General features: G+C 41.5%; 6 protein-coding genes across 11 annotated transcripts in view; 4 read left to right on the top strand and 2 right to left on the bottom strand.

The window, feature by feature from the left end:
* Positions 1–177, top strand: part of LOC118395306 (microsomal triglyceride transfer protein-like) — a 38,955-nt gene extending 38,778 nt beyond the window's left edge. For both annotated transcript variants that reach the window (XM_052464370.1, XM_035789016.2), the window contains exon 17: positions 1–177. This exon is cut by the window's left edge and continues 1,043 nt beyond it. The gene's annotated coding sequence lies outside the window, so the exon portion shown is untranslated.
* Positions 178–2,569: 2,392 nt separating this feature from the next.
* LOC118395307 (uncharacterized protein C4orf54-like) lies at positions 2,570–27,019 on the bottom strand. Its single transcript, XM_035789017.2, has 2 exons — positions 22,081–27,019; positions 2,570–7,109 (listed from the first exon to the last, which is right to left on the bottom strand). The coding sequence occupies exon 1, from the start codon at positions 26,688–26,690 to the stop codon at positions 22,101–22,103; it is 4,590 nt and encodes a 1,529-aa protein (XP_035644910.1). The 5' UTR covers positions 26,691–27,019; the 3' UTR covers positions 2,570–7,109; positions 22,081–22,100.
* A 24,583-nt stretch (positions 27,020–51,602) lies between these two features.
* On the top strand, positions 51,603–61,381 carry LOC118395308 (leucine-rich repeat LGI family member 2-like). Its single transcript, XM_035789018.2, has 8 exons — positions 51,603–52,426; positions 52,689–52,760; positions 53,451–53,522; positions 53,802–53,873; positions 56,087–56,158; positions 57,097–57,266; positions 57,869–58,033; positions 59,599–61,381. Exons 1-8 carry the CDS (start codon positions 52,245–52,247, stop codon positions 60,432–60,434), a joined length of 1,641 nt encoding a protein of 546 aa, XP_035644911.1. The 5' UTR covers positions 51,603–52,244; the 3' UTR covers positions 60,435–61,381.
* A 681-nt stretch (positions 61,382–62,062) lies between these two features.
* Positions 62,063–100,515, top strand: LOC118395309 (coiled-coil domain-containing protein 149-like). 3 transcript variants are annotated; one of them, XM_052464371.1, is made up of 13 exons: positions 62,063–62,247; positions 74,240–74,401; positions 76,715–76,753; positions 79,996–80,103; positions 80,314–80,430; positions 81,113–81,285; positions 81,435–81,507; positions 81,909–81,993; positions 85,377–85,524; positions 85,755–85,831; positions 86,351–86,386; positions 87,666–87,893; positions 99,169–100,515. In XM_052464371.1, the coding sequence occupies exons 1-13, from the start codon at positions 62,197–62,199 to the stop codon at positions 99,174–99,176; spliced, it is 1,305 nt and encodes a 434-aa protein (XP_052320331.1). In that variant the 5' UTR covers positions 62,063–62,196; the 3' UTR covers positions 99,177–100,515. The 3 variants fall into 3 exon arrangements, with proteins under 3 accessions (XP_052320331.1, XP_035644913.1, XP_035644914.1); XM_035789020.2 differs by lacking the exon at positions 99,169–100,515 and adding an exon at positions 88,142–91,348; XM_035789021.2 differs by lacking the exons at positions 86,351–86,386; positions 99,169–100,515 and adding an exon at positions 88,142–91,348.
* Positions 91,470–94,941, bottom strand: LOC118395311 (extracellular superoxide dismutase [Cu-Zn]-like). 2 transcript variants are annotated; one of them, XM_052464372.1, is made up of 2 exons: positions 94,645–94,941; positions 91,470–92,350 (listed from the first exon to the last, which is right to left on the bottom strand). In XM_052464372.1, exons 1-2 carry the CDS (start codon positions 94,656–94,658, stop codon positions 91,681–91,683), a joined length of 684 nt encoding a protein of 227 aa, XP_052320332.1. In that variant the 5' UTR covers positions 94,659–94,941; the 3' UTR covers positions 91,470–91,680. The 2 variants fall into 2 exon arrangements, with proteins under 2 accessions (XP_052320332.1, XP_035644916.1); XM_035789023.2 differs by having other exon boundaries at positions 94,764–94,926.
* Positions 100,516–107,981: 7,466 nt separating the features above from the next.
* On the top strand, positions 107,982–121,364 carry LOC118395312 (ATP-dependent RNA helicase DHX15). Of its 2 annotated transcripts, none has more exons than XM_035789025.2 (14): positions 107,982–108,096; positions 110,181–110,529; positions 110,904–111,097; positions 111,691–111,850; positions 112,862–113,080; positions 113,260–113,427; positions 113,709–113,795; positions 116,566–116,715; positions 117,014–117,122; positions 117,371–117,562; positions 119,253–119,375; positions 120,165–120,355; positions 120,482–120,651; positions 120,861–121,364. In XM_035789025.2, the coding sequence occupies exons 2-14, from the start codon at positions 110,311–110,313 to the stop codon at positions 120,976–120,978; spliced, it is 2,100 nt and encodes a 699-aa protein (XP_035644918.1). In that variant the 5' UTR covers positions 107,982–108,096; positions 110,181–110,310; the 3' UTR covers positions 120,979–121,364. The 2 variants fall into 2 exon arrangements, with proteins under 2 accessions (XP_035644918.1, XP_035644917.1); XM_035789024.2 differs by lacking the exon at positions 107,982–108,096 and adding an exon at positions 108,836–109,035.
* The last annotated feature ends 532 nt before the right edge of the window (positions 121,365–121,896 follow it).

Raw genomic sequence — 121,896 nt, forward strand, 5'->3', positions numbered from 1 at the left:
TTTATTTCATTAACTGCTATCATTTTGAATTTATGGATGTTAAACATGTATATCAATAGGAAAATGTATGAATAATTTATTTACATTTGTAATTGGGCCTATTTACATAATTTGGTCCTGTATCCCTAAGAAATGTGACTTAATATTATAATTATTACATTAAACCTTTGATATATATTTTGTTGTTTGAGATCAGTTTGTTAGGTTTGTACTTGACCAACAACAAAGAGTGCACTGGAACCACTGCCCCATTGGCTTGTAAGTGTATAAGAAATTGTACATACAGTATGCAGTGCTTTTCTGGCATTACACTAGTGTGTATGTGTAAGATTATTTTCTAAAAAGATATGAAAAACAATTTCCATTCTGGTTGTCTTTTGACCTTTCCCACTAACATTACTGACCTGCACTTGGCCGTTGTGCCTACTTGGTTAAGCTAAGAACACTGGCTTACCTGACATGTCTTTTAGTTAATAATAGATTTTCTGTGTGGCTTGTTCAGGTTGACAATTGTAACGCATGACAATCATAGTAGAAAGTTATGGGAATAAGTACAGTACATAAGGGATATTTACAGATAGTGCCTTCAGAAAGTATTCATGCCCCTTGATTTATTCCACATTTTGTTGTTACAGACAGAATTAAGGATGGATTAAATATTTTTCTCTCACCCATCTACACACAATACCCCATAATGACAAAGTGAAACTCTGTTTTAAAACATTTTTGCAAATGTATTAAAAATGAAATATAAATGATAAAATTTACATAAGTATTCATGCCCCTTTGCTCTGACACTTCAAATTGAGCTCCAATGCATCCAATTTCCTTTGATCATACTTGAGATGTCACTACAACTTGATTGGAGCCCACCAGAAACTATACCATGAACTCCAAGGAACTGTCTGTAGATCTGCAAGATGATAGAATTGTGATGAGGCATATATCTGGGGTAGAAAACCATGTATATAGTTTCCAAAAGCACAGTGGTCTCCATCATTGGGAAATTGAAAAAATATGGAACTACCCAGACTTTACCTAGAGCTGGCCATCCGACCAAACTGAGCAACTGGAAGCGGACAAGAAGGACCTTGGTCAGGGAGGTGACCAAGAACCAAATGACAACTCTGACAGAACTAGAGAGTGCTTTGGCAGAGAAGGGAGAACCTGCCAGAAAACATGACCGTCTCTGCAGCACTTCACCAATCTGGACATTATGGGGGAGTGGCCAGACGGAAGCCACTCCTGTGAAGCATGGGGATGCTTTTCAGGGGCAGAGACTGGCAAGGCTAGAGGGAACAAATAACGGAGCCAAGTACAGGCAAATCCTTAATGAGAACCGGCTTCAGAGTGCAAAGGAAGATTACAGCCAAAGCAATGCTGGAATGGCTTCAGAACAAGAACATGAAAGTCCTTGAGTGGCCCAGCCAAAGCTCCCCTGTTATAACAGAGCTTGAAAATCTGCAAGGAAGAATGGGACAAATTCAGGCTTTAACACAACAAAATGTGGAATAAGTCAATAGGTAGGAATACTTTCTGAAGGCAATGTATGTTTACAGGATATGGTTAAAAATAATTTCACAAGCCTATTAACGTTGCGCTTTAGTAATGATTTATAGTATAAAAAAACATCAAATGTGGGAAACCAAGTCCTGTTATGTTTTTGACACTTTGTGTTGATGGCATATAGCATAAGCAAAGTATGTCATCCAGGGGAGAGATTTGATTCTGGATGCCAAATTGACCCCTAACCCCTACAGTAGGCGGTCTTGTCAATCTGAGATATAAGCATCATGGAAATCGCTTCATCTTGTCTTATGATTGGCTGGGTGGAAATGTCGCCATATCACCTCCACCTATCCAATCCTGTCAGATCTACCGAGTGGCTAGGGATTAAGGGCCAGGGGTTGATTTGGAAATCAGCATGATATGAGAGTGAGTGAGTGTGTGAAGGAGCACTGAATGAGTAGTGCACCCATTTGCTGACCGGGGTGAGGCAATAAATCGTGTCTGGCCTTGTGTCGCAGTTGTGACATCAGAGCCCCCGGTTGGCATCCAAGCACAACAACAGGGCCTTATAGGAGATTCTTTAGGAAGTACAGAGAGCAGCTGGGAGCGAGGGGTTGTCTGCCAGTCTCACTGCCTCCATGGCAACGATGTAAACACACCAGCAAACTGTCAGGTTGAACTTAAGCCCAGGCTGGGTGAGGTTTCAGGGCCATCAAGAAAGCTAACCTTGCACCCTTCGACAGACTCCAACACTTTTATGTGTCTCTCCAAGTAAATCAATTTGCTCCTCTTGTTTTTCTCGGGATACATTTTTTCAGGAGCAGATTCAGTAGAGCAGAAAGTTGCTGGAAAGGGTTGGGGGGACATCATATTACCAGCAACAGAAATTATACAAATTGACCAGAAAAACACTGGTTGGGACACCACTTAGTGTGTTTAAAGATAGCTGTGATTCCAAACGCTTTGATCACTGTCAGTATGTTATGGAAGTACCTTAGCAAAGAAAATGGACACAAGCAAGACAACCATGATCTGCAACATACGCAACAGACAATGTTAATTAGCTTGCAATTTGATTTATTCCAAACACTTATAGGCTTTGGGGCCTACAGCGTGTTCTTTTCACCTCAGTCTACTTGTCATATTTCATCACCATCACCTTGCAAGTGCAAACATGGCACTGCTTCATCTAACAAACTCTGCATTGACCTCCCGGTCTCGTGCTCTTTCTTAGGCCACCATCTTAAGTACGTAAAGCATAATACTTTCACAATACATACATAATGTATTGTGTATGTATGTAAATGTATAATGTCCCTTTTGTATGACTGTCTTGCAGACACCAAGGCTAATGTAGCCAGTCAATCATAATAGCGCCATTCTTTCTCATGCATTCATTCACGTACATTTCTCCCATCGCAAAATGACTTCCCCATCAGTCTTTCATTCTTTTCAACATCTTTCAAAAAGCAAGCATTTACACAGAATGTTTCTTTCATTGGGCATCAGGGAACATGAAAGCAAGTAGATCTGTTGACTGTTCATGTTAGTGACAAATTATAACTCAGTAAGTTATGAAATGCTAACATCAGCTAAGTTGAGCTAAAATGTAATGTAACTTTTCAGAAATGGACATACAATGAAGAGACAAAGGTAATGACAGTGTAATGACATATTTCTGTTGTAGTCAGCTAGACTAGAACATCTAACATTACCAAATTAAATACACATATTTACACAGTGCCTTCATACAGTATTTATAACCCTTGACTTATTCCACCCTTTCTTCTGTTACAGACAGAATTCAAAATTGATTAAATATGTCTTTTCTCATCCATCTACACACGGTACCACTTAATGACAAAGTGAAAACATGGTTTATGAAATGTTTGCTAATTTATTGAAAATGAAATAAAGAAATATCTCATTTACATAAGTATTCCCACCCCTGAGTCAATACTTTGTAGAAGCACTTTTGGCAGCAATTACAGCTGTGAGTCTTTCTATGTGAGTTTCCACACCTGGATTGTGCAACATGTTCCCATTATTCTTTTAAAAAGTATTCAAGCTCTGTCAAATTGGTTGTTAATCATTGCTAGACAACCATTTTAAGGTCTTGCCAAAGATTTTGATGTAGATTTAAGTCAAAACTGTAACTCGGCCAGTCTGGAACATTCACTGTCTTCTTGGTAAGCAACTCCAGTGTAGATTTGGCTTTATGTTTTAGGTTATTGTCATCTGCCAGTGTCTGGTGGGAAGCAGACTGAACCTTTGCTTAGTTCAGTTACGTTTCTTTTTTATCCTGAAAAACTCCCCAGTCCTTAAAGCAAGCATGCCCATACCACGATGCAGCCACCACTATGCTTGAAAAGATGGAAAGGGGTACTTAGTAATGTGTTGTATTGGATTTGCCCCAAACATAACACTTTGTATTCAGGACCTAAAGTGAACTGTTTTGCCACATTTTTTAAAGTATTACTTTAAGTGCTTTGTTGGAATATTTTTATTTTGCACAGGCTTCCTTCTTTTCACTCTGTCAATTAGGTTAGTATTGTGGAGTAACTACAATGTTGTTTATCCATGTTATCCTATCACAACCATTCAACCTTGTAACTGTTTTAAAGTCACCATTGGCATCATGGTAAAAATCCCTGACCGGTTTCCTTCCTCTCCGGCAACAGAGTTAGGAAAGAAGCCTGTATCTTTGTAGTGACTGAGTGTATTGATACACCATCCAAAGTGTAATTAATAACTTCACCATGCTCAAAGGGATATTGAATGTCAGATTTTTTTTTACCCATCTACCAATAGGTGCCCTTCTTTGCGAGGTATTGGGAAAACTCCATGGTCTGTGTTTCCAATTCACTGCTCGACTGAGGGACCTTACAGAAAATTGTATGTGTGGTGTACAGAGAGGATGTAGTCATTAAAAAAGTCATTTTAAACACTGTTATTGCACACAGAGTGAGCCCATGCAATTGGAAAAAAAGAGATAGTAAACATTTCTAAAAACATTATTCCACTTTGACATTATTGGGAATTGTGTGTGACACAACCTCAATTTAACCCATTTCAAATGCAGGCTGTAACACAACAAAAATGTTGGAAAAGTCAATAGTTTCTGAAGGCACTGTAAGTAGTGTGAATGTACTGTTCAGAAAAATGTGCTACTTTGTGTCAGAATTAAATTAGACTACATTCTAGTATTCAACAATTCATCAGGATAATGTGTAACGAATTTCCTTTTGAAGGACAAGAAACATCATCAACCAATTTTCAACTGTTATAGTATGCGCTGCTATTGGTTGGTGAATAAAATCATTTAGCTGGCCTGCCAAGTGCACAAATGTGCCCAACAGCAATGACAAACCCTTAAGAAGGAAATTCAGTTTACATACCACAGTATATGAACCATTTCATAAAAACCAATAACACAAGAAATGATATGTAAAAAATAAAAAATAAATACATTGTCTTCTCTGGTTTGACATTTTGAAAGGTATCATGTTTGACGTTTGAATCCAAATGTTTGCATGATGAAGGTGAAATACTATAAGTCAATTTAATACACTCTTTTGTAACAGGTGAACATTTTTTAAATGTTATAGATCCATGGCCCAGTGGGTTGTACTGTGACTATACTTTCTTCTACAGTGGAATCAACTCACAGGGTACTTTTTTTATACAGTATGTTGTCACGGATGGAAAACTCAAATATATTTTTTTACACAATTCAGGTTCATAGACTGACCAGCAGCTCCACATACCTTGTATGTATGTTCAAATTTGTAAAACAAGAAAAACAGCAACCTACAGTATGCATATTCAAATATGAAGAAAGCACCATTGCACTAAGCATGAGCGTCTATTGTTGCACTGTATAATTGTTCATAAGGAAAGAACAAGATTAGTGTTTTTAATTTGATTTCAAATCATAACCTGAAATGACTGAATTGAAATTTGAATTCAACCCAACCCTGGTCCTGATTGAATATGAATATAAGCATTATTTACAATTGGCATTCAGAATTATTCTAAAAGTATTCAGAATGGGCATGAATTGGCAGTATCCATTATTTTTTAAATAATTGCCATTTAAGAAAAGGATCAAAGGGAAAGACAATTCCTTTCCTGTTTCTGTTTACAAGTAGGCAACCACCCAAAACATTGTGAAAACTGAAATAAAAAAATACTCATGTATGAATGAATGATTGACTGATGCATTTCTAATTTATCTGAGTTCTCTGTATTCTACTTCTATGCCCTCTTTCTATCGCTGAAGTAGCACGCCAGCCTGTTGTCTGTTCACATAATGCATAATACCTCACAATTACTAAACACCTACAGTGCACACAGGCACCATATCATTGTCCTCTTACACATGAGTGTAAAAGTTAGCCAAAACCTATAGAGGAAGTTATCCCCTAAAATGTCTGAACTATAGCTGGCTCCCTAAGCCTAAAGCTACTTGGGAAATGTTTGCCCCAAATACACTATATAGCCAACCTCCGACCCTGAACAACCACTAAATATGTGGCAGGTCCCAGGGCTCCAGCTTTTCTCGGCAACACAGTGTGTTTCTCTTAAGTCTATCCTCATATTATTTGCATACAAAGAGAGTGCCATACGAATGTCAAATAAAAGCACGTCAAATCACACAATGCAATAACTGTGTGGCCATTACCTGCAAAATTAGGAAACAATGGGTGCAGCTAGTTCAGAGAGAGAGAGAAAAAATCATTCTACTTCTACAGGTCACCTAACAGCCAAGAGAAAAAGGAAACGTGTCAGTTCAGAGAATTAAAAAAATCCCTTGTTAAAAATCCTTCGTGGGTTGGATTTTGAATTTATATGATGCATTAAATTGGAATTGACCCACGTGCAAATGCAAATGTTTTCCAATGTATGGTGTAATAGGGTCTACTGATGTCTATTGTCTACTGATTATGTCTACTGATTAAATATTTTTGTTGGGGCAATCACACCCGCGCACGCACGCACACACACACACGCGCGTGTGTGACTTTTATGGGCCTTCCATTTAAATCGAAATCTTTACTTATTCTCCCATTAATTATAGCAGCTTGTATGCTACTGTATGATGAATGATACTGTTTGCTGCGATATATTTTTTCAACAATGACTGCGAGAAACAAAACACATCTTGTTCTGAATTCCTGCTTCACAGGAAGGGAAACATGCTGAATTCAATGTTTGTGGACCCAATAAAGTGTCTAAAATGTTGAATCTTAATAGGAAAACAGTCATTATTTCCTTTTGAATCACAATATTGCAGTGCCTGAATCCAAATGCTTTTGAACACAAGGGATGGTCTGTAATCCAAATACAGATCTGAAAGCAGTCTTACAAAGCAATTAGCTACCTTACAAACAAGTAGTAGGCATAGCTTTACAGATACAGACATGCTGCAACGACCACCGGCAGGATAGAGTTGGATGGGGCGGTGATGGTGGCAGGTGGTTGGGCTTGGAAACATGGTGGGTTCAGGTGGAATTTGGCGGACTGGGTGCGAAGAAGGGTGTGAGAAGATTACCATGAAATATCTACTTATCACTGGACAGGCTCCCCAAGAAGCACTCCTGTGTAGAAAAACAACAAAGGATTGTGGTCAGGACACATGTTATAAAACGTAATCAGGGTAAGGGTCAATTTGAAAAGGCTTGAATTTGTTTTTGTTTTCTTGGCAAACCTCACACACACCTCACACACAATATTTTGACCACATCCACTTTTGCAACAACGGTTCAGTGAATTTAACACTCACATGAACTATTATACCTGTGTGATACTAATTAGTCAGGAAATTGTATTCAGAGGCTAATTCAGTGGCCTTGTGATAAGAGTGTCCTCCCTGACATTGGTTTGGGGTTCAATCCCCAGTGAGTCATAGCAAAGAAAAGAAAATGGGACCCCATGCTTGGCACTTGACATTAAGGAGATGAATTTGGAGTAAGGCCCGGTGATATACTGGCATTCTGTCCAGATGTACTTACATCAAGCTACCTCACACTACAGAAACGGGAGATGGACTGTTCTGGCTGGGACAAGGTTTTTTAAGGTTATTTAATTGTATTGACTCAAGTATTGACAAAGTGACTGGACACCATTATTTTAGCGTTAGTGACATCTTTATGAAGATAAACCCAGATATTTTACACAGAGCATTGTGCGTGCTGTAGTACAGTGGTTCCCAACCAGGGGTACTAGGACCCCTGGGGGTACTTGGCCTATCTACAAGGGGTACTTGAGAAGACTCATGAGACCATAGGCCTACAGGTAAAATGCACATGAGGGGGTACTTCTAGGGTACTCCAGGCAGAGCAACCGAAAAAGTACTCCAGGTACAGTAACCAAAAAAGGTTGGATCCACTGCTGTAGTGGATTATGCCACAACAATAACATTGTACTAGCATGCTGTTATTTAAGTGATAAAGCCCTCGAAGCCGGTGTTTGGAGGACATATTGGCATGGGTGTTGTCAGGCCTGAGACAAAGTATTATAATTTTTATACAACGGGTTACCAACATGTTCAAATAATGATTTACATATTTTCATTTAAAAGTGATTTTGGTTCATTTATTCATGCTAAACTCAGCAAAAAAAAGAAACATCCTCTCACTGTCAACTACGTTTATTTTCCCTTGTGCAAACTTTTAACATGTAAATATTCGTATGAACATAACAAGATTCAACATTTAAGACATAAACTGAACAATTTCCACAGACATGTGACCAACAGAAATTGAATGTTGTGTCTCTGAACAAAGGGGGCTGAGATCTGGGCTCTTCACTGGCCATGGCAGAACACTGACATTCCTGTCTTGCTGGAAATCACGCACAGAAAGAGAAGTATGGCTGGTGGCATTGTCATGTTGGAGGGTCATGTCAAGATGAGCCTGCAGGAAGGGTACCACATGAGGGAGGAGGATGTCTTCCCTGTAACGCAGTGTTGAGATTGCCTGCAATGACAACAAGCTCAGTCCGATGATGCTGTGACACCGCCCCAGACCATGACGGACCCTCCACCTCCAAATTGATCCCGCTCCAGAGTACAGGCCTCGGTGTAACGCTCATTCCTTCGATGATAAACGCGAATCCGACCATCACCCCTGGTGAGACAAAACCGCGACCCGTCAGTGAAAAGCACTTTTTGCTGTCTGGTCCAACGACGGTGGGTTTGTGCCCATAGGCGACATTGTTGCCGGTGATTTCTGATGTGAACCTGCCTATACAACAGGCTTACAAGCCCTCAGTCCAGGTTCTAATAGCTTATTGCTGACGGTCTGAGCACTGATGGAGGGATTGTGCGTTCCTGGTGCAACTATGGTAGTTGTTATTGCCATCCTGTACCTGTCCCACAGGTGTGATGTTCAGATGTAACGCTAATTTTTATGATGCAATTACAAAGCAACTACTAATTTAACTTATAATATAAAACAACATTATTGCTTGAGTAATTACAGCGTTATTACATAGGTCTAACATTTCATATAAAGTGTTACCCTTTTGACATGGTCAAAATATTTGGTGTGAGGTTTTGTATGGTGTTATTATACAGGAATAAGAGCAACTTAATGTAAAGTGTGACCATTAAAAGATACAGTAAAACGTAGTAAAAGTATATTATCCCTTTATGTAAGAGCTGGAGGTCAGCACCACTCCACCTCCCCTTTTTGGAGAGAGGGGCGACCTATAAAAAGTTTAACCTGCTGCAGCCTCGCTCACCCACCTATTCCCCCCCTCCCCCCAGCATTTGATCTCTCCCAGCAGCTGCCCTCCTCCTGCCTCAGCACAACAAATACTTTACATTGCCTGACCTTTTCTCTCCCGTCGCTATCCCAGCCGTGCCCAATGCTACAACTCAACCCCATTTGACTCCCCTGCCACTGACCCAGCTGACATGTATCCCTCACGCAATTGTCTCAATACACCGACGTGTGTGTGTGTGTATGTGTGTGTGTGTGTGTGTGTGTGTGTGTGTGTGTGTGTGTGTGTGTGTGTGTGTGTGTGTGTGTGTGTGTGTGTGTGTGTGTGTGTGTGTGTGTGTGTGTGTGTGTGTGTGTGTGAAAGAGAAGATGAGGACAGAAGGGGTAGGAGAGGGTGCATAGAGGTGAAGAATTATGAATTGATTTTGAGTTTCAATATATCCACAAATGTCAATACACAAAGGACAGTGCCAATGGAAATCTCCATTCACATATATGATCAATTTAATATTGAGGAACCCAAATTACATAAATGTAATTAAGTTAAATGTAGACGTAATTCATAAAATTGTGTGAAATAAATATTCAACATTTAAACTGTATTTTGTCACAATAACCAGGTTTCCATCCAACGTTTTTATGCCCGTAAAGTACATGCCGGACAAAAAATGTCATGACAGGCCTGATGGAAACAGCAAATTTGTCATAAACTTTCCAAATGTCGACAAAACAAAATACGATAGACAAGGTGGGATTTTTTTGTGTCTGTAAAATTAATAATGCAATAAATGACAGTGGAAACGCTCTTATATGCAAATATTTATATAATAACCATCATATCGAAGTAAACTTGGAGTTACGCGATGACTTGTTGTGTGGTCCTCCCACTACGACTCCGGAAAACATTCAGTTTATTAGGCCACAGATTAAATCAATTATGATGAACTTCACAGGGTGGTGAAAGTGCAAGGTGGTGAGCTTTATGCTCCTTTCCAATAAATATCGAGGGTCTTATTCTGGTAACATGATGATCGATGCTTGGCTGCCATTTGACAAATTAAAATAATCTTGCTCTTTTGACCATAATAATCTCATCATATACCCACACTGTATCTGCAAGCTGTTGGCTAGAGTGCACATGCCAAACCAGAGTGGGCACATTCCCTTGAATGTGAAAATTCGATGGAAACCCTATTTAACTTGTATTTTTTATTTGGTACATGAGGATGTAAGTGCTAAAGTCATTTTTATGTGCACTACGTCATCATGCACATACTTTTATCTGCAACAAGTCAATTTGATGTAAACACATCTCTGGTGGGAAAATGGGCATATTTTATTTATGCAGATTTTAGAATATTCGCATGAAAATCTGTCAGCCAATTGGATGGAAACCTAGCTAGTGTGGCATTGTATAGCCTATATTGTAGATTACATGTCACTAAACATTTCTACACCTGTTAGATTCGGCGCGTGTGACATATACAATTTGATTTGATTTGATTACTGGCCTACTATTAACATTATTCCAACGTACTGTACTTAAGGATAACACTTTTTTGTGAGTCCCTATAAAATGATTGGGATAGATAATAGCAGTAAGTGATGAGTGTAAAAGTGGGTGAGTGTGCGCGTCTGTGTGTAATGTGTATGTATGTGTGTGTGTGTGTTATGTATGTGTGCATAGTGTATGTGAATGTGTGTGGGCTTTGTGTGGGAGTGTCAAAGTAGTGAGTGTGTGTAGGGTCAGTGCAAGATACAGTCAGTGGAAATAGTTTTGGTACCATTCATTGACTATTTAGCAATCTGGCTATTCAAATTGCCAGATTTAAGATTATATTGTCCCACCAGTCAATATAATCTTAAACATTACGATTTCTAAAATAGAAAACTGATTCCACATCACCACTCCTACTCTAAGACGCTTTGTGAATACTTTACTTCGAAAGTATAGGGTAAATTGAAAACACAGAAATACATTTTTCTTTCTTTAGAATTCACTAAAACAAGCACCATCAAGTAGGCCTACCAATTGTGTATAATTATTTAAAGTACCAGAAAGTATTGTTACTGTCACGCCTTGGTCTTAGTATTTTGTGTTTTCTTTATTTATTTGGTCAGGCCAGGGTGTGACATGGGTTATTGTGGTGTGTTTTTTGTCTTGGGGTTTTGTGGGGTGACTAATTAGTCTATGGCTGCCTGAGGCGGTTCTCAATCAGAGTCAGGTGATTTATCGTTGTCTCTGATTGGGAACCATATTTAGGCAGCCATATTCTGTGAGTGTTTTCGTGGGTGATTGTTCCTATCTCTGTGTAGTTGTTCACCAGACAGGCTGTATAGGTTTTCTCGTTCCGTTTGTTGTTTTGTAATATTATAAGTTATTTAATGTATCGTTCAGTTTCATTAAAGAACATGAGTAACCACCACGCTGCATTTTGGTCCGCTTCTCCTTCAACAGAGGAACGCCGTTACAGTTACCAGATCATTTTCTAGCAAACACCAGGTAACTAGTGGAAATACTGGCGTAAAGTGTAACTCAAAGCAAGTGATTGATTCCTTAGAAACACTGATAAACTATAATACCACAACTCATTTGGGGCCGGATTCAAATTTAGGAAATGTACGCCTTCCCTACGCACTTCTCAGTAGTTGATATTCAGACTTACTTTATGTAAGTGTGTAATGGGCTTTGCAGGTGTGGTTCCCCTGCTGAATAAATGTAATTCAACCACTGAAAACTCTCCCACTTGCTGGCCAACTGTAAGGGCCAGCAAGTGGTCGTTGGTGGAAGAACTGAACACTTCAAAAATACAAAACAACAAAGTGACAACAGTTCTATCTGGTGCAGACACACAAAGACTGAAAATAACCACCCACAAAACACAAAGGAAAACAGACTACCTAAATATGGTTCTCAATCAGGGACAACGATAGACAGCTGCCTCTGATTGAGAACCAAATCAGGCCAAACACAGAAATAGAAAATATAGAAAAACTAACATAGACTGCCCACCCCAACTCACGCTCTGACCATACTAAATAAAGACAAAACAAAGGAATAAAGGTCAGAACGTGACACCAACAGATTTTCTCCTGGAGTTTTCATTCAATAGGGTTTTCAGTACATTTATCTAAAGCCATCCCTTTAAGTTTGGTGTACGTTTAATCAGAATTTTCTCCACAGACAATAAATGTAGTAAACGCTTTCAGAATATTAGGGATCAATGAAAGAAAGTCACGTAGCCCTAAATACACGCATATTTGTCTACTTTTCAGCACCAATTGGTAGATTTAAAAATACTTTGGTCTTGTATGTTATCTATTTATTGTCAGGAAAGTATTCATGAATAAAAAAAAATAAAACAGGTTTGGAGAGACTTTACGCACTAAATATATTGGTGAGTCAAAATTACAGTGGTTTGATTCAAAGTATACAATGTGGGTTGAACAGTAGTGCTATAAATCTACCCTAATAATACCCACTAATCATGGAACTGTGGTGACAACATTCTAGTTGTCATGAACTCAGCGCCAGGCAAACAAGTTTAAACTGCTACATATGTAGGCTACATGTCCCAAATTACTGCAGAACTTGTAATACATTAGCCTAATATGAGCAACTATTGCTAGCGATCCTCAGGAACAACCACACAAATGTGACAGAGGAAAGAAAGGTCATCTAAGTATGTAATGGAATGATGCTAAATTTAAGGAAATGAACACTAAACTGACAGTTATAAATGTACAGTATGTGGGTATAACTGATGGTGGCTACCGAAAATGGCTAATTGTTTAACATGATACCAATTTTTGTTATTCATTGAAAAGTCGAGGCATATAATTAAAACATACTAGAAATCACAAATCAACTCCGTAGGTTTTCCCCTTTAATGTTATTTGCGCATGGCTACAGAAGCCTATAACTTAGGGCTCCAATTTTCATCCTTGCGATTAATAAGGCCAGCATTTCATCAACTTCATTGTGGAAAAGTTGATAAGTGACCCGATTCAGGAAACTAAGCGTATGTTACGACTTCACAGAAAGAGCTGTTTGAATTTAAAATATATATTTTTTAATTGAAATGCACTTTTGGCAGAAATGCCTTCTTGAACATGTGAACATTAATGTGCCTTAATAACAAACTTGTATGCCATCTGTAAATATGAAAACAATTGCTAAATTACGAGCCTTGTTGGTTAAGCCACGGAAAAAGGTAGCAACCTTCCCACTAGCCATTATTGGCTGAGATAATGAGTGGGCTGGACATGCCGAGAGAGGAGTTCGGATTGGTCTGCCATATTGAAGGGCGTCTGTCTATTTGAGCTCGTCAGTCTGCGTTGGTAATCCTGTCGAACACTGCTTTTTAAAAAATGTATTGTGTAGTGGAGCTGCATAAGTGTTGCTCTCCATTTTCTGGAGGATCAAGTTTTGAAATCAGTGGAATTAGAGTATGATAGCTAAAGAGATGGAGAAAACACCTGACTCTGGATTACATCTTTAAAACTAAGGGAAACCGTGGTATGACATTCCTAACAGGGAGACGCGTCCATGATGTATGTTGATGTATACAGGTAAGATAGTCTAGCGTTAGCTAGCTACATTTTCAGATATTACACGTTTCTAATTTTGACAGAAAGTGGTTTCATTTCAAGCTAGGCTTGCTCCCTAGCTGACGTTATTATTTGCTTCACAGAGCCATTTTCTTTTCTAGTTGGAGCCTAATGTTAGCTAGCTAACACTGGACCTGGTTGGTTAGCTCCCAGCACTGTGGCATTATTGCCACTTTGTTCATTGTTGCTAACGCTATCTGGCTAGCACGTTAGCTAACGTTACGTGATGTGGGTGATCTTAAACTTTGTTTACCTAGCTAGGTTAATTATTTACCGAGCTAGATAGTTATATGTCTTAAGATAAAATGTACTGTTAGCTAGCTAACGTTAGCTGACTGGCTCCCTAGCCAACATTATTATTTGTTTCCTAGAGATGTTTGCTTTTCTAGTTAGAGCCTAATGATAGGCATTGTTGGCACTTTGTTCATTGTTGTTTAACTAGCTAACATTAGCTGGCTGGCTCATTAGCTAACGTTATGTGACTTGTGTGGTCTTAAACGTTGTTTACCTAGCTAGGTTCATTGTTTACCTAGCTAGCTAACTATATGTCTTTAGCTAAAGTGTACTCTTAGCTAGCTAGTTAACGTTAGCTGGCTGGCTCCCTAGCAGACATTATTATTCGTTTCCCAGAGCTGTTTGCTTTTCTAGTTAGAGTCTAATGTTAGGCAGTGTTGGCACTTCTTTGATTGTTGTTTAACTAGCTAACATTAGTTGGCTGGCTCGTTAGCTCACGTTATGTGATGTGTGTACAACACCCGTTGAATACGGCCGGTGTCGGTAAACGTCTGCAAAAAAGGGTAATGGAATTGTTGCCAGTAGAGCTGATTAGGCTGTTTTCATGTTATCAAGAGGTAAACAAATCATCGGCCAGAGCATCAAGTGTGCGATCCGAGATCGAAACAAGATGGGTGGGGCAAAATCTTAAGAGGGTGTGAACGATACTGAATGGATGTAGACAAAAAAGAGCTCTTCGCTAAACATTCAAAGGCCATTTTCTCAAAAAGTGAGTTTACAAGTTGATCAACTTTCAAAGCAGAATTACTTTCCCATTGTTATTCAAATGCAGTATATGATATAGCATTTTGTAGCTCTGAATCTCTACTTTTATCCAATGTAAAAACCACCATTTCACATTTTACTACATAAGACCATATCCAGGTGGTGAGTCACATATGTTGATATTCTTCAGTTAGCTGCCATATGACTGTAATTACAGTGCATGGAGAATGGTGCTATTTCTATCGGGAAAAAATTATTTTTTAATTATAAAAAAAATATATATTTTATTCCACTTGGAACCAACAGGTTGCTCAACCTTATTCATTGTTTAAATCAGCCAGTGGTCCATGGAATAACGATCAGCTTAGACAGCATGAGGGCTCTGTTAAAGCACAATTGTTCAGGTCACCTTTATGTGACAAGTGTCAAACCCTGAGAATAAACTTGTAACACTGTGCTTCTACACCTGCATTGCTTGCTGTTTTGGGGTTTTAGGCTGGGTTTCTGTACAGCACTTTGAGATATCAGCTGATGTACGAAGGGCTATATAAATTGATTTGATTTGATTTAAACACACACTCGTCTCGTACTATGGAAATAGCCCGCCAGTGTGTAATGCAGAGGAAGGGAACTGTCTATCCCGGACCACAAGTCCAACCAGAGCCCACCCAGAGTCGAATTACCCCCGGGGTGTGTCGTAAAATTAGCAGTGTCTACTAGCGCCATTTGTTACGGGCACAACTCAAACATGCTGGCCGACATGATGTAGTACATCAAATCGTCTGCACAAAACCACATGCCTCTAAACGCTGGGCTGGCCCACATCCAGGGACTCAAACATTGACGACCTCGTACCCGCTATTAGATGTCATGCTGTAAAGGAATTACGGGGCCTATTTCAACTGTACATTTGCTAAGGCTTTAAGGAATGACTCATTACACATTAGAAAGAATGGAACCCTCCATTCCTACAACTACATCAAAACGTTTTTATTTTCAGTCTCTTACTAGAAATGCATTCATTTGAGAGTTCTGAACATGGCATGTGTGTAAATGTAATATTAATCAAAAAGCCCTTTTAATTGAGCTTTCTATAATTGCACACAGATTACCATATATTTACTACAAAATGTAATTGTTAGATGGTACTTATACTTACTTATAGCAATAACCTATGAAGCACACATATGTTACTTAGCCTGTTAAACTCTGAGCAGTTATTTTGGGCTCTGTACATTTATTTTGTTGAAAATAGAAAGTGACATATCATTTGAAAGCTACAGCCCTTTTCCCTTTTTGGGAATTGAACTCAAATCTTACTGCTGGCAATTTCATAAGAAACCCTCCACTTGTAACAGTTTTCGTCGTCTGAAGAAGATGAATTGGAACAAAGCGCAGCGTGGTGAGTGTTCATGCTTTTTATTGAAACTGAACACTAACAAAAATAACAAAGGGAATAACCGAAACCGAAACCAAAACAGTCCTGTAAGGTGCAAAACACTAAACAGAAAACAACTACCCACAAAAACCATGTGGGAAAAAGCTACCGAAGTATGGTTCCCAATCAGAGACAACGATAGACAGCTGTCCCTGATTGAGAACCATACCTGGCCAAAACAAAGAAATACAAAAACATAGAAAAAAGAACGTAGAATGCCCACCCAAATCACACTCTGACCAAACCAAAATAGAGACATAAAAAGCTCTCTATGGTCAGGGTGTGACATGCGCGACACCACCACCTCTACCTCTCCCCATAAAGGCCATAAATCATGACCTATATTCGTAGTATGCAATGTCGTTCAAGTCACCAAAACTGCAAAAATTTAGTATGCATGGAAAGGGTATACCTTGATGTTAATTGTAAAAGCAATGCATTTCCTTCTCCACCCACATTACCTTGTATGCATTTGTAACAGTATAACTTTCGTCCGTCCCCTCGCCCCTGCCTGGGCTTGAACCCAGCACACATCTGCACACATCAACAACAATCACCCACGAAGCATCGTTACCCATCGCTCCACAAAAGCCACGGCCGGAACCACTACTTCAAGGTCTCAGAGCGAGTGACGTCACCGATTGAAACGCTATTAGCGTGCACCACCGCTAACGAGCTAGCCATTTCGGTTACACATTCTCCACATGTGCCGTTGATCTATCTCAATTGTTTTACAATAGGGAAATTGAATTGGAAAATAAGTTAGACATTTCTTCACCTGTCTGTATCTTATTTCAATAAACAATCTCGATACCTTGAAATGCCTCATTGCTAGGTTAAATTTAAGATGTCAGGCTTGAAAATCCATTCAGCCATTTTGGCACAGTGACTCACTAACCAAACCAGACACAACCAGTTTAAAGTGGCCAAGAGACATCATGTGATCACATACAGCTATCTAGTGCAGGGGCTGCCAAATGTTTTCACTCAGGCCCCCCTTCCAGCACAGGGGAACATCCCGCTCCCCCCATGCACATGCCACATCTATTTCTATGGGTACAAGCACTGTTCATGACATATTGTAAACTGTTCACACCGATCTGGTTGGCGGAGAGAACATTTTGCAGTTTAAAAATCTAATTTTATGCAATTCTACACATTTTGTCAAGAGGTGTAGAGAAAATGTTGCAGTTTTAAAGCAAATTATAATGTGTATTCATGTGAAATTTGAGTGACTCGAACATTCCAACAAAATCTATGGGCTAAAAAACCTAGCTAAAAAACTTTAGTTGACATGGGCTATTTTGATCTGGACATTTCTGGAAAGTTATAAATAACTATCTAAGGTATGCAATGACTGACACGACAAGAGGATTCCACTAGTGCATTCTATTGTTACAACATTCAAGAGTAAGTTCCTAAAAAATAAGTTGCTAAAAAATAAAACATCATGGAACCACTGGTCTAGTAGGTAAACTGGGAATCAGACATTCCTATGGGAATTTGTGCATGTTTAGAGAGCCACCATTAGGTTAAAGATCGTACATTTTTTTTATAAATAATATTTTTTTTAACAGTAATTGGTTAACATATTTCATTTAAAACCCAGACTTTTAAATGTCTTATTGCCCAACATGGGGACAATTGGAGGGGGGGTAAATTTCAGGATTTTTGGCCTGCTGTATCTAGTAGTCACATTGACACTTTTATCAGAATTCCTCAGTTCTTAGCTTTCCAGCAATACTAAGCATGTGGTTGTAGGACATAGTTTAGGAACCAAAATGTACTTTGTGAGGATAGTATACAATATTATGCATTGTTTAGAAAATGCCACCAGAGGGCATCAGAGTTTAAGACACCTGGTACCACGTAGACACCTGCTACCAGATAATTAGTTAACAATTTTGTTTACTTATTTGAAGTGATTACCATAACGTACCTATTGTTACCATATCATTTCTTAGTAAATACCAACTAAATACCAATGGAGACAGCAATGTAAAATAAAATACAATTCAGGGGGCTTATAAGAAAAGTGAAAAAAAGTGCCAATTCAATCTGGTCTCATCATTCATTATACTAATTCATAATATCTAAAATTCCTCATTCATCTTAAAGTGTATGGGAGGGCAGGGGAGGCATGTCACTTTTAATACTAATGCAATAATGGTGCATTAATTAAAGGCTTTATGAAAACTGTCGCAAAACCACTTACCATTTTATTTTTTATTACAATTGAAATTTTTTTTTAAAATACCCCCTGCAATTCGTATATGTTACGAATTCCAATTCGTACAATATGTTATGAATTTGGTGCTTAAGATTTCATTCAATATCTTTAACCAACTTGGTGAGAATTGTACATTTCTTAATTTCTTCACACTAATCTCAAACCAAATCTGAACTATTATTTCTCATAAAGGCTCATAAGGCCAGATTCCAACCCAAGTTAAGTACACATAAATGCACCATAATTCCATTTGTATGCCCTTTTCTCTCTATTCTGACCTTGAACTTAAGCATGCCATTCACCTGCTATTCGTTCGGGGTGGAGATCTAAGAAATGAAGGTGTGGCGGAGGTGTGTTTACAGATACATCGTATTTTGACCTTGACTTAATTCTCTCATAATTCCTCCACCTTTACGGGCACGGAAACCATGAATAAGGTCGAGTGATCGTGATGGTTCCAAGTGGAAAAAACATCTACTTTATATTTTCTAATAGAAATAACAGCATTCTCCATGCACTGTAATTTACAACTTGATATAGCTAGGTAAATTAGTAACCCATTTGAATAAGGGAATTGTAAATATAAATTACACTTGTTTTAGATCTATTTTACTTTATAATCGCTGGAGACAAATGTGACACCTGTCATATCAAATCAAATCTTATTTGTCACATACACACATGGTTAGCAGATGTTAATGCGAGTGTAGCGAAATGCTTGTGCTTCTAGTTCCGACAATGCAGTAATAACCAACAAGTAATCTAACCTGTGGAATTGTTATTCCACAACTACTACCTTATACACACAAGTGTAAAGGGATAAAGAATATGTACATAAAGATATATGAAGGAGTGATGGTACAGAACGGCATAGGCAAGATGCAGTAGTAAGTAACGAGTACAGTATATACATATGAGATGAGTAATGTAGGGTATGTAAACATAAAAGTGGCATAGTTTGAAGTTGCTAGTGATACATGTATTACATAAAGATGGCAAGATGCAGTAGATGATATAGAGTACAGTATATACATATACATATGAGATGAGTGATGTAGGGTATGTAAACATTATATTAAGTGGCATTGTTTAAAGTGGCTAGTGATATTTTTTTTTACATCAATTTCCATTATTAAAGTGGTTGGAGTTGAGTCAGTATGTTGGCAGCAGCCACTCAATGTTAGTTGTGGCTGTTTAACAGTCTGATGGCCTTGAGATAGACGCTGTTTTTCAGTCTCTCGGTCCCTGCTTTGATGCACCTGTATATGACAGCAAACTGAAGCATTTCAACATATCAACTTTCTCACAGTAAAGTTTATGAAATGCTGTGCCATTATGCAGAATTGAAATTTTACAGCCTTCTAACCTGCAGGGACGGGCACTCTTGAATGTCTGAATTATAGGCTACCCTGGCTTTCTCTGTTTCCTATTTCTATCACGTTAAATATTTAGCCACTGTCAGTATCGACCGTCAGTAACAGCACATATTCAACTGTCAATTTACTGTTAGTTCCCTTCAGTTGGGAAAGCCTACATTATCATTACATTTACAGTTGTTTCATTTAACATAATTTTCTTCCTCTGTAAACGCCGTCACGGCAGGGTGGTTGTTGCTGAGGATCAGTTGATAATGTAAAAAAAGACATGTAGGCTAATTAAAATATTATGGAGCAGAGCACAGACCAAGCCATAACAGTTTGAACCCAACGCCTGGCACAGTACTTGGTCGTGTCATTACACAGTTCCATGGTTAGTGCAGGCAATAGACGAGGGTATAGCCTACTATTGTACACTATTCTCCCTATTATAATTATATGTACACTAATATTCCAACATTATCATGGGTCGAAGAACTGAATTTGGCCATTTTCAGAATTAAAGCTGCAATATGTAACTTTTTGGTTGATCTGACCAAATTCACATAACTATGTGTGTAATATATCTGTAATTCTCATTGAAAGCAAGTCTAAGAAACATTATATATGTTATATGTGTTATATGTGTTTACACCAGTTTCAAACAGCTGAAAATACTTTTGGTAATGGAAAAAATATTTCACAGCTGTACAATGATTCTCTACACTATACTTGCTTGTTTTGTCACAAACTCAAATTAGGCAAACTCTTAGAATTTTGCAATCAGAAATGCAACCTGGTCTCAGAGAATTTCATATTATTCTGTATGTAAATCTGAGACACTCCACTTAGTATGATATGTTACGTTTCGTATGGTCTGTATTAATTTTTGGATGTCCATCACCCATCACCAATTTGTGGATGTCCATCACCCATTATGATATGTTACAAATTACAATTCGTATTATATGTTATGAATTGCAAAACGTACAATATGTTACGAATTTGCAAAATAATGATAGGGTTAAGGTTGGGGTTAGGGGAAGAGTTAGCTAAAAGAGTTAAGGTTAGGGTTAGGGGAAGGGCTAGCTAACATGTTAAGGTGCGGCAGCTTATCCTAGTGGTTAGAGCGTTAGACTAGTAACCGGTAGGTTGCAAGTTCAAACCCCCGAGCTGACAAGGTACAAATCTGTTGTTCTGCCCCTGAACAGGCAGTTAAACCCACTGTTCCTAGGCTGTCATTGAAAATTGAAAATAAGAATTTGTTCTCAACTGACTTGCCTAGTTAAATAAAGGTAAAATTGAAGTAGTTGAAAAGTAGATACAAATTACTAAGTAGTTGAAAATATGCTAAAATTCTAAAGTTGTCCTTTGGGTTGCTAAACATTCGCTTTATATGCCCACCCATCCACCCTGACCAACAACACTACTTTAGTTTTTGCCTAAACTAACCAACTATCTTATGTAACCATACCAAACGTTACATATCATACAAAATGGAGTAACCCTGATTTACATACAGAATCATACGAAATGCTTTGAGACCAGTTTGGGAAATGGCAGAGCATCTTTAATCAAACCATAGTTTTCTTTATTTTGTGAGTAAAGAATCTCCATACCTGCTTTTTATGATTCATAATTATTTTCCTAAAACTAAATAATATAAAGATCTGAGTATTTTTTATCTACCAATTGGTGCTGAAATGTCGCTAAAATTATAACTAAAAAGAACACCGTATTTAAAGGTATGGCTTAAGATAAATGACCTGAAAACCCTATTGAATGAAAACTCCACGAGAAAATCTGTTGGCGAGCAAGTCGGAGAGTTTTCAGCGGTTGAATTACATTTATTCAGCGCACGCAAGGGAACCACCCCTGTAAAGCCCTTCCAATAAGGCAAGTCTGAATACCAACTACTGAGAAGTGCGTAGGAAAGGCTTCATTTCCAAAGTTGGAATCGGGGCCATACAGAGAGAATACTCAACTGCTCTTTATGCGGTCAAAAAGTGGAGTTTAAACACTATGACACTAAGACACTATGTAAACATTTTAATGCCATGTTTGGTGGTATTCCAATACAGAGTGGGCTCTTTGCATGTTGTCAATATAATATATCTATACGAGTTATTTAAGGTTTTATTCCAGCCACAGACTGTACAGCTTTGAAGTGGTACAAGCATGAGTGAGAAGGAAACACCCAATGTGACTCACTGTGTATATTCCCTTAGTGGTTACCGGTGCTCCACCACGAAGCTCATGGTCGTCCCATCAAAGGAGGGCGGTGCGATGATTCTTGGGCGTTGCTGCGACGTGATGCTGATGACCGCTGGTTTCCCTTCTGACGTCACCGCACTCCCCTGGGTGACAGGCACTGATGCCGGCACTGACTCTCCCGTAGCACTGTAGTAGGGGCTCTCTGCCCCCATCATGTTACCCTCCTGCACCAGGGTGTATTTCCCTTGAGCCGTCTCCCCACTCTCTTCCTCTAATCGGGACACCATGTGGGTTGCAACCTGTGGTGCCATCACCGTCTGGGCAGCAAGTGTGGGTGAGAGGAACCCCGGGTAGATCATGTAGGTGGGTGCGTACATCCCTCCCGGGTTCAGTGCCAGGGGGGATATGGACATGGGCGTCACTGGCTGTGGTGGAGGCATAGGCATGGGCATGTCCACATACTGGCCCATCTCAGGGTGGAAGAGACACTGGGTGACTGGCTCAATCGGCATGTCTACCAGGTAGTATTGTCCGGTGGTGGGATCAAAGAGCATCTTCCTCTGTCTATTCTGGAAGGGGTCTCCCCCCAAAGGGGTGGTGGGCAAGGGGGCAATAGAGGGGGAGAAGCAGAACACCTGCGGCTGGGGCGTTCCTTGCTTGACCACTGGTCGAGAGTGGTGGTAGATGGTGGCGGTAGTGGCGGTGTCCGGGGCCCGCGTCTCTATGACAACAGGGGACCGTTTGAGGGACTGGATAGAATTATGCTTGTGTCTCTTGGTGTCGGTGATGCCAGGTTGACTGGCGGCAGGGCTGCTTGGGAATACCTGCTCTTGAATGGACAGTTTCATTTGACCGACACTCCTGCCTTCTACAGGTATTGTTAAGTAGTTTTCAGAGTCTGGGTTGCCAGATTTGATGGGCTGTGGTGGAGTCTCTGTGGTGGGGCTGCTTTTGAACCTTCCCCTGTCTACAGGGGCTCGTTTTGGGGAGGATATTTTCAATGACAGTGGAGCTTTCGGGGTCTTAGAGCTAATGCTTTTCACCATAGAGGTTGCATGTGATGGAGAACAGGTTTGTGGCCCATTCCAACTATTAGAGCTGCTGCTACTGACAGCTGTCTTAATGCTGTTCGCCAAATGAAACACGCTTTTGTTACTAAACGTCTTACTTTGTTGTGACTGGGTTTTAAAGGTGTCCTCCGTTAATGGGACATGGATTATTCTTAGACAACCTTTCTCTTCTTGAATGTTGCATGTTTCTGGCAACCTGTTTGTGTTTATCGCTGTACTAAGCCTCTCCCTGCCACCTGCTGCACCAAGCTCCTCGGGGCCACCATGCTCCTCTCTAGCAATAAGTGACAGAACATGACTGTCTGTAATAGGCCAGGGAGCCTGGCTCTTGCGCTTCCATTCATTTCTGTCAAAAACATAAAGCTGTTCCATTGTTTTAACGGCAGCCTTTAGTTTCTCTAATGCCACCTGTTTTGGTATTTTCAACTCCGGTTTGCGTTCACCTGCCTCTACCATTTTTTCCTGCTTTTGTTTAGCCTCGGACTGATCTGTGTTTGGCTGTTTTGCGAAGCCAATTGGAGGTCTGCCCGTCGCCCTGTGCAGCGACATGGGTTCATTTTTGGCACATTCTGGAGATGGTTTGGGGGATGACCTATCGTTCTCAACTTGTCTCCGCTTTGGAGCCTCGGTTACAAGCACACGCTGTTTAGTACTGCTATTTGTATTTACAGACTGACATTTTATTACAATTGAAGAGGGAGGCGATTTCTTATCGGGTTCTTTCTTAGAACCTTTATTATCTTCGCGTAATGAGGCAGCAGCAGAGGCGACTGCGCCTTTACTCTCGCTGTTATCCACTGAGACTAAACGATATGAACTCTTGACCAATTTACGCACGTCTCTAACCTGATGAATTGGCGTCTGAAACTTGCACTTATTGTCCCTTATATCCCTAACCGTAAAGTGTGGCACTCTGTCTGACGCTGGTAGCACCTGACATTTGGAGTCAGCTGCTGACTTTATTGGATAACTTATATTAGGGGTTAACAATTTGTCAATATTTAGCGGATTGCATTTGTTTTCTTTTACGCTCCTCAGACGTATTTTTATCTCGGGTGCCTTTGACCCTTTCACGATTCCTGCATTGTTGTCAGGTCTAAACTTTCTCTCCCCGTACCCCCGTTGCTCTTTTTGCGCACCGAGTAAAGTACTGTCTGACACCTTTTCTTTCAATTTATTTTCTTTGGGGAGAAGCTGGGAACTTGGAACAAACAAGTGTGACAATTTAGTTAGCTTGCTACTTACAACTCTGGAGTCTAACGCCCTTTCCCCCGTATAATCTGTTGTAGAGGGTGTCCCATCTAAAATGGTACGAATTTCATGTTTCTCTTGGGGCTCTGGCTCACCATCCCTCCATGATTTGAATGCGCTGTTTTGGCTATGGCTCAGGGATCCTCTTGTGGGCTCGCATGCATCCTTTTGAAAATCTAATCGTGCCTCATGTATAGTCTGAAAGCTTTCTAATGCCTCAGTGAGCTCTTCTTTGGGGTCACAAGAATTAGGTCTAAGGTCCACAGCCCCTTGTTCATCAGAATAATTGCTTGTGTATCCCGAACCCGATTCTGAGGTTTGACTATGCACGCCTTTCTCTGTATCCCTCTCTCTTACCCCATCTTGATCCTTGCATTGGAAGCATGGGGAGTGCGTGGGATGCGTGTCCCGTATCTCCCCCCTCTCCATCTTGCGCTCCTGTTCAAATTGCATTTTTTTGGATATTACATTTTTTAAGAGACTTGATGCGAAACTTGCCTTCTTATGTGTGCCTTCCATGCTATCACCAGCGTCACTGTGTTGGTAGCTCACTTCATATTCTGGCTCTGCTGGCAAGGTGCCGGGAACTTCATCCATGGAACGTACTCCTGAGGCATTTTCTGAATATTTGGGAGGTTTCCCGCGTTCAGGTGACCCCGCTTCAACATTACAGCGAAAATCCAATGTCTTTGTCAAAGTGATAACCTCACTGCCTGGTTCAAATGGGCCTGTAAACTCTACGTTTTGGGTAGAGGAAGATGCATGTTGTGGACTACATATTTTTGTATTCAAAGAAATCATATTGGTTTGGGGACCTTTCTTACTGCTTATGGCAATACCATTTATACTCTTATACTCTGCGTTCTTGCTCATTTCAAAAGTTGCAGTTGCACTCTTTTGGGCGATTAGATTTTGCTCTCTGCCCTGTGACATGTTACCATATTTAAGGTCAACGAAAGCTGACCACTTGTTTAAACCAAGCCCATATTCTGACATTGAAGACTCACTTGAAGTGCTCAAATGTATAGCATCGAAATAGGGACATGCTAAACTCCTAAATGATTTTGCGGTTAAATTACGCACTTCTTTATCAGCGTCGTCCAGTTCACTTATTGAACTGGACGCACCGCTGGAATATTCGTTAACATCTTTCCCTCTTAATTTAGTTGCAAAGTGTTGGCGTCCCGGGGCTGGGATAAAATATTGTGATCTATCGCACAAGGCTTCCGCTCTGGCGTCAGTGCTTGTGAAAAAGAAGTGACTCCTGTCTCCCACATGCTTGGTATGATAACAAATGTTTTCATTTTCAATTGTATTGTTATAGTCGTTTATCGCTGTGGATGAGGTCTTGATTGACAGGTGAATTTGCCCCGCCGAATTCCCACTACCATTTTGGTTTTTACAAATGCTTTCATCTGAGCTGGGGCATTTGTCAGAGTCACAAAACTCACTCTCAGTGCTGACAACTGCACAACCAGCAACACTTTGGTGCACATTATTATATTGCGCCTTACTGCTTTTCACTTTCGCCAGGCTCCTACCATCCACGAGGCCTATCAAAGTCCCCTCTGTTGTTTCATCGCTTTCAAAAGAGGCATAATCCACAAATGAATAAACCAGATTATCGTCCTCAATATCCCAACAGCTTCCACGTCCAAAATCATAATCGACATCATGGTCAAGCTCTGTCAGTTGGATTTCGTGCGTTGTGATGTAGTGTGATTCGTCTATCACGGTATCAGGCGCACAATGGTCCGACAATACTACGCTCTCACAGTCGTCCGATTCGGATTTACTGTTCAAATACATGTCCGTGTATTGTAACTCCTCACATTCGCTGGGGACATTATTATCACGAGGCACAATCTCGCTCTGGAGTTCTGTCATATTGTCATTCTCCAAGTCCACATTGCTGTTCAATTCTGTCAAAGACGTGTCCATGGGGGGATCTTCCGATACAGGCCTATCTGCTGACTTGTCCTTGGATTTTACCTCATAGATTTTATCCACATTGTCATCAATCTCCCGAATCCTGGGGCTCCTCTCTCCGGACGTATCACTGTTGCATTTGAATACCGCCAGTTGGTTTCCGTCACCGGTAAAAGCCACTTTAACCGTTTTTGTGACCTCTGATTTCATATCAATTAAGTCATTCAAATCAACATAATTGTATTCGTCACTTTTTGTTTTAGGGTTGCACTTGTCCTTGTCTTTATTTCCAGGGAGCAGCTTTCTATAAGGTCCGGTGTTGTCTCGGTAAGTGAGAGTTTTCTCAACTGCTTCCATTTGTGCCGTTTCTTACCGCCAGAAAAGCTCTTGTTAGGATGTTATCCTGACACAGGACGGAAAACTCTGCATGAGAGAGAGACTGGAGTGAAGGAGGGAGGGAGAGTGAGAGGGGGGTCAGTCTAGTTGCCCTCTGAATTCCAAGTGCACTCTGTTGAATATTCCGCTGTCCGTTCTCAGCGAATGGAGCTGTTGCTCTTCACTGCTTCTCTCGATGACTGTTGTCTGTATAACTCTCGAGTAACATTTCGGATGACGTATCAGCTACATTAGCAGAGGCTGGGGTGAAACCTTCGCCACAGCGTGCGAATTTAGGACTACATGCTAATCTCCTTGATGCTACTCTCTTTGATAACGTAGTGGTGCACAATCGGTTGAGAGAGAGAGAGAGAGAGAGAGAGAGAGAGAGAGAGAGAGAGAGAGAGAGAGAGAGAGAGAGAGAGAGAGAGAGAGAGAGAGAGAGAGAGAGAGAGAGAGAGAGACGAATGACCATGTGGACCCTTATGGAATGCGCGTGAACATGATCTCCCCTGTACCAAATTACAATGAATTATGCACAGCCACAGAATACCCAAAGTGTTACTGTATTTTCTAATAAATATTTGGTGCGCCCATGCAGTGTAATTAGATACTAGAACATAAACATCAAAGCTCTATAGTGTTGCCTTAAACACTTGCATATGTGACAAATAGGCTATAAAAGATGACGGAATGGAAGACGCGCTATTTTTATCAGCCGTGCATGGAGCTAAATCTCAGTGCGGCACAGCACAGGTACTTGCTGACTGCATAGTAGGCCTACTCGTTATGAAAAATATTAGGTCCTAATGAACTCATAATTAAAAAGTAAAAAATATATATATATATTCGAAATATGTTAAAGTGGTTTAATAACGCTACTGTAGCTTCCTCCTATTTCCAAGAGAATTGTCGCGTCAGCTTCTGTATGCCCAAAGCGCAGTTAAGGACACGGAATGTGCGTCACCTTTCCTAGAAGAACAGCTAATTTTCCTAGAAAACTTTCTTTCTTTCGTTCTATACTTTCGAAATAAATACCTTCTATGTAAACAAATACATTTCGGAAGGAAAGATTTTCTAAAGAAATGGGAGATCAGAAATGCAGAGCATCAATGTCTCTAACAAATTAACAAAATAGACTACTTTGATATTAGAAACCAAAACAGTTTTCAGCTCTTATTCGCTGTATTTATGTGATAGCTGCAATACATTGGACTACAACTATTTTTTGACAGCTGAACGCTATCAATGCTCCACCCACGATTTTCAACAGCTGCAAATAAAGAGAACCGGGGAGGTTGTCCAATAAGTTCCATCGTGGAACTCACAGCAAGGACTGCGATCCAATGCGTCAACAATAGTATATGTTTTTCTCATCTTATACACTATGTTTGGACTTTGCGATCGACCTGACTGTATATTGGTTACAAACTTGATGGAAAAATGTCCAAATTTGTACAGCAGTGGTATTCAAACGTTTTCATCCGAAATGCCAAAAACATTATCGGGGGACAGTGGACATCAAACACACATTTCTGCAGAATAACGATTATTCAAATATAAAACATTGATGTTCCCTGGCACATTTTCTGAATAGATGCTATATTGTTTGAGCTCCTTTGTTGGTCTGTCTTCTTCTAACTTTTCAGTCATTGACTGGTGGCCAGAGCTCAGTAATGAATCAGTAGGCCAAATGGAGAAATTAGACATTGATGATATTTTAAATTAACATTAAGTAGCCATTGATTCTTGAAGAATATAGCTTATAAATGTATCATGACCTTAGTTTAACTGTCTTACCCCATTATATAAACTTGTTTTATACTATTGTTTGTAAACAATTTAGGCCTAATTGTAATCAAGCACTGTATAGATAAAAAAAAAAAAAAATGAAACTATAATTTGGATCTCAGGATGGTCGATCCTTGCATCCATAGTTCTGTCTATGAATTTGAGAGTTACATTTCTACAGCCCCATCCCTCAGCTGTTTTCCAAAACAAGATTTCTGAGGCATTTATGTAGTGCTTATGAAGATGCTATGAATGCTTATGAAGATGCTATGAATGAATGAAGTCTTTTCCCTTGTGGGGACCGGTGAAATGTCCCCACTTGTCTGGATTCTTCTTGTTTCACTATCTTTTTAAGGACTATTGGTCCCTACAATGATAGTAAAACAAAAACACACACACGCACACACCCACCCACCCACACACACCCACACACCCACCCACCCACCCACCCACACACACACACACACACACACACACACACACACACACACACACACACACACACACACACACACACACACACACACACACACACACACACACACACACACACACACACACACACACACACACACAGTTGTATACCTCTTATTTTTCCGAAACCACAATAAATGAAAGTAAGCAGGAAATGCAGATGAGGCACAGGCACAGCCTCGTGACAAGGAATGACTGTCCCTCTGGGCTTCTAACTTGACATCAAACTGAGGGGTGTGGGGGTAGAACCAGGCCTCATTCCATTCCAAAATTCTGCCCCCTCCCTTCTGCTCTCGTTCACTTGTCATCACAGCCTTGAGGCGACTGGGTGGGTGTTATGCAATACCTTCACCTAGTTTCAGCCATATTGCTTTTGTTTCACCTATACTGTCTGGTCAGTTCTGTGAAGGGGTGCAGGAAACTGCCGAACTACAAATCACATTGCATCATAAATAACAACTCATTATTATTTGTAGATCAGTCAGTCACAACTTACCCATGATACATTACAGTTTTGATGCTCTGGAACATGGCCACATTCTGCATGTGAGAGGAGCTCCAGCTAACAGCTCCTGTCACTCATAGGGAATATTTAAACTCTTGACACCCACCACCTTTCTCTCTAGCTTTGATAACACGAGGGAGAGGTGTGGGGGTTTGACTGCATTTGTCTCTATGGTGTCTTGGTGTCAGTTATGAGTGGGTTCTTTAACTCTTTGACACACCCACATGTTTAAATGACCTCCACAAAGCTGATAAATTTAGGCAGCTATTTAAAATGGGGACGCCCCTCATGCAAGCATGTTGGGATCAGTTACTTACAGTGGGCACATTAAAACAGCAGGTGTTAAATCATGACCAACATTAATCAAAGCCCTGAACAGTCCATGTGGAGATCTTTTAAACCCTCACACATAAACACACACAGACAAATACACCAACACATGGGCAAATGTTCCACGGGAAGTATATCATATTTTTTTGAATAACCTAAATAATGTTATAATGTAGGTAATGTTCATAATGATATGTAGTCACATTCAAAAGATCAATGGATTTCTGAATGAATTTACTCAAACTCATCTGATGAGATTTGTATCAATGCAAGGGAAGGAACCATTATGTCAGAGGTCACAAAATATGTAATCAGATTTGATTCTCTCACACCAAAAACAACTTAAAATGGCTCCATTTACTATACTAAAATGTCACAAATTTAGATTATATTTCAAATACTTGAAATGGAAAGACGTGTGTATAAGGGCACAAGTCGAGACCCAAATGCAGACACAGGAGGCAGATGGTTGAGCTCTTTATTATACCAAAAGGGGTAGGCAAAAGGCAGGTCAGGGACAGGCGAAAGTTCATAAACCAGGTCAGAGTACAAACAGTACCAGGGGATAGACAGGCTCAAGGTCAGGACAAGCAGGGGTTCAGTGAACAGGTCCGAATCCAATAGATAGAGCGTGCATGACAGTGTGTGTGTTAACCAGCTACGCAAGTCTGTCATCGGAGACTATATATTTACAAAATCAAAATAGCTCATAACATAGTTGATCAGTTTCTGTCATACAGTGTTGGAACATACAACAACTATTTTCTCCAGAAAACCAAAATGTTTGGCCTTATCATTGTGTATTCATTAAATATTTTTTAAATTAAGCTTTATTTTAGCAGGAATTCAAATTGAGACCAATGCCTCTTTTCCAGGGGAGCCCTGCATGAACACAATGTATAACATTTACAACATTCAAACATACAACGTAATAAAAACACAACACTAAAAGCAATTTAAAAAGCAATCACATTCCTCAACAATGAGGTCTTCCATTAACAACTTGAACTGCACTAGCGGTAACAGCATCAAGGTGCAGAAAGATCTGCAAATCGTTACATACATGGGAGCAAAAAAACTGAATGCAGATTTGCCTAATTTATTTATCTGTTATTTTACCAGGTCAGTTGACTGAGAACACATTCTTATTTGCTGCAACGACCTGGGGAATAGTTACAGGGAGAGGAGGGGGATGAATGAGCCAATTGTAAACTGGGGATTATTAGGTGACTGTGATGATTTGAGGGCCAGATTGGGAATTTAGCCAGGACACCAGGGTTAACAGCCCTAGTCTTACGATTAGTGCCACGGGATCTTTAATGACCTCAGAGAGTCAGGACACCCATTTAACGTCCCATCCGAAAGACGGCACCCTACACAGCGCAGTGTCCCCAATCACTGCCCTGGGGCATTGAGATATTTTTTTAGACCAGAGGGAAGAGTGCCTCCTACTGGCCCTCCAACACCACTTCCAGCAGCATCTGGTCTCCCATCCAGGAACTGACCAGGACCAACGCTGCTTAGCTTCAGAAGCAAGCCAGCAGTGGTATGCAGGGTGGTATGCTGCTGGCAGCATAATTCCGTAGTGATCAATGGGACCTCTAGAGTTAGCCATCGCTGTAATCGGGTCTGGTAACTCGTATCTCTGTAATTTAACAATGACGTAAGTAAGGTATAACGGAAGTTTGCATAAGATTGCTTAATAAACAAAAAGACAGCAGTGCATTGATCTACAAGACTTCAGAGAGGGCCAGCCTACAGAATTTAGTCATGTATACTGAACCTATCTCCCGTAATACAACAACGTGCGCCATGATAAACTGCATCCAATGGCTTAGACACAGTGGCATCTCCATTTAAATAGACAATAGATATCGCCATAGTCTAAAGCTGGAAGGAATATCGACTGAAATATGTGTTTTCTGCTATTTAACGAATGGCATGCCCTATTCCTATAAAGGAAGCACATTTTAATTCATGACTTCTTAACTTATCAATATACTTTTTGAAAAAAAGCTTTTCACCAATTCAGATACCAAGATATTTAGATACCCAGATATGGGCACCACCCAATGTACATATGCATTTTCATCATATACATTTTTAAGCTTTTTGGAAAATAACATACAGTTCATTTTACCTGCATTAAGTACCAATTTCAGTTAAACTTTCTGCAAAGCAAAAAAAAAGCAGATTGGAGTTCTGAAAGAGCTATGTCAACAGAAGGGGCTACAGAATACACAACTGTATCATCCAAATACAAGTGGAGATTACAATTACTTACTGACAAACCATTATTGTTATATAGATAGTAAATAGTACAGGGCCCAAAATCGACCTTTGGAGAACACCTTTCGTAATATCAAGGAAACCTGACTTAAAACTTCTTATGGCTGGGGGCAGTATTGAGTAGCTTGGATGAATAAGGTGGCCAGAGGTGCCCAAAGTAAACTACCTGCTCCTCAGTCCCAGTTGCTAATATATGCATATGTAACGGATGTGAAACGGCTAGCTTAGTTAGCGGTGCGCGCTAAATAGCGTTTCAATCGGTGACGTCACTTGCTCTGAGACCTTGAAGTAGTAGTTCCCCTTGCTCTGCAAGGCCCGGGCTTTTGTGGAGCGATGGGTAACGATGCTTCGTGGGTGACTGTTGTCGATGTGTGCAGAGGGTCCCTGATTCGCGCCCGGGTATGGGCGAGGGGACGGTCTAAAGTTATACTGTTACACATATTATTGGAATATATGGATTGAAAACACTCTGAAGTTTCTAAAACTGTTTGAATGATGTCTGTGAGTATAACAGAACTCATATGGCAGGCAAAAACCTGAGAAAAAATCCAACCAGGAAGTGGGAAATCTGAGGTTGGTCGATTTTCAACTCAGACCCTATTGAAGATACAGTGGGATATTGGTCATGTTGCACTTCCTTAAGGCTTCCACTAGATGTCAACCGTCTTTGGAAACTTGTTTGAGGCTTCTACTATGAAGGAGGGCTGAATGAGAGGGAAATGAGTCAGAGGTCTGCCAGCAGTCACACGCATTCACATGAGAGGTAGCTCCCATTCCATTTGCTTTTATGAAGACAAAGGAATTCTCTGGTTGGAATATTATTGAAGTTTTATGTTAAAAACATCCTAAAGATTGATTCTATACATCGTTTGACATGTTGCTAAGGACTGTAACGGAACTTTTTGACATTTCGTCTGCAATTAGTGAACGCGCTTCGTGAGTTTTGATTTGTTTACCAAACGCTCTAACAAAAGTAGCTATTTCGACATAAATTATGGACATTATCGAACAAATCAAACATTTGTTGTGTAACTGGGATTCCTGGTAGTGCATTCTGATGAAGATCATCAAAGGTAAGTGAATATTTATAATGTTATTTCTGACTTCTGTTGACTGCACAATATGGTGATATCTTTTTGGCTTGTTGGTTCTCGGAGGGCCGTACTCAGATTATTGCATGGTTGCATTTTCCGTAAAGCCTTTTTGAAATCTGACACAGCGGTTGCATTAAGGATAAGTCTATCTATATTTCCATGTATAACACTTGTATTTTCATCAACATTTATAATGAGTATTTCTGTAAATTGATGTGGCTCTCTGCAAAATCACCAGATGTTTTTGGAACTACTGAACACAACACGCCAATGTAAAATTAGATTTGGGGATATAAATATGCACTTCATAGAACAAAACAAACATGTATTGTGTAACATGAAGTCCTTTGAGTGTCATCTGATGAAGATCATCAAAGGTTAGTGATTAATTCTATCTCTAGTTCTGATTTTTGTGACTCCACTCTTTGGCAGGAAAATTGGCTGTGTTTTTCTGTGATATGGCTCTGACCTAACATAATCGTTTGTGGTGCTTTCACTGTAAAGCCTATTTGAAATTTGACACTGTGGTGGGATTAAAAACAAGATTATTTTTAAAATTGTATAAGATACTTGTATGTTTGAAGAATTTTAATGATGAGATTTCTGTTGTTTTGAATTTGGCGCCCTGCACTTTCACTGGCTGTTGTCATATCGATCCCGTTAACGGGATCTCAACCCTAAGAAGTTTTTTTTAACTCAATCAGAAGAAACATATTGTGTCCTGTCTGTCAGGTAGTTTTCAAACCAAATGCAGCCTGCCTGACCCAGGACAATTTCAGACTGTCTATGAATTAATAATGAATGGTCAATCAATCAATCAATCAATCAATCAATCAATCAATCAATCAATCAATTCAATGTATTTATACAGCCCTTCTTACATCAGCTGATGTCACAAAGTGCTGTACAGAAACCCAGCCTATAACCCCAAAAAGCAAGCAATGCAGGTGTAGAAGTGCGGTGGCTAGGAAAAACTCCCTAGAAAGGACAGAAATCTAGGAAGAAACCAAGAGAGGAACCAGGCTATGAGGTGTGGCCAGTCCTATTCTGGCTGTGCTGGGTGGATATTATAACATTTACATTTACATTTAAGTCATTTAGCAGACGCTCTTATCCAGAGCGACTTACAAATTGGTGCATACACCTTATGACATCCAGTGGAACAGCCACTTTACAATAGTGCATCTAAATCTTTTTAGGGGGGTGAGAAGGATTACTTATCCTATCCTAGGTATTCCTTAAAGAGGTGGGGTTTCAGGTGTCTCCGGAAGGTGGTGATTGACTCTGCTGTCCTGGTGTCGTGAGGGAGTTTGTTCCACCATTGGGGGGCCAGAGCAGCGAACAGTTTTGACTGGGCTGAGCGGGAACTGTACTTCCTCAGTGGTAGGGAGGCGAGCAGGCAGAACAGAACATGGCCAAGATGTTCAAATGTTCATAGATGGCCAGCATGGTCAAATAGTACTAATCACATTGGTTGTAAGAGGGTGCAACAGGTCAGCACCTCAGGAGTAAATGTCAGTTGGCTTTTCATAGCCGATCATTCAGAGTATCTCTACCGCTCTTGCTGTCTCTAGAGAGTTGAAAACAGCAGGTCTGGGACAAGGTAGCAGGTCCGGTGAACAGGTCAGGGTTCCATAGCCGCAGGCAGAACAGTTGAAACTGGAGCAGCAGCACGACCAGGTGGACTGGGGACAGCAATGAGTCATCAGGCCAGGTAGTCCTAAGGCATGGTCCTAGGGCTCAGATCCTCTGAGAGAAAGAAAGAAAGAAAAAGAAAGAAAAAGCGAGAAAAGGGGAGAGAGAATTAGACTTACATACTTAAATTCACAAAGGACACCGGATAAGAGGAGAAATACTCCAGATATAACAGACTGACCCTAGCCCACAGACATATAAACTATTTCAGCATAAATACTAGAAGCTGAGACAGGAGGCGTCGGGAGACACTGTGGCCCCATCCGACGATACCCCCGGACAGGACCAAACAGGCAAGAAACACCCACGCACAGCCCCCATACCACGAGAGGGATATCTTCCACCACCAACTTACATTCCTGACTCAACCCATTCAAGTGACGCACCCCTCCTAGGGATGGCATGGAAGAGCTGTTTGCTTATAAATTCTAAGGACAGTAAGGAGGCCTGCGTCTTGTGACTGTAGCGTACGTGTAGGTATGTACGTCAGGACCAAATCGGAACGATAGGTAGGAGCAAGTCCATGTAATGCTTTGTAGGCTAGCAGTAAAACCTTGAAATCAGCCTTAGCCTTAACAGGAAGCCAGTGTAAAGAGGCTAGCACTGGAGTAATATGATCAAATTGTGTGGTTCTAGTCAGGATTCTAGCAGCCGTATTTAGCACTAACTGAAGTTTATTTAGTGCTTTATCCGGGTAGCCGGAAAGTAGAGCATTGCAGTAGTCTAACCTAGAAGTAACAAAATCATGGATACATTTTTCTGCATCATTTTTGGACAAAGTTTCTGATTTTTGCAATGTTACGTAGATGGAAAAAAGCGGTCCTTGAAACAATCTTGATATGTTCGTCAAAAGAGAGATCAGGGTTCAGAGTAACGTCGAGGTCCTTCACAGTTTTATTTGAGACGACTGTACAACCATCAAGATTAATTGTCAGATTCAACAGAAGATCTCTTTGTTTCTTGGGACCTAGAACTAGCATATCTGTTTTGTCCGAGTTTAAAAGTAGAACATTTGCCGCCATCCACTTCCTCATGTCTTGCAACACAGGCTTCCAGGGAGGGCAATTTTGGGGCTTCACCATGTTTCATCGAAATGTACAGCTGTGTGTGGTCCGAATAGCAGTGAAAATTAACATTATGTTTCCGAATGACAACACCAAGAGATAAAATATTTAGTGAAAACAATAGTAGTCCTAAAACGGAGTCTTGAGGAATACTGAAATTTACAGTTGATTTGTCAGAAGACAAACCATCCACAGAGATAAACTGATATCTTTCTGACAGATAATATCTAAACCAGTCCAGAACTGCAGTTAGTTTCAGAATGGTGGGCAAGGAATAAGTTATCTCTAAATATTACAAAAACTACAAGCATTGTACTTGGGACAAATCATTCACGTAACCCTAAACCTCAAATAAATATTGTAATAAATCATGTGGAAATTGAGCAAGTTGAGGTGACTAAACTGCTTGGAGTAACCCTGAATTGTAAACGGTCATGCTCAAAACATATGGATACAACTGTAGATAAGATGGGGAGAAGTCTGTCCATAATAAAGCACTGCTCTACCTTCTTAACCTACCAACAAGGCAGGTCCTACAGGCTCAAGTCTTGTCACACAAAGAGGGACTTGCAATAGGCTCAGAACAGGGCAACACTGCTGGCCCTTGGATGTACACAGAGAGCAAACATTAATAATATGCATGTCAATCTCTCCTGGATCAAAGTGGAGGAGAGATGGACTTCATCACTACTTGTATTTGTGAGAGGTATTGACATGTTGAAAGCAACGACTAGCACACAGCTCAGACACCCATGCATACCCCACAAGACATGCCACAAGAGGTCTCTTCACAGTCCCCAAGTCTATAACAGACTATGGGAGGTGCACAGTAGTGCATAGAGCCATGACTACATGGAACTCTTTCAAGCAGTAGAATCAGATTCAAAAGACAGATAAAAATACACCTTATAGAACAGTGGGGACTGTGAGGCAACACAAACATAGGCACCGACACATGCATGCACACACATGATAAGATACACACTATACACACACCTACATATGGATTTTGTGTTGTAGATATGTGGTAGTGGAGTAGGGGCCTGAGGGCACACACTTAGTGTGTTGTGAAATCTGTTATGAATGTATTGTAATGTTTTTTAAAATTGTATAACTGCCTTAATTTTGCTTTTTGTAAAAAAGGTATTTCTGTTTTTTACATTTAATACATTTGCAAACATTTCTATAAACCTGTTTTGGCTTTGTCATTATTGGGGATTGTGTATGGATTGATGAGGATTTAAAAAATATTTTATCCATTTTAGAATAAGGCAGTAAAGTAACAAATTGTAGAAAAGGTCAAGAGGTCTGAAAACTTTCCGTATGCACTTTATATACAGTATACTGAACAAAAATTTAAATGCAACGTGACAATTTCTCGTATTTTACTGAGTTACAGTTCATTTAAGGAATTCAGTCAATTGAAATAAATTGATTAGCCTCTATTCTATGGATTTCACAACTGGGAATACAGATATGCCTCTGTTGGCCACAGATACCTTTAAAAAAAAGTTAGGGGCATGGATCAGAAAACCAGTCAGTATCTGAGGTGACCACCATTTACCTCATGCATCGCGACACATTTCCTTCGCATTGAGTTGATCAGGCTGTTGATTGTGGCCTGTGGAATGTTGTCCCACTGTCACAGTACTGTTGCTCATTCCATGCACCAGTTTCGGAGGTCTACGTCACCGGCCTCTAGGAACTGAACTGTGTCATTATGCACACCTGGTCCCCATTCCTACTGATTATAATTGTATAAATGTGCCCTTTGGTTCACCATTGGGCTGTCAATTATTGTTCCAATGTCCATTGTGCCCGTCAATACCTGACCCTTGTTGTTTTGGCTTTCGTGCCGCTTGTATTTCGCAGATAATTACAGGTCTCTTATCGTGTGGTATCATTGTGCACTTGTGTATTTATTCAAGGTACTCCTCGCTCTTTTGTTTGGGTCTCAACCCTGTGTTTTGTATATGTGTTTGTTTGGTTTTCGTCCCTTGCCTTTATATGGCACGCTATAATTTGGGTGAATTAAATATCCTATTACTCTTTCCTGCGCCTGTCTCCCGATCATTCACACAACATGACACCCACTCCTCTTCAATGGCCGTGTGAAGTTGCTGGATATTGGTGGGATACTGGAACACACTGTTGTACACCTCTACCCAGAGCATCCCAAACATGCTCAATGGGTGACATGTCTGGTGAGTATGCAGGTCATGGAAGAACTGGGATATTTTCTGCTTGTAGGAATTGTGTACAAATCCTTGCGATATCGGGCTGTGCATTATACAGAAACATGAGGTGATGGCAGCGGATGACAATTGGCCTCAGGATCTCGTCACTGTATTTCTGTTCATTCAAATTGACATTGATAAAATGCAATTGTGTTCGTTGTCTCTAGCCCATACCACAACCCCACCACCACGGGGCACTCTATTCCCAATGTTGACATAATCAAACTGCTCACCCATACGACGCCATACTCATGGTCTGTGGTTGTGATGCCAGTTGGACATACTGCCAAATTCACTAAAACAAAGTTGGATGTGGCTTATGATAGAGAAATGAACATTCAATTCTCTGGCAACAGCTCTGGTGGACATGCCTGAAGTCAACATGCTAATTGCAAGCTCTCTCAAGACATCTGTGGCATTGTGTTGTATGACAAAACTGCACATTTTTATGAGTGGACTTTTATTGTGCACCTACAGTATGTAATAATCTTGCTGTTTAATCAGGTATATGGATTATCTTGGCAAAGGAGAAATGCTCATTAACAGGGATGTAACCAAATTTGTGCATACATTTTGAGAGAAATAAGCTTTTTGTGCACATGAACAATTTCTGGGATATTTTATTTAAGTTCATGAATCATAGGACCAACACTTTACATGTTGTGTTTATATTTTTGTTCAGTGTATACATTGCCTTGAATTCACCCCCATGGCGTTTTTCCTATTTTGTTGCATTTACAACCTGTAATTTAAATTTATTTCTAGTTGGATTTCATGTGATGAACATACAAAATAGTCCAAATTGGTGAAGTAAAATAATAAAAAATAACTTATTTCCAAAAATGTAAAAAGGGGCCGCCCACCAAAACTGACAGACCAGGCAAGGAGGGCATTAATCAGAGAGGCAACAAAGTGACCAAAGATAACCCTGAAGGAGCTGCCAAGCTCCACAGCGGAGATTGGAGTATCTGTCCATAGGAACACTTTAATCCATTGCTTAAATAAAAAAAATAAACACGTTTGGTGTTCGTTAAAAGGCATGTGGGAGACTCCCCAAACATATGGAAGAAGGTACTCTGGTCAGATGAGACTAAAATTGAGCTATTTGGCCATCAAGGAAAATGCTATGTTTGGCGCAAACCCAACACCTCTCATCATCCCGAGAACTCAGTGAAGCATGGTGGTGGCAGCATCATGCTGTGGGGATGTTTTTCCATCGGCAGGGACTGGGAAACTGGTTAGAAAACTGGTTAGAATGATGGGTGGCACTAAATATGGGGGAATTCTTGAGGGAAATCTGTTTCAGTCTTCCAGAGATTTGAGACTGGGTCGGGGTTCATCTTCCAGCAGGAAAATGACCCTAAACATACTGCTAAAGCAACACTTTTTCCGTCGTTGACTTAACTCCTCGTATCGTCGCCGTTCCTCTCTCGCTGCCTCCATCTGCTCCCTTGGATGGTGATGCTCTCCGGCCTGTGTCCAGGGTCCTTCCCCATCCAGGATGTCCTCCCATGTCCACTCCTCCTGGCAACGTTGCTCTGTCAGTTTTTGGCGGGATCTTCTGTCACGATCGTTGTAATGAGTAGACCAAGGCGCAGCCTGCGTAGAGTTCCACATCTTTTTTTATAAACCGAAAATCATAGAACAAAACAATAAAGCACAAACGAAACATGACGCTACTGGTGTGCAAACAGGCAACTAACTGTAGATAAAGATTCCACAAACACAATGGGGAAAATGGCTATATAAACATGATCCCCAATCAGAGACAACAATAAACAGCTGCCTCTGATTGGGAACCATATCAGGCCAACATAGAAATACAATTCACCTAGATGACCCACCTTAGTCACTATCACGCCCCAACAAACATAGAGAATAAACAGCTTTCCATGGTCAGGGCGTGACAGTATGTGACCAATAAAATTTGAATTGATTTTAATTCAATGTAAACTGTACTCTACAGAACAATCAGTTGAAAAACGTTGTGATTATGGTGGCCCAGAGGGTAATTACTGTACGAGCTGTTTTGGGGAAACGTGTCATTCGGTACAAACCATTACACTATGTAGAAAACATTGAAGCGAACTGAACATACCCCAGCTGTCTTGTAATGTTTCCCTTATGGAATGTAATTCCTTGAGCACATTCTTTCAGAACATACTGTAGGAATCAAGATTATTTGCATGTGAAAATGTCATGGGGTTCATTTGCTTCATTGTTAACATTTCTTTGCTGGCCCATTCTTTGATAGTATGCACATTTTACAGTGTGTGGTTTTACTCTAATTGGAGTATTCCAGTGAGCCCTACCTTATATTACAATCTACTTCCCCCTTGTGGTGGACTATATGTACAAAATCCATTTTAGGAGAACATTTCCACTTAAACAGTGCTTTGTCCACAAGTCAATGAATGAATGAAATATGCACACAGTGCCTCGCAAAATTATTCACACCCCTTGGATTTCCTCACATTTTATGTTAAAGTGGGATTAAAATGGATTTAACTGCAAACAAAAATGTCAACAATCTACACAAAATACACAGTCAAAAAAACAAATAAAGCTTTTAAGATTGATAGAAATGAAATAACTAAAATAAAGTTGTCTAATGAGTAACATGAGTAATGAGTAACATCACATGTTAGAAACACCTTTGGCAACAATTACAGCTGTGATTCTTCTTGGGTAAGTCTCTAAGAGCTTTACACAACTGGATTGTGCAATATTTGTCCATTATTCTTTTCATAATTCTTTAAGATCTGTCAAGATGTTGGGGATCATGACTAGACAGCAAATGTCATGTCTTGCCATATATTTTCAAGCAGACTTAAGTCCGGGAACATTAACTGTTTTCATGTTAAGCAACTCCAGTTGGTCTTGTTGAAGGTTATTGTCCTGATGAAAGGTGAACTCCTCTCCCAGTGTCAAGCGGTTTTCATCTAGGATTTTGCCTGTGCTGAGCAGCATCCTGTTTATTTTTTTTCCTGAAAACCTCCCAAGCATTTGCAGATGTCAAGCATACACATACCATGATGCAGCCACCACTATGTTTGAATATAAGGAAGCAGTTACTCAGTGATGTGTTGTGTTTGATTTGCCCTAAACATGGGGGTGGCAGGTAGCCTAGCGGTTGGAGTGTTGGGCCAGTAACCGAAAGGTTGCTAGATCAAATCCCTGAGCTGACAAGGTGAAGATCAGTCGTTCTGCCCCTGAACAAGGCAGTTAACCCACTGTTTGTAGGTTGTCAATTGTAAATAAAAATGTGTTCTTAACTGACTTTCCTTGTTTAAATTCTAAAAAACTTAAGGCTTTGCATTTTAGGCCAAAAAGTGTATTCCTTAACACTGTAAAGGAACTTTTGGCCTGAATGAAAAGCCTTCTGTTTTTTATAATTTAATTTAACAAGGAAAGTCAGTTAAGAACACATTTTTATTTATAAGGTAGCAAGTCCGGGGAACATGTCAGGGTTCCATAGCCACAGGCAGAACAGTTGAAACTGGAGCAGCAGCACGGCCAGGTGGACTGGGGACCACAAGGAGTCATCAGGCCAGGTAGTCCTGAGGCATGGTCCTAGGGCGAGAAAGAGAACAAGAGAGAGAGATAGAAGGAGCTTACTTAAATTCACACAGAACACTGGATAAGACAGGATAAATACTCCAGATATAACAGACTGATCCTAGCCTCCCGACACATAAACTATTGCAGCATAAATACTGGAGGCTGAGACAGGAGGGGTCGGGAGACACTGTGGCCCCGTCCGACGATGCCCCTGGACAGGGCCAACCAGAATACAATATTTGTGTTCTGTATATTTTCAATTTAAGCCATTATTTTGGAGTCACTACAATGTTGTTGATCCATCCTTCATTTTCTCCCATCACAGCCATTGAACTCTGTAACTTTAAAAAAAATCAGCAATGGCCTCATGGTAACATTCCTGAACAGTTCATTCCTGTCCTGGAGCTGTATTCAGAAGGAAGACTATCTTTGATGTATCTAGGTAGTTTAATACATCATCCACAGCATAATTATTGTGGCCGCTTCGCGTGATGTATTGTTGTCTCTACCTTGCCTTTGTGCTGTTGTCTGTGCCCAATAATGTTTGTACCATGTTTTGTGCTGCTACCATGTTGTAATGCTTCCATGTTGTGTTGCTAACATTGTTGTCGTCATGTGGTGTGGATAGCAATGCTGTGTTGTCATGTGTTGCTGCCATGCTATGTTGTTGTCTTAGGTCCCTCTTTATGTAGTGTTGTTGTGTCTTTCTTATCGTGATGTGTGTTTTGTCCTATATTTGTATCTTTAATCGCCCGTACCTGTGGGATACCTTTTGCCTTTTGGTAGGCCATCGTTGTAAATACGAATTTGTTCTTAACTGACTTGCCTAGTTAAATAAAGTTTAAATAAAAAAATGTAATAAAAAATAAATTAACTTGACTTAAAGAGATATTCAATGTCTGATTTATTATGGTTATCCATGTACTAATCGCTGCCCTTCTTTATGAAGCTTATGAGGAAAAGCTCCCCTGGTCTTTGTAATTGAATCTGTGCTTGAAATTCAATACTTGACTGAGGGACCTTATACATGTTGTATGTATGGGGGACAGAGGAATGGGTGTCAAACCCTATTATTTCTTACAGAATGAGTCCATGTAACTTATTATGTGATTTGTTAAGACTCCTTCTCTTTTCTTGCCCTCCTGGTTTTGACCCTTGCCTGTCCTGACTCCTCAACCGCCTCGGAGTCAGCTTCGTGGGCTGATGGAGGAGTCCAAACGTTGGCTGAGTGCCATGAACATGCTGCTGGAGCAATTCTGCGGTTCATCTGGGGGCAGCCTGCCACAGTGGTAACCCCACTGCCCCTCAGCAACTCAGAGGTTAGTAGCACTGCCCCACCAGCCACTCCACTTTCCCAGGAGCCCCGGTTACCTCCTCCGGAACGCTTCAATGGAGAGCCGAACACCTCTTAGCATTTTTAGCTCAGTGTGCCCTCATTATTGAGTTTCAGCCCTCCTCCATCCCCTCGGATTACTCCAAAATAGCCTATCTCATCACCCTGATGTCTGGAAGGGCTCTCACCTGGGTTACCACTGTATGGGAAGAACAGCCGTCCATATGCGTTAGCCTGGAGGGGTTCATGGGAGAGGTGAGGATGCCTAGTTCTCCGGGAGGAAAGCTGCCCGGAAGCTAATCCAGTTCCGGCTATGTGGTGGATTTCCGTACGTTGGCAGCGGAGAGTGCATGGAACCCGGAAGCACTGTTCAACATGTTCCTGCACCGCAGGAATGTAAAGGATGAGCTTGCGGCTCGGGAGTTACTCACGGATTTTGACTTCCTCATCGCTTTGAACATCTGCATAAATGGGCGATTGCGGGAACAACGGATGGAGAGGAAATTCAATTTCACTTGCACGTCCAGGGATTCCACCTCGCCTCCGAGTCATCCTGGAAGTCCACAATGGTCCAGTGGCCGAGAGCACCCAAGATTCCCCCGACCTTCCTCAAGAGTCACCGAGGAGGGCAGAGGCACTGTTTTCCGAGCCCATGCAACTAGGCAGGGCTGGGCTGTCGCCGGCGGAACGGCAACACCGGATCTATGTGACAGTATAATTTTTAAACCGTCCCCTCGCCCATACCCGGGCACGAACCAGGGACCTTCTGCACACATCAACAACAGTCACCCACGAAGCATCGTTACCCATCGCTCCACAAAAGCCGCGGCCCTTGCAGAGCAAGGGGAACTACTACTTCAAGGTCTCAGAGCAAGTGACGTAATCGATTGAAACGCTATTTAGCGCACACCGCTAACTAAGCTAGCCGTTTCACATCCGTTACATCTAGGCAGGCGCAGCTTGCGTAGATTTCACATGTTTTTTTATAAACCGAAATTCATAGAACAAAACAATAAAGCACAAACGAAACATGACGCTACTGGTGTGCAAACAGGCAACTAACTGTAGACAAGATTCCACAAACACAATGGGGAAAATGGCTATATAAACATGATCCCCAATCAGAGACAACAATAAACAGCTGCCTCTGATTGGGAACCATATCAGGCCAACATAGAAATACAATTCACCTAGATGACACACCCTAGTCACTATCACGCCCCAACAAACATAGAGAATCTTTCATCCACTGGCTTCCAGTTGAAGCTCAATGTAAACATCCGCTACAAGACCATGGTGCTTGCCCAGAGGGAGCTGTGAGCTGGGGAACGTGTCACCTCAAACCATTCCAGGCTCTGATCAGAAAACATTACACCCAAACAAGGGCACTGTCTTGTTCATCCACCTCTGGCCTGCACGCCTCCCTACCACTGAGGAAGTACAGTTATTTGCTCAGCCCAGTCAAAACTGTTCGCTGCTTGGCTTCAATGGTGGAACATTTCACTGGCCCTCATAGTATGCACATTTTACAGTGTGGTTTTAGTCAATCACCACCTTCCGGAGACACCTGAAACCCCACCTCTTTAAGGAATACCTAGGATAGGATAAAGTAATCCTTTCACCCCCCATTTCCCCCTTAAAAGATTTAGATGCACTATTGTAAAGTGGCTGTTCCACTGGATGTCATAAAAGGTGAATGATTTAACTGCAATTTGTAATCTACTCAAAATAAGACAGTCAAAAAAACAAATGACTTTTTAAATGTAAATGTAAATGTAGAATAAACAGCTTTCCATGGTCAGGGCGTGACAGTATGTGACCAATAAAATTTGAATTGATTTTAATTCAATGTAAACTGTACTTACAGAACAATCAGTTGAAAAACGTTGTGATTATGGTCCAGAGGGTAATTACTGAGCGAGCTGTTTTGGGGGAAACGTGTCATTCGGTACAAACCATTACACTATGTAGAAAACATTGAAGCGAACTGAACATACCCCAGCTGTCTTGTAATGTTTCCCTTATGGAATGTAATTCCTTGAGCACATTCTTTGAGAACATACTGTAGGAATCAAGATTATTTGCATGTGAAAATGTCATGGGGTGCATTTGCTTCATTGTTAACATTTCTTTGCTGGCCCATTCTTTGATCACAGTATGCACATTTTACAGTGTGTGGTTTTACTCTGGTTTTGGAGTATTCCAGTGAGCCCTACCTTATATTACAATCTACTTCCCCCTTGTGCTGGACTATATGTACAAAATCCATTTTAGGAGAACATTTCCACTTAAACAGTGCTTTGTCCACAAGTCAATGAATGAATGAAATATGCACACAGTGCCTTGCAAAATTATTCATACCCCTTGGATTTCCTCACATTTTATGTTAAAGTGGGATTAAAATGGATTTAACTGCAAACAAAAATGTCAACAATCTACACAAAATACACAGTCAAAAAAACAAATAAAGCTTTTAAGATTGATAGAAATGAAATAACTAAAATAAAGTTGTCTAATGAGTAACATGAGTAATGAGTAACATCACATGTTAGAAACACCTTTGGCAACAATTACAGCTGTGATTTTTTCTTGGGTAAGTCTCTAAGAGCTTTACACAACTGGATTGTGAAATATTTGTCCATTATTCTTTTCATAATTCAGCACTGGGAGCTGCCTGCATTGATCCCGGGACTTCTGGTGATTTCATGTCCTCGTGCCCGGTAAAAGACCAGGCTCACCAGTAGGAGAGAGTACTCTGGTGGGACATATGGGGATCTTTTCTGCTTCCCTCACTCGCACCCCTTTTCATGTCATTCTGCTGTGGGGTAACAAGGCCAAATTTCTCCGGGTCCTCATTGAGGATGAGATTTTGGATGCCACACTGGCTTCCGAGCTGAACATCCCCACTCAGCCCTTCTCCATTCCCGTGGATGTTAAGAGCTTTGGGCGGGCACTCTATCACATGTCAGGTCACCCATAACACCACTCCCATCAACTTACGTGTGTCAGGGAATCACAGTGAGACCATTCAGTTCCTGCTCCTCAAGTTCCCCCAGATTCCTGTGGTTTTGGGATTCTCCTGTCTCCAGCGACACAACCCACTTATCAACTGGTCTACGGGTGCCATCATGGGCTGGAGTCTGTTCTGCCACACCCACTGTCTGCAAAAATCGGCGCAACCTGGAGACCGGGACAGCAAGTCACGGGCCACTTCCCTTCCGGAATACCGCACCTATGACTGCGGGATTGACCTTCTCCCTAGCACCACACCGCAACAAGAGTGTCTGTACTCCCGCTGACGGGACCTGAAACCAAGGCTATGGAGGACTACATTGGGGACTCCCTTGCTACTGGATTTATCCGTCCCTCCTCTCCCGCTGGCTCAGTGTTCTTCTTCGTGGAGAAGAAGGACAAGACCCTGCACCCGTGCATTGACCCCACAACATCACAGTAAGGAACCGTTATCCACTGGACACGTTTCCTTGGGGGCCATGGTGTTCTCCAAGCTGTATCACTGTAACGCCTACCACCTGGTGCGGATATGAGAGGGGATGAGTGGAAGACCGCCTTCAATACGGCCAGCGGATCACTATGAATATCTGGTCATGCCCTTTGGCCGCGACATGCTGAACCGGTTCGTCTTCGTCTACATTGATGACATCCTCGTCTTCTCCCGCTCTCCCCAAGAACACGTGCTCCATGTCTGAGCACAGGTTTCCCAGCGCCTTCTGGAGAACCAGTTATTTGTTAAGGCGGAAAAGTGTGAGTTCCATCGGTCCACCATTCCCTTTCTGGGCTACATTATCTCTGCTGGGAGCATCAAGATGGAGTTGGCTCAGGTCTAAACTCCGACTCCGCCAATCTCCCCGTGTGTCCCCCCCCCAAAAAAAATGTTTTTTGGAGCTGCCTCTCAGGCTTCCGTGACCGGGTCTTGTCCCCTGCATCAGCTGTCAGAGCAGCTTACCAATCACTGTACACAGCCAATCTGTAAATAGCCCATCCAACTACCTCATCCCCATACTGTTATTTATCTTCTTCCTCTTTTGCACCCCAGTATCTCTACTTGCACATGATCATCTGCACATCTATCACTCCAGTGTTAATGCTAAATTGACATCCATCCAGTACCGTTGCCCCACCTCTGGTTTTCTGACCCCGGCCTGCCTTGACCTGTCTATTGCCTGCCCCTGTTTGGAACATTAAACTATTGTTTATTCGACATGGTCTGCATCTGGGTCTTCCCTTCATATCTGACAGTTATCACATCTTTATTAATCTTTAAAAAATGTTTGAATTGTTTTTCTCCCACTTTGACAGAGTATTTTGAGTAGATTGTTGACAAAAAAATGTCAATTAAATCTATTTTAATTCCACTTTGTGACACAATACAATGTGAAGAAATCCAAGGGGTATGAATACTTTTGCAAGGCACTATAAAAACAATTTATAACAGAAGAACTGCACTGACATTGCTAATCTGTATAATTTCTTTGCCGATTAAAAAAATTCTGCATCTGGACGACAGCCTTACTTGACTTAGTTTGTTGTTTATGGTATGTTTTGCTGAAGTAGGTATGCAGCATTGTCAGAGCCAGAACTGCTCATAGAGCAGCTTGATGCACAAGTACACCTCCTGAACCGGACGCTATAGTTTATTTCATGGCCTTATCATCGATCCATATCCTTAATGCTGAGAGCCAAGCAGAGCGGCATCAGTCTTTGCTGACTCAAATGGGGATCAAACCCCCAACCTTCCAATATCAGGGCTGACACTAACCACAAGGCAACGTAGTTTGTCTGAGTTGTTCTGCTGGAAGAGTTGATATTCTAGAGGTAATGAGAGAGAATCCCCGGGCTGACCTATTATCTCACTGAGATAATACATCCTTTTCCTACAGTGTCCTTTCTTATTTGTAATGGGCATGGTAACCATATTCTACAAAGAGGATTTTGTACAGTCTATTCAAATCAAATCACATTTTATTGGTTGTGTACACAGATTTGCAGATGTTATCGCAGGTGCAGTGAAATGCTTGTGTTTCTAGCTTCAACAGTGCAGTAATACCTAACAATAGATAATAATAACAATATTACACACATAATGCAGAAAAACTAAGAAATATCAGAATGAGCAATGTCAGAGACCGGAATATGTTTTGTATGGAAACATTATTAAAGTGGCCAGTGTTCAATGACTAGAACACAATATTTACATATAAAGTGGGGAAAGTAGTATGTAAACATTGTCAGGGTCATGTGTGTAGCTGGTGTTGAGAGTCAGGCGCAGGACAGCAGATATGAGTAATCACCGAATTTTACTCAAAATATCAAAATACAAAGTAACATCACGAGCACACCATGACAGACTGAAAATACAATAAACAATCACTCACAAATACAACATGGGGAACAGAGGGTTAAATAATAAACAAGTAATTAGTTGAGTGAAGCCAGGTGTGAAAAAGACAAAGACAGAACAAATGGAAAATGGATCGGCGGTGGCTAGAAAGCTGGTGACGTCAACTGCCAAACGCCTCCCGAACAAGGAGAGGGACCGACTTTGGCAGAAGTCGTGACAAACATTTTTTAAAGTGACCAGTGTTCAATGACTCTATGTACATAGGGCAGCAGTCTCTAAGGTGCAGAGTAGAGTAGCGGGTGCTAACTGGTTGAGAACAGTGACTAAGGTTGGTGGTGAATGTTTAACAGTCTGATAGCCTGGAGGTGGAATTTGTTTCTCAATTTCTTGGTCCCGGGCTTTGATGCACCTGTACTGTCTCCACATTCTAGATGGTAGTGGGGTGAACAGGCCGTGGCTCAGGTGGCTGAGGTCCTTGATGATCTTATTGGCCTTCCTGTGACACCGGGTGCAGTAGATGTCCTGGAGGGCAGGCAATGTGCCCTCAGTGATGCGTTGGGCTGACCGTACAACCCTCTGGAGATCCCTGCGATTGCTGATGTTACAGTTGCAGTACCAGGATGCACGACAGGATGCTCTCAATGGTGCATCTGTAGAAGTTTGTGAGGGTCTTAGGTTCCAAGCCAAATTTCTTCAGCCTCCTGAGGTTGAAGAGGGGCAGGTTGTGAGTGATGTGCACACCGAGGAACTTGAAGCTTTTGACTCTCTCCACTGTGGCCCTGTCGATGTGGATGGGGGCGTGCTTTCTCTACTGTCTCCTGTAGTCCACAATTAGCTCCTTTGTTTTGTTGACGTTGAAGGAGAGGTTATCTTTTCGTCACCTCTCTCACCTCCTCCCTGTAGGCTGTCTCACTGTTATTGTTATTCAGGCCTAGCACTGATGTGTCGTCAGCAAACTTGATGATTGAATTGGAAACGTGCGTGGCCACGAAGTCATGGGTGAACAGGGAGCACACACTTCTGTGGGGCCCCCGTATCGAAGATCAGCGTGGTGGATATGTTTTTTCCTACCCTTCACCACTTGGGGCAAGCCCGTCAGGAAGTCCAGGACCAGTTGCACAGGGAGGGGTTCAGAACCAGGGACCTGAGCTTCGTGAAAAGCTTGGAGGATACTATGGTTTTGAAGACTGAGCTGTAGTCGATGAACCCACTGTTCCCAGGCCGTCATTGAAAATAACAATTTGTTCTTTAACTTGCCTAGTTAAATAAAGGTAAAATGACAATAAATGTAAAAAACAGCTTGGAAAATTCAAGAACATTATGTCATATGAAGCTTCTGATAGTTAAAGGCACATGACAGCCCACTTGGAGTTTGCCAACAGGGATCCTAAAGACTCTCAGACCATGAGAAACAATATTCACTGGTTTGATGAAACCAAGATCGAACTATTTGGCCTGAATGCCAAGCGTCACGTCTGGAGGAAACCTTGCACCATCCCTTCGACGAAGAATGGTGGTGGCAGCATCATGCAGTGGGGATGTGCGTCAGTGGCAGGGACTAGGAGAATCATCAGGATTGAGGGAAAGATGAATGGAGCAAAGCACAGAGTTCCTTGATGAAAATCTGCTCCAGAGCTCTCAGGACCTAAGACTGGGGTGAATGTTCATCTCCCAACAGGACAACGATCCTAAGCACACAGCCAAGACAATGCAAGAATGGCTTTGGGGCAAGTCTCTGAATGTTCTTGAGTGGACCAGCCAGAGCCCAGACTTGAACGCAATCGAAAATCTCTGGAGAGACCTGAAAATAGCTGTGCAGCGATGCTCCCCATCCAACATGACAGAGCCTGAGAGGATCTGTGAGGCAAGCTTGTAGCGTCATACCCAAGAAGACTCGAGGCTGTAATTTCTGCCAAAGGTTCTTCAACAAAGTACTGAGTAAAGGGTCTGAATACTTATTGTTAGTAGAAAAAATCATATCATTTTCAAAATGTTTGTAGTATACATTAAGAGCTCAGTATTTGAATTATTTATTTTATTCAGTCTTTTTGCTAATCTTTATCAATGGTTCCACAATTTGGGAGGTAACTGTATGGGGGGATATAGCCAGAGCACTTACTGTTATAAATGTTTAATGTACACACTTATCGTTAATGCATCTTATCTTACCTAATTCAGTCACAATGCCATTAGGGTTGTCAATAGATTACATTAGCAGAGGTTATGATATAGAGGTCATAAATCAAAAGGATGAGTTGCAAACAAGTCCACAGCCCTAAAGGCCTATACGGAGTATTCAATGGTTTCAAATGTAAAATGTGTCTAGGCCTAGAGGTAGAACTATTACATTTGATCTAAGGTAGTCTAAAAGTATGGAATTGCTTCATCACCTGAGCTGGACCTGCCTCATTGTTTACACTAGTATATCCACACAGTCAGATTCCAAAGACACTAATTGAGATTCACAGCTACAAAGTAAAATTGGCTACAAAAATTATCTTAATTGAAATCATCTTAATTTAAGGTTAGGGTTAGGCATAAGGTTAGCAGTGCAGTTAAGGTTAGATTTAAAATAAAATTTGATGAAAATAAATGGTAAATATGGGTGGGGTTTATGACTTAGAAGCTAGTCTAGGAGTTAGACATGAATCTGTCTCTCCTGTAGTTATCCTTCCTTGTCGTCTGTACTGGTGTAGGATCTTAATGTGATCACTCTTTTGTTGCTGGGATTTTTTCCTGCACTGCAGGAAAATCAAATCAAATGTTATTTGCCCAATGTCCCGAATAAAACAGGTGTAGTAGACCTTACCATGAAATGTTTTCCTACAAACCCTTAATTAAACAACAATGTGGTTCAAGAAATAGAGTTAAGAAAATATTTACTAAATAAACTAAAGTAAAAATTAAATAAAGTGCATAAGAGCTTCATGATTTACACAAATTCACTGAAAACACGCAATAACAGCGGTTATATTAGCAGGCTATTGCTCTTTTCATTAAGCATAATTTTGGACAAATAATAGATTCATGCAACATTATAGACTAAACTTTCAAATCCTGTTAGGCTACTGTAGGTTTATTTTTCTGCGACAATAGGCTTATTGGTCAAATTAAAACCCTACACCTGTAAATCAACCATATCCTGAACAACTAGGATGGCCCATGAATTTAGTTGTAATCAGGCATCAGACAAAACAAATATATAAGGGCGAGATATTGGAGATCGAGACATGTACTAAATCATTCAAGAGAGGTCACAAATGGTTTAGTTTAAACATGGAGCAGTAACATAATTGCGGACAGTATCCTATTTAGCCTATTTATAGAGAAATGTATCCCGACAAAAAGCAGATATTGCCATGGCGAACACGTGGGTTTATGTGTTGGGGAAAAAAAGGGGACAATTTATTTGAGAACATAACTACACTTACAATCCTATTTTCAAACAAAAAAACTCTCCTTTCTCCGCTGCACATGTCAAGACTTCAAAAATCACTAGTCTGTCGTACATATGGGCCAACTTTCTCACCTATTGGAGCTTTGAAAGAAGGCTAACTACTGATATTATCATCAACATTTTTTAAATATTTGAATCGACCCGACCGTAGCTTGCCTGGAATCCCGGAAATCTTCCTGAATAGCGTTGGGATGCGAAATTAGGAAGCCTAGCGGAAAGCATCTGCAGCAGAATCTGCTTATGTCAGGTGTTCTTCTGTCCACTGCTGTAGTCAAGGCACGGAGCGGTGAGATAGAGGTGGATTGCATCGAAGTCACTCTCTGCCATTGTCATACATTTAAAAAAAAATGTTAGCCTCGAAGCATTGGTTATGGATAAATTTGATTATACTGTGTCTCGGTCAAGCCAGTCTAGCTGCACCGAAAAAGGTTTTTCGATGCCCTTCGGGATGCTCGTGCTCCAGGGAGACCATTATTTGTGTCGGGACCTCAAGTGTACCACGGACTATGCCGAATGACATCAACTCACTGTGAGTATTGTCCTCAATTTATTCATCATCACACATAGTTGAAAGGAAAATACAGTTGGCCTATCACATGGAATGTTGAAAAACGTGCAAGCATGAATTGTGTAATGACATGAAGTTTGTAATGACTTCAGTGTTACAAATGTAGCCTAACCCAATTTTTTGTGTCAATGATTTCCTCGTTACAGACTATTTAGACAACTGAAGCATATTAATAGGTTAATGCTGGTTTCATATTGTCAATATTATGTCGATCTTCCACCAGGAGCATAGTAAATGGATCCCTCGCAGAAATCACAGAGGCCATGTTCTCCCTCATGCCATCTCTGCAGTTGCTGTACGTAGCCACATAATTATGTTAGCCACATAACATTTTCAGCAAGTACCTAAGAATATTGTGTTTTTATAGTAACCTATACATGGATGCAGCAATGCAGGCCTACACCACTAACTGTAAATGCAATTCTGATGAGGCTGTGGTCCTGTATGGCTCAGTTGGTAGAGCATGACGCTTGCTAAATCAGGGCTGTGGTTTGAATTCCTGGTGCTACCCAAACGTACAATGGATGTATGCATGACTAAGTCGCTTTCTGTTAAATGGCATAAATTATTACTATATCAGACAGAGACACATGCAGGGAGTCGTGTCAGACTGAACTGCCTTATTTATGAACAGTATTTCAATGCCTTCGATAATCTGTTTGGTCATTGTGTCTTGCAGATCGAAGGTCCGTCACTCACTAAATGGTCCGTCACTCACTAAATGACTAGATATTATGATGTAGCCATGAAAATGATTACTACAGTAATCATTTCAATTCTTCACTTGAAACCACACACACACTTGCGCGAGTACGAATGCAAGCCCTAACACGCACACAACTCACTGCATCCATGCTACTAATCTTTTTTTTCTTTTCATCTTTAATAAGTGTAACATTTGCCATCCAAATGTTAAAAGTGGAATATGCTATGGAATTTTGGCTAGTATGACCCAAAACGTATCATGTTTTTCTTATTTTCTCAGGCTTCTCAATTCAAATTCATTGACCACCATCAAAGATGATGCATTCTATGGCCTTCCTCATCTTGAATATTTGTGAGTATTTGGTTCAAACTAATTTGGCTTCCTCTCCTCAGTCAACTGTTTTTGCAGAGACTGTATGATTAACAAACATCTGAATTAATCTTCAATGTCTAGTGTAATGTGATACCTGTTATTTGCCATAATTTTTCCTTAATTTGTGTCATATAAAACCAAAAGTTGTTAGCTTTAGTAAAATAAGTAACTTGATGTTTTTAAAAGTGAATAACAAGCTCAAAAGACAGCTAGAGTAACATCATTACTCCCTTAATTTATTACATTTGTGATTAACAGATTCATAGAAGGCAACAAGATTGAGACCATCGCCAAAAATGCCCTCAGAGGTCTCCGAGACGTGACTCATTTGTAAGTCTGCTGATACCATTTCTTCTCTATCTCTATTCTACCCAGGGCTGTAACTGCATATGAAGACACCAAGGTCCGGACCTCTGTAATTGTTTAGAATTTAAAAAATATACAGTACCAGTCAAAAGTTTGGACACACCTACTCATTCAAGGTTTTTTCTTTATTTCTACTGTTTTCTACATTGTATAATAATAGTGAATACATCAAAACAATGAAATAACACATATGGAATCATGTAGTAACCAAAAAAGTGTTAAACAAATAAGCATATATTGTATATTTTAGATTATTCAGGGTAGCCACCCTTTGCCTTGATGACAGCTTTGCACACTCTTGGCATTCTCTCAACCAAATTCACCTGGAATTAATTTCAAACAATCTTGAAGGAGTTCCCACATATGCTGAGTACTTGTTGGCCGCTGTTCCTTCACTCTGTGGTCCAACTCATCCCAAATCATCTCAATTGGGTTGAGGTCGGGTGATTGTGAAGGCGATGTCATCCGATGCAGCACTCCATCATTCTCCTTCTTGGTCAAATAGCCCTTACACAGCCTGGAGGTGTGTTGGGTCATTGTCCTGTTGAAAAACAAATGATAGTCCCACTAAGCGCAAACCAGGTGGGATGGCGTATCGCTGCAGAACTCTGTGGTAGCCGTGGTAGCCATGCTGGTTAAGTGTGCCTTGAATACTTAGTGGTCCTTCTGTAGCTCAGTTGGTAGAGCATGGCGCTTGTAACGCCAGGGTAGTGGGTTCGATTCCCGGGACCACCCATACGTAGAATGTATGCACACATGACTGTAAGTCGCTTTGGATAAAAGCGTCTGCTAAATGGCATATATTATTATTATTATATTATAATACTAAATAAATCAGTGACAGTGTCACCAGCAAAGCACCCCCATCACAACTCCTCCTCCATGCTTCACGGTGGGAACCACACATGGGGAGATCATCCATTCACCTGCTCTGCGTCTCACAAAGACCAGTGGTGGAAAAAGTACCAAATTGTCATACTTGATTAAAAGTATTGATACCTTAATGGAAAGTTACTCAAGTAAAAGTGAAAGTCACTCAAGTGAAAGTGAAATACTACTTGAGTAAAAGTCTAAAAGTATTTGGTGCTAAATATAATTGTAAATGTAAATGTAATTGATAAAATATACGTATGTATGAAAAGTGTAAATAATTTCAAATTCCTTATATTAAGCAAAGCAGACGGCACCCTGTCTGGGTACACTACAACACTCAGACATAATCTACAAATTATGCATATGTGTTTAGGGAGCCTGTCAGATCAGAGGCAGTAGGGATAACCACGTATTATCTTGATAAGTGCGTGAAAGTCCTCAACTGGCAGCTTCATGAAATAGTACCCGCAAAACACCAGTCTCAACGTCAACAGTGAAGAAGCGACTCCGGGATGCTGGCCTTCTAGGCAAAAAAATAAATAATTCTAAATCCATTTGCGAGAATCGCCTCCTGCGATCTGTCTTGTACCATGACTCACTTGCTATGAAACATGGGTACTGAGAACCTGGGGAAGACACATACTCGGATAGACAGTGAGACGCATACTCGGATAGACAGTGAGACGCATACTCGGATAGACAGTGAGAAAGTTGCAACAAAAAAAAGAATCGGCGTTGGATGCCCACTCAATAAAGAGGCTTCCAAAGGGCGCAGTGGAGCCATCAATGACTCAAGACTAGCATTTTTAGATTGACTCAATTGACTTGTAAGTGCTCAAAGTACTCAAGTGTTTGGTTTGAGATTCAGCCTATATGTTTATAGATCAACTTTTTGCTGACCCCCCAACCCCCCTGTCCAAACTTCACTAAACTCAGATAGACCCTGTCTCTGCCATCTCTTCCATCTTTATTGTCTCTCGATCTCTATTCTATTCCATCTTTATAATCTCTACCATCTCTATTGTCTATCATGTCTATCATCTGTACTATTTCTACCATCTCTTCCATTTTTCAATCATTTATATCGGCGCTATCATTTCACTCTCCCTGATCATCTCTCTGTACCACCTCTGTCATTTCTATCAGATCTATCAATCTCTTATATCTACCATTTCTATTGTCTCTACCATTTCTATCATTTCTATTCTCTACTATCTTTATCATCTCAATCCTCCACCCAAGAATCTCTCTCCATGATGACACATGATTTTTCTCACCGTCTCCTGCCGCACTGTCTCTCGCAGGTCGCTGGCTAACAACAACATGAGGGCTTTGCCAAGGGATCTCTTCCACGATCTTGACTCCCTGCTAGAGCTGTGAGTAAGAAACCCAGCTAGCAATCACTTATAGGACCACAGGTTTCTATGAGGCAGCACTGACACTGCACCAAACATCTCTAATTGACAGTTGGCAACCCGCTCTTATTAGGCTTTTAATGAGATTAACAGGAAATGGTTGTTATACTCAGCTAGTTCAGTCAGAATGCTGCATGTGCTTAAAGAGTTAATGGTCAATTTGTGTATATACCTCATTGTTTTCTTTTTAGTAGGTTCAATAAATAAGTGCTTTGTACCGTACACTGGCTAGACAGTGATTTAGAAATGGTGCACAAAATTATTACTAGGGACAAGCTTAGTCCCGCATGCATATAGGGTGCCATTTTTGTCACAGAACAGAGCACAGATCTGTGAAAAACATTGCAGAACTCCACATTTATAATATGCAGTGCAATATCATTTGAAAACGTTATTTAATGTTGTGCACAACTGCCAATTGCTCATGCAAAATTTTGCCCGTAATGTGTTGTTGTTCTGGCATTTGAAAAGGTGTATGGGATGTTACGCCTGGTCCAGAGACAACCTTCAGCCCCTTTCCCCTAGGTCCATCTGAAGAGAGATTGGATAGCTGAAATCAACATGATGTTTCATCAAATCTGAAAACCCACAAGGGGCTAAGGAAAGGGACTAGGGGTTGTTTTGAAAAAAGTGTTGGAGTTAGGTTTAATCCGATTTTAGGGAAGTAGATAAAGGGCTTCATTGCCACAATCCCAAACTATCCCTTTAATTGGTGTCCAGGAAACTAGCCCCTAGAGTCCAGACATTATTTTCTTGCAGTGTGAGGATACTGGATGGTATACATGTTCCCCATTGTTTTAACTCTGAATACCCTAAGCTTTGCCTTTTACTAAGTAATCACATTCTATCTTTTGGTGGATTCGTTTATGTTACTGCATCCATCCTCTGTCACATGTTAGGGATTTGAGAGGCAACATATTTCAGTGTGACTGCGAGAACAAGTGGCTGATGATGTGGCTGAAAAACACCAACGCTACCGTATCGGATGTCAACTGCGCAGGTCCCACAGAAATGAAGGGCAAACGCCTGAACGACCTTCCCATCCCGCCAGACGAGTGTATCTCCACGGGTAATTTAACCAGCACACCTCCACACTCCAGTCAAACATAAATGTCACACCCAACAAATGGATATTATTTCTCCTTTTAAGAATGATAATTTTGGTGTGTGTGTTGAGGGGGAATCAAATATAAAGTTATGCATTTTATTTATAGGCACACTTGCCATCTGTGTGATACTGTAATAATACTACACATATACTGTAGTAGCTCTACATACTATGAACCATGTTTGATTTACATATTGTGATACACAAAGGTTTCATGACACACAGTCCTTTCACACCATATGTGTTGTCTGTTCAGCAGTTGATCCGATTTCTTGTAACAACACAAATACCTTTTTAACTCTTACATGGTAAAATACATTTGACTTTCTGTAATAATGTATTGGACATCATCAGTACTTTGCTGTTGAATAATTAACAAAAAATTACCAATATGGACAATGGGGGCTTTAATTCTTCAAATTCAAGTTATATTTAATTACTAATTAGTTGTATCTTAATTAGAGAGTTGCCAGATTATTGTGGCCTTGTGTGGATATCAGGGTCTCCTCTGTACACATTTTTGTGTTGTGTTCATCATGTTGTGTTCCTTTTCTGCCCCACAGACTTTGTCCGTCATCAGTCCATTCCAACCCAGGCTTTGTCGGCTGACATTTTCTCCCATAATGAGGACATTTATGTGGCGATGGCTGACCCCAATTACAACAGCTGTGTGGTCATGGAATGGGACCACATTGAAATGAATTTCAGGCCTTTCGATAACATCACAGGTTTGTTTATTTTCGTGTTTGTTTAAAAAATTAAATAAAAGTTTATTGATTGTAGGCCTATCCTTGTTGTTTAGTTAAATATACTAGAAATCTCACCTTCCATTTTTTTTTTCAGTTGTACCATACACTGAGTTTACAAAACATGTCCATGCTCTTTCCATGACATAGACTGACCAGGTGAATCCAGGTGAAATCTATGATCCCTTATTGATATCACCTGTTAAATCCACGTCAACTAGTGTAGATGAAGGGGAGGAGACAAGTTAAAGAAGATTGTTAAGCCTTGACACAATTGAGACATGGATTGTGTATGTGTACCATTCAGAGGGTAAATGGGCAAGACAAAATATTTAAGTGCCTTTGAAAGGGGTATTGTAGTAGGTGCAAGGCACTCCGGTTTGAGTGTACCAGAACTGCAACGCTGCTGGGTTTTTCACACTCAACAGTTTCCCGTGTGTATCAAGAATGGTTCACCACCCAAAGGACATCCAGCCAACTTGACACAACTATGGGAGGCATTGGAGTCAACATGCGCCAGCTTTCCTGTGGAATGCTTTCGACACCATGTAGTCCATGCCCCTACAAATTGAATTTAGGCCCCAACGAATTACGGCAAAGGAGGGTGCAACTCAATATTTTTTCATTTGTAAAAACTTTTAAAATTTGATTTAACCAGGCAAGTCAGTTAAGAACAAATTATTATTTACAATGACGGCCTACCCCAGCCAATGGGACAATTGTGCATCGCCCTATGGGACTCCCAATCACGGCCGGATGTGATGCAGCCTGGATAGGAACCAGGGACTGCAGTGATGCCTCTTGCACTGAGATGCAGTGCCTTAGACCTCTGCACAACTCTGGAGCAATTATTAGGAAGGTGTTCCTAATGTTTTTTACACTCAGTTTACATTTGTTGTTCCACACACAATTCAATAGAAATCACAAATTTGACTGGCCAGGACCTTAAAACAACATATCTAGTGTGAATGTATATTGAGAAACATTCTTTTCAAGTTTAAGTTTTTATTACACTCATATAGCAGTCAATATAAACTGAAATACATCAGCACACAAAATATTAAGATAAGAGTAACAAAATAAAAAGTGTAAGTAAATACATTTTATAAAAAATGTCCTGTGTCTTAGAGCGGCTCCTTAATCAATGAGCAGAAATATAGGGTGGTTGACCTCTTGTACTGTACAGTTCTAGACTTTGGTATAGTCAATTGGTTTTGGCTGCGGGTGTTCCTGCCTGTCACTGTTTCGTCAGGGGGTAGCCAGTCTTTGAATTTAGATTTTAGGAGGCTGACACCGAAATCTGTGCAGAGTTGTGTCATTATTTCATCTCAAGTGCCTCAGTATAACGGGAGTATCATCCGAGGATGGTGTAGCATGCTCTTTTCTGAATAATTTCCAGGTCATCAGACTGGGCTTGGGTCAGTGAGCTATATTCCATCACATGAGTAGTGGTAGAGCTTATAGGACTTGATAATTTGACTATATTTTATTTCATTTTGTTCTCATTCATAATTTCACTATTACTAATTATTTAAATATTACTCCAGGAAAGTCTGTTGTTGGATGCAAGTCTGTTCTGATTGACAACCACGTCTTGGTAATCGTGACTCAACTCTTTGGCGGATCCCACATCTACAAGTTTGATGATCAGCAAAACAAGTTCACCAAGTTCCAAACCATTGAGGTCTTCAACATCTCCAAACCCAATGACATTGAGGTGTTCCAAATAGCCGGCGAGTGGTACTTCATCATTGTGGACAGCTCCAAGGCAGGCCTATCTACTCTGTACAAGTGGAACGACCAAACGGACCGGAACGAGACCGGTTTCTACTCCTACCAGTTCCTCCACGAGTGGTTCCGAGATACGGACGCCGAGTTTGTCGAGCTAGACGGGAAGTCTCACCTCATCTTGGCCAGTCGCTCTCAGGCGCCCGTCATTTACCTCTGGAACAAGAGCAGCCAAAAGTTCCAGCTGCACAACGAAATCCCAAACGTTGACGACGTGGTGGCGGTCAAAGCCTTCCGGGTGGACGAGGAGCTCTACCTGGCCATGACATGCTACATCGGTGACTCCAAAGTCCTCAAGTGGACCAGCAAGCAGTTCACTGAGGTGCAGGCCCTGCCTTCTCGTGGCGCCATGGTCCTCCAGCCGTTTTCATTCAAGGACAGGCACTACTTGGCCCTGGGAAGTGATTACTCCTTCACTCAGATCTACTTGTGGGATGAGGAGATCAAAATGTTCTCTAAGTTCAAGGATATCTATGTGCAGTCTCCACGTTCTTTCAATGTGGTGTCCACTGACCGGCGTCATTTTTTATTTTCCTCCAGCTTCAAAGGGAAAACTATGGTCTTTGAGCATGTTATTGTCGACATAAGCCTGTGAAACTAGAAAGCTTGTATTTGTGCCTAACACCATCAAATGATTGTTTCTGACACATTTATACCCGTTGCCATGAGTAGTAAATTATTTATTTATTTCATGAAAGATGAATATAGTGTTTTAAATTAGTATTTTTCATTTGCAATGAACTATGGTTTAGACAGTCTCTGCAAAACTATGAATTTCTCTTTGTTTACATTTGTTAACATTTTGTTATTGAATGTAATGATAGATTGGTAAAATGATTTCCCTGTTAAGTTTGAAACCAAAATAATCATATTAAAGCAATGACAATATGTGAAATGTAACCCGCATGCTGAACAATTGGCTGCCAATACCTGCAATGGTCTTGTACAGTGACTTATCAGGGATATGATTATAGCAACTGCACAGTATTTACAGCTAGCTGTTAAACATGAACAACTATTATACCTTTACTGAACATAACGAATAACGGAACTGAAATTGATGATGGCCAGCTATATGGTGGAACAGTGCCTGGCTAATAGCAAAACAGAATGTCAATAATGTAGTTTGAATTCCTATGCAAGATAATTATACATATCTTTCTGTATATTGAATGCTGTACTTTATTATTATGCTTTATTACATGCTGTACTACATTAGTACAGTTAGCTAGAACTTCATTTATATAATACACATATATTCCTTGTCTTTAGTGTCATGAACTTGCTGCCTTTACCTTCAACATGTTAACTATGCCCTACTACAGTATGTTACCTCTGTACATTGTTGATGTTCTGAACAAATGGTGTTTTCAGCCACATCTATCTATGTACTGTATATAAGTTAGACATAAAGAACATTAATCAAATGTAGATTCTATTTGGCTTTAAGAAGATCCTTGTGAAATAATTGTTCTCCGTTTATTATTTAACAAATTGTGGATTTAAAATGCAATAGAATTAAAGCATCTGACAGGAAATATACTGCACTGTTGTTTTTGTTCCCATTATTCTGTACAGCATACCTAGCACTTACAAATGCTGAGAATTTGTCTGTGTGGCAAAGAAGTGCCCAAGATGGCAAAGTTAAGATGTGTAGCCTTGTCAGCACTGAGCCTTTGTGACAGATTTATCTCTGGCTTGCAAGAATAGAGGACATCAGTGCATCGGTAGGCTACATGTATTAGCTAGTGTTATGAGAATAAGAGAAATTGTAATGTGTGGGGAGATTTCCAAACCACTTCCATTCCTTGATTAGTTGTCAATCCATTTTGTAAGAGGAGGGCAAGTAGGCCTATGCTGTTATATTTTTTTCTTTGTGAAACAACAACACATTGTCAATATTCTTTGAATACATTAACAAAGGGTATGAGCATCACCTGATTCTGTAGGATATAGCCTATACGCCTACGCATTTACCTCAAGATGAGTGTGATAAGTGCACCACCCTATGTTTAAGACCGACATTGCAGGGTATTGAGGCAAAAGGAAAACACTATATTTCGTATACGAATGCATTAAAATGTACTTTCCATGTCGGCATATTTGCATAACAAAGAAGACACAGATCACACTGAAAGGTCAGTCATATTCATATTAATGACCCTGATAGCTGCTCAACTCTGCTGACGTTTCACACGCACGCATGCACGCAACTGACAGACAGACGGAAGTGAGGTAGACTGAAATAGCATGTCTTCCTATGCAGAATAAATACAGTGATGCTTCCCTCTTGATACTGACTGTACCGTCAAGCTTGATAAACGAGAACATTGAAAGGCTGTCATAAAACAAACGAGATGAATTCCTCAAGAAGAAGCGAAAGCGATTGGCAGGGTTTGGTCAGCGAGGTGAGTTTATTCAATATGCCACTGCCTCCATGTCAACGTTAATCCCAATCCATCGGCTCATAGCTGTCAGTATCTTTATCACGTTGTTTGAAATAAATGTGGCTACAGTATCTCGTTTTTTTAAAACACTTCCTATAGTTTAAATGTTCATGTTTGTCGGGTAGCCTATTTAATCTACAACGCAGTTGCATATTTCAAATTCAACATGCGAGCCTACAACAAACTAGAACTGATGCGTACAGGGTATTTGATTTCTAAAACAGAACCGCTACGTCGTTTCTTTTGATAAATATGACGGCTTGAACATGGAATGAGACAACATTTTGACGCATGTTCATTTTAAATGGAAATGGATTAACCGTGGTTTAATGCGATTATAAAATCGTCCTCGTATGTTAGGAGGGAGGGAAGGAAGGAAGGAAGGAAGGAAGGAAGACTTGTCTAGTACTGCACTAATAAACATCTAAATGTTTTCAATAAAGTCCATTACATGTTTTCCTGCTACGGACATAGTCTTCATTGTGGGCATAGGCTATATGCTATCCCCGATAACATTTGTAAGCATAAGGAAGTACATTTTGAGAAGAATCCAGACAAATGTTTTCACATGGTGTTTGTACTGTTGGCCTACGGTACATTCTAAGCTTATTTACAGAAGCTTTTGTTAACAATTAGGTTAAGGTTAGTCAGTCAAAAAGCACACAGGTGCAGCACAGGAATGTGACAGCTATATAAAGCATTATATAAACTATTCCAATCTTTATTTTGGTCATGTATTCGTTGGGTGTGAATAATAGTAGAGAATGGTTTATTTAATCTTTTATTTCTTTCATCACATTCCCAATGGGTCAGAAGTTTATATACACCCAATTAGTATTTGGTAGCATTGCCTTTAAATTGTTTCACTTGGGTCAAATGTTTCAGGTAGCCACCCACAAGCTTCCCACAATAAATTGGCTAAGTTTTGGCCCATTCCTCCTAACAGAGCAGGTTTGTAGGCCTCCTTGCTCGCACACACTTTCAGTTCTGCCCACAAATGTTCTATGGGATTGAGGTCAGTCAGGGCTTTGTGATGGAAACTCCAATACCTTGACTTTGTTGTCCTTAAGCCATTTTGCCACAACTTTGGAAGTATGCTTGGTGTCATTGTCCATTTGGAAGACCCATTTGCGACCAAGTTTTAACTTCCTGACTGATGTCTTGAGGTGTTGCTTCAATGTATCCACATGATTTCACTTCCTCCCTCTTCATAATGCCATCTATTTTGATGTGCACCAGTCCCTCCTGCTGTAAGCACCACCACAACATGATGCTGCCACCCCCGTGCTTCACGGTTGGGGTGGTGTTCTTCGGCTTGCAATCATCCCCCATTTTCCTCCAAACATAACGATGGTCATTTGCTTCATCAGACCAGAGGACATTTCTCCAAAAAGTACGATCTTTGTCCCAATGTGCAGTTGCAAACCGTAGTCTGGCTTTTTTATGGTGGTTTTGGAGCAGTGGCTTCTTCCTTGCTGAGCGGCCTTTCCGGTTACGTCGATATTAGGACTTGTTTTACTGTGGAAATAGATACTTTTGTACCGGCATCTTCACAAGGTCTTTTGCTGTTGTTCTGGGATTGATTTGCACTTCTCACACCAAAGTACATTCATCTGTAGGAGACAGAATGTGTCTCCTTCCTGAGCGGTATGATGGCTGCGTGGTCCCATGGTGTTTATACTTACGTACTATTGTTTGTACAGATGAACCTTCAGGCATTTGTAAATTGTTCCCGAGGATGAACCAGACTTGTGGAGGTCTACCATTTTCTTTCTGAGGTCTTGGCTGATTTCTTTAGATTTTCCCATGATGTCAAGCAGAGGTACTGAGTTTGAAGGCCTTGAAATACATCCACAGGTACACCCCCAAATGACACAAATGATGTCAATTAGCCTATCAGAAGCTTCAAAAGCCATGACATCATTTTCTGGAATTTTCCAAGCTGTTTAAAGGCACAGTCAACTTAGTGTATGTAAACATCTGACCCACTGGAATTGTGATACAGTTAAATAATCTGTAAACAATTGTTGGAAAAAATACTTGTCATGCACAAAGTAGATGTCCTAACCGACTTGCCACAACTAGTTTGTTAACTAGAAATTTGTGGAGTGGTTGAAAAACGAGTTTTAATGACTCCAACCTGAGTGTATGTAAACTTCTGACTTCAACTGTAGATGTAATGTATAGGTAACAAATTACTAAAGAGGGAGCCAGAGATAAATATAGTCTAACCAGAACCTGTTAAGGCCTACTTTAAGAAAATATCTGTGACTTTGAAAGAGGGGTCTCAAAGGAGCATAGAGGGTTTAAAGTGTGTGTGTGTGTGTGTGTGTGTGTGTGTGTGTGTGTGTGTGTGTGTGTGTGTGCATGCATGCATGCATGCGCGTGCCTCAGGCATGAGATTTCAACCAAATTGAACCATTATGGGAGATTCTGGACCAGCGCCTAAGACGGTGTTTTTCACCACCATCAACAAAACACCAAATTGTGGAAAAATTGTCACATCCCTCCAGTAGAGTTCCAGACACTTGTAGAATCTATGCCAAGGCACATGGAATCTGTTCTGGTGGCCCAATGCCCTGTTACTTTATGTTTGTCAGGGTTCCCATGGATCCTTGAAAGTTTGTTAATTTGAGGGGAAAAAATCAAGGCCTTGAAAGTTTAAAAAAAATAGACATAATAGACATGGGTCATTGAACGTGCTTGAGTTTATATATTTTGTGCAAGAATAGAAATGGAAGTTCTTTAATAAAAAATGTAACTTAACGTCAGTAATAGACTGACCACACCGCTCCCGTCGTGTGTGAATCTATGTTATTCCATTTTTGCACCCACTGCTCTCGTTAAAATAGAAATCAGTTCTATTTCTGACGCAGATCGCTCTGCAATTCCTGCCTCTCCCATCTCCTCATTGGTTTATAGAAGCATGTACCCACGTGCCATGTCCTCATTGGTTATACCTACTTGGGTGACTGAAAGACGAACGAGGTCAGTGGCGGTAATGCACCTCATTTATGAACGTTGTTAATCGCAATATGAAGTCAAGAGAAGAAAAGGCCTGGAAAGAAGAGAGATGACTAGAAATGATTCGGTTGACCGTTTTATGTGTGGATTAATTGGCCGAGTAGAGGATCTTGTGCAACTCAATATTTATATCCCAGGACAAATTAGCTAACAAGCTAACTAGCTAAATTGCCATAAATGTTTCATGCTTTTTGACCTGTCCCCAAATTAATATAATTGGTTCAGAGTTTGTTTTGATATTTTAACCTGCGTGTCGTGATCGCGTTTGGTGTGGGGGGACAAAATAAATGCACTATGCAATAGATGCACATGGCGCACGATGGTTTGGGTTCCGCGTAATAGGCTAAGTTCCGCTATCTGCATGTGTGTCTCCCGCCATCTCTGTGTCCTTGTTTCATGCGTCACCTGCCTCGCAAGTGCGATGGTCAGGTGCATACATGAATGATGAAGGAAGCGAGAAAGCTAACGTTAAGTGAACCTTCAGCTCTGCCTGGAAAATGTACATTCCAGGACTCGAGTCTCACCAAAGACATTTACAAAGACTGGCTTGTTGAAGATCCATGGGACATCCATATGGCCCGATGAAGAGCCTGCCGCAAATCAATAAAAGTGGGTGAAGCAGCTGTGACGAGCCATGCTGCTGGAGCATCACACATGACGGCACTGCACAAGTTAAAAGCAGGTGGGTCCTACCCCTGGTAACATGTAGAAAGGAATACAACAACCATAGTTAGTTACTAACGTTAATTAGTTAGCTAGATTATTCCATCTCTTCGCAGTTGGGCAAATTTAACTTTAACGTTACAGAATTTTTCGGTAAAACAACGTTTGCTATGTTGTTGTTAGCTAACGTTATCTAGATGTCAGTCAGTTCTCCCACAAAATCACACCTGTCAATATAGTGCTAGATAGCTAACGTTAGCCAACTTGAGGCAAGCAGAGCTAGACAGTGAACATTTCAAATAAATGACGGTTTGCTGACATTGACTGAAAGTTTACATTTAGTTAAAGGACGTTAACTGGAGTCGTTAGTGACAACATTTCATGACTAATGCTAGTTAACGTTAACCAGCTAGCTAGTATTCATCAGACTTGGACACTTATTTTTTTACAGTTCCCACTCTATTGAACTAAGTGGAAAAGTCATCGTCATCTACATCACCACCAAGACAATCTTCTACAACTACTACCACATTCACCACCTCAAGACAGTCTGTCATAACTGGCGTTCCAAAAGAGGACACATTGCGGGCTGAGACATTATGGTGTCTGAATATGATGGAGTCTTACTACTCTTTCCACTCTAGTGAACGCACAGGTGAGTGGTATGGTTTATAAACTGTCACCTGTAACATGAAATTATTTTTAGGAACATGTTTGTTTTCATATTCTCTCTCTGACACACACACAGGCTAGATACAGAAATACGTGTTTGATTTAAATATTTTTCTTTTTTACTTTTAGGTGCTGTTCTTAGTGATGTTCCCAGACAGTGCACTAGCCCAGACCTTTGCATGCGGGGCAACAAAGACCAGCTATGTGTGCACAGATGGCTTGGCTCCCCATTTCAGGCATTTATTGTCTAAAAAACGGTCTGCTGGGGAGGAGGACTATGTACTTCTCTTTGAGAGCTTTAACAGAAAGGCACAGTCAAAGCAGTGTGACTCATGCCCGTTTATGGGATAAGGACAAAGTCGTGACAATAATTTATGATTCTAAATTCATGGGACATGCGACTGCTTTGGACCTTAAAGCTGTTTATGAGAAGAGCACCGAAGATCTACCAAAGAAAAACATGCTTCAGAATCAGATCTGCATGGGTAGACCAAATGTAATTTGGGTGTTTTACTCATAGGTTGGGAAGTCCCTCCTTGATGCTATTTACCAACTTCTGAAGGATACTCCAGCCCGCAGGGAGGACTACTTTAACATAATTGGATCCTCAGATCCCCCAATGCCACTTAGGTTATGCAAGACACAGTGGGTTGAAAATGTGCCCGTGCTTGAACAAGCTTTAGAGTTTTTACCCCATATGGCAACATGTGAAGGCTGTAGATCTAGCCATAATCCAGGCACAAAGTCCTTTGAGGTGATTCAGGAGGCTGTTAAGGACCCTCTCATGACAGCAAAACGTTATTTTATCTTGTCAGTGAGCAAAGAAGGGACACCATTTCTCACACGCTACCAGACCGATAAGCCCATGGTGCCATTGTTCAAGCTGCTTAAGAGCTTGATAAGCAGATTAATTAAGCCAGTCCTCATGAAAGAAGTGAAGACCCCTCAAACTTATTGATGTTCGAGGTGAGCCAGTCATCCAATCACATCGACTCCTCACAGGTAGACTTGGGCTTTGTTACTTGAAGAATTATGAGAGACTTGTCCGCAGGGATTTTTGTTGCCCGAGAACATTGATGGACTTCAAAATCGCTTGCAAGAAGTGTATGCTCACAACTGTTAACAAACTCATTGAGAAATCCCCATTGAAGTACTCTCTGGTCTCGCATCTTTCTTTGATCCAAGGGAAATGGCAGGCACAAATGGAAAGATGCTGTCTACAGAAAAATCGAAGATGGCCCTGACCTGCCTTGTAAATGGTCAACGAGAGGAAGAAGATTGTGATAACATCATTCAACAATACTCACATTTTATTGATGACATTGTCCAGGCCCAACACTCAGAGTTTGTCACGACGCCAGGACAGCGGAGTCAATCACCACCTTCCGGAGACACCTGAAACCCCACCTCTTTAAGGAATACCTAGGATAGGATAAGTAATCCTTCTCACCCCCCCCTTTAAGATTTAGATGCACTATTGTAAAGTGACTGTTCTACTGGATGTCATAAGGTGAATGCACCAATTTGTAAGTCGCTCTGCATAAGAGCGTCTGCTAAATGACTTAAATGTAAATGTCAACTTTGATCCTGTCCAAGACAGCGTGGACACATTTTTACATGAGTATATGTCAAAGGACAAAGAGTTCAGAAATCCTTGGAGACTTTGCCACCAACTCCTCTTACTGTCACATGGGCAAGCCTCCATAGAGCACGGATTCTCCATCAATCGGAAGATTGAAGTGGAGAACTTAAAGATTCATACGTAGCACAGAGATGTGTAGTTGACCACATAAGAGCTGTGGGTGGCATACATAATGTGTGCATTGACAGATCGCTGCTGATGTCAGTGGCATCTGCAAGGCAGAGAGAGGTATGTGACGCATCAAGAAGAAGAGAGTAACGGAGAAGAATGGATGAGCAAAAAAGAGACCTTATAGATTAACTTAAAGGGAAGAAAAGGACTGACAAATGCTCTTGAGACCTCAGCAGACAAGCGGAGAGCACAGGCAATCTCACTCTTATTGCCAAGTCCAATAGCCTGAGAAGGGGTGCTAAAGATAAGAGCTGAAATAGAAACACTACTCAACAAAAAAGTGAATGTCCTAAAAGTGAATGACTGGGGGAAAAAAAGGTCATGTTTTTGCTTTGCGACATGTTTCGTGTTAAGCTGGTGGTAATGAAATAAACGAGGAGTTTACTTAGCTCTTCAACTCGTAAATAAGTCTTGTCTTTATCACTCATTCTACACAATATATTGTTTTGCTTTGTTAGAGAAGGCAAGAGACCACGTAGTCTGCCGTCACTGTAACACAGCACAATTGAGAAGTGTTCACACATTCAAGCCTCTCTCTCTCTTTAATTGTCTGTGAGCTTCTGTAAAGCCTGCTAGTTCTCATTATAATAATTCTCAGTGTTGTAACTTTAATTAACCTTGATCCATGTCTCAAACTATTTTAATTTATTTTTTGTATTTTTATTTCACCTTTATTTAACCAGGTAGGCTAGTTGAGAACAAGTTCTCATTTGCAACTGCGACCTGGCCAAGATAAAGCATAGCAGTGTGAACAGACAACACAGAGTTACACATGGAGTAAACAATTAACAAGTCAATAACACAGTAGAAAAAAAGGGGAGTCTATATACAATGTGTGCAAAAGGCATGAGGAGGTAGGCGAATAATTACAATATTGCAGATTAACACTGGAGTGATAAATTATCAGATCATCATGGAGATATTGGTGTGCAAAAGAGCAGAAAAGTAAATAAATAAAAACTGTGGGGATGAGGTAGGTGAAAATGGGTGGGCTATTTACCAATAGGTTATGTACAGCTGCAGCGATCGGTTAGCTGATGTTTGAAGTTGGTGAGGGAGAAGTCTCCAACTTCAGCGATTTTTTTTTTTAATTTTATTTTATTTTATTTTTTTATTTTTTATTTTTTTTGCGCAATTCATTCCAGTCACAGGCAGCAGAGTACTGGAACGAAAGGCGGCCGAATGAGGTGTTGGCTTTAGGGATGATCAGTGAGATACACCTGCTGGAGCGCGTGCTACGGATGGGTGTTGCCATCATGACCAGTGAACTGAGATAAGGCGGAGCTTTACCTAGCATGTCCTTGTAGATGACCTGGAGCCAGTGGGTCTGGCGACGAATATGTAGCGAGGGCCAGCCGACAAGAGCATACAAGTCGCAGTGGTGGGTAGTATAAGGTGCTTTAGTGACAAAACGGATGGCACTGTGATAAACTGCATCCAGTTTGCTGAGTAGAGTGTTGGAAGCGATTTTGTAGATGACATCGCCGAAGTCGAGGATCGGTAGGATAGTCAGTTTTACTAGGGTAAGCTTGGCAGCGTGAGTGAAAGAGGCTTTGTTGTGGAATAGAAAGCCGACTCTTGATATGATTTTCGATTGGAGATGTTTGATATGGGTCTGGAAGGAGAGTTTGCAGTCTAGCCAGACACCTAGGTACTTATAGGTGTCCACATATTCAAGGTCGGAACCATCCAGTGTGGTGATGCTAGTCGGGCATGCGGGTGCAGGCAGCGATCGGTTGAAAAGCATGCATTTGGTTTTATTAGCGTTTAAGAGCAGTTGGAGTCCACGGAAGGAGTGTTGTATGGCGTTGAAGCTCGTTTGGAGGTTAGATAGCACAGTGTCCAATGACGGGCCGAAAGTATATAGAATGGTGTCGTCTGCGTAGAGGTGGATCAGGGAATCACCCGCAGCAAGACCAACATCATTGATATATACAGAGAAAAGAGTCGGCCCTAGAATTGAACCCTGTGGCACCCCCATAGAGACTGCCAGAGGACCGGACAGCATGCCCTCCGATTTGACACACTGAACTCTGTCTGCAAAGTAATTGGTGAACCAGGCAAGGCAGTCATCCGAAAAACCGAGGCTACTGAGTCTGCCGATAAGAATCTGGTGATTGACAGAGTCGAAAGCCTTGGCAAGGTCGATGAAGACTGCTGCACAGTACTGTCTTTTATCGATGGCGGTTATGATGTCGTTTAGTACCTTGAGTGTGGCTGAGGTGCACCCGTGACCGGCTCGGAAACCAGATTGCATAGCGGAGAAGGTACGGTGGGATTCGAGATGGTCAGTGACCTGTTTGTTGACTTGGCTTTCGAAGACCTTAGATAGGCAGGTCAGAATGGATATAGGTCTGTAACAGTTTGGGTCCAGGGTGTCTCCCCCTTTGAAGAGGGGGATGACTGCAGCAGCTTTCCAATCCTTGGGGATCTCAGACGATATGAAAGAGAGGTTGAACAGGCTGGTAATAGGGGTTGGTAATGGCGGCGGATAGTTTCAGAAATAGAGGGTCCAGATTGTCAAGCCCAGCTGATTTATATGGGTCCAGGTTTTGCAGCTCTTTCAGAACATCTGTTATCTGGATTTGGGTAAAGGAGAACCTGGAGAGGCTTGGGCGAGGAGCTGCGGGGGGCCGGAGCTGTTGGCCGAGGTAGGAGTAGCCAGGCGGAAGGCATGGCCAGCCGTTGAGAAATGCTTGTTGGCGTTTCGATAATCATGGATTTGTCGGTGGTGACCGTGTTCCCTAGCCTCAGTGCAGTGGGCAGCTGGGAGGAGGTGCTCTTGTTTTCCATGGACTTCAGTGTCCCAGAACTTTTTGGAGTTGGAGCTACAGGATGCAAACTTCTGCCTGAAGGAGCTGGCCTTAGCTTTCCTGACTGACTGCGTGTATTGGTTCCTGACTTCCCTGAACAGTTGCATATCGCGGGGACTGTTCGATGCTATTGCAGTCCGCCACAGGATGTTTTTGTGCTGGTCGAGGGCAGTCAGGTCTGGAGTGAACCAAGGGCTGTATCTGTTCTTAGTTCTGCATTTTTGAACGGAGCATGCTTATCTAAAATGGTGAGGAAGTTACTCTTAAAGAATGACCAGGCATCCTCAACTGACGGGATGAGGTCAATGTCCTTCCAGGATACCCGGGCCAGGTCGATTAGAAAGGCCTGCTCACAAGTGTTTTAGGGAGCGTTTGACAGTGATGAGGGTGGTCGTTTGACTGCGGCACCGTAGCGGATACAGGCAATGAGGCAGTGGTCGCTGAGATCCTGGTTGAAGACAGCGGAGGTGTATTTGGAGGGCCAGTTGGTCAGGATGACGTCTATGAGGGTGCCCTTGCTTACAGAGTTAGGGTTGTACCTGGTGGGTTCCTTGATGATTTGTGTGAGATTGAGGGCATCTAGCTTAGATTGTAGGACTGCCGGTGTGTTAAGCATATCCCAGTTTAGGTCACCTAACAGAACAAACTCTGAAGCTAGATGGGGGGCAATCAATTCACAAATGGTGTCCAGGGCACAGCTGGGAGCTGAGGGGGGTCGGTAGTAGGCGGCAACAGTGAGAGACTTATTTCTGGAGAGAGTAATTTTCAGAATTCGTAGTTCGAACTGTTTGGGTATGGACCTGGAAAGTATGACATTACTTTGCAGGCTATCTCTGCAGTAGACTGCAACTCCTCCCCCTTTGGCAGTTCTATCTTGACGGAAGATGTTATAGTTGGGTATGGAAATCTCTGAATTTTTGGTGGCCTTCCTGAGCCAGGATTCAGACACGGCAAGGACATCAGGGTTAGCAGAGTGTGCTAAAGCAGTGAGTAAAACAAACTTAGGGAGGAGGCTTCTGATGTTGACATGCATGAAACCAAGGCTTTTTCGATCACAGAAGTCAACAAATGAGGGTGCCTGGGGACATGCAGGGCCTGGGTTTACCTCCACATCACCCGCGGAACAGAGAAGGAGTAGTATGAGGGTGCGGCTAAAGGCTATCAAAACTGGTCGCCTAGAGCGTTGGGGACAGAGAATAAGAGGAGCAGGTTTCTGGGCATGGTAGAATATATTCGGGGCATAATGCGCAGACAGGGGTATGGTGGGGTGCGGGTACGGCGGAGGTAAGCCCAGGCTTGATGAGAGAGGTTTTATCTCTGGACATGCTGGTTGTAATGGGTGAGGTCACCGCATATGTGGGAGGTGGGACAAAGGAGGTATCAGGGGTATGAGGAGTGGGACTAGGGGCTCCATTGTGAACTAAAACAATGATAACTAACCTGAGCAACAGTATACAAGGCATATTGACATTTGAGAGAGACATACAGCGAGGCATACAGTAATCACAGGTGTTGAATTGGGAAAGCTAGCTAAAACAGTGGGTGAGACAACAGCTAAATCAGCTAGCATAAAAACTGCAGGTAAAATGTGATTGACTAGGCAACGGGGCCGACAGATAAAACAAACAAGCAGAATGGAGTACCGTGATTAATGGACAGTCCAGCGTGCATCAGCTATGTAGCCAAGTGATCAGAGTCCAGGGGCAGCGGTGGATGGGGCAGGGGGGCTGGACTGGCGAGTGTTATCCAGGTTTAAAAAAACTAACAATGACTAAATAGCTTGTAGCTAGTTAGCTGGTTAGCTTCTGGAGGTTCTTGAGTGTGTTCTAAAAATTAAAAATAATAGCGATTCCGTATCACATTGGGTGAGGCAGGTTTCCGGAAGGTATAAACAAATTAAAAAAATCGGGAAGAGATAGAAAGTACATATGGGCCACTGCGATGCAGACGGTTAGCAGGCCTGTGCTAACAAGCTAACAGATTAGCAGGCCGGGGTGAACAAGGAAGTAGTTAGCGGACCTGGGCTAAACAAGCTAGCAGTTAGCATGCCGAATTAGCAAGCAAGGAGATAGCGAGGACTAGAGAGTTAGCCTTTGGAGGACGTCGCGATGGGGTGAGTCTGTTTAGTCCTCTTCATGCAGTGACACCGATAGACCGGTCGTGGATCCGGGTATAGAAGCCCAGGAGTATGCTAGGAACACAGGAGCTCTGGCCGGGCTAGCTTCAAGCTACGTGGGTGGAAACGCTAGCCAGGAGTAATCAACCAGGGTTGCGGTTTAGCCCGATAGCTAGTTGTGAAGATCCAGCTGAAAAAAATGTTCCGTTTGCGGAGGGAATCCGGGGATAAAAAATAAATAGGTCCGTTATGCTCTGGTTAGCGTCGCGTTGTTCGAACTGGCGAGAGCTTTCCGAGCTAAAGGTTAGCTGAAGACCGCTAGCATAGCTGGTGGTTAGCTGGCTAGCTTTAGTTGAGGGGTTCCGGTTCCGAAGTAAATATAAATACTTTAGGAAAAGTAGCTACATTGGGTGAGGCGGATTACAGGAGAGTATTTGGAAGCTTGGGTTTAGCAAAATGTTGTTAAAGATATGCGAAGAAAAATATCTAAAACGAAAAAGAGACAATATTTACAGAGAGAAAACCAGGCACCACTATTTACAGAGAGACGATACCACAGGACGACTTACTGCTACGCCATCTTGGATCCAATAGTATTGATAACTATGCCATGCTGGGTCCTTGAATTGGGCCTGGAAAGGCCTTAAAGTCCTTGAATTTGATGTTTAAGAAGGTGTGGGGACCCTGGTTGGTGTTTCCATTATTTTGGCAGTTAGCTGTACAGTGTGTCCTGCTTATAGAAGTTTAATATGTCCCACACAGTGATCTCATCATGCAGGCAAGTTGCCTTTTTTACAGTATGTCTGATCTGCTTGCACAAGATGACAGTGTGTGTTCCTGTCATGTGTACAGTTCCTGGTGTGTAAGCGCAAGTTGGAGAGCAAGAAGGAGGCCCTCCTGATTCTGTCCAAGGAGCTGGATACCTGTCAACAGGAGAGAGACCAATACCAGCTGATGGCCAACCAGCTCCGAGAACGCCACCAGGGACTCAAGAAGAAGTACAGGGAACTCATAGTGAGTCTACACCCTCGGAATAGGGTGATTTTGGATCAGTTACATTTTCAGGATTAGGGGAGGGGAATCTGATCCCAGATCTGTATCTAGGGGGTAAACTTCACCCCGGAGCCACTACTTCACACTACGACTCCACAACTGCTCCTCACATTGCTACAATACCTTACTACTGCCTATCTCACACGAGGGACATTAAAGGCCTCATTCAATCAAAAGTTGTATTACCGAGTTCTAATAATTCAAAGTGACACTTCCGGTATCACAAGAAATATGAAGATCAAGTTTGATTTGTTACATGCTTCCTAAACAACAGGTGTAGACTCAGTGGCGTGCTTACTTATGGACCCTTCCAACAATGCAGAGAGGAAAAAGATAAATAATATAAAAATAATAACACACGGGATAAATACACATTGAGTGTATTGATAACTTGGCTATATACACACAGGGTACCAGTACTGAGTCGATGTGCAGGGCTACGAGGTAGTTGATGTAGATATGTACATATAGGTAGGAAGAGCGTCTGCTAAATGACTTAAATGTAATGTAAATGGATAAAGTTACTAGTCAACAGGATATATAATAAACAGTAACAGCCATGTATGTGATGAGTCAATGCTGATAGCCTGGGTAGCTTAACTACTTAACTAGCTTTTTAGCAGGATATGGCGCTACAAGCTTGACACCTGTATTTGGAGAGTTTCTCTCATTCTTCTCTGCAGATCTTCTCAAGCTCTCAGTTTGGATGGAGAGTGTCACTGCACATCTATTTTCAGGTCTCTCCAGAGATGTAAGATCAGGTTCAAGTCCGGGCTCTGGCTGCACCACTCAAGGACATTCAGACACTTGTCCCGAAGCCACTTCTTCGTTGTCTTGGCTGTGTGGTTAGGGTTGTTGTCCTGTTGGAAGGTGAACCTTCGCCCCAGTCTGAGGTCCTGAGCGATCTGGAGAAGTTTTTTCCGTGAAGGATCTTTCTGTAATTTTCTCCGTTCATCCTTCCCTCGATCCTGACTAGTCTCCCAGTCCCTGCCACTGAAAAACATAATAATGCTGCCACCACCACCATGCTTCACCATAAGGATGGTATTGGCCAGGTGATGAGTGGTGCCTGGTTTCCTCCAGATGTGACGCTTGGCATTCAGGCCGAGGAGTTGGATCTAAGTTTCATCAGACCAGAGAATCTGTGTCTCATGGTCTGAGAATCCTTTAGGTGCCTTTTGGCGAACTCCAAGCGGGCTGTCATGTGCCTTTTTACTGAGGAGTGGCTTCCGTCTGGCCACTACCATAAAGGCCTGATTTGCGGAGTGCTGCAGAAATGGTTGTCTATCTGGAAGGTTCTCCCATCTCCACAGAGGAACTTTGGACCATCAGATTCTAGGTCACCTCCCTGACCGAGGCCCTTATCCCCCGATTGCTCAGTTTGGCCGGGCGGCCAGCTCTAGGAAGTGTCTTAGTGGTTTTTAACTTATTTCATTTAAGTGTGAGGCCGCTGTGTTCTTTTAATTTTTTTTATTTTATTTATTTAACATTTATTTAACTAGGCTAGTCTGTAAATAAGAATTTGTTCTTTACTATGACGGCCTACCCCTGCTAAACCCTAACGACACTGAGCCAATTGTGCGCCGCCCTATGGGACTCCCAATCACGGTCGGTTGCGTTACAGCCTGGAATCGAACCAGGGTCTGTAAACGACTCTTAGCACTAAGATGCAGTTCCTTAGACTGCTGCGCCACTCTTGGGGCTGAAGAATATTTTTGGTACCCTTCCCCAGATTTGTGCCTCGACACAATCTTGTCTCAGAGCTCTAAGGACAATTCCTTTCGATCTCATGGTTTGGTTTTTGCTCTGTCTGTGGGACATTATGTAGACAGGTGTGTGCCCTTCCAAATCAAGTCCAATCATTTGGATTTACCACAGTTGGACTCTCATTAAGTTGAAACATCTGAGGGATGATCAATGGAAACAGGATGCACCTGAGCAAAATTGAGTCTTGTAGCAAAGGATCTGAATACTTATGTAAATAAGGTATTTCTGTTTAATACATAAAAAAAACTGTTCTCTTTGTTATTGTGGGGCTTTGTGTGTAGATTGAGGGAAAACAATTATTTAATCAATTTTAGATCAACGCTGTAATGTAACGAAATGTGGGAATAAAGGAAGGGATCTGAATACTTTCGGAATGCACTGTATAGTACTTAATTTCTTTACATTTTCATAATTTATTAACCATAGTCATATCAATCATACGATTTTATCTTGACTTCAGATAAGTGATCTGTCCTCACAATCTATTTTTTTTCTTCTACATTCTAGGATGGAGACTCCAGTCTACCACCTGAAAAACGAAATCAAGTAAGTCGACATCAATAGACGCCATGGCGTCACAATATTTTCTTACTATTTGTAGTAGCGTGGCAGTCTAAATGTGTCGACTGAAAAGTAAATGATAAACCGTGTCAAATTGGATGACCGAGGTCATGGTTTGCATTATGACTACTGAGATAACACACTTGGCCAGCAACTTCCCTATGTGGAGGACGTTATAGTATGCTAGACTACACAGCAAATTTGCGGGTGTTAAAATCTCTGTGATGAGGTAAGTGTTGTCATTGTAATATCTGAATGTTGATTCTAGTGGGGTCGAAATTGGGATCGAAATGGGATGTGGGATCGAAATTGACACCATATGCTGTGAGTAAATTAAGTGTTATTTGAATCACAGTGGAATCAACACCAGTTGGTGTTACTCGACTGTGTTGCGTTAATTTCCATGAAAAAGACGTGGGAGGGGCCTCATCATATTTCCCAGCATTCTTTGTTGCACGTTGCTTTAGAGAATTGTTTATTTTAATATGTATGTTACTGAATTAATTAATTGATCTTATGCTACACAAAGATAAATAAAAATTGGATTTGTTTAAAAAATATGTTAAGTGGTTAGACTTATTTCACCTGTTATTGAGATGGTTGATCCAGTTTAGATGGTTTAGGTAGTCTTATTTATCAATCTCCCTACCTTGGCAGGCATTCTATCTGCAGATGCGGGTGATTAAAAGTTCCGACTGTTGTATATCCTAAATGGATTCCAATAGGAATTATATAACACTTTGCAAGCCAGCAGAATATTACTTGCCGACGTAGCCTACAAACCAGGAGTTTTAGACCACTGTGTTAGGGTAAAACTAGGCTGTCAAAGTATGGTAATAAGTTCTTATTTTTCATAGTAAATAACTCAAGAACACTAGAGAAGCTTTAATTAAGCGTTAACCAAGTTTAATCATTCCCAAAGGTTCTGCACAGCTGAAATCAGACAGCAAACATTTCAGACATCACCGTTTATATACATCCTACTTAAGACACTCCTCCTTACAGTTTCTCTCCACAGGAAAGAAGGTAGCCAGATACTAACCCTGATTACTCCCTTAAGGGGAACTGACCTCACCCCTCACCTCCTGATCCACAGATGTCCATCTGTCTTCCCTATATCAACACATCGCTCTCCTCTCCTACATCAAACACATTCCAAAGCCTTCTGTCTTTCTTTAGAGAACCATTAACTTCTAACATAGGAAATGAAAGAGACTATCATTCATTTACTACCTCAATGATCAAAGTTTAGCCGATTCCAACAAGGGTATTGTCAAGAATGTTATGTATTCTCATAAATAATTTCATTTTTATTATGAAATATGACCTTACACACTAACTTAGTGAAGGCTACAGGACTGAAAACCATCGAATGCAACAACCATGTCTCTGTCACTAGAAAAGGCCGTCATGGGTGCAACAGGTACCTCTAAAATTCACTCGAAAGGCACTCAGAGAAATAAATATGCCAAAGGCTTTATGTTAACACCCCAAAAATAGTTACTGTAAGTCCACAGGTGTTAATTCCATAAGACTATTAGAGCTGATGCTGTTACATTTAGTGTCTTAGTGTGCATTTATCAGCAATATTCTGATGGGTCACATACACATTTTAAGAAAGTGTTACATTTAACACTGTGTTAAAATTCTGATCTCACATTTGCTGTGTAGATGTGAAAGAACAGTATCGTGTACAGTTGAAGTCTGGGGTTTATATTCACTTAGGTTGAATTAAAACACATTTTTTCAACCACTCCACAAATGTATTGTTAACAACCTGTAGTTTAGGCAAGTCGGTTAGGACATCTACTTTGTGCATGACACAAGTAATTTTTCCAACAATTGTTTACAGACAAATTTCACTTCACATAATTCACTATCACAATTCCAGTGGGTCAGATGTTAACATGCACTAATTTGACTGTGCCTTTTGAACAGCTTGGACTAATTGACATCATTTGAGTCAATTGGAGGCATACCTGTGGATGTATTTCAAGGCCTTCAAACTCAGTACCTCTGCTTGACATCATGGGAAAATCTAAAGAAATCAGCCAAGACCTAAGAAAGAAAATGGTAGACCTCCACAAGTCCAGTTCATCCTTGAGAACAATTTCCAAACTCCTGAAGGTACCACGTTCATCTGTACAAACAATAGTACGCAAGTAGAAATGCCATGGGACCACGCACCCGTCATACCACTCAGGAAGGAGACTCATTCTGTCTCCTAGAGATGATGTGTGAAAAGTGCAAATCATTCCCAGAACAGCAAAGAACCTTGTGAAGATGCTGGAGGAAACCGGTACAAAAGTATCTATATCCAAAGTAAAACAAGTCCTATATCGACATAAATTGAAAGGCTGCTCAGCAAGGAAGAAGCCACTGCTCCAAAACCGCCTTTAAAAAATCCAGACTACGGTTTGCAACTGCACATGGAAACATTTTGGGCTTATTTGGAGAAATGTCCTCTGGTCATTATCATTATGTTTGGAGGAAAAAGGAGGAGACTCGCAAGCCGAAGAACACCATCCCAACCGTGAAGCACGGGGTGGCAGCATCATGTTGTGGGGGTGCTTTGCTGCAGGAGGGACTGGTGCACTTCACAAAATAGATAGCATCATGAGGTGGGAAATTGTGGCTATATTGAAGCAACATCAAGACATCAGTCACAAAGTTGAAGCTTGGTCGCAATTGGTTCTTCCAAATGGACAATGACACCAAGCATACTTCCAAAGTCGTGGCAAAATGGCTTAAAGTCAAGGTATTGGAGTGGCTATCCCAAAGCTCTGACTTCAATCCCATAGAAAATTTGTGGGCAGAACTGAAACAGCGTGTGCGAGTAAGGAGGCCTACAAACCTGACTCGGTTACACCAGCTCTGTCAGGAGGAGTGGGCCAAAATTCACCCAACTTGTTGTGGAAGGCTACCTGAAAAGTTTATCCCCAAGTTAAACAATTGACAGGCAATGCTACCAAATACTAATTGAGTGTATGTAAACCTCTGACCCACTGGGAATGTGATGAAAGAAATAAAATATTAAATAAATAATTCTCTACTATTATTCTGACATTTCACATTCTTTTGGATCACCACTTTATTTCAACTGACCTAAGACAGGGAATTTTACTTGGATTAAATGTCAGGAATTGTTTAAAACTGAGTTTAAATGTATTTGGCTAAGGTGTATGTAAACTTCTGACTTCAGCTGTACATATCATTCACTCTATCAGTTGAATTTGGCCCAGCTGTTGAGAGACTCCAGAGAAAGGAGTAAGCAGCTGTCTGAAGAGGTGAAGGAGCTGAGTCAACGACTGGCTGAGGCCCAGGGGGATAACAAGGTATGATATCCTTAAGGGATGGGGTCAATTCTTTTTCAATTCAGGAAGTAAACTGAAATTCAAATTTTCATCATTTGAAAAACAATTCAGTTTACTTCCTGACAGTGCAGCAATGGTTTACGCACATTTGAAATCCAGCAGTGGAGTTACTATTGGTTACATTCCAAATTGAAATGGAATTGACTCTGTCCTCCCCATACCCTCCCACAGCTCCTGCGGATGACCATAGCCAGACAGAGGTTGGGGGATGAAGAGGTGGGGGCAAGGCACTTCCAGGCCTATGAGCGGGAGGACCTGGTCCAGCAGTTGGAGACGGCACGAGAGCAGGTGAGGAATGGAACGGTTGTGCCATAATTTGTAACTGTTGGGATCTGAACCCCGGGCTACCACTCAGGAAACCAACTTCTTTAACATTCGACCAAGAGGAAATTCCAGGGCCGGGCTACCTCATTGCAAATGTGTGAGTCTGATTCACCTCTGCTACATTTGGTTGAGTGGTACTGCGACTAATTGCATTGGACCACATGTCCACTCTAGAGACCAGGGTTCAATTCCCCGGTCTGGCACTTCTGAACTGTTTCCACCCTCATCTCTCTCCTTTTTACTGTCTTAAATACATTTAAAAATTCTGAACAAGACTGCATTCTCTTATTTTGTTAAATCAAAGTTGTAGAATAAGTTGTCCTGCAAAGAGGGTATGGTGGTGGGTTAATAAAAGAAGCAAGTGTGAGGAACTTACCTTGGGTGATGTTGGAAACAACACTAATGGCAGAATGAAGTTGTACAGATGGTTTTAATATTTTCATATAGCAAGATAAGAGATCAATTGTCACTACCATATTCCCAACCAACCATAGTTCAGCCTATGTTGCCCACTCATTATGCAAGGCAGTGTTGGAGGTTTGTCACAATCTGTAATATTATAGGTATTTATAAGGCATCTCTTACAATGTTTGAAATGCCTTACAAAGTTTGAAATCGTACATGTTGTGTTTTTTTTGTGTCCTAGAATGAGGAGCTGGAGCACAGTGTGAAATCTCTGACGGATGAGCTGCAGGATGTGAGGGCGGAGCGCAACGTGTTCCAGGAAAAGGCCCAGCGGCTGAACCACGAGGTGAACCACATCTTGGGGGGACACGAGTGTCGGATTCTAGACGTAGATGCACTCTGCATGGAGAACAGGTGTGTTTGTGTGTGGGAGAACATAATGTATGTAATATCGGTAATGTTTTACTGAATGCAATAAGGATGTTCATGAACAACTTTCTTCACAATGTATGACTTTGGGCATTTGTTTTGGAATACTTTGTAAATAAACTGTGTTCTTTCAGATATTTACACGAGCGGTTCAAACAACTGCAGGAGGAGGTCACCATGCTCAAAATGAATGTCATGAAGTACAAGGTATTGTAAGCAACATATAAACAAGCCTTTAACATTGTTGTGTGAATAGTACTAATAATACTATAGAATAGAACAATCCTTAGAGATGATCTTAAGTATCATAACTACTCAAGGCCTTATTTGGTCAAAGCTGGTAACTGAGTTTCTGGGCTCATGTTCTAATGTCAATTAAAATGTCATCTTTAGTGACAGTTTTGTTGCCAAGATGGCACCCATATCAGTTGTAGCTCTCAAACCAAGTTTGACAAACTGTATGATTATCGGTATGTTTTTTTTACATGGTAATGTTTTGTTTTTTTCACAGTTTGTATGGTTCACAATCCTCTACTACTACACATGCTCAATCATGTTAGTGAACAGGGGTATACAATATATCATATGAATATTTTACTGGTTTTCAGAGTGCTCTGGAGAGCAGGAAGAACTCCAAGACTTATGGCAAAGCTAACAGCAGTGCACTCACTGGGGTGCTCTCTGCCAAACAAGGTACTGCACAAACCGTTCCCCTACTCATCTTTCTGTTAGTATTTTGTTCATTAGTTCATAATGCAAATTAATCATTGTACTCCATCTTGAAACCGTACACACTTCCAGACTTGGAGTTAGAAAACACATTTTTGGGGGATTGTATTAACAGTGGACTAATGAACAAAATAATAAACATTTTATTTGTATGTAGTTTTTTTGTTTATTCGTAGTAGACCTATTGAGACCTAGGTCTCTTTTTGAAATGTGACCTGCAAACACAAATATACACACACAGAGTACCAGTCAAAAGTTTGGACACCTACTCATTTCTTTATTTTTTACTATTTTCTATATTGTAGTATAATAGTGAAGGCATCAAAACTATGAAATAACACATGGAATCATGTAGTAACCAGAAAAGTGTAACAAAAAGAAGGGCAGTATTGTAGATGGCATCCCATTTAAGAGTAGTAGCAGCTGCACTTTGATAAATAACCAAATTTAAACGCAACATGTTAAGTGTTGGCTTCATGAGCTGAAATAAAAGATCCCAGACATTTTCCATAATCACAAACTTATTTCTCTCATTGTGTGCACAAACTTGTTTACATCCGTGTTAGTGAGCATTCCTCCTTTGCCAACATAATCCATCCACTTGACAAGTGTGGCATATCAAGACACTGATTAAACAGGTGCATGTTGTGCTGTGGATAATAAAAAGCCAGTCTAAAATGTGCAGTTTGTCACAACACAATGCTACAGATGTCTTGAGCTTTGAGGGAGCATGCAATTGGCATGCTGAATGCAGGAATGTCCACCAGATCTGTTGCCAGAGAATTACATTTCTCTACCATAAGCTACCTCCAATGTTTTAGAGAATTTGGCAGTGCGTCCAATCGGCCTCACAACCACAGACCAGATGTAACCACACCAGCCCAGGATCTCCACAGCCGGCTTGTTAACCTGCGGGATCGTCTGAGAACAGCTGATGAAACTGTGGGTTTGCACAACTGAAGAATTTCTGCACAAACTGTCACAAACCGTCTCAGGGAAGCTCATCTGTGTGCTCATCATCCTCATTAGGGTCTTGACCTCCATCACAACCCTGACTCTCAGATTTTGCCAGACAGCATTGGCCATAATTTATCTTCAGCTTTGTCTCTAAACTATGTTCTTTTCTCAAACTCAGAACCATAAAACAAATCTTCATATCAACAGGCATATATCTGGCACCCTGGAAGATCACAGAGACACATGCTCTTCACGGATGAATCCTGGTTTCAACTAGTCCTGACCCTGGCAGTATGTAAACATTCTGATGAGAAGTAACTTACAAACATATGATGAATATAAAACATCTTACCTATGTTACCAACTAATTCTGATTATTCCCCAACAGTGGGTGAGCGGTTTGCTGACATAAACATTGCGAACAGAGTGCCCCACGGTGGGGGTAGGGTTACGGTGTGGGCAGGCATAAACTACGGACAACAACCACAATTGCATTTTATTGTTTGCAATTTGAATGCACAGATACCGTGACGAAATGTGTACAGTTCCTCGCAACATGGCGGAGGCCCATTGTCATGCCATTCATCCGCTGCCATCACCTCATGTTTCAGCATGATAATGCTCTCCCCCATGTTGCAAGGAACTGTACACATTTCGTGGACTTTCAAAATATGCCAGTTCTTCCATGGCCTGCGTACTCACCAGATATGTCACCCATTGAGCATGTTTGAGCATGCTCTGGATAAACGTGTTCCAGTTCCCGCCAATATCCAGCAATATCCACTTTTCACAGCCATTGAAGAGGAGTGGGTCAACATTCCAAAAGCCACAATCAACAGCCTGATCAACTCTGATGGAGATGTTTTGCGCTGCATGAGGCAAATGGTAGTCACACAAGATACTGACTGTTTTTGTGATCCACGCCCCTAAGGTATCTGTGACGAACAGATGCATGCCCGTCTTCCCAGTCATGTGAAATCCATAGCTTAGGGCCTCATATGTATACGTATATACTGTACTCTATATCATCTACTGCATCCTTATGTAATACATGTATCACTAGCCACTTTAACTATGCCACTTTGTTTACATACTCATCTCATATGTATATACTGCACTCAATACCATCTACTGTATCTTGCCTATGCCGCTCTGTACCATCACCCATTCATATATCTTTATGTACATATTCTTTATCCCCTTACACTTGTGTCTATAAGGTAGTAGTTTTGGAATTGTTAGCTAGATTACTTGTTGGTTATTACTGCATTGTCGGAACTAGAAGCACAAGCATTTCGCTACACTCGCATTAACATCTGCTATAAAATTTGATTTGATAATAATTTATTTACTTTTTCTGTAATTCAGTAAAGTCTTTGAAGTTGTTGCATGTTGAGTCTATTTTTCTTCAGTGTAATATCACCAAGAACAGATAAAAAAGGTTGACTGAATAATCTGCTTTAATGAGCTCATCCATGTTTTAAAAAATAAATCAATGTAAAATCCATATCAACCCAAGTGCCTAAGTACTTACAGTTGAAGTCGGAAGTTTACATACACTTAGGTTGGAGTCATTAACTAGTTTTTCAACCACTCCACAAATGTCTTGTTAACAAACTATAGTTTTGGCAAGACTGTTAGGACTTCTACTTTGTACATGACACAAGTAATTTTTCCAACAATTGTTTACAGACAGATTATTTCACTTATAATTAGCTGTATCACAATTCCATTGGGTCGGAATAATGCTTTATGACAGTGTCAAAGTGTATTTTCGACAAGTTATTTAAAATGTTATGGAAAAAACATGACTGTAAAGAGTTCATTACAACAATAGAAAATGATTTTTTTTTTTTTTTTAAACACTTTCAAACAAAAGGAAACTTCTTGGCAGGAAAACAACTAATCTGAGTAAATGTGGGTTTTGATGTGTGTAGGTGTCATAACAGCCATAAAATAACACACTGTCTCAACCGGTGTAAATATATGGGTCATGACATGTTACTGACAAGCTGTCAGCTGTTACGTCATGCTATGTCAGCTGTTATGACATGGTTATGACGCTGGGTGTCGAGTACAGTGTTACCCCATTTTCCTCTAAAGCCAGTGCTGATGTAGATATCTCTGAACATTGTGTCAGTTCTCTGCACATTTCATTTTAGATGATGATCAAAATTCCAACATCCCTCTGTATCCAGCTAACATGCTCTTGCACCATGCATTCACTTCCATACGTAATACGCATCAAAAGGCAAAGCTATCCAAGATGGTCACTCTAAACTTAAACCCCCCAAAACATATGCCTAGGCAAACATAATCACAGACTAAATCTATTAGTCTTTTTTTTTCTGATAATCTTACCTATCTTAATGGGATTTGTGTGTGTTCAGTGCAGGAATTATTGCTTTCTGAGGACAACGGATGCAGTCTCCCTGTCACGTCTCAGTCCATCACAGACCTCAAGTCCCTGGCCACAGCCCTACTGGAAACTATCCATGAGAAGAACCTGGTCATTCAGCACCAGCGACAAACCAACAAGTAGGGAGCTCTTCTACTCTGTAGAAATGTTTTAATTCCTTTCTTCTTAATCAGAATTTCTTCTGTTTTTCTAACTCTCATGACCAATTTTCTCTAGTTACTCTGTAAGTGGCCCCTATACCATGTACTCAATTATTGCATTTCTACCTGTAACGTTGTGAACATCTCACCTCAGTGAATACAATCTGTAACTCTTCCTATGTTGTTTGTAACTCTTCCTATGTAAACAGGATTCTGGGAAACCGAGTAGGGGAGCTTGAGAAGAAACTGAAGACTCTAGAGGTCTCGGGATTATGGAGCCTCCCAGGTCTCTGCCACACACTGTTTATTTTTTGGTTCCGAGGTCATTTTTATTATTTTAGAATTTATATCATGATGCATAATGAGTAACTTACTAGCCTGTATGTATACCTTGCAAATATAAATGTGGACCTCGAAGCCAGTTCCATGATTGATTTTAATTTCCCTGCTGTAATCAGGGACTGATTTAGATCCTGGGACACCAGGTGGATGCAATTAATTATCAGGTAGAACAGAAAACCAGGAGTACTCCAGACCCCCAGGCTCGCATTTGAATGCCCCTGCTGTATACATTCATAAATGCTGTTTGAAAGTGGCATGACCTAATATAAATATAGTATTATTGGGTGGTGTGAGGCACCATTAACTGGTGACTCATACTGATAGCTTTTGATCCTGTATGTGGTCACTGGCCAGTATTATTGTTACCCAGTCACTATTGTCAAACTATGAATGATTTTGATTGATGTTCCATCTCTCCCACTGTACTGAGTTTCTTCTCTCTTTTCCATTCTGCTTTCTGGAGGCCTGACTTACAATGTGTCTCTGGGATTCTCTGGAAGTATGTTTCCACTGCTTTACTTTACTTCACTAATATTATAATTATTATTATTATTATTATTACTATAGTGTACTAACATTTTTTTATTTTATTTTTTAAAGTTGCTTGCTTTATCTCCATCCTGTCCCTGAAAATATCCATGGTACACTTGTTTTGCTATATTTATACTTAGCAATCCCCACTGCATGCAATTTTTGAGATTAGTCTGTTTTTTTACAGAGAAGAAAATACACTAATGCAACAAAACCATACTTCTAAAACATTTGAGTCACTGCAGAAAGCCTGACCGGCCTTCAAAATAATAAGGCCGGTCAGGCAGAGAGAAAGTCACAATGCTGTCCCTGTCTTTCTTGTCTACAGTGTGAACCCAAAAATAAACCTAACTATATTTTTCTGAACATTCTTTCTTTCTCACTGGATGGGAAGAATGTCCTTTGCACTGATCCCTGTAAACCCAGAATCGACTGAAGAGAGGTAGCCTGGTCCCACATCTGTTTGAGCTGCATAGTCAACTCGTATGGTCGTTTTTGCATTTGTGTGCTACACAGCACAAACTGATCTGGGCCCAGTCCAGAAGAGAAGCCACACCCTATATTTACCCTGTCCCTTCTACAGTATGATGTATCCAAAAATAAGGGATGCTCTGCCCAGTCACACAACACTGAGACACCTTGGTTGCCAGTTCTTTGTATTGTAAATTCATCACAAGTAAAGATCTTGGCTTTTATGTGCAGGGTAGGTTGGGAGTATAATATTTTTGTCAATACAGTTGCTGACGTGATCTAGTAGAAATATGTGACAATTGTTGCAACATGATTATGTTAACACTGTACAGGCATTACGACTTGTTATTATACCAGAAGTGTAATATGGCCCTCCCGAGTGGCGCAGTGGTCTAAGGCACTGCATCGCAGTGCTAGTGACCGGGAGACCTGTGAGACGGCGCACAATTGACCCAGCGTCGTCCGGGTTAGGGGAGGGTTTGGCCGGCCGGGATGTCCTTGTGCCATTGACTCATGTGCACGCTGACATGGTCGCCAGGAGTACGGTGTTTCCTCCGACACATTGGTGCGGCTGGCTTCCGGGTTTAGCAAGCAGTGTGTCAAGAAGTAGTGCGGCTTGGCGGGGTCGTGCTTCGGAGGACGCATGGCTCTCGACCTTCGTCTCTCCTGTACTAGAGTTTTAGCGATGGGACAAGACCGTAAACTACCAATTTGGATATCACAAAAAAGGGGTAGAAAATAGTGCTTGTAATATAATTTGGCTTGTTTTGTGATAGGAGGGAGAGATGCCATCATCCTGAATGAAACTCTGCAGCCTAGCTCCACTGTGACAAGCTCTGAGGAGAAGAAAGTACCATCCAATGAGCACGAAGTACCCCCTACTGAGCACGAAGTACCCCCTACTGAGCAGGATGTAACCCCCAATGAGCAGGAAGTACCTCCCACTGACCACAAAGTACCCCCTACTGAGCAAGAAGTACCTTCCACTGTGCAGTCTACCACAGGTAAGAATATTCTATGTAATTATGTGGGGCTAACTGTATAAATAGCCATTTTACATTCCAATTATCATGCATTATATATCGTAATGTATCTTTCACTGGCTCTTATGTACTATATTGTTAATTTGTATTACAGCAGATGACTACACCATTCTCATTGCTGCCAATTTGGTTCTGGGTGTTGAAATCAATGTTAGTAATGCTGCTACATTTCAATTACACCATAACATTCTCAATTCTTTTGACCATAGAGCAGAGGATGACAAGGTAGCCAATGACATGCAGATCCCCGTCCCCGTCCCAAGACGTGAGGGGGGGGGGGTTACCCAGTGTGACGGGGGATACAGAAATAAGCACCAAGGAGTCAGAGCCACTAGTGTCACCAGTCAGCCTGGACACATCCAAGCAAAACTAGTCAGGCAAAACTGCTGAGGAAGTCACTGACTGTTCTGAAGGAGAGACAATAAACCTGGATGAATGTCAGACTGTCGACCAATCACAAAGTGCAAATGAGGTCACGGTGCTTCCATGGTACCAATTAGATGAGACTGTAGGCGGGACTCCATCCCCTTCCTCAAGGCCAGACTTGGACATGTCCTCCTGTAAGACATATACCACATATCAGAGCCTCTAAAGGACACAAAACCCACCCAGAGAGAGGTGAGTTGGTCAGATGACAACGTCTTTAGGGTGGGGTCTGAGGAGATTGACATGGCAGAGGGCTCTATGACAGAAAACACCAATCTTCCATCCTCAACATCAACCTGCAGCTCTCCTATTCAAACAAGTCCCACCCACGGGGAGAATAACCAATCACACCACAAGTCAGAACATTCAGAAGATGTGAGGGTCGAGTGCTTAACGAATAAGGAGTCAGAAATCCTTCCCTTGAACAGTAGCCACTCAAATGCTGAATGATCAGACCGGGATGGGAAAACAGTGAAAAATGACAGCTACTTCAGCCAAAACCATGCCTAGATTGACACTGTAATAGAATGGGTTTCAAAATTCCTGAGGGTGCATTCTGTAAAATGTCGTACTGCTTACTGGTGATTCCAAGCTCCCAAGATTTCTGAAAGAGATATTACTCTGCTACAGTTGCTGTAATGTGGAATTGAACCCTGCGGCCCTTCTATTCAGTTGTTGAAGCTGGCCTGGACTGACCAGTACAGAGAACCTACTAGCTCCTCATATGTTCTACTGCTTTTTATTTTTATGTACACTGCTCAAAAAAATAAAGGGAACACTAAAATAACACATCTGAGATCTGAATGAATGAAATATTCTTATAAAATATTTTTTTCTTTACATAGTTGAATGTGCTGACAACAAAATCACACAAATGATCAATGGAAATCAAATGTATCAACCCATGGAGGTCTGGATTTGGAGTCACACTCAAAATTAAAGTGGAAAACCACACTACAGGCTGATCCAACTTTGATGTAATGTGCTTAAAACAAGTCAAAATGAGGCTCAGTAGTGTGTGTGGCTTCCACGTGCCTGTATGACCTCCCTACAACGCCTGGGCATGCTCCTGATGAGGTGGCGGATGGTCTCCTGAGAGATCTCCTCCCAGACTTGGACTAAAGCATCCGCCAACTCCTGGACAGTCTGTGGTGCAACGTGGCGTTGGTGGATGGGAGCGAGACATGATGTCCCAGATGTGCTCAATTGGATTCAGGTCTGGGGAACGGGCGGGCCAGTCCATAGCATCAATGCCTTCCTCTTGCAGGAACTGCTGACACACTCCAGCCATATGAGGTCTAGCATTGTCTTGCATTCGGAGGAACCCTAGGCCAACCGCACCAGCATATGGTCTCACAAGGGGTCTGAGGATCTCATCTCGGTACCTAACGGCAGTCAGGCTGTGGAGGGCTGTGCGGCCCCCCAAAGAAATGCCACCCCACACCTGACCCACAGCCAAACCGGTCATGCTGGAGGATGTTGCAGGCAGCAGAACGTTCTCCACGGCGTCTCCAGACTCTGTCACATCTGTCACGTCTGTCACATGTGCTCAGTGTGAACCTGCTTTCATCTGTGAAGAGCACAGTGCGCCAGTGGCGAATTTGCCAATCTTGGTGTTCTCTGGCAAATGCCAAACGTCTTGCACGGTGTTGGGCTGTAAGCACAACCCCCACCTGTGGACGTTGGGCCCTCATTTACCACCCTCATGGAGTCTGTTTCTGACCGTTTGAGCAGACACATGCACATTTGTGGCCTGCTGGAGGTCATTTTGCAGGGCTCTGGCAGTGCTCCTCCTTACACAAAGGCGGAGGTAGTGGTCCTGCTGCTGGGTTGTTGGCCTCCTCCACGTCTCCTGATGTACTGGCCTGTCTCCTGGTAGCGCCTCCATGCTCTGGACACAACGCTGACAGACACAGCAAACCTTCTTCCCACAGCTCGCATTGATGTCCCATCCTGGATGAGCTGCACAACCTGAGCCACTTGTGTGGGTTTTAGACTCCGTCTCATGCTACCACTAGAGTGAAAGCACCGCCAGCATTCAAAAGTGACCAAAACATCAGCCAGGAAGCATAGGAACTGAGAAGTGGTCTGTGGTCACCACCTGCAGAACCACTCCTTTATTGGGGGTGTCTTGCTAATTGCCTATAATTTCCACCTGTTGTCTATTCCATTTGCAAAACAGCATGTGAAATGTACTGTCAATCAGTGTTGCTTCCTAAGTAGACAGTTTGATTTCACAGAAGTGTGATTGACTTGGAGTTACATTGTGTTGTCTGGGAGGGGAAAACTGAAATCTAGCTGTTATTGCCAGTGATGTTTAACTCTTTGGTCTATTAACCAATTTACAGCATGGTGACGTCACCATAGAAAGCCGAAACTCCCGCCCATGCAAACCTGCTGATTTATAAGGTCCTGCGTAGAATGTATTTTCAACCAGCAACTGTCAGGAAATAACACTGATCAAATGTTTTCACACTTATATGTTGAATCCAACATATCAATAATTAACTTGTCAACAACCTGGAACTAAATTTGAAATCAACCAAAGCTTGAAACTCTAGGCCTATATTGTCTTTTTGGTTGAATCCTGGGTTAAATTGCTTAATCGAAACGATTGAAATGCTGCTAGTTTTCCCAGAAAGCTGCCCTTTTCATTAGCCAATGCAATTTTGAAATGGAAGTGTCAGCCAATCAGCTCCTTTGTTGTTCAACACAATGTGCCATTCCATATTTGCTAATGTGGCTAATGCTAGCTAGCGTGAGAACAAAAAGGGCAGTTTTCCTGGAAAACTAGCAGTATTTCAATCGTCTCAATTGAGCAGTATGGATAAAGGTAACATTTGGAGTACCATGGCATATCCCATCCCTGGATTGAGGTATGTTTTCTGACGAATATCTTGCGCCATAACCATGGTGTCTTAATGTAAACATGATTGCGTTCCGACCCTAGTGCAGCTCAGTGTAAACAAGCACAACGGTAGGGTCGGGATCTTCTAGCTAAAATAAGAGTATTCATTTGAAAGATCTATTTTGATATACCGGTTAAAGTATAATGAAATGTAATGAAAATAAACAAATTTCTCAAAAATGATTTACAAAGCACACTTGGAATTTCAATAAAGGTATTTTCAAAGTTTAATACAAGATACATGAATTGCTATCAGCTATGGTAAACCTGTCCTATCCCTTAAAATAAAAGATAAACATGACTTTAAAAGAGAAGGAAACATTTTTAATTTAGATCTGGATAAAATGAAAGCAATGAAATTAAGTTGTCTTGCGATGAAAGATGGTGAGCTCAGAAAGAAAAGGGAAGAATAAACTATGATTCCCATCCCCTTCTTCTCTGCTGTCGATGATGGTGCTTATCCCACAGTTTGGGACTGCTCATCCCGATGGTGCAACATGTCAGCCTCCGCCCAGCATTACCATGTAGCAGGCTCCCCGCATCCCCGCCCTGCCCTAGGTCGTCTGCCTTCTCATGGACCACCACCGCCCGCCCAAGCACCGACAGCCCCCCGAACAGAGTGGCCTTTGATTCAGTCAACTTGTGAACCCTCCCCTGGTGGGCCACAAAGTTCCCAAAGTCCCCCGGGTGGCTGGGATGGGGGACCCTGTAAGGGTTGTAATGGCCGCCTGTGGAATCGCAGCCCTGGCTGGAATCCCCGTACTGGTGGATGTGGATGGCTTTTGACTGATGATCACTGTCACTTGGAAAACCATGGAGAAGAAAGAGGACTTTGAGGCTTCCCTCGGGGTATTCCTGCTTGAACAGCACCTGTCCATACACGTTAGGTAGACCTTCGCCTAGTTTGGTGCTGGGTCTCATTTTGCAGGCTGCATAGACAGTTCTGTTATACTCCATGGCCTCTGGTGGGGCCATGTTGGAGACAGCCTCCTGGCTGTGTGTAGAGGAACATGCTTGGAAGCTTACCAGAACAAACAGAAATATTGGATGATATAAAGGCATGGTCCTAGCTTTTTTGTGTAACCTAGAAGAAAAACAAAATACACAATCAGGATCTCATATTGTCCACAGGGCAACCATGTTTTATCATTAAACTAACCTGTAGCCTAACTAATGCACATAAATATAAACAGATTTAAATTGGATGAAGCCTTTAGGTCAAAGTTGGGATTTTAATTACATTAAACTATTCTATAATATTTAAGTACACTTCTTTATACATTTCTAATATTTGCCTAACACTATAGACTTGTAGTAGGCTAACCATTGCCTACCTAACCTTGTAGATATTTTTGAAAGATATGCCCTGTCATATTTACATTTAGAATATTTAGAAAAGGCTATTGAAAAGCCAGGTTTACCTGCCAGGCTGGTATTACAGAGACGTGGGGAGGGTAAATACAGTGGGGCAGAAAAGTATTTAGTCAGCCACCAATTGTGCAAGTTCTCCCACTTAAAAATATGAGAGGCCTGTAGTTTTCATCATAGGTACACTTCAACTATGACAGACAAAATGAGAAAACAAATCCAGAAAATCACATTGTAGGATTTTTAATGAATGTATTTGCAAATATGGTGGAAAATAAGTATTTGGTCACCTACAAACAAGCAAGATTTCTGGCTCTCACAGACCTGTAACTTCTTCTTTAAGAGGCTCCTCTGTCCTCCACTCGTTACCTGTTTTAATGGCACCTGTATGAACTTGTTATCGGTATAAAATACACCTGTCCACAACCTCAAACAGTCACACTCCAAACTCCACTATGGCCAAGGCCAAAGAGCTGTCAAAGGACACCAGAAACAAAATTGTAGACCTGCACCAGGCTGGGAAGACTGAATCTGCAATAGGTAAGCAGCTTGGTTTGAAGAAATCAACTATGGGAGCAATTATTAGGAAATGGAAGACATACAAGACCACTGATAATCTCCCTCGATCTGGGGCTCCACGCAAGATCTCACCCCGTGGGGTCAAAATGATCACAAGAGCGGTGAGCAAAAATCCCAGAACCACACTGGGGGACCTAGTGAATGACCTGCAGAGAGCTGGGACCAAAGTAACAAAGCCTACCAACAGTAACACACTACGCCGCAAGGGACTCAAATCCTGCAGTGCCAGACGTGTCCCCCTGCTTAAGCCAGTACATGTCCCGGCCCGTCTGAAGTTTGCTAGAGAGCATTTGGATGATCCAGAAGAAGATTGGGAGAATGTCATATGGTCAGATGAAACCAAAATATAACTTTTTGGTAAAAACTCAACTTGTCCTGTTTGGAGGACAAAGAATGCTGAGTTGCATCCAAAGAACACCATACCTACTGTGAAGCATGGGGGTGGAAACATCATGCTTTGGGGCTGTTTTTCTGCAAAGGGACCAGGACGACTGATCCGTGTAAAGGAAAGAATGAATGGGGCCATGTATCATGAGATTTTGAGTGAAAAGCTCCTTCCATCAGCAAGGGCATTGAAGATGAAACGTGGCTGGGTCTTTCAGCATGACAATGATCCCAAACACACCGCCCGGGCAACGAAGGAGTGGCTTCGTAAGAAGCATTTCAAGGTCCTGGAGTGGCCTAGCCAGTCTCCAGATCTCAACCCCATAGAAAATCTTTGGAGGGAGTTGAAAGTCTGTGTTGCCCAGTTACAGCCCTAAAACATCACTGCTCTAGAGGAATGCATGGAGGAATGGGACAAAATACCAGCAACAGTGTGTGAAAACCTTGTGAAGACTTACAGAAAACATTTGACCGCTGTCATTGCCAACAAAGGGTATATAACAAAGTATTGAGATAAACTTTTGTTATTGACCAAATACTTATTTTCCACCATAATTTGCAAATAAATTCCTTAAGAATCCTACAATCTGATTTTCTGGATTTTTTTTTTCTTCTCATTTTGTCTGTCATAGTTGAAGAGTACCTATGATGGAAATTACAGGCCGCTCTCATCTTTTTAAGTGGGAGAACTTGCACAATTGGTGGCTGACTAAATACTTTTTTGCCCCACTGTATCTATACTACACTTGATGCTTAATTTAGCCGATACTACAATTTCTGTTTAGCCTACTTCTCTAATACGAATATGTTTAAACACATATAAACACTATAGGGCGTGGTGTAAAGTACTTAAGTACTACTTAAGTAGTTTTGGGGGGGTATCTGTACTTTACTACTTGTATTTTTTACAACTTTTACTTTTACTTCACTACATTCCTATAGAAAAGAATGTACTTTTTACTCCATACATTTTCCCTGACACCCAAAAGTACTCATTACAAAAAAATCACAAGCTATAGCTTGTAGTAATAATTGAGGAAAACACACCCAAATGAACACATATTCCTCAGTCGTTTACGGTCTTTAAAGTCCAACGTAATTCGGATTTGGCAAGCAATTTTCTAGAATATAAATTGATGGCCATGTTCGTGATCTCTGTAGCCTACCTGTCTGGCGAAATCACAGTTCTTGACAATTGTCGGAATAAACCATCCGGGTTGTCACAAACTTTGCAGAGATAGAGCCCGTCAATCTTGAGGGTGTTCGATTAAGTGCACCGTGCTATTGTCCATGACATGAACGGGTAAAAAGTAGTGAGGGTAGAGCGCCCTCTAATAATCATTAATCTGCACCGCTCGGTCATGTTGTAAACACTGCAGCATGATGTGTAGTTCAGAAACATACATCTATTTTCCATTAAAGTATGTGTTCGAATTCTCAAATAGTTTCCTACTCATTACTACGTCACTTTTGTTTTGAGCCGATTTGGCACCTGGCTCACACCAGGGTGGAAGCCGGTTCCTAAACGAACGCATTAATAAAATCCTCTCCTTGTGTAACCAGAGGGCGTAGGTGGTGGGTGGAGCGGGGGTGAGAAGGGACACATTCTTTCCAGGGCATTTCACTCCGGGGCGGTGCTTTACGTCACGGTGGGCGTAGGTTTCAAAGTGCATGGACTGTCCAGATGCTCGTCCACGTTCAACCGAGAACCTTCCGCCTGGGACCTGGGTTTATACTTTATAGTTTACACTTGAACTTTCGTATTAGTACATCATTTTGCTTTATTTGAACTAACAATAGCTAGCTGGACCAGTTTTCCCAAAAGTTAACGATGTGTAAAGGTGTGCTTTCTAGCCAACCAACAACGTCAATGCTGCTATCAAGCCAATCTACTCTAGCTGAATGAAATATATGAAATTGATCATGACTAGATTGAATCTAATTTCACTGCAATTGTTTAGTCAACGTGCAATAATACCTGTATACTGTCTATCGCTGAGATTAATTATTTCCCTTTGCTGGCTTCATTCAAAACTCTTAATCTGATGGATTTTGGATGTCTTTGATTTTATTGATTTGTTCAAGGGCCTATACATGAGGCCAACTTTACCATCATTTATCTTAGAGGCATTGGGCATACTCACACATCCAGTCTCATTACTTTGCGTGAATGAAACAGTATCTCTCAACTTTTAACAATGCAAAATATTAATACAAAATCATTTGTTTTAGCTTCTTTCTATTCTGTGGCTGCGTTATTAGCAAACAACGTGAATTCAGAGATTACATTTGTTTAGGCTACTTCATCTTTGTGGCTCCCCGATTAAACAGTAACATCCATTACTGTAGTTAGGCTTGGTATGTCCACCAGATGCATGATCAGTGGATGCTGGTGGGAGGAGCTATAGGAGGACTGGCTCATTATAATGGCTGGAATGGAATTAATGGAATGGAGTCAAACGTGTGGTTTCCATATGTTTGATGTGTTTGATACCGTTCCATTAATTGTATTCCAGCCATTACAATGAGCCTGTCTTCCTATAGCTCCTCCCACCAGCCTCCTCTGCACCTGATGCATCAAACTCTGCTTTCTGGCGGAGGTCATTCGTTGTCAATGGAGCAGTCAGCAATGCAATTTTGGGGATGCCGCACTAGGCTGTGGTGCATTCTGTGTACCACATGCATTCAATATTTTAAACTCTTGCTTTGCTTTAACATGTGGTGGTACAAATGGAAGTACACACACAGACTCCAACTAGCTAGTTGAAAAGCGAGCTACACATCAGGCAAAACAAAACGTATATGCATCTGGTGGACATCGGACGTACCCCTGCACATCGACTCCGTACTGGCACCCCTTGTATATTGCCAAGTTAATGTTACTCATTATGTATCTATTATTACTTTTATTTGGGCGTTATACTTTTCTATTATTTCTCTATTTCCTTTTGCTCCATTGTTGGGAAGGACCCGTAAGGAAGCATTTCACTGTTAGTATACACCTGTTGTTTACGCAGCATGTGAAGAATAACATTTTATTTTAATTCCAACTCGGAAACTTTCTAGAGCTCTGACTTTCGACCTGAAGATCAACTGACGTCATGATTTGACGTAGTTTTTTCAGAGTTCCCAGTTTTCTTGAAAGCACAATGGGTGTTTCTCAAAATCCATACTACTTTGAGGCATTATATGTGTCTATACCTTAATTGTAAAATATAATATTAAACTAACAACTTATAAGTCAATGATTATTGTAGTGATTATTGGAAGACTCGAACTGCTCATGCTCCGAGCACGCAAATTGGACCAAGGAGGCTGGAGTATGAGCCCAAATCAAAGTATGCGAAACGGAGTGCGGAGAGCACTTCTCGAATGCGTACTCCGTTTGAACATATTTTGAAGAATGTATCGATGCTTCAATGGAAAGTATGCGAAGAAATCAAAAATGTATTGAAATCAATGGCAGACATTATTTGAGCTGACATTCTTTCTCTCATTATTTGAGAGAAAATACACTCTGACTTCAGAATGAAATGTTGCCTATTCACATCTCATACAGTATGGTTACCTGACTGCAATACATTATCTTGATATGTTAATAAAGACATGCTGTGTTAATTTTGGCATGTTTACCTGGCTATGTACCGTAGATAGCAAGCCCATAATAAATCAATAGGGGTAACTGGCGAGCTACTACTACTGTTTGCTAGCTAGCCAGATTGCCATGAAAAATTGTTAGCAATCAATGAAGAATTGACATCTATCTTGCATAATATTTGTTTTAGGTCATTTTTGCCTGCTAAACTATCTGGTTAGCTACATGATCATGATTCACATATAGCTTGCTGTTAGTTATGAAGTAAAACGGTTGCTTTGTGTATATATTCTTCTCTATTGCCATTGTTGTCCTGACTGGAAGACGGTTCAGTAAATGGGTATTGTAAGTTAACTGACTAGCCAGGAAAAATTGGTGGCTACCCATGAAAAATGTACATCTACCTTGCATATTTTTAATTTGACCTTTATTTAACTAAGCAAGTCAGTTAAGATAAATTCTTATTTACAATGACGGCCAAGGAACAGCAGGTTAACTGTCTTGTTCAGGGGCAGAACGACAGATTTTTACCTTGTCAGTTCAGGGATTCTATCTAACAACTTTTCAGTTACTGGCCCAACGCTCTAACCACTAAGCTACCTGCCGCCCCGCATAACATTAGTTGTAGGTCATGTTTGGCCGTTTAACTAGCTGACTAGCTAGATTGTTACGATTCACATATCTAGCTGATAATTATGTATCAAAACATTTGCTTTGTGTATATCTTCGTTTATTGTTGCCATTGCCATAGCTGGACAAGTTCTATAATTGTTTTATTATTAACAACAAATCAATACAAAAAGTACATGGGGAACACAAGTATATATCAAATCAAAGCAAATGTTATTGTGAGTGGAGTGAAATGATTTTGTTTCTAGCTCCAACAGTGCAGTAATATATAAGAAGTAATATCTAACAATTTCTCAAAAATACACACAAATCCAAAAAAATTCTTAAACAGTTATAATTTTATATATATACACACTACCAGTCAAAAGTTTTAGAACACCTATTCATTCGAGGGTTTTTCATTATTCGTACTATTTTTTACATTGAAGACATCAACACTATGAAATAACACATATGAAATGAAGTAGTAATCAAAAACAAATCCAAATATATTTTAAAAATCACTTTGCCTTGATGATAGCTTTGCACACACTCTTGGCATTCTCTCAACCAGCTTCCTGAGGTAGTCACCTGGAATGCATTTCAATTAACAGGTGTGCCTTGTTAAAAGTTCATTTGTGTAATTTCTTTCCTTCTTAATGCGTTTGATCCAATCAGTTGTGTTGTGACATTGTAGGGGTGGTATACAGAAGATAGCCCTATTTGGTAAAAGACCAAATCCATATTATAGCAAGAACAGCTCAAATAAGCAAAAATAAAAGACGTTCATTACTTTAAGACACGAAGGTCTGCCAATCCGGAAAATTTCAAGAACTTTTAAAGTTTCTTCAAGTGCAGCCACAAAAACTATCAAGCGCTATGATGAAACTGCCTCTCATGAGGACCACCACAGGAAAGGAAGACCCAGAGTTAGCTCTGCAGCAGAAGATAAGTTCATTAGTGTTAACTGCACCTCAGATTGCAGCCCAAATAAATGCTTCACAGAGTTCAAGTAACAGACACAACTCAACATCAACTATTCAGAGGATACTGTGTGAATCAAGCCTTTATGGTCGAATTGCTGCAAAGAAACCACTGATAAAGGACACAACTAATAAGTAGAGACTTTCTTGGGCCAAGAAACAATGGACATTAAACTGGTGGAAATCTGTTCTTTGATCTGATGAGTCAAAATGTGAGATTTTTGCTTCCAACCGCCGTGTCTTTGTGAGACGCAGAGTAAGTGAACGGATGACCACCGCATGTGTGGTTCCAACCGTGAAGCATGGAGCTGCATTCTGCAGTGATTCGCCATCCCATTTGGTTTGCGGTTATCATTTGTTTCATTATCATTTGTTTTTCAACAGGACAATGACCCAACACACCTCCAGACTGTGTAAGGGCTATTTGACCAAGAACAAGAATGATGGAGTGCTGCATCAGATGACCTGACCTCCACAATCAATCGACTTCAACCGAATTGAGATGGTTTGGGATGAGTTGGACCGCAGAGTGAAGGAAAAGCAGCCAACAAGTGCTCAGCATATGTGGGAACTCCTTCAAGACTGTTGGAAAAGCATTTCTCATTAAGCTAGTTGAGAGAATGCCACGAGTGTGCAAAGCTGTCATCAAGGCAAAGGGTGAATACTTTGAAGAATCTAAAAAAAAAATGGATTTGTTTAACACTTTTTTGTTTACTACGTTATTTTATAGTTTTGTTGTCTTCACTATTATTCTAAATATTGAAAATAGTAAAAAATACATTAAAACCCTTGAATGAATAGGTGTGTCCAAACTTTTAACTGGTACTGTATTTCTAACAATATCAGACTAGTATTAAACATACTTGACTACTCAGACCTAATAACCAAGGATAGTTTCATATCATTTATAGATTTTTCTAAAGCTTTTGACACAGTGGAGCATCCGTTCCTCTTCCATTCCCTTGAGAAATTTGGCGTTGATGATGTTTTCTGTAAGGCTATTGACTCTCTATACGAATGGTAACAGCTCTATTAAACTGACACATGGCACTTCACCTAGATTTGAGTTAAAGAGAGGAATTAGGCAAGGTTGTCCTATCTCACCGTATCTGTTTTTATAAATCATCAAATCAAATCAAATGTATTTATATAGTCCTTCGTACATCAGCTGATATCTCAAAGTGCTGTACAGAAACCCAGCCTAAAACCCCAAACAGCAAGCAATGCAGGTGTAGAAGCACGGTGGCTAGGAAAAACTCCCTAGAAAGGCCAAAACCTAGGAAGAAACCTAGAGAGGAATCAGGCTATGTGGGGTGGCCAGTCCTCTTCTGGCTGTGCCGGGTGGAGATTATAACAGAACATGGCCAAGATGTTCAAATGTTCATAAATGACCAGCATGGTCGAATAATAACAAGGCAGAACAGTTGAAACTGGAGCAGCAGCACAGTCAGGTGGACGGGGACAGCAAGGAGTCATCATGTCAGGTAGTCCTGGGGCACGGTCCTAGGGCTCAGGTCCTCCGAGAGAGAGAAAGAAAGAGAGAATTAGAGAGAGCATATGTGGGGTGGCCCGTCCTCTTCTGGCTGTGCCGGGTGGAGATTATAACAGAACATGGCCAAGATGTTCAAATGTTCATAAATGACCAGCATGGTCGAATAATAGTAAGGCAGAACAGTTGAAACTGGAGCAGCAGCATGGCCAGGTGGACTGGGGACAGCAAGGAGTCATCATGTCAGGTAGTCCTGGGGCATGGTCCTAGGGCTCAGGTCAGTTGAAACTGGAGCAGCAGCATGGCCAGGTGGACTGGGGACAGCAAGGAGTCATCATGTCAGGTAGTCCTGGGGCATGGTCCTAGGGCTCAGGTCCTCCGAGAGAAAGAAAGAAGGAGAGAATTAGAGAACGCACACTTAGATTCACACAGGACACCGAATAGGACAGGAGAAGTACTCCAGATATAACAAACTGACCCTAGCCCCCCGACACAAACTACTGCAGCATAAATACTGGATGCTGAGACAGGAGGGGACAGGAGACACTGTGGCCCCATCCGAGGACACCCCCGGACAGGGCCAAACAGGAAGGATATAACCCCACCCACTTTGCCAAAGCACAGCCCCCACACCACTAGAGGGATATCTTCAACCACCAACTTACCATCCTGAGACAAGGCTGAGTATAGCCCACAAAGATCTCCGCCACGGCACAGCCCAAGTGGGGGGGGGGGGGGCGCCAACCCAGACAGGAGGACCACAACAGTGAATCAACCCACTCAGGTGACGCACCCCCTGCAGGGACGGCATGAGAGAGCCCCAGTAAGCCAGTGACTCAGCCCCTGTAATAGGGTTAGAGGCAGAGAATCCCAGTGGAAAGAGGGGAACCGGCCAGGCAGAGACAGCAAGGGTGGTTCGTTGCTCCAGAGCCTTTCCTTTCATCCAACTTCTTACATTCTTTAAATAATAGTCCTGTACAAGGTATTTCCATAGCTGGTAAAGAAATTATTATAAGCCACCTGGCTGACTATTTTCCGAAAGACGCTAATCAGATTCCCATATCGAGCAATGTGATAGACCAGCTGCTTTGGAACAGGATTCTATGTCTTAACATTAATAAATGTGAACGTCTGCTAAATGACTTAAATGTAAATGTAAATGTAACTCATGGCTGTCAAAGATTGTGTGACACCCTCATGTTATGGTATTCCAGTGAAAGAAGAACTTACATATTTTGCCATAACCGTTTCTAAGGACTATGGTTTGCAACTGCACATGGAGACAAAGATTGTACTTTTTGGAGAAATGTCCTCTGATCTGATGAAACAAAAATAGAACTGTTTGGCCATAATGACCATTGTTAGGTTTGAAGGAAAAAGGGGGAGGCTTGCATCATGGGGGGGGGGGGCAGCATCATGTTGTGGGGGGTGCTTACAGCAAGAGGGACTGGTGCACTTCACAAAATAGATGGCATCATGAGGAGGACAATTATGTGGATATATTGAAGCAACATCTCAAGACATCAGTCAGGAAGTTAAAGCTTGGTTGCAAATGAGTCTTCCAAATGGACAATGACCCCAAGCATACTTCCAAAGTTGTGGCAAAATGGCTTAAGGACAACAACATTAAGGTATTGAAGTGGCCATCACAAAGCCCTGACCTCAATCCGATAGAAATGTGTGGGCAGAACTGAAAAACCGTGTGCGTGCAAGGAGGCATACAAACTTATTGTGGGAAGCTTGTGGAAGGCTACCTGAAACATTTGACCCAAGTTAAACCATTTAAAGGCAATGCTACCAAATACTAATTGAGTGCATGTAAACCTCTGAGCCACTTTCATGCAATGAAAGAAATAAAAGCTGAAATAAATCATTCTCTCTACTATTATTCTTGACATTTCACGTTGTTAAAATAAAGTGGTGATCCTAACTGACCTAAGACAGGGAATTTGTACTACGATTAAATGTCAGGAATTGTGAAAAACTGAGTTAAAATGTATTTGGCTAAGGTGTATGTAAACTTCCGACTTCAACTGTACCTACTTATTAACAAAATGAAGGAAGTTTCTTTAAAAAGTATTAAAATCAAAATCAAATCAAATTTTATTTGTCACATACACATGGTTAGCAGATGTTAATGCGAGTGTAGCGAAATGCTTGTGCTTCTAGTTCCGACAATGCAGTAATAACCAACAAGTAATCCAACTAACAATTCCAAAACTACTGTCTTATACACAGTGTAAGGGGATAAAGAATATGTACATAAAGATATATGAATGAGTGATGGTACAGAGCAGCATAGGCAAGATACAGTAGATGGTATCGAGTACAGTATATACATATGAGATGAGTATGTAAACAAAGTGGCATAGTTAAAGTGGCTAGTGATACATGTATTACATAAGGATGCAGTAGATGATATAGAGTACAGTATATACGTATGCATATGAGATGAATAATGTAGGTTAAGTAACATTATATTAGGTAGCATTGTTTAAAGTGGCTAGTGATATATTTTACATCATTTCCCATCAATTCCCATTATTAAAGTGGCTGGAGTTGAGTCAGTGTCAGTGTGTTGGCAGCAGGCACTCAATGTTAGTGGTGGCTGTTTAACAGTCTGATGGCCTTTAGATAGAAGCTGTTTTTCAGTCTCTCGGTCCCAGCTTTGATGCACCTGTACTGACCTCGCCTTCTGGATGATAGCGGGATGAACAGGCAGTGGCTCGGGTGGTTGTTGTCCTTGATGATCTTTAGGGCCTTCCTGTAACATCGGGTGGTGTAGGTGTCCTGGAGGGCAGGTAGTTTGCCCCCGGTGATGCGTTGTGCAGACCTCACTACCCTCTGGAGAGCCTTACGGTTGTGGGCGGAGCAGTTGCCGTACCAGGCGGTGATACAGCCCGCCAGGATGCTCTCGATTGTGCATCTGTAGAAGTTTGTGAGTGCTTTTGGTGACAAGCCGAATTTCTTCAGCCTCCTGAGGTTGAAGAGGCGCTGCTGCGCCTTCTTCACGATGCTGTCTGTGTGAGTGGACCAATTCAGTTTGTCTGTGATGTGTATGCCGAGGAACTTAAAACTTACTACCCTCTCCACTACTGTTCCATCGATGTGGATAGGGGGGTGTTCCCTCTGCTGTTTCCTGAAGTCCACAATCATCTCATTAGTTTTGTTGATGTTGAGTGTGAGGTTATTTTCCTGACACCACACTCCGAGGGCCCTCACCTCCTCCCTGTAGGCCGTCTCGTCGTTGTTGGTAATCAAGCCTACCACTGTTGTGTCGTCCGCATACTTGATGATTGAGTTGGAGGCGTGCGTGGCCACGCAGTCGTGGGTGAACAGGGAGTACAGGAGAGGGCTCAGAACGCATCCTTGTGGGGCCCCAGTGTTGACGATCAGCAGGGTGGAGATGTTGTTGCCTACCCTCACCACCTGGGGGCGGCCCGTCAGGAAGTCCAGTACCCAGTTGCACAGGGCAGGGTCGAGACCCAGGGTCTCGAGCTTGATGACGAGCTTGGAGGGTACTATGGTGTTGAATGCCGAGCTGTAGTCGATGAACAGCATTCTCACATAGGTATTCCTCTTGTCCAGATGGGTTAGGGCAGTGTGCAGTGTGGTTGAGATTGCATCATCTGTGGACCTATTTGGGTGGTAAGCAAATTGGAGTGGGTCTAGGGTGTCAGGTAGGGTGGAGGTGATATGGTCCTTGGCTAGTCTCTCAAAGCACTTCATGATGACGGAAGTGAGTGCTACGGGGCGGTAGACGTTTAGCGCAGTTACCGTAGCTTTCTTGGGAACAGGAACAATGGTGGCCCTCTTGAAGCATGTGGGAACAGCAGACTGGTATAGGGATTGATTGAATATGTCCGTAAACACACCGGCCAGCTGGTCTGCGCATGCTCTGAGGGCGCGGCTGGGGATGCCGTCTGGGCCTGCAGCCTTGCGAGGGTTAACACGTTTAAATGTTTTACTCACCTCGGCTGCAGTGAAGGAGAGTCCGCATGTTTTCGTTGCAGGCCGTGTCAGTGGCACTGTATTGTCCTCAAAGCGGGCAAGAAAGTTATTTAGTCTGCCTGGGAGCAAGACATCCTGCTCCGTGACTGGGCTGGTTTTCTTCTTGTAGTCCGTGATTGACTGTAGACCCTGCCACATACCTCTTGTGTCTGAGCCGTTGAATTGAGATTCTACTTTGTCTCTATACTGACGCTTAGCTTGTTTGATAGCCTTGCGGAGGGAATAGCTGCACTGTTTGTATTCGGTCATGTTACCAGTCACCTTGCCCTGATTAAAAGCAGTGGTTCGCGCTTTCAGTTTCATGCGAATGCTGCCATCAATCCACGGTTTCTGGTTAGGGAATGTTTTAATCGTTGCTATGGGAACGACATCTTCAACGCACGTTCTAATGAACTCGCACACCGAATCAGCGTATTCGTCAATGTTGTTATCTGACGCAATACGAAACATATCCCAGTCCACGTGATGGAAGCAGTCTTGGAGTTTGGAATCAGCTTGGTCGGACCAGCGTTGGACAGACCTCAGCGTGGGAGCTTCTTGTTTTAGTTTCTGTCTGTAGGCAGGGATCAACAAAATTGAGTCGTTAATACATATTATGCTGCCAACCACTATATGAAGTGATAAAAAAAAAAATGTGCACCCAGAAACATATTTTTTGGCATTGTATTCATGTTAGGAATCTGTGGCAGGATATCAATAGATTTATAACTGATTTATAACACATTTCTAAATATTTTACACTATTATGGAGAGATGTACTGCTTGGATTATTTACTTATGAAAGAAATAAGTTTAAACAATTTTATGTAATTTCATTATTCTTTTGGCCAATTGTCATATTCACAAATGTAAATTTACAAACAAAACATCACATTTTCTTACCTTGCAAAAAGAAATTGAACTATATTTTAAGACAGCTGGAAGAAGGTTCAGTGAATGGGGAGGTGAAGCGTGCGGTAATACAGTAGGGGGGTGCGAGTGCTTCTCAAATGTATTGTTTTATGCATTATCCACACTCTCATCCTCACAAGAAACTACTCAAGAGAACATGGTCGGAGAACACACTCGGAGCACGGTATAATGCACATTGATGAATACCCAATGTGTCCCCATTGCTTATAGAGCTTGCCAGTTTGTTCAAAAATCCGGAAATTAAACCTCTGGTTCGTTCAGCCAGAGACTTGTGTATAATGAGGAGATGCCCTAACAATGGGAGTCAATGGGCTCGTTTTAGTGGTATAGCAACCGACCGTTGTCCCAAAGGCGGGAAAGGCAGGTAACAAGTTTAGGTCCAAAATAAATCAAGAGAAACGTATTGGGCTTATTTTGAACAGATTTTGGGGAGATGTTATCTCTCGCTTCGTCTCTTCTTCTCTGCTTCACCCCTTCCGATAGGGCAGTGGTTCCCAAACGTTTTATAGTCCCGAACCCATTCAAACATTCAACCTCCAGCTGCGTACCCCCTCTAGCTCCACGGTCAGCGCACTCTCAAATTTTTTTTTTTTTGTTGCCATCATTGTAAGCCTGCCACACACACACATTATACAATAATATACATTTATTAAACATAAGAATGAGTGTAAGTTTTTGTCACAACCCAGCTCGTGGGAAGTGACAAAGAGCTCTTATAGGATCAGGGCACAAATAATAATGTAATAATAATCAATAATTTTGCTCCTTATTTAACCATCTTACATATAAAACCTTCTTTGTTCATCAAAAATGGTGAATAACTCATCACAGGTTAATGAGAAGGGTGTGCTTGAAAGGATGCACATAACTCTGCAATGTTGGGTTGTATTGGAGAGAGTCTCAGTCTTAAATAATTTTTCCACACACAGTCTCTGCCTGTATTTATTTTTCATGCTAGTGAGGGCAGAGAATCCACTCTCACATAGGTACATGGTTGCAAAGGGTCTTAACAGCTCAGTTTGCCAAGGCAAGATAATCTGAGTGCAGCCCAATCCAGAAATCTGGCAGTGGCTTCTGATTAAATTCAATTTTCACAGAACCGCTTGATGCAATTTCGATGAGGCTTTCTTGTTCAGATATCGGTAAGCAGACTGGAGGCAGGGCATGAATGGGATAACGAATCCAGTTGTTTGTGTCATCCGTTTTGGGAAAGTACCTGCATAATTGCTCACCCAACTCACTCAGGTGCTTCACTATATCACATTTGACATTGTCCGTAAGCTTCAATTAATTTGCACACAAAAAAAATCATACAATGATGTAAAGACCTGTGTGTTGTTCTTGTTAATGCAGACAGAGAAGAGCTCTCACTTCTTAATCATAGCCTGAATTGTGTCCCGCACATTGAATATAGTTGCGGAGAGTCCCTGTAATCCTAGTTTCAGATCATCCTGGAAAGAAAAAACATCACCCAGATAGACCAGTCGTGTGGGAAATTCGTCATCATACAAGTGGACGGACATGTGAAAATGATGGTCAGGAAAGAAAACTTTAAGCTCGTCTCTCAATTAAAAAACGTGTCAATACTATGACCCTTGACAACCAGCTCTCTTCTGTATGTTGTAAAAGCGTCACATGGTCACTGCCCATATCATTGCATAGTGCAGAAAATACACGAAAGTTCAGGGGCTTTGCTTTAACAAAGTTAAAGTGTATTTGCATTTTTCTAATAGGCCTTAATGTGATCTACAATTTCTTGTCACAAAGAATATTCAATATCCTGAAAATAAGTAGCCTAGTCTTAGAGACAGAACGTAAAACCTGCGGATCTTACGATAATGTAGCCTATTTTCCCAGTGCACACTACCAAATCACTGTTGCCAACTCCTCGGTAAGGAAAGTACCCATTGGCTGTCCTAAAAGTCACTATAAGTAGCTGGATGACACCATCACCTAATTTGCATAATTGACAATGTGCATGCAATTGTGATGGACACTGTAGGGGAAAGGATTTTTAAAAATTAAAAAATATTTAACCTTTATTTAACCAGGTAGGCAAGTTGAGAACAAGTTCTCATTTACAATTGCGACCTGGCCAAGATAAAGCAAAGCAGTTCGACACATACAACGACACAGAGATACACATGGAGTAAAACAAACATACAGTCAATAATACAGTATAAACAAGTCTATATACGATGTGAGCAAATGAGGTGAGATAAGGGAGGTAAAGGCAAAAAAAGGCCATGGTGGCAAAGTAAATACAATATAGCAAGTAAAACACTGGAATGGTAGATTTGCAATGGAAGAATGTGCAAAGTAGAAATAAAAATAATGGGGAACAACGTGGGAGAGACAAAAAGTGAGTAAAAAACACCCTAAATATGTTTAGAACTACAAATGAACTTTCTTCTGTCAATTCTTGTGTTTTTTTATGACTTGCAAAAGTGACCCAAAAGACACTGGCGGAGTTACTTCGTTTTTTATTTTATTTTTTAAGTTTAGTTTTCTTAATGTGGTTTGGTTTTTAACCTTATGATCCACTCAGGAGCCTACAACAAGTCACAGTAAAACATGAACATTTTTAATCATAATATTTTTTTTATTTTTTGTATACAATCTACATCAACAATCTAAAAATGGAACAAAAAGAGACATTAGAAAAAACTCAATGGCAATGTGAGAAAATTATTGTAACTAGTCTGGCCCTAATTCAGGATCATTTTAATTTTTATGTAAACCAGCGGCGGCTTCCCGCATGCGTGATTCATTTGCAGTGTGGAAGAGGAGGGATGAACATCTCCTGCTCTGACTGCATCTGGGCGGGACTGCTGCGCGTGGACTGGGCCACCTGTGAGTGCTTTGGGACCCACGGCAACACCCGCTGCTCGTTGAGAAGAGTAAGAACGATACGTGCTTTCACGTCCGAGTCTCCAAAAGTCTCCAATAACACCAGAAAAAGTCGCTAGATTTGTCGCTAGTCGCTTTTTGAAAATGTGTCGCTAGAGGGGCCTGAATACTCGCTAAATATAGCGACTATTCTCTAAATTGGCAACACTGTAAATAGAAAGACACCAAATATACTGATAACTTCCACTATTCAACTGTGCTGAAACATGAGTCTGACCGTGTAACAACTGTTATGGCGAAATGATACAGAGGATGGCAGCAGTGAGCGACATACTGTTTTACCGAAGATGTTTTATAACTAAACCAAGATAGACCATCGCCCCTCGTTTCCAATGGGGAACAAATTACCAATAGTGGACAGATTCAAGCACGAGCTAGCGAGATCCTATTGGCGTGTTCTAATATAATCTGCATATTTCCGTTCGGGAACGCCTATTCTGTGAAGTGCGCGTGTGCAAGAACTCAATTCGCCTTTGCGCACCTTCTAAACAACGTGATTTTTAAAAACGTTTGCAAAAGGCAAAGTCTACAATAATTAGTCCACTATGTTCATAACAGATTCTAGTTTTGTGAACAGAAAACTGTATTGAGATCACATGTTTCGTCGATAAGAAAATTTGCAGAATGTCTGCCAAAATCCATCTCCTCCGACTGCCCGAAGCGGATGCTTCACATGTATTATCCAGTGAAACATCTGTCTCATTTTCCCAGTCTGTGGTTTTACCCTCTGCCCGACCACAACCAGCGAGCTAAAACAAACTGCTTCCGGGTTACCCGAATTTGCTTCCTCGCGCGGAACACTAGCTTGCCGGTTGTAAGGAAACTAGCTAAATATACGCTGTTATTTTAAATCTGTGTTTATTCATCATGTCTAAAAGACACCGTTTAGATTTAGGCGACGACTACTCCAATAAAAAGAGATCTGATGGGTAAGCTTCTCGTTTCATGCAGCTACTGTCTTTCGGGTTGCTACCCGAAGACAGTTGTTGCTAGCGAACGGCTAGATTGTTTTGTTTAGCTAGGTACCAACCGGCAAATATTGCGTCTTACTAGTTATCATTTATAAACTGGATACTTTGTAGAGATGATACACGATTAGCTACATATCCGCGAGTTTCCTGTGTTATTCAGCCTGTGACGCTCGTGTAGTCATGTTGACAAGGCACGTGTTGATGTTCTGCGGCCTAGCGCTAACGTTACACAGAGTAAACTGGCTAGCCATAATGTTAACTCAATTCCACGATGTCTTTACATCAAAGGAGTTGGGTGGACTGGAGCTCCGACGTCACATACAATGGAGTTTTTATTTTTTTTAAACTACGGCACTCAAAAAATAGCCCGCAATTATGCGACACATTGTCGTTTTCTGTGACATCGGACATCACCGCCCACGCCTTCGCTCAATTCTGTTTATGTACAGGAGCTGAGTGGCAGGTAACCGAAAGGTTGCCAGTTCTAATCCCTGAGCTGACAAGGTGAACAATCTGCCGTTCTGCCTTTGAGCAAGGCAGTTAATCACCCACAGACAGGTGCCCAATGTGGCAGCCCCATGCACTTCTCTGATTCAGAGGGGTTGGGCCTTGTGGGCAATTGACATAAATGTAATCCTTTAATCATGGAGTTGGGGTTTATTTGGCAATTAATTGGCCAAGCTATTTCTCAAGTTCAGGAACTAGCCTCTCAACTGAAAGATAGCCAAATAACAAACACTTGCGTATTGTAATATTGCGTCCAATTTGCATTAGCACATAATCTGATTTAATCTACATACAATAGTATTTTGGGGACCAGGTGAAAAACTTGCATATTTGGATTCCATGAATGGGTCATATGTAAAAAGAAAAATCCTGCTGTAGAATGGTCAATGAATAATATAAATACACTGATTATTGAGTAATAATTCTTATCGACATAACCCCAAATATAAGAATATATAACTGAATTTGTTTTTGTCATTGAGTTTTTATTAACACACTGTGCACATTTTGTAAATGTCCCACTACATTAAAGTGCACCCTATTTCAAGTAATATACTATCGTGGGTTGACTTATGTATAATTATTCTATTTTTCAGGAAAGACAGAGATCGCGACAGGGACCGTGACGAGCGCTCTAAAGACAGGGAGAGGGACAGGGACCGCGACAGAGATCGGGACCGGGACAGAGATAGGGACGTGAAGCCCTCTGTCGTGCCCCCCAACACCATGATGGCCGTTGGAGGCATGCTTCCTCTCAAGCAGACAGCCATGCAGCAGCAGATCAACCCGTTCACAAACCTGCCCCACACACCACGCTACTATGAGATCTTGAAGAAGAGGCTGCAGCTGCCTGTGTGGGAGTACAAGGAGCGCTTCAACGACATCCTGGCACGCCACCAGAGCTTTGTGCTTGTCGGAGAGACGGGCTCCGGGAAAACCACACAGGTGCAGTTCTGTTCAATTTTTGCATTTTTGCATTGGTGAATCTTCACTCTTGTAACAGAAGAAGCAGTTTGGATTGACTTTTAGTTTGATCTCCCGTTCCCTCTGTGTTTGTGTTTCTGATGGAATCAGATGGGTGATATTGCTTACTGTACACTTTTCACCCCCTTCCCCACACATGTCATTGAAGGCCAAGTGTGTGTTGTTTACACCTACTCTGTTCCCTCAGATTTGCAAACACAGAAGAGGTAGTGTTTAAGGGCCATTTGTAATTTGGCATTCCAGTCAATTTACTCCCTCACCTCCAAACCAATGCACTTTGAAATATGTTTGTTTCAGTTAGACACATCCATAACATGCACTCCCTTTTCCCTCAGATCCCCCAATGGTGTGTGGACATGGTGAAGGGCTTGGGTGGCCCGAAGAAGGCGGTGGCCTGTACCCAGCCCAGAAGGGTGGCAGCCATGAGCGTGGCCCAAAGGGTGGCCGACGAGATGGATGTCATGCTGGGCCAGGAGGTGGGCTACTCCATACGATTTGAGGACTGCAGCTCCGCCAAGACCATACTGAAGTAAGCAACTTCTTGTCTGGATAGTAGAGGCTACATCAGGGTTATTCAATTCCAGGCCTAAACACTTCTGGTTTTCATTCTTGCATACTACCAGGATTGTTAATTATTAGGGCACGCACGTAGCAAAGCGCTGCAAAATGTTATGCAACGAAATTAGAAAATGAGCATTTGTTATTGGATAAGTTCAGATGGTACCTCTATTTCACTCAGTTTTTAAGAGTTTTCTTCTGTTTTGTGCCTACTAAACACAACAAAGGTAAAACCAAAAAAATAAAGCATTTTGGCCCTTCAGAACTGTAATTTGAATACCCCCAGAATACAGAATTTGGGGTCATAGCCAGTTAATTAAATTTGACACACACAGCTTCAGTCAAAATATGTTAGACCTGCTTTAATAATGAATAAGAATTAAGTTATTTTAGGCAACTGTGGTCACCAAGTATTTGGTATAGTGTTGCAGCTGCACACTAAAAAAGAGCAAAGGTTGCTAATTTCGAAGAGGCGTAAAATCAATGAACACACATTTTGGTGTTCAAGACATCACTCGGTCAGCATCTGCTATGTTTTAAACTGTGTGTCCTTTCCCCTTTAAGGTATATGACAGACGGTATGTTGCTTCGGGAAGCCATGAACGACCCCTTGCTGGAGCGGTATGGCGTGATCATCCTGGACGAGGCCCACGAGAGAACGCTGGCCACGGACATCCTAATGGGAGTATTGAAGGAGGTGGTCCGACAGAGGTCAGACCTCAAGGTACAGCTTCCGAGTCCAGGGGGGAATCTCAAGTCTCTCCTCGATTCCTCATGTCCTTGATTTGGATATTCTCCTTTGTGTTTTGAGAAAGAGGCGAGGAATCAAGGGAAGACAAATTAGGTTTGATATCTCTCTTTTTTTGCATTTAGTCCATTCTGGAGATAAATTTGATTCATTAGTTTAATGTAAATTAGCTTTGTTTTTGGGTGAAGTTAAAATGGCATTGACCATAACTGAATGAGTCGCATGAAGAAAGAAAATCACACATGAATTGTAAATTTTGTTTTACCGTTGAAATTATTTGAAGTCCCAAAACAGCTCCTGGCTTAGCCCATTCCCCATGCCTCTACAAAAGGCTGAAAGAGCCACTGAACACCCCAATTGGCACATGGTTTTCTGTTGCTTATTAGACACATTTGATTTCTGTCTTGGTGTGTTTCCTGACAGGTTCTGCATTTGGTTAGTTTGTCGCCCATGAGACACTAGACACGGAAGCCTATTTCACTTCCGCAAACTCCCCAGAATGACTCTTAAAAGATACTGCAACTCAAGAAATATGTGAATTAAGACATTTTTGCAGAGGATGTTTTAGCGGTGCAATTTTACGTGTAAGTTGTTTGTGCAGTATTTGGGCAAATGGACATTGTCAAATCAAAACCCAACCTTATTTATCCGTTGTGACGCACTGATTATCCAAACTGTTTTCGACGACACAAGAATAACTGTTTCTGACTCATATCGATGCCACATAGGCCGTTTTCAAAGGGATTTCTTTGCTTTTAAAGGCAGTCGCTCTTTAGGGGTTATGTTTTTGGATTGCTTTTGACTTACCTTAGTCCCAATGTAATTTAGCCTAGTTATTTGCTCGCCCATTCTAGATCCCTATTCAAACGTAGATGTTTCCCTCTTTGGCTCCCATAGTCAGGCTTTCACTATTGTACACTAAAAGTGGCATTGCAACAATCCTTAACAACCACAAAGCATTAGCAGGAATATGTTCTTTGCCCACAGGTGATTGTGATGAGTGCCACATTAGACGCAGGGAAGTTCCAAGTGTACTTTGACAGCTGTCCGCTGCTGACCATTCCCGGACGCACACACCCTGTGGAGATCTTCTACACCCCTGAGCCGGAGCGGGACTACCTGGAAGCCGCCATCCGCACGGTCGTTCAGATCCACATGTGTGAGGAAGAGGAGGGGGACTGTCTGCTGTTCCTCACCGGACAAGAGGTATACTTCCACCCCTTCTCAAATGCAGTCAAGATGGTACAGTTCAGTGTTGAAGAGTGATACTGACAACACCAAGGTTGTTGCCTGAATATAAGTTGAATTGTTGGGGAGGTTTAACTTTCAGGATACTTGTCTACTGCTCAACGGGAATATTGCCTGACTCTGAACTGTCTTATCAGGAAATTGACGAGGCCTGTAAACGGATCAAACGGGAGATCGACGACTTGGGACCTGAAGTCGGAGACATCAAAGTCATTCCACTATATTCCACACTGCCTCCCCAGCAGCAACAAAGAATCTTTGAGGCCGCACCCCCCAGGAAGCCCAGCGGTGCGATAGGAAGAAAGGTAGACCAGCAGAACACTGCAAAAACAGGGTTGTGTTCAATAGGAAGAAAACATTTTGGAACTGAGAAGAAATGGGAAGGTACTTCCTGAACTTGTACAATCAGATTTTAATTTTCCATTTCAAAATGTTTTGCTATGGGGTGCCCTACTGTATATACAACCCAGATTTCATACATTGGTGCTTGTTTATCACCAAATATTTCCAATGTCTTATGGTGTAAGTATGTATAGAAAGTCCTTGAATTGTCTGCTAGTGCTAACCCCCAATGCCTGTTCCCTAGGTTGTGGTTTCGACAAACATTGCTGAGACATCCCTTACCATCGACGGAGTGGTGTTTGTGATCGATCCCGGTTTTGCCAAGCAAAAGGTAGGCTGCTACTCCTCTCCCTCTATAATGTTTTACCTTGTCTCGTCATTTCAAACCCAGAGCGAATACCTGGCACTAGTACTACGAACGTGTACCTATGTCAATAACAGGGACACTTGAACTGTCTGTGGTCCACAATCTGAGCACAATGCAGGTAGAAAAGTAATAGTAGTTCATTAACCAGGTTTCCATCCAACCAGTTCAAGCGGATTAATTACCTGACGCATAAAACAACTCATGACAGGCCTCATAGAAACAGAATGTTATCAGTAAAGTTTCGCAATTTCTACAAATCAAAATACGAAAGACAAGATAGGATCTTTTTGTTGTTGTCTGTGAAGTAGATTGTGTGACAATTGTGGTAGAAATGCTTTTATGTGCAAATATTGGTATAAAAACCATCATACTTTTGGCCATGAAGTGTATATGGACACCCCTTTAAATTAATGGATTCATCTATTTCAGCCACACCCGTGTATAAAATTGAGCACACGGTCATGCAAATCCCGTAGACAAACATTGGCAGTAGAATGGCCCATACTGAAGAGCTCACTGTCTTTCAACGTGGCACCGTAATAAGATGCCACCTTTCCAATAAGTCAGTCCTGCTAGAGCTGCACCAGTCAACTGTAAGTGCTGTTATTTATTATGAAGTGGAAAAGTCTAGGAACAGTGGCTCAGCCTCTAAGTTTTAGGCCACACACACACTGCCGAGGGCTGTATAGTGTGTAAAAATAGTCTGTTCTTGGTTGCAACACTCACTACCGAGTTCCAAACTGCCGCTGGAAGCAATGTCAACATAAGAACTGTTTGTCGTGAGCTTCATTAAATGGGTTTCCATGGCCGAGCAGCCGCACACAAGCCTAAAATAACCATGCGCAATGCCAAGCGTTGGCTGGAGTGGTGTAAAGCTTGCCGGCATTGGACTCTGTAGCAGTGGAAACGAGTTCTCTGTAGTGATGAATCATGAAATTGCGGTCCGATGGACAAATCTTGGTTTGGCCGATGCCAGGAGAACGCTACCTGCCCGACTGCATAGTGCCAACTGTAGAGTTTGGTGGAGGAGGAATAATGGTCTGGGGCTATTTTTAATGGTTCGGGCTAGGCCCCTTATTTCCAGTGAAGGGAAATATTAACTCTACAGCATGCAATGACATTCTAGACGATTCTGTTCTTCCATCTTTTGTGGCAACAGTTTGGTGAAGGCCCTTTCCTGTTTCCACATAACAATGCCCCGTGTACAAAGCGAGGTACATACAGAAATGGTTTGTCGATCGAGGGAGGGAGAACTTGACTGGCCTGCACAGAGCCCCGAACTCAACCCCATCGGACACCTTTGGGATGAATTGGAGCACCGACTGCGAGCCAGGCCTAATCGCCCAACATCAGTGCCCGACCTCACCAATGCTCTTGTGGCTGAATGGAAGCAAGTCCCCGCAGCAATGTTCCAACATGTAGTGGAAAGCCTTCCCAGAAGAGTGGAAGCTGTTATAGCAGCAAAGGGGGGGACCAACTCCATATCAATGCCCATGATTTTGGAATGAGATTGTGCCAATGTAGTTTCTAGGTGAACTTAGTCATGTGAAATGTTTTTGTTGTACTACCACCACGACTCGAAAAAGCATGCAGAGTTTATAGGCAGATGGAATAAGTTACAATGACCTTTATAGCTTATGTCTTTACTTGGTAGTTAAGTGCACTGTGATGAGCTTCATGCACATTTCCACTAAATATCGAGGGTAGGCGATCATTTGAATGATGCTGGTGACATGATGACCGGTTTGCTTGGCTGCCAATTATCAATTAAAAATGATCTGGCTTTTATCATATAACCTACCCTGTCCACTTTATCAGCAAACTGTCTGTAGAGCATGCACCAAAAACATATTGGGCAAGTTTGCTATATTATTGCAACAGTTTTGGGGTCAAAATCATCGGTGGAGTTGAAAATGCAATTGAAACCCATTTAACTTGGATTATTTAATTCGGTACATGGGGAATTTAACCGCAAAATTATTTTTTATGTTCACTACGTCATTACACAAGGCCATTTACCCTCAACAAGTCAGTTTGGCAGAAACGCCCCTCTGGTGGGAAAATGTGCTTATCTGTCGCCAATTGTATGAAACCTAGAGACAGTACATTTTTTGAGAACATACATTTTGTTCCCTTATTACCAGTTTTTTTTTAATTATTTTTTTTTACCTGGGATTTGAACCAGAAACCCTCCCGTTACTCATTCACCTCGCTGCCGTTGTAGACTAACACTTGTGTAATGGGTTCCCCTTCGCCCCATATCCAAATCCCTCCAACTGTACCTACAGATGAACAAGTGATTATATATGAACAAGTTATTATCTTCAATCATTTGTGTATTCATTGATTTTCACCTGTACATCTGTGGTACAGTTTAAGTAATGAATGCATGATTTAAGATTATCTCTAGAAGTGCTGTCCATGACATTCACTGTGAACTTAACTGTTAAGTTCATGTTTTAAGTATCCCTATATTTCTGTTATTACGGCGCTATCACTCTGTTTGTACGCCTGCGCAGTAGTCTCACTGGAGATGGACCTGACTTGAGTGTGATGGCAACTACCGTTATGTACTGTAGTCATACGGTGAAGTACACATTGTTAAACTGGAACCTGGTCGTGGTGTCATTTTGAGTTAACATTAACCAACGTGGAATCAGCATCCAGCATTTTTTTTTTTTATATATAATATAAAGACTTGAGTGAGAATGTTGTCTATACCTGTAACCCACAGGTGTACAATCCTCGTATCAGGGTGGAGTCTCTCCTGGTAACGGCGATCAGCAAAGCCTCGGCGCAGCAGAGGGCAGGCCGTGCCGGCAGGACACGGCCAGGGAAGACTTTCCGCCTCTACACTGAGAAAGCCTACAAGACCGAGATGCAGGTGAACTGTCCTGGATTGTAGAAATGTTGGGGCAAAGTATACGGTCGAATGAAATATTGAATAAATTGTTATCTTATGGATAATGTTGAGGACAATTAATTTAAGGAAATGTTTATATTTTAACTTATCTCATGTGGTGCTGGGCATTTTACAGAAGCCTGTTTCGGCCAGTACGTTCAGCTCTTGTTAAACACATGATTTGGCAGAATTAGCCGACCTTGTTACACAGCGGATTATATAATACAGTAGAATGGCTTCATGTTCTACTGATCTGACTATTTTCCTTTCCACACTACAGGACAACACGTATCCTGAGATTCTCCGGTCCAACTTGGGTTCTGTCGTGTTGCAGTTGAAGAAGCTGGGTATCGATGACCTGGTGCACTTTGACTTCATGGACCCACCAGGTGAGGAGCAAAGGTTTTGCTGCAATACTTGCCTGTTGGAAGTGCTACTTTAGTTTGAAACTGTTTCATTTGAAACTGACTGGCAGCCCTTTTTCTTGATATACCTCTTGACCAACCATTTTATCATCAAATATAATTTGTTGATTGATCCTTTGACAGACAGAAAAGTACAAATGACAAAGAGATCAAACATGTTCTATGCTGTACTGATCACTTGCTCTTCTTGCTTCCTCCCTTGCGCTCTCAAGCCCCGGAGACCCTGATGCGGGCGCTGGAGCTGCTCAACTACCTGGCGGCGCTCAACGACGACGGGGACCTGACAGAGCTGGGCTCCATGATGGCAGAGTTCCCATTGGACCCACAGCTGGCCAAGATGGTGATCGCCAGCTGCGAGTTCAACTGCTCCAACGAGATCCTGTCCATCACCGCCATGCTGTCAGGTAATGGCCCAGGGCCGGGATGGCTGGCATCCAAAGTCGCCCAGTGCCCACCCTTGGCACCAGTTGGCACCCTCTCAACCCTGTGGGTTCCAATTTAATGCAAGATGGAGATCTCTAAATTGATCGTCTCCTCAGTGCTTTGTTAATGCTATTTGTTAATTCCTGGAAGAGTTAATTAATATTTTGGAAAAGTAAGGAGGTGGCCCACAGTTAAGGGGGTTTGCAGATCTAGTTAGCAAAGATGCTAGAAAGTATTAGATTTATATGGAGGGATCAAGTTAACAATATTTGGTAAGTATTCCTCAAATCAAAATTTGAGAACAAAAAGCCAATTGTGGGAAACTTCCGCTGTAGAGGGCTCCATGGAAAAATACACATTTTTTTTGGTCTACACAAAGTATTTGGATTGCTTACTGGTTAGATACTTGATTGATAATGACAATTAGTAATTTAAGGTGATGGTTGATGGAAAAGTAAACTGAAAGCCAATTGTATTCTGTATCAAATTGAAAAGTTGACCATGTTTCTTCCAGCTGCTTGAAATATGGGAGTGTTTATCCTCAGTGCAATTGGGCAGGGCAGGCATCTCAATATAGTGCTCTCAGATAGGTCTAAAACATTGCCTATGCATTTGTTTAGTGGTTTGTCTATGGCTGCTTTAATGGTGTCTCTTGATGTATTATTGGCCCAAATGCAGTACAAGATACCATGGCAAGCAATGTTTTTTTATCGTCAAGATGTTGTAATGGTCTTACTCGTCAAATGTATTTCTCATCAAGGCCTGATCTTTATTTTTGTTTTAAGTGAGGTTTACACATTGTAAAGGAGTATTTGTTATCTGCATGTGGGGGGTTGATTTAGGTTATATTTAAGCTTTCTTGGCCAGTTTTGGTTTTACTACCGGGGGGGAACCATTTGCGTTCAATATGGCAAGATAGAGTTCTGATTTTATCATATAGAATGTTCAGTGTTTGGACTATTCACAATATTTCAAATTGGCATTCCCCTCGTGTTTTACTCGTACACATTTGTGATTTGGTTGTGGTCAATTCAATATCAACTCAGGAGATTCATAGAAATTCCAGTTCAGTACAAAGGCCATACGTTTTTTGTTTCCTGAAATTCATGTTGAAGTTGGTCTGCGACTGTAAACTGACTACATTGAATGTCAAATATTCATTTAAACATGTATGAGTAAAGCAAAGTTAGGCTTACCAGTGGAACATGAAAGTAATGATCGGTGGTGTTGCAAAAACTCCCAATTTGGACATATTGACGTTCTTCTTTCATACAAAGCCGTATGTCAGTAGTGACATCGTATAAGGACCTCTATTTCCCTTTTATAACGTCAAGGCCATTGACTTGAATGTGAAATGGACTTGGATTCTCTTGAATGTTATACATATATACACTGTTCTCAAGTTCAATGCTCTCTTTTAACGCTCTGCAGGTGTGTGAAACCTCTTTGTTTTGCAGATGTGGTTAGGTGTTGACTCCCTTGACAAGCTAGTAGCCAGTCATCATGCAGTCGGAAGAGCCCCCCCTCATAAACACACCACTTGGTCCTGCCCTGCCCACCTATGCTCTCTGTCAAGTTTTCTAGCTACAATAGGCCTTGTTCCTCTGTTCTGTGAATGCTTGACTCATCCCTATGGGCGTCTGTGTTGGGGCCCATACCAACCTTGTCTAGTCCCGCAGTGTTTCGTCCGCCCCACCGAGGCTAAGAAGGCGGCGGACGAGTCCAAGATGCGGTTCGCCCACATCGACGGAGACCACCTGACGCTCCTCAACGTCTACCACGCCTTCAAACAAAGTAAACATGGCCACCACAAACATCTTATTTTGATAGGGTAAAATGAATTAAAGGGACAGATTAGACTCCAAAATCAACGTTTAATCAGATGTTTCAGACCTCAAAAGTGAGTCCACCATCCTATGCCATTAGTTGTGTAGACCAACCTTTAATTAATGACAAGACTAAAGATAAGCATCACAAATCTGGAATTAACATGGGATATTTGGATCTATAAATTGATAGACTGATGCATGGGCCGTGTCCTAAATCTGTCTTGCCTACTTCTTACTAAAACAACATGCTGTGTACTTAGTTGTACTACATATTATTTAGAATGTACTGTTTAGTAAAAAACAAATGCAGTAAGCAACAAATGTCCTGAGTATTTGCGTTGATTCCCGCAATTTGTTCATTTGGGTACAGTGTGTCCCCTTATCTCTTCAGCTGATAATCAGCTGTTGTCAAACACACGTGAGTGAGTCTGGAAAGATGATTCTTTTCCTCAAAAGTGTTTAGCAAATTCTACTAGAAGAGAAGCCGAAATGAGTATAACAAACATCCTGCGTTTAAAGCATACTTGAATTTTTTTAAATTTACTATAAAACTTTATTTTCGCATACCTAATATGCTTACTATGTAGAATGCAAGTATGGTTAATCGGACTTGGTCATGGACTTATCTCAACAGAAGATTAACCTTTGAAGACTGATTTTTAAGTGTAATGTCCCTTTAAGTAACTTACTTTGAAACATGATGCTTATTTGACTTGCCGCTGCCTGTAGGTTGATCTTTGTTGTCGTTTCTCAGACCACGAGTCTACACAGTGGTGCTACGACAACTTTGTGAACTACCGTTCGCTGATGTCGGCCGACAACGTGCGCTCGCAGCTGTCCCGGATCATGGACCGCTTCAACCTGCCCCGGCGCAGCACCGAATTCACCAGCAGAGACTACTACATCAACATCCGCCGAGCGCTAGTCACAGGCTTTTTCATGCAGGTCAGTCGGTGCACAGCAGGGCAAGTTCCATTTCAATTAACTTCGAATTGAAATGGAATTAAGTGAACCAATACGATTTTATCTCGCATTGTGTGCATTTTCTTAAATGTTTTCTTGTTTGCTTAGGTGGCTCATTTGGAGCGCACTGGCCATTATCTCACAGTCAAGGACAACCAGGTGGTCCAGCTACACCCCTCTACTGTCCTGGACCACAAGCCAGAGTGGGTGCTCTACAATGAGTTTGTCCTCACAACCAAGAACTACATTCGCACCTGCTCGGATATCAAACCGGAATGGTACGTTTGTGGTCATGAAGTATGACTCAGAAATGTCCACACAAATAAAACGATTAGCGAATACACTAAATAACAAGGGTTTTTGATAAGCGTCAACATTTCAAAACTAATTGATCTCTTATGACTTATTCGACGTTTACAGGTAATGCTTTTATTGGATATTTTGATTATATTCTACGACTTTGCTTTAATTGATCTCGTCTCCCCAGGCTGGTGAAGGTTGCTCCTCAGTACTACGAAATGGGCAACTTCCCACAGTGTGAAGCCAAGAGGCAGTTGGAGCGAATCGTTGCCAAACTCCAGACCAAGGAGTATTCCCAGTACTGATTAACAGCGACTGGAGAGAGGAAGACATCCTTGAAAGAGCTTGGCACAATTCATACTTTAAAAAGTTGTATCCTATCTTCAATCTTAATGTTTCTCTCGATTCAAGATATGATTTTTATAACTTTTTTGTTTGTTGTTTTTCTGTCCATTCAATAGCAACGTGTATAACTGTAAGCATTTATGAAATTGATCTCAATGGTGAATATTAGGCTATTCTGATTAGAGATTTTCGAAAAGGAATTCAATTAACATGTTAAGCATGAGCATTCATGTGGATATTGTTATGTTCCTCTAGGAAATTGTGAACCCTGAGAAAGTGTACTTGCCTAGGTTGTCCTTGTTTCTTCAATAAAGGAGCTTCGACTTGAATAAAACCATGAATAATAGCTCATGGTCTTTGATTGTCTACTGGTATGGGAATTACTACTGAAAAACATGTTACGGGTCTAATCCTAGAAGTACATATAGAATCCCTATTCATTTAGTGACCTCTTGTGGGTCAAGTAGGCCCATGAAGATTTGTCATAACTTTGATCATGTGTTTATACCACATTAAAAGGTAATACAACTACTTATGTTTTCATCTGATTGTCAAAAAAATCACTTCAAAACGCTCTCCTGTTTGACTACCGGGGCGGCATATTTCAGCATCCAAACGGTGCACCTGCAATTTGATGATGAATGGAAAGCGACGTCTGTTAAACTAAAACGTGTAATGACGTTCAGCGATTGTCATTAGGCACACTACACATATAGCCTGAATTGATGCATCCAGTGCTGTTTGTGCGCTTCTCTGTCTGGGCCACATATCTCCACCTTGATAACATTTTAGTGTTCTTGTCAAACCACGATGCAATTTGGAGAGTATACTGCACATGTTGAAGTCAATTTGCTCATGTTCATGCAGCTGACATGCGG

The sequence above is a fragment of the Oncorhynchus keta genome, chromosome 16, assembly GCF_023373465.1.
Source record: "Oncorhynchus keta strain PuntledgeMale-10-30-2019 chromosome 16, Oket_V2, whole genome shotgun sequence".
In the NCBI taxonomy this organism is placed as follows: Eukaryota; Metazoa; Chordata; class Actinopteri; order Salmoniformes; family Salmonidae; genus Oncorhynchus; species Oncorhynchus keta.

What these genes read in the sequence shown, in the direction of transcription:
- LOC118395307 (XM_035789017.2), bottom strand. Translation starts at nt 26,690, where the DNA reads ATGGAAGCAGTTGAGAAAACTCTCACTTACCGAGACAACACCGGACCT.
- LOC118395308 (XM_035789018.2), top strand. Translation starts at nt 52,245, where the DNA reads ATGTTAGCCTCGAAGCATTGGTTATGGATAAATTTGATTATACTGTGT. An exon ending in CTTCCTCATCTTGAATATTT is followed by an intron (nt 53,523 to 53,801) that starts GTGAGTATTTGG and finishes TGTGATTAACAG; the next exon opens with ATTCATAGAAGGCAACAAGA. An exon ending in CTTGACTCCCTGCTAGAGCT is followed by an intron (nt 56,159 to 57,096) that starts GTGAGTAAGAAA and finishes GTCACATGTTAG; the next exon opens with GGATTTGAGAGGCAACATAT.
- LOC118395309 (XM_035789020.2), top strand. Translation starts at nt 62,197, where the DNA reads ATGAATTCCTCAAGAAGAAGCGAAAGCGATTGGCAGGGTTTGGTCAGC. An exon ending in AGAAGTACAGGGAACTCATA is followed by an intron (nt 74,402 to 76,714) that starts GTGAGTCTACAC and finishes TCTACATTCTAG; the next exon opens with GATGGAGACTCCAGTCTACC. An exon ending in AGGCCCAGGGGGATAACAAG is followed by an intron (nt 80,104 to 80,313) that starts GTATGATATCCT and finishes ACCCTCCCACAG; the next exon opens with CTCCTGCGGATGACCATAGC.
- LOC118395312 (XM_035789024.2), top strand. Translation starts at nt 108,974, where the DNA reads ATGTCTAAAAGACACCGTTTAGATTTAGGCGACGACTACTCCAATAAA. An exon ending in AATAAAAAGAGATCTGATGG is followed by an intron (nt 109,036 to 110,180) that starts GTAAGCTTCTCG and finishes TCTATTTTTCAG; the next exon opens with GAAAGACAGAGATCGCGACA. An exon ending in TCGGATATCAAACCGGAATG is followed by an intron (nt 120,652 to 120,860) that starts GTACGTTTGTGG and finishes TCGTCTCCCCAG; the next exon opens with GCTGGTGAAGGTTGCTCCTC.